The 144179-nt window shown below is 41.3% G+C and overlaps 1 protein-coding gene across 1 annotated transcript; it reads left to right on the top strand.

Moving 5' to 3' along the window:
- Positions 1-40954: 40954 nt before the first annotated feature.
- On the top strand, positions 40955-122692 carry FSHR (follicle stimulating hormone receptor; the record flags this gene model as incomplete). The annotated part of the gene is made up of 10 exons (XM_082303099.1): positions 40955-41106; positions 70275-70346; positions 96339-96413; positions 96805-96879; positions 104269-104340; positions 106517-106594; positions 110270-110338; positions 110448-110522; positions 115422-115607; positions 121465-122692. 10 exons carry the CDS (start codon positions 40955-40957, stop codon positions 122690-122692), a joined length of 2082 nt encoding a protein of 693 aa, XP_082159225.1.
- Positions 122693-144179: the final 21487 nt, after the last annotated feature.

Here is a 144179-nt window from a genome sequence, read left to right as displayed (position 1 = left end):
ACAGCAACACAAGTGTGGGGTCAAGAATTCAGCTTCTTGCAGCTCATCTTATTATCACCCACATGGAACATCTTAAGCCATGTAAAAAAAGCAAGAAGGCCACATGGCCTGTGGCAGAGTGCTTTGCTGCAGATGGACTTCACAGCCTCTGGACTTGTGCTGGCAGAAAAAAAGCAGCATGAAATACCCTTAACCTCTTCTCCTCTGAAACTCAAGGGATGAATGGACTGAAACAGCTCTCACTAGTTTGGTAAGACCAATTCTTATATATAAATAGGCCTCTAAGCCAAATGTTTCACATTTGGGTGTCTGATACATTGAGTGTGATTCTTCACTGAAAGCTGTGTCTGTATCAGAACAAACACCATCAAATCACCAGACAACATTTACAATTAAAATTCAAATGTCTCACATTTAGACTCTCTTTTATGTCAAGATTTTTTTTTAAATCATGTGATCAGCTGCAACTTTAATTATTATTGGCTGAGGATTACTATAAAAATGTTCTTATTCTTTCTTCAGCATCCTTGTTTTGAATCAGCTGCAAGGACACAAAAACTGAAGAACAAAACATGAATAGAAATTTAATGTCCTCAACTAGGGAACATGCAGTACAAAACTGAAACAGAACAAAGAAGAGAATAAACATTGGAAAGCAAATTATTTTCTGCACCTTAATAATGCAAAAAATATACATAAATATATATACATATATAAATATAGAATCTTTTTGGACTAAATGCAAATATACGTCAAGACAAATTTTGCTTATCTACTAAAAAGCATGTGTTTAAGTGAAAGGTATGCTAGATTGTTTCTACACCATTTCTCCTGTGAAGTGTCTTGGGTTTTACTTGGCCAATTTATAGCCTTCCTGACTTCCAGTGCTTTCCAGCAGATGAGGTTCTGACATGTATAATTCTCTATTAATTCCTCGAAGGAATTAGTCTCTTCTTAAAGTAAAATGCAATAAAACTAATCAAGAAAATGTGTGAAAGCAACCAAATTTATTTAGACAAAATGTGTCAGCAGAAGGACACAGTCTCATCTGTCACCAGAAACACAGCTGATGTTTTTTTGTTGTTGTGTGCCTGAAATTAGAAAAATGTTGCAGTGGAAAAGAATGACCTAGTCTGAAATCAAAGCAATTAGGAAAATTGCAGATTTTGTCCTCACACCTGGTAAAGTACTGCATTTAAGTATGTGAAACAGCAGGAAGAGTAAAAAATTAACAGTTTCAGGACTTCAGGATTAATGCTATCATTTTATCATTTCTCTTCAGATAGAACACCATGGTTGTCATCTTAGTGGGCCTCAAAGTTTCTATTTGAACCGAACTGGAATCTGATTCTCTTCTCTCCTGCTAATGGGCTCTGGCTGACAATCTCTTATAAAAATGATTGGTCTAGGTTGAGTTTTGCAAACTTGTCTGGTCTAATTAGCCCTCTCTGAACGCCTAATCAAGAAAAGGCATGTGCCTTTTAGTGTGTTGAACTGGTTGATTTAAATCCTTTTAAGGAGGGCATAGTCGTCTTCAACTCTGCTATATGGTAAATTCATACATTTTCCTTAGTGGAAGCAGAACTTTTCAGTGGGCAGACAAGTTAACAGCTCTCTGTTCAGACGACCTGTGTTGGATGGAGTGTGTTTGTCTTGGGCCATGGGGTGGTGTGACATAGCCAATAAGTCTCATGTGACTCACTGCCAAGTCGTAGAACAAGTTGTTCTCATTTTTAGCAAGGAGACAGTGGGATAAGGAGAGCCACAAGTACTCTGCCCTTGATCACTCTGTCTCCAGGTAAGTTCCACAAGGCACTCCTTTGCCATTAGGATTTCATGGAGGTGGCTAAGATACACTAGTGTTAGCAAGAGCAAGCTGCCCTTTTGCAGTGAAGCCAAAAGCACGGCTGTGTCTCTCTGCTGAGGGAGGATCGCATATAACTAAGACCCTTCAGATCTGGTCTCTCACATCCAAGAGCAGATGGCTGCTCCTGCTCTCCCAATAAAATGGGACTGTCTCCTTGTGATACTTTGACAGGGCAGCACAAACATGCTGTTACACTTCCAAAGGGAAAGAGGAGAAGTACAACACTCACACTGCCGCACCAGTTCTGCTAAATGCGGGGACAAAGTGTCTTTCTATCTTGCTTATTCTGGGCTAGTGACCCCAACACAGTGAGCACCACAAGTCTCTTTGCATGAAGGGACTTGCCAGACCGTGACAAGGAGAGCTGTGAGAGTCTGACCTCCCTTTGCATGTCTGAGCTCCCTCTCCCAGTGTTACCCAGTGTTAGCCCCCCAGTTCACAAGTTCCCCACCTCGGGAGGATTTCTGTGTCTATCTCTGCCTACTGATATCAAGTTAAAACTCAAAGGGACAGACACCCAGGAAAGGTATGTCCGATGGCTTGGTTGCAACTTAACAAACTGCCAAGTTTGCCTGCCCATACGAGCAGGACAGAGTCATTTAAGTGGTTAAAGACCTCAGTCTCAAGGTGTTCTTCCTCTTCAAGAGCATCTGAATTTCTCTGAGAACAGGCTGAATTTCACCAGCAGTAAAGAGTTGACACAGATGTGAGTTGGTTCTTGTTTCTTCTGTTTCTCAGCTTCTTCACTGACCTTCCTTGAAGAGCTACCACAACACTAGTGTTCCTTGTCTTTCAGTTCCCCACCCCAACCTTTCCTGATATTCCCTCAGCTCCTTCCACTGGTGGCATATTTGGAAAGATCTTCCAGTCCTGACTGTGCACTGGCTGATTCAGCTACCACATCTTGCAAGCTTCCTACCTGTAGCTGCTTCCACTTAGTGGAGCCTCCTGTGAGCCAGAGTTGTCCTGGAGATTAGTGAAGTGACAGGTTTTGTCTTCTCTTGGCCAGGAACGTTCTCTCTCTCTGTTTGCTGAATGTCAGTACTGGTGATGCCCAGCATGCATGGGTTTGTACCATGAGTGTACTTACATGTGCTGTGGCTTTTGTGCCCCAGGGAATTTGGGAGACAACTTCTACCAGTGCTGAAATGTTTCATTCGCATGAGGATAGAAGCCAGCCAGATGTTGTCTACAAAAGTTCTTCCCCAAGAGCCAGCTAGCGCTGATCCCAAATGCAAATCTGATGCTTCAAAGCAAAGACTGGGAAAGGATGGAATTTTTTTGCTTGCTTTTGTGACAAAATTGTGTATACCCACCTAGTGAACTGAATTTTGCTCTACCAACACACATTACACTCTTCTCTGGAAAGAGGTACATGCCTTTAACCAGCTCAAGTGTCAGTTCAGGGCTGTGAAAGCCAAGGTACTCTGACTGTAAGGCCAAAGATTTCTGCCCAGTAATACTACACCAAGCCATTGTTTTTCTAGTATTTTGGCTTTTTCTCCTGAGGTCTCTGTTGAGTGGTACAGGAAGGATATGCACTGTTTCTGCTGCTGATGCTAAGTAAAGCACTGAATAAATGTCAAAATATTTGCATCCCAAATAAGCTGCCCATTCTTATTTTTCCTGTAGAGCATAATCATCTTTATTCCAGACAGGTTCTCTCACTCCATCAAGATCAACCTGGCCTACTTTACACGTAAACTTAAGTTGCCCTAGCTAGATGCTAATATATTTTTATTTTAAAACCAAATTGGAAAATCTGTGAACATCCAGGAGGAGGGAATATTGCAGAATCTGATTCTCCTCTTCTCCTTTGCACAGTTCCTCAGTCCTGTACAAAGTAGGCTTGAGTTTTGCCAATCTGGTCTTCTCTGAGAGAATTTACAGCCACACAGGGAAACAATCACAGGAGTTACAGGCAAAACAAGCTGTCGTTTTTATCAAGAAATTGCCAGTGTGCTTTCATCCCCAAAGAATGTTGCCTTCCTCCCTAGATATGATCAATTCGCTCTCTTGTAATTGTTAAATGCAACCATGGCTGTTATTGTGCTCTGAATGATTTCTGTATTTTCATTATTTTCCTGCTATTACTAATGCAGATTCACTTGTTCCTGTGGAATTGCTCTTGGCTTCTATGCAAATACCTGTCATCTTTATGTCTCAATCAATCTCATTAGAAAGAGAAGGTAAAAAAACAATAAAATAAAAAATTTGCTGCTTTTTTTTTTTTTTTTGAGAAGCAGATGCTACATTTCAGCTAATGTTCTTTGGTTACTAAATGTTATAAAAATGATCAAAGAGATGGTGAAATATTAAGTAGTTACTTTCATTGCCTCAAGGACAAACCCAATGAAGCTTTAGTGAGCTTCTGGAGTGAGTTATGCTACTTGATATGCAGTTTAGTGTTTACCAGTTACTATTCAATCAGATATCTTTATGAGAGGTAGCCTGCAACTCCTAAAAATATCACTGGGTCGAAATGAATTCCTGCATGACATCATGTAATAATTTTCATTGGACTCGTTGCCAGATGAGGAGAAAAATGAAATGAGACCAAGTGATGAAATAAACTAAGAGTGGGGATTTAGATTAATGGCAAAAAAAATCAGACGCAGGTGGGATATGATGAATCCTGCAATTTTTCAGCATTAAGACAAGGAATAAGAAGAATCCTTCGAGAGGATGCACATGATGTTTATTTGTGCAAAGTGACCTTGTGAGCCAAAAGCCATTAATTTGATAGCACAGAACACGATCGCCACCCTGTGGTTGCTGGGAGAATTAGGCAGATGGAATTCATTCCCTAATTAAAAAGCAATTAATCCTGCCTGCTGTCTAAACCAAAGGGATTTGCATGCGCTTTTTGGAAGCTTGGAGGGGATGGAACAATTCTTCCCGCTCCCTTGGGAATGGAGGCTGAGAGGTGAGGCTCTAACATGGCTGGGAAGGGAGGATTTATTTCGAAGGTGGAAGAGTCTTACCTCTGTGTGTGAGCTATATATTTTACCAGGTCCTGAGTTGACAGAATTTGGCTTGATTTTCACAAGAAGATGAAAGGCACGTCCCAGACAAAAGCCATATGGGAAAAGTGTATTTTTTCTGTAAGTCTACATCAAAAATTGCCCAAACATTTTTTCTTAAAATTTCCCATGAACATATCAGCATGCTATAAATGCCTAGAAGGACTATTCACAGTGTTAGTCATAATTTAATAAGAAAGTAGCCTTACGCTCCTTTAGTTTTTTGCGAGAAAGCCCTGCCTCCCAAAGGCAATTTTATTGAGGAGGCTCTCTGTATTGTAAGCTGCTTTACCTGAGAAGTCTTTCTCCTTCTGTAGAGAAAGACTGAGGAGATTATGCTCCCACCCTGGAAGTGCTCCTGGCCAGATTGGATGAGTCTCTGAGCAACCTGTCTAGTGGAGGGTGTTCCTGCCCACGGCAGGGTGCTGGGACTGGATGATCTTTAAGGTGCCTTCCAAACCATCCTGTGATACACATCTAAACATTCAATGATAAACATGTTATCTTAAAGCATCAGCTCAGTTTAACAAAATTATAAGGAACATGAAAGAAAAGTCTCCAGTGGGAAGTGTCAGGTGATGTTTTGAATGAACCTGGCTTCCAATACTATCTGTATTTTTGTGAATGCTTGGTGTTCATGTGATATACCCACTACTACAGGCCAATAAAGCCAGGTACAGGGCAGACAGGTGGGGAATTAATTTTCCACAGAGCAGCAGTTTCAGCAGCATGGGGGACAGTTGGGCTCTCTGAAGCTGGGGGCAATCTCCATGTCTTGTGGTCCTAATGTGCAGGAAATTTCTGCAGTGTGGACTGCAGCTTCAAAGAAGGAGAAGGTTTTGTAGAGCATAAAGCAAGACCTGGCTGGTGCTGCTGGATTGGCTTTCTCCATCTTTGTGCTGCATGATAAATGTCTCATCTCTCAGAAGAGCTGGAGCTGGTGTCTTCTCAGAGCACCTCTCTAGGGCCATACTGTTCCTAAGCTATTCAGAGAGGCAACTCAAGGGTGACCAGCACAAACTTTACTCACCTGTAATTTAATTTAATTTAGAACTGAAAGACCTTAAAAGTTAAGTGAATGCATTTAGCCCACAGCACACTTGACCTTCAGCACAAATTAGCCACTGTGGACTCCCCACCTTACGGTGTGAGCTTATGCTAACATTTTTCTTCTACCAAATGCTTTTCCATCACACTGAGATCCTGTAAAGGACAGGAATAAATATAACCACTCACCTCAAAATCAAGATTGGAGGTGAAGAAATATAACAGCAATGCAGTGTTACCATAGTAACAAAAGCTCTAAAGTGATCTAATCTACTGTTAAATTCCAGCTCAGAGATGAACAAAAATCAACATAACAGAATAAATTTTATATTAAAAAGGGAATGAGGATATTTTGAGACCAATATTATATTTGTGTCCCAAAATATAACACGAAAAACATATTTGAAAAGAGAGGAAATTTTTAGCCATTGAAGTTGCACATTTACCGTATTTGTTTCTAATTTGGACTCTAATTAATCTCTGGTGATGTTGGCTGTCAGATGACTTTTTGCCATAGTGCCCAAGTTTACTCACCCAGATGTATTGCTGTTCAGAATATTCCCCTCCTGTCACTCTGGTAACGCAGATGGTGAACGGTGGCCCATACACTTTATGTCCCAGCTTTTTCCAGCCATTAAAGCCTCACACCCAACAATGCTGCAGGATCTAAATGAGTTCAGACACTGAATCTCTTCAAAAATTGGGTTAGACCACCAGGAGTCTCTGAAGGGTCTTGCATTGCAAGGCAGAGCTGTTTTCTCTGTGTGTTTCTCTCTCTGGTGAATGTCAATATGTCAATAAGTATTTTCATTCTGTTTAAAAAAAAATTATTAAAATTTCCCTTGAGGTTGATTCCTGCTCTCCCCCAAATAAAAATCAGTTAAAAAAAATTAGAAGTTTTAAGATATGGAAATTTCCTACACCATTTCACGGCATACCACTCTGAGTATGGACACCATGAACAGGGCAAAAGTAGCAATTTTCTTTCAAGTTTTGTTTTAATGTCATTAAGAACACTGTCGCTTTAACTGTTATGAAGATTCAGTCATTTTGGTCTGGGGAAATGGAAGGTGGGGTTTTCTATGTTAAGCTGTCTCTATTTGTGCTGTATGTTTGAGATTTTAAATACCTGCTCTTTAAGCATTTCCAGAGTAAATGAGATAAGAAATTCATATTAGTAGTCTAGCTGAGTTTGATACAATTTTGACATATGCATAATAATGGAAAAGTAAAAAGAAAATGTCTGGACCAGCACCGGTACATTTGAAATAATTTCTGGAGGAATTTGATAACAGATGTTTTAAAATGTTCAAGGTAAAGAAAATATATTCTAGTGACAGAGTTTGACCAAAAAACCCAGTCCCTCTGAATCTAAGCATCTGGCATATATTTCATAACTAGGTATGTCTTCATGATCAAAGACACCCCAGAATCTCTCTCTGCTTCATACTGAAGAATAAATTAACTTTGTGTATCTTTTAAAAGTAGGTCTTTGAGTGTATTTCATCAGCAAGAAACTGATGAAAATGGAGTTTGCAGAGCATCTCTTTCAGTCTACCTTAATAGCTTACAAACAGCATGTGAACAGCATGCTTTTGAGTTAAGTTTTCCTTTTCTAATGGGAGGAGATGTGCTCCTACAAAATGACAACTCATTTGCATGCAATTTGCACACTGCTTTTTTGCAGGAATACATTTGACTTTTTGCACTTTTCTCTGGTGGTTGCATTTAATTTTCTCGGTGCAGAATAGGAGTGTTAAGACCAGATTTTAACTTAAGAGCATTATTTGCAAAGATGAGAGGCTGCTCTTTCCAGCTCTCTCTTGCAAGCTGTGTAAAATCCAGTAATTTTTTTCCTGGTTTCAAATCATGTATGTGTTTCTTTCTCCTTTATACCATGCACCAGACACTATCAAATCTTCCATAAAGTTCTTGCCTCGTTATTGAGAGATAGGGAAAGTAGAGCTATTTCTGAGGCAATAATCTTTGCTTTTATGGTCTATTCTCCTTCACATTGATTGCTTGAATTTGAAACTCTCATGGCATTTTACAGGCAATAAAAACCAGAGAAAAGAACATGTTTCTTTTTGCCAGTATATTATTATTAAGCCACGCAGAGCTGCTTACAAACTTGGTGCAGTCACTGCCACCAAATTCAGGAAAATGAGGAAAAAGAGCAATTTCCATGGAGGATGGAGCTGGAGATTCTTTCAGCTGATTCACAGGCACCCTTTGCTTTTTTTTCAGCTCAATTTGCCCTCATTCTGTTTGAGTGAACTTGAAAGGATGAAATTCACTGGGAAGTAAAAATACAATCATCCTCCTCTCTCAAGCCAGCCACTAAACCAATATTCTAAAGTTCAGTGCAGTTTCCAAAGGGACTGGGAAGACTAGAGAGTCTCTGCCCCTCTATGTGCATCAGGATATGTTACAGTCTAATGCACATTTTTGAAGTCCTGCTGTATTCTTCACTCTAATGCAGTCAAGTAAAGAGTGCAAGAGGATCTATATTGATCAGAGGAGCAGAGTCAAATTTATGATTCCATTTTCAGGCATATTTCCTCAACAGGGTTAAGATCCTTATTGCATGTGGGAGCCACAAAAGGATGCAAAACCAAAATATCCTGTTTCTTTATATGTGTGTATATATATATATATGAATCTACACTATATATATATATGTGTGTATACACTGATATAGTGTAGATTCAGGTAAATACAGCAACATGGAGAGAATCTTCTGAGTGAGCTCCACTTTGACATCTTCTTTTCATCAAACCTGAATCATTATTTTATTTACATTTAGGGGTTCCATCTAGCATTTCAACCCCTATGCTCCTGTGTTGTGAAATCATATTTTAAATAGACTAGTCAACTTAAAATTTATTGGGAAAGGGAAGATGTCAATGAGAGCAAAGAGATCTGGGCTTCTTACAGAAGAAGCAAGTGGGTTTGTGATGCCATGACAGGCTACAGATCAAGCCTGCTCTTTTAGTCCCATCTTTCAGGCTCTCACAGGTAATTCCTTTCATTAATTTATGTATTGTTGAGGCAGTGGTGAGTAGTTTGGGGTTTTTTTCCTAGACCTGTTTAGATGCTGGTTCCCACATTTTCCTTGGCAATTAATTTTGACATTTGAGTTATACATTGTGGTCAAAAAGATAAATCTGCTTTCTTTTCCTAGTTTTAATCTGCTGCCCGATAATGCTTAAATTAAGAAGCATCAAATCAAACTGGGGCATAATGCATAACTTGTTCTCTAAACTCCTTTGCAGTAACATTCCTTATTTTTACATAAATCCATCCTATCTTTCCAAGTTTAAAAAAACTTAGTCTGTGTGATCCTTCTTTGTATGGATACTGTATTTTTGGGGGGGATCATTTGATTGTCTTTATCAGTTTTCTACTGCTGCTCTATCCTTTTAGAGGTGGGGTGCCTAGAAAGACATGCAGAATTCAAGCTGTGGGAACACCATGGGTTTATAAAGTGGCATTATGATGGTTTCGCTCTTGTTTTTTGTCCTTCATTAATGATTCTTGCCATTCTATTTTCCTTGCTCACTGCCCCTGATCCATGAACTAAAATTTTCAAAGAACTATCAGTAATGACTCCAAGACCTTTCCTGAATGCTGGGGGGTAATTTAGAGTACATTAATATATATATTTAGACTATTTTTCCCTCAAATGCTATGCTTTAAACTTCACCTGACATTGATTGATTGTCCCATCATTCAGCATTGTGAGATCATTCCGCTGCTTCTCGTAATCAGTTTTCATTTTCAGTGCCCTGAATAATTTTGAATCATGAAGAAACTCTTCCACTTCATTATTTATTCCTTTCCTGAGCTTTAAATGCATTGGGGATGATTCACATGGGCTCACAGTTTAACTTCCCTACACTATGAAAATTGCTATTTATTTTTATCCTTTACATTCTGCCTTTTAATAAGTCAGTTATCCTGGAAAAGACCTTCCTTTTATTTCCATATAGTTTAATTTTTTAAAAACCCTTTCTTGGGAAAACCTGTCAAAACCTCATTGGAAATCCAAGTATAGAAGATCAATTGAAATGGCCTCATCCCCATTTATCATCTCTTTCAGAGAGCCTGAATACCCTCGTGGGACGTGGCTTTGTGTCCTGGCTTTCCTATGTTGTATTTATTTGTCTGTGTGCTGCTTCTTTCTTTATTACCATTTTTATTAATCCATTTGGTGTAAAAAGTCAGATTTGCTGGTCTAGCTTTCCACTGATCTGTTAAAGAAATACTCAGGATTCTGTATGTATGGAGCCTGTTTAAGTTAGGAGTACTTCCATGTGTGATTTCTTTCAGGACTCTTACTGAAATACTAATAACTTACTCTTTTCTGATCTAAAACCTTGCTTGTTTACATCTTGGTTTGAGGCAGTTGCTCTGACTTTTCTCCTGCAGAGAAACTATATGTCATCTCTCAATTATTTCCTAACAGCCACTGACTTCATTGATTTCACTCCTCTAATAAAGCACAATCCTTTTGACTAATTGTTACTTCTAGAAACCCTTTGGTGGACACACTGCTATTGATACATCATTTTGGAAGAAAATCTTTGCTTTTTGTTAATTGATCCTTGACATCTCTTTTGCCTGTCCATGCTGTGATTTTCCGATTTGACTCCATAACATGCCCTTTACCATTTTCTTCAGCTCAGTATAGCTTCCAGTTCTTGATTTGTTGAGTTTGCTGGAAGCTTGAAACTAGATTCCAATGTGATTTGTTATCCTCCTTCCCTTCCTTCATAAGAAAAAATGAAATGGTTAACAGTATTGACGTGTGAATTATCTCTGCAAGACACTCAAATCAATCCTGTGCTGAGGGATTTCACATCCCCCACCACTCTCTGAAGACTTGATGAAACATGAGGATAAATGAAGACAGAGAGGCGTGGGTTTCAGTCTGTTGCTAATGCATTGCTGGCTGAAGCCAGTGCTGCTGTATCTTCAGTGCTGGCACTGCTGGAGATGTGTAGATTAAAGCTCAGCAGCTCTGCTGCCTCCTCTTCTGCCTGCAGTGCAGGCATTACTCAAGCATTGCCTACAACAGCGCTTCTTGCCACCCCAGTTGTCACAGACATGTCAGCTTAGAGGGACACTGACTCCAAACCCAGACAGTTCACTTTGTGTGTGTGGTTTCTGCCAAATATCTGAGTATGTTCTGGAGTCGGGGTCATGAAAGCAGCTCCATGAAGGCACTTTTTATTAATGTGTCTCTTTTTTTTTTTTGCTATTAATCTGCCCAGTGCTGCTACTGACATCAGTAAAACATCTTACAAAGAAAATGTCTCTTTAAAAGGGGGCTCTGCATGCTGGCTCAGCATCTCAGAAATACCAAGGGGGAAAACTTTAGGTACACACTCTCTAAATGTGCAGATCTCTTGTTCCTCAGTTTTGAGAAGGGGAGACTTTATGAATATTTGGTCAGACCATGCAAGGGCAATGACAGGTGCTGGAAGTAAGGGAATGTTTCTACAAAAAAGGTTTCCCTGGCAGGAATCAAATTTGGGTTTTTACCTTCAGCCAGTTCATGAAAAAACCAACCCCAAACCAAAGAGAAGCTCAAAAACACTCTTCCCCAAACCAGGCTTCATCAAGAAAATATTTAATATTATTAATATTATTAGCAAATATCAAGCTTCTCTGACTAAGATACTCTCTTTGCATGTATTTAAGGTTTGCTTCATCTCCTGAAAGACCTAGCAACTGCCTTTTAGATAGAATATTCTGCTCAGTGTCATAACATCTTTGTGATGAGGTACCCTGCTGCCTGCCAAGTCAGCAAACCTGGACCTTAGAGCATTTAAGCTTCAGTTTTATATCCTAAATACAGGGACTATATACACATAGCTAAATTTGCCTGAGTTCAGAAGACACAAGAGTTGCTAAGTTCGTGAATAAACATCCAGCATGTTATTCATGCAAACTGAACTTTGTGAAAAAGCCTTTCCATGAAGACATCTAGTTCAAGAATCTTGCAATGTTGAATAAGGTATTTATAAGGCAACAGAATTGCAAAATTTTAAGACTGTAATGTCTCACTGTATTAGGAGTTTCTGCTAAAGAAATTATATATAACTGCCAGGATGCTAATAAATGCAGTATTTTAGTTTTCAGGGTCATGTTCTGTGAAAATACTCAATATTTAGTGACTGTAATTTTGGAGTTTTCCAAAGCTTTTTAGGTGTTTTTTCTTGTACTTTCTGTTTGGCACTAATATCAGTTGCTTTTAAAATGATCAAACAATCCTCACCAAATGAGTACAATTTCTGTAGTCTTGGGCTTGCACCAGCATTGGTACCTTTCCATTTTATAGTAATGACATTTGTTGGCTACATGTCATTCTTTATCAGTTCTTCCTATTCACTTCAGCTTCCCTGCATGTGGAAGACTATTAGGGTTAGAAGAAATCTCTAATAACTCATTTAATCTCCTCTTAACTCTAATAAAAGTAACTTTCCTACTGCAGACCATCTCTAATCCATGGATATCCCAGTCTAGGATATTGCTAGGATATTACTAATTTGCATGATAACTTATTCCTAATGCTATGTGTTGCTGTCTTTATTTCACTTCTATCTCTTCACAGTTTGGATGACAAAGTGGGTATGAGTGCTTATACAGCTGGTCATACATTTTCTCCTGAGCAATCAGACCACAATTTGATATTTTCCATAGTGCTTTAGGCACCTTTTTTTTTTTTTTTTTTTTGGCACATCAGACAGCTCTAGTCTAGTCTACTCTTTGCACTGGAACTCTGATTTCTGTTTGCTGTTGGCCTTGAAGGTAATTTTTATTCCTTATCCTACTTGTACCCTCAAAAGCTGATCGACCTATTCACAAAATGCATTCATTTCTCATAGTTGTAAGATTTGTAAGCCAAACCTTCAGTATGAAGTAAGAAAGAGAGGATTATTCTTACTTTAAATATTCTTTTCAAATCTATTTTCTTTAAACTCCATTTCTGCTGGTCTCTTACATATTTATGCACAATAATCAAATATGTTTTTGAAATGTAAAATATTTTCCCATAACTTTGAAATTATTTCCTTTTCCATTAAGGTATCTGGAACAGCTGCCACTTGTCTTTTACTCAGCCAGGGTCTTTCCCACGTCTGAAAGGCAGAACTTTGATAGTCTACTTTTGCTACATCTAAAGTAGCTCTCTGTCCATGCACCAGTAGATAAGTAGAATATAAATGTTGAGATCTGTGAGGCAAATGTCAGAGAAAAGTTTGAACTAAAAGTAGTAGGGAAGCTACTGGAGCTCTAGAAAGTTTCCAGTAATTTGGATTAACGATCTAACTTTGTAGGTAATTGGGTAATTACCCTGTCAGCTCAATATGAAACATTTTTAGCAATCTACATGTTGACCCTTACCCATAAAAGGCATAATACAAATAATGATCTAAAGGCCTGTCTTAAGATGATAATGTTTCGACTACTGCACCCTTTTCCACAAAGTTAGCAGGAACTTTTATGAATCTGGAGTTCCCCACAAGTAACTCAATCATAATACAAATAACTGCATGATTCAATCCTATTCAGGGACAGAAAACAGACAGGTTATGCTTGCACTTTTTCCTCTGTTGGGAATACAGAGCAGGTTGGTTGCACTTCTCTTTTTCTAAGATAAGCCCAAATTTCTGTGTAATGCAGAATTCAATTCAGAGCATTCACATACAACAGAACAAGCGCTGTGTGTTTCAGAAAGCTGTAAATCCTGGTGCTGGGCTGAAACACAGCCCAGGGGAATGCAGCCTCATCTGGCAGTGCCTCTTCAGGATGACAGTTCCTCTTCTCAGAGGGGAGCAAGCACCTTCCTGTGTTTCTCCTCTGGTTGTAAACTGGGCTTAGTTAGTATGCTGCAGCCGTGCAGATTTTCATTTCTGATAAAACTTAGCCTGAGAGGTATTTGTTGATGATTGTCAACAATCAGATGAATTATAGATGATGTTGGTAAACAAAGTGCTGCCTTGATGAATGATGACTTGGCTATACTATGACACGACTGCTAAGTCATTCAAAGCACTGATTAAACCCATTACAGTAAAATAATCACCATCCATTACCTTTAATGTCGTGAACTGACAACCTAGTTAAGGCAGCTGATGGTGTCAGCAAAATGATTTGTTGGTCCTCATGTCCGATGACAATAAATCACTTCGATAAATCAATGAACAGTAGCAATAAAACAATATATTTTCATTTTTCTTGACATTCAATTACAGAGTGTGTATACAGACTTATTCTTAAACATTCACTGATATGGCAGGATTCAGCATCCACCAGTAACTAACACATACAGTTGCTGAGATCTTGTTTTGTCCAACCATGTTATACCCTTGATTTTGTTTTCTTCTGCATCTGCTGTTGTGATACATTACTTGTCTTACAAAGCCAGATTCATTCTCAGGTATAAAGGCAGAATTTTTATATTCCTTTTCACTTTGTCTGAAGAAGTTTCGTCTTCTAAATAGGTCTCTGTAAGTATTGCATTTTCTGCAGAACTTCAAGGATAATGATCACATTCCTCTTTTTTCACCTTTCTGGTATCACCTCTAGGCTAATAAAGTTTATAATTTGGCTTGCAGATTAAACAAAAAGTGAACTTAATCATTTGATCAGCAAGACCTGAGCTGAGGCTCCCGTACTGCTCATGAGTAAGCAGTGGATGACACTGCTAAAACCCAACTCAGCCGACAGCCATCATCTCCTCTCTGTTCTGCTGTCATTGGGGCTGTGCTAAACACCAGTCCTGGCACACAGACAAACAGGTTTGGGAGCACTGGATTTTATTTTAGAAGTATACATCTGTATCTGCCTATTTCTCTTCCTTGTCATGGATATATTCATGTCAGGATAAGTTGTTAGCAAATTTTGGGCATGCATAGAAGTACTAATCCCTAGAAATCAATCATACGCTCCCTGGAAATTATGAAAGGCAAGACGCCTCCCAGATACTTGAAATTATAATACATTTTTATTAGGTAAGCTCACATGCTTTATATCTCAAGATTGACAACCTCAAAATCTTTTTTTTTTTTTTTTTTTTTTTGGCTAAAGGAAATGAAAAAGAAATGTTTCTCTGGATTCCTTCCTCTTCCCCACCCATGTGCACACACTGCCCCAGACTCTAAAAATACCCTGAGGAATTCACAGGGCATAATTTTTTAACATAATCCAGGTAGCCTATTACCCAGGTGGGTAATAAGAAGGCAGAGATGGAAAACAAGATGGCTCTAGATTCTGTGGGTTGTCTTTTCTGAGCCATCCTACTATTCATGTGCCCTGAGTCTCTGCTTGGTTGGACTTAATTTGTTTGTGTCATGCTTGCATTGTAGGAGGTTTGCTGTTCATCAGCAGCAGGTATTTTCCACATTTGTACAAAGAGAAGATTCAGTTTTGGTTTCTGGTAGTGGCTTAACGTGGGATCCATTTCCTCAAGCAGTTGCCTGCTGCAGACAGAAAGAGCATCGAGATGAAACTTTTCCATGAGGCTACATTGCAAGGCATATGAAAGATTTTCCTCATTTCTTTCTAAAAATGGATCTGTCAGTAGAGAATGATTGGTCCCGGTGGACATATGGGCAGTTAGAACTAGGAAAGCTGAATGTCACTACGGGATGGTAAAAATGAAATGTTTGACTGTAAATTATTTTTTATGTCATATTTAGATTACAATATAAAAAATGCAGGTAGTCAATATGAGTTATGTAGCAGAGATGAGAACATGTCAAGAAATGCTCCATTTTTGATGAAAGTGAACTATAATGGAGACTTGTGGTGACTTTGCGGGAGACATAAGTTGGTCCTTATTCCAAAAGTAATATGTGCAGCAAACACTTGTGAAATGATGATTTCAGAACTTTGTGGGCTCTGTGCTGTGTAAGAGTTATTAAGAGGTCATTTGAGATAACAATGATCAATTTGGCTCTTCAAAACCTCAGCAGTTGCTCAGAAGAGAGGCAGTAAAACAGACTGCTCTCCTATATTGAATCATCTGCCTGTGAGGTCTGTACAAGCAGTTAAAGTTTGTAAAAGGAGAAATGCAGAGATTTTGTGAGAAAATTGAGTATTTTCGAAGCTTGTAGTAAATGCAAGAGATTATCTGTGCTACCATCGGTGAGAACTGCATTCTTTCCTGTAACAGTGATTCAGTCAGCTGATCATGTCCCACCCTCCAACCCTGCACATCTGTCTGTTCAACCTCACGGCCTTTTCCAGGAATTTCTTGACACTGGTGCCTGCCCTGCAAAGCACAGCCTGTGTCTTTAATCACTGGGTGCGCTTTCACCTAGAATTTTGTGCTTTTGGGGCCTCTTTTGCTGATTCATTCTTTCACACTTCATCTTAGTTTATCGAGTCAGCTTCAAAATGGTCAGAACAGGGCTGGAAGCATGGCCTAGAGACTGAGGTTCCTCCCCTGCTGTCAGAGGACCACTTGGGCATTGTGGATCAGTCATTGCTCCCTCTCCATGTCATGATGCTGTCACTCCTGCTGTTGAAAGGAGAGGAAGGGATCAGGCTCTCCACAGAGCCTCTCTTCTCTTGACTGAAGTTTGGATCAAAACCTGCAGGACAGCAGGCTAAGGCGTTCCCTCATCCCAGCTTTACCTGAAACATGATGCCAATGGCTTCTGGCCAGGTAGTTCCTCTTCAAGTCAGGGCTGAAATCAATGATCCCACAAACACTGAGATGAGCATGGTGCTTTAGAGTCCTCACCAGAGACTGACAGCTCTGGAGGAAAGTTAAGATGGAATTTCATTTTAACCTGGGTCAGCCTAGCCATCTCTTTAAGTTTGACTAGGCTGGGTGGTATTTCTGCTGGTGCAGACACAGACTCTTTATTAGACAGTCTGCCCCTGGGGAACGAGAGGACCTAGAGAGCAATTTTCAGGTTGTGCTGTTCTGTACCTCACCAAAACTGGAAAGGACAACAAGAAAATGTGTGATGCACAGTAGATGAACTTTGAAAATAACATTCAGCTGATAATTCTTTATAGGGTCCTAACCTGTCTGAGGAGTTGTGTAATGGTTTTTTTTTAAAGTGAAGTCATCATTTTTTGTACTGCCAGTAGCTAAATTATGAGATTCTTGTACTAGGGTGGTACTTACCGTACCTTTGGAAAGCATTCAGCACTGTGTACTGGCTCTGTCTGAGAACATATACTCCAAAGAGTTGTTTGGATGAGGCAAAGAGGCAAGTTGTTATGAAATTCGCTCTCCTACATTCATTTTAAATTTTCCAGAGATCACACTTCAATATTCCAGTTATCATCGCCCTGAGATTAACTAGACTATAACAAAAAATATTGATTTAAAATGTGTATTTTTTACTTAGGTATTAACATTTGATATAGTTTTAAAGTTTTATAGAAAACTACTGTCATTCAGTATATATATGACAACACTTTGTTACATGGTAGTCTGTGGTCCCCCTTAGCTCAGAATAAGATGAATGCATTAACCTTTTTCAAATGTCACCTATAAAATCCATGCAGTGAAATAGTTAAGCACATAAGCTCCAACACAATCAATATTTCTTGGTGAAACTGGCTCTGCAGCATATCTTTGCCATCTCTATAAACATTTGTATAGCAACTTTAACATTTGTGTCTGTTTCCTTTCAAAGCTGATGTAGAATTTCTGAAGGTGTCCTAGCTTGTTAATAGCATCAAATATTGAAAGCTGACCCTGAAGTTTCCTTCCCAAAGTCCTTCTGGTCTTGCTCATGGCTGCAAGAAATGAAAAATTAAAGACTGAGAACACACAGATCCTGTTATTCAGCTTGAAATCTCTAACAAACCCTGGTGATCCCTGCAGTGTATCATTCCGTATTGCTGCATGTGGCACATGAAAGACTGGGCAGATTTGGCTCATTATGGCAAGTAAAATTAAAAGACATGTCCCAAAATGGGGTGGGGGGGAGAGGGGGAAGGAAGAAAAATAATGCAACCACCACTAGCAGATGGAGAGGGGATTTAAAAAGAAAAAGAGCAGTGGACAGCATCTGAAATGTAGCTGGTATTAGATTTTTGGTCACATTTCATCTCTCCATGGGCCACTGTCACCATCAGAGCAGCAGTGTGTGGCGTGACTTGTGCCACAGCTGGCAGCCAGCAGTGCCTCGGGGCTCAGGCCAGCAGGGACCCTGGCCACTGAGGCATCCTCAGAGAATGAGCATCTCCACAGACTGGGACACCAGGATAAGGGCAGAGAGGGGAGAGGAAGGTGGGAGGGCTGGAGTGCGAGCACAAGCAGCCTTTATAGCTCTCCCAGCACTTTTCCTTTGACACCTGCCCTGGAGTACACCCAGCACACTGCTGAATCACATCTTGTCACCAAAACCAAAGCAATGATTGCACTCTGATGAAGTCAATAAGGCAATTTTATTTCACTCTTGCTTAGTAAGTTACAGCAAGTAACTGCACGGCAAAGATGATCTTCTGGGGAGAGAATGAGAGGTTCTTTAAATTGCCATTGAATCCACCAGAGTGCCATACTACTGTTCTATAATAATACATTAAAAAAAACCAGTAAAACAATAAAAAGCCCCCCACCTTTTTCTTTTCCTCTTTGTCAGCTCAGGATGTTCAAAGGATTTTAGGATGTTCAAAACCAGATTTTTTTTTTTGTTTGTTAATTCTGGTAGGGGCTGGGGTAGAAGGATGTAAACAGCTGCTAAAAGCATGCTTCCCATGACTCGCTGGGAAAAAGAAGTGAAACTTACATTTCATCATTAAGTTTGCTGTCTTGACTGAAATGTTAAAGTTGTTTATTACCTTGTAAAGCTCTCCCACTTGCCAATGATCTCAATTTATTCATTTCTCCCATAAGAAGAACGTATTCAGGACTGGAAAGCTGGTATATAATGAGACTATATTTGTATTTGAATTCTGAATTGGTAAATTGCAAATATTTCCCAAAATATTGGCAAGATTCAGAGCAGTTTAATGACCAACTGGAAACACAGGGTTAAGCAAATATCTGCTTATATACAACCTACCTTGCAGAATGTCTTCCAGAATAGCTTTTCTATTAGATCTGTATTGGAATATCTCTGGTAATGGAGTTTAAAAGCACATTTACCTTTCTCACAGCTGCAGCCAATTGGTGACCCATAGTCCCTGTGAAGTAAATTATGTTCTCGTTATTTGCACTACTTCTGGCAGCAAGATATCATTTACTTTAAAGGCAGGAGGGGGTAGGAGGAGAGGAGAGTTTCAGAGTAAATGGTGAGTGAGCTCTCTGAAAAACATCCTCCAGCAGATCCACCTGCACCTGTAAGATGCTCCTGGCTGATTCTGGGTACATGGGGCACTTGGGCAATGGGACTTGGACATCTCAAACTTGCATTTCTTGACCCTCTTGACCTTTGTTGTTGCTGGGAATTTAAACTCATCAGCAGTTAATAAAGCAGTGTTGCTGTGGCACAGACACATGTCACACTGAGCCAACCTTGGTTCTGGCTGGTCATCTTGGTAGGAGGGGCGCTTGTGAGAAATCTTTTTAGCAGAGTCTGGAGCCTCTCTTCACTCTGGCTCAGTCCTCAGAACATTATTTCTCTGAACAGCTGTTAGCAGTGTGGCTGCACCATGAGGCTCTCCTTATAACCTGTGGGTACAGAAAACTTTTTGCTGGCATTAAAAAAATTGATGAAAGGAACAGACTGACAACAGTTTTGTTGGCTCCAGGAAGGGATCCAGTTCCCCTTGTCTGAAAAAGGTTTTTGATTGGTAGAAGGTTTTATCAATATGAGGAAGTCCGTCACTAAATTCACTATTTTTACATTATCCAGAAAACAAAAATATTTGTTCTTTGTTTGGGTTTTTTCCTGCTATCTGATTTTCCAGTGGTGCCTAAATAATCAGCACGAGTCACAGTATTTGTGTCATCACACCATTCCCTGCACAGCCTTGTCCAGTAGAAAGATTTATAAATGTTATAAAACACAGGGGCTCTCAAGCCAAATGTTAGTTTACACAGGGAACCACATTATCTGTCTCAATTCACACAGGTTGTTTTCCTTTTCCTGGTGCCCATTCTGTCATGCCACTGCCACAGCAGGAAGTAGCCAACAGTCAAAGCAAACAGCTCACAGATCAAGCATGGGTCCTTTAATAATATATTTTCTTCCAGGTTACCTGAAAAATATTTGCAAACACACTCAAGGACAGTCAGGCTTGATTAGGAAAACTATTTGTATCCAGACTCTGACATGCCATGATTGAGGGCTGGCAAATGCAATACAGATGTGGCCCAGGTATCCAGCATGTATTTGATGATCAAAACCTTTAGGTTTTGGTTTCTTTTCTTGTTTTTCTTTAATAATTATGAACTGCATTAGCACAAAGAGAAGTTAATTGTAATCCCTTCACTCTACCCGACCTGTTTCTGTAATAATCGAAATTTCAGATAAGCAATTAAGTGCATTCCTGGCAGAAAAGAAGCATAGTGGTTGAGGAAAGTCAAAGAGTTTGATTTTGTTTGTTTGTTTGTTTTAATGGATAATGTGGACTATTCATTACATGCTTTGCTTTGGTGGTTAATGAGACACATTGAGCTCCAAGGAACAGCATGAGATTAAATGGCTTTGTCAGTGGCATCCTTAGTTCTCATGAGCCAGGAGAAGTCCAAAGGTCTCCATGCAGAACACCTCCACAGCACTAGAATTTAATTTTTTCATATATATTTGTTTCATATTGTTGTGCCATACATATTTTAATTCCTTGTTGTGCTAGTGCTCAGTTACTGAGGGTTGCTGTGTTGAGCAAGGATGGAGAGCTCTTGGGAACTGAATTTTAAAGATGTTTCTGCTGCAACTACCAGGAACAAGTTCCTGCATGGTAATGAGAATGGCAGGTTACACCATGAGGAGGAGTTCAAAGTCAGTGCAAAGTGAAGCAAGTTTCTGCAAGGCTGCCAGCTTCACATTGTCCTCTGATGTCCCTCCTGCCACACAAAAGGGATGGTGTGACACCCAGGCAGCACTGCTGCATTGTGCTGATGCAGTCATTCAAAACAGGAGTCTGAGATTTGGTAAACTGGTTAAAACCAATCTGTAGCATGCAAGCATAAAATGTGATGTAAAGCCAACGTAAAATGGATTTTAATTCAAAAACATACTCTCAAAGCAAGAGCATGAATATTCTGATTGAAGGTACTTATCCCAGCTGTCTTGAAAAACACCTGAGAGTTTATGAACTATTCCAACAGTGACACCAGAATGGGCTGAATCCTACAAATCCTACTTCAGAAATTGCAGACGCTGTAGCAAACTGGTAGCATTATTTGTGCTTGGGCTTTTGATACTATGCTTACACATCCTGTCTTTATCATTGCTTTTAAGTTTTGTAATCTCTTTAATCTATCAGTGAAGTACTTTCACCATCCTCCTTCTATGCCTCCACACTAGGTCCCACATGGATTTGAAACTAATGAATGGTTCCCTTAGTTAATCATTCGGTGAAAGGCCTGTGGTTTGTTTGTTTTTTAAGTATGCAGATCCTGTGGTTCTTAATCAACAAAGAGATAAATCTGAAAAAAAAAATAAGTAAAATGAAAAAGAGAAAAAAATCCTGCAGTTATAAAGTATAAGTGAGGCAGTCAAAAAGCCAATGAACGCTGGAAGAAACTTTATTATGTATTGTCAATAAATATAACAATAAAACTTTTTAAATCTCTGGAATCGTACTATTACACCCTCTTCCATAATAAAAGGGATTTAGTACCAGTGTAAGATGCACTGCAAAATGATGCTGCCTTCATGCAAGATGGATGTGCAGTGTCAGCAGTGAGCACTCCTGCACTATTTAGGTGTCACATGGTCCCTAGGCTTGTAAAACTAAACGGGTTGTTTGTGAAGAAATCTGTTTGTAAAGGTGCCACAACTGTAGTAAGTCAGCCTGGGAATGGCTCTGATGCTTCTCCTGGCACCTCCAGGAAACTTCTGCAGAGAGCAGTTGTACCACCCTCCTCAATGTGGTACATCTTTTTTTCCCCATGGGAATCTTTGTAAATTTGGGGCTAGTCTTTCCCTGCCTTTTCCTAGTTGCTGATGTGAGCACAACTAATTCCTGCACTGTGGACACGGCCTTTCTTGGCACACCTTCACATCCCAGTGTCTCTTAATCCTGTGATGGCAGCAGGCACTCCTGTACAGCAGGTGGGTAGGAACACTGCCTTGTCCTCTGGACTGTTCACATCCTTTCATAGTAATTCCTCTATCCAAGTTCAAGCTCTTCCGTGTTTTCTTGCCACTGATGACATTCACTTAAAATTTTAGCTAAGGAGCACTAGGGTTTTAAAGCCTCCACTGCTGCTCAAAATCCACACCTGCCTCATATAGACCACTCCCACTGTAGTTTTTCTTTTTCCTTTGTTTTGAGCAGCTATTACGACCTGAGCTCTGCCCACAGTGTCCCCAGTCACTGACACCTCTGCAGAAAGATGCTTGCTTTATACAATACTTCTGTAGACAAGTGTTTACCCTAAACATGATCAGATTTCATTTTGTGCAGCTTTTAGCCACTGCCTGCTGCTGCCAGCTGGCCTCAGAAGACTTATTTTCCATCACCTGCAGTTGGTCACGCTTGCCTAGCCTAAGATTGCTGCTTATCACTGTTGTTTTAACAATATTGCATCTGGCACCACAGCCCAGCTGGAATCAAAACATTCATTTAATAGTACAGCTGCAAATATGGCAGCTGAGTGACAGGTGCCTGGCTTTGCACACACTCTGAGTCCTTGCTTTTCCTGGAATTGCACTGCAGACATCATCCTCTGAACTAAAGCCCTTCTGCATCCTTGGGCTGTGCACGCACTGCTCACTGCTTTCTTCCTGAAATAGCTGCAGCACTGGGGATTACAGATGGCTCTATTTCACATTCTCCTTGCACCTCTCCCTTTCTCACTCCTCATGGCTGTCTTTAACTTAAACCTATTTGTTTGTGTGTGTCTGTGTGTGTCTCTATGTGTGTGATTTTTTTGGTGGGGTTTTATTCAGTGTGTTTTTTTTTTTTTTTCTTTGCCCCCAGACTGTGATTTTGCTGTTTTTTCTAATCACTTGAGTGGTCCAAGTGGGGTGGTAATATTTGGAGGTGCCTCTCTGGAGAGAAGGCATTGCTGTCTCAGCAAACTCTCCTGTGGCTGGGATCCTAGGTTGGTAGGGAGTCACCTTGAAAATTATAGGTAAATGAGAAAGTTTTAAAATTCTTGCTACTTATTTTTGGGTAAGTACATGATAGGTCCCTTCTGGCTTGCTTTTTGGGGGGCATCATAATGCTTGTGCAGTGTTTCTATCAGATGTCTGGTGTTTCTGTTATTGTTCTTAGCAATGTTTTTAATCTTAGTTCTCTTTTTTTTTCCCGATGTAATGGCTAATACACATGTCCCTTCTGGCTTTCAGTTCTTTATCTTTTAGCAGCTATCACTAGGTCTGTACACAGACTTCGTTTTCCCTGTATGTTTGTGCCAGATTCTTTGTTAGAAATTCAGCATGGCCAATGATCTGAGTCACTCTATGCTAATCACCTTCCCTGCCTTCCTGTGCATCTCCCTGGACTGCCTTCACCACATTTCACACACCACACGTTGGCTCATAAAACAAGAGGGCTTCATGCTGGCAAATCTAAGTGGCTCTTTATTTAGCAGCTTATTTCAGAGGTGCTGCAAATGCAGCGCGGACTCCTCCTACAATAAATAGGTGGATACCATGGTTCTTCCCTCAGATTCTTCCCCCTTTATTTGTACTTCAGGTCTGAACAGGGAGACTATCTCTAGGGCACAGACAGTAGCTCTGATTTCCATGAGTGTTTAGTACTTTTGCAAGCAGCATGCTTACTCTTTCTAGAAAAGGCAGCTTGCTATGCACCCAGACAGGAGTCTGTGCCAGACAGGCAGTCATATGGAGTTGTGTGTGCATCATTTTCCTGTTCTGGGAAAAAATTCCCCCTTTTTTCCCACCCACCGGAAAAACTCCACCTTTTTAACAGGAATAGGATTTTAAAATCTGTTTGGTTTGTTGGGTTTTTTTCAAGTAAATGGTGAATTTAGTTACACTGCATGCACATTTTTTTAATTGTAATTGTAGAGTTTATGTATATCTTAAAATAAGAAGTTTAAAAGAGGATCAAGAAAAATGGCAGAGTTGTTGACTTTCTGACTATTCTTGTATGTATTCTGTGTTCAGTGAAATTATTTGTGTTTACTTATTTGCATCTTTTCTTTGATTTCCTGGAGAATTCTCATATCTTATTCAACCTTTTCTGCTGGGTTGTTTTTCTTTTTTTTCCTTTTTTTTGACTATTAAAAAAACTTTTGATACTACCATCACAGAAATGGATGTAATATAGCAATCTATAAAATTATAAACTGTTGTACCAAAAAAGCACAAGCTGTCAGACCTGGGAACAGGTCTCACAAAAACCGGGGAGTGGGTTTAGCCATACATAGAGACCTGCCTGGGATTCATCGTTTTTTCAACAATTCAAGTCATTATTCCTCAGTGTGGATAATCAAGGGTGGGGGGGAATTAAGTATGCAGTTTTATTTAACAGAAATGTTTTGAAGATGTATGGAATTCTTTGTGAATAATTCATGTTCTTTAAGATCAGAAGCACTGAAACAAAAAAAAAAGGTGGGCAATTCTGCTGGGATGTGCCAGTTTAGAAACAAAGCAGCACTCTTGCCACATGTAAGTGCAGCTGAAACAGGATGGCTGTAACATCAGGGAAAAAGTTCTTTCCTAAAAAGTCTGTAGCAATATAGATGATCTCTTCTTCAGAAAGTAAATTATTCATTTTGTCCTTGATCAATTGCAGTTAACATGTATTTGTGGCTCACAACTCTTTCTCCATAACATAAAAGTGGCTCACAGGGGAAAAGGAAAGTCATGCTTGGGGAAAAGAGCATCAAGAAAACCCTGCCACAATGAAACCTTCTCCATCTTATGCCCCTACCAGGCATCTCTGATTAATCAACCCTTTCAATGACTTTGGCACAAACAAGTTATTTAAATTTTCCTTGCCTCTCCCAGGACATCGCTCTACTTATTTTTCTACAAGATTAGATACAGAATGCAAATCAAAAAGGAAGAGAAATATTGGAATATGCTTTTGATTTGGGACAGTTGGAGAGCAGCAGGTGTAGTGTGGGCTGTTAGGGTGAAGCCTGTGAGGGACAGGTGACAGCTCTGCCACCTCATGTAAAATTTCTTATGCTCCCTTCTGTGAGCTTTCACCAGCAGAGTAATATAGGTAATTGAATTTTTTTATATCTCCACAGCGAGTCCCTGGCTTTGCAGTCCAAACTGAAGTCAATAGGTATCTGCTGGTGCCTAAAATACATTGCTTCTTGTTTGAAGAACTGTGACTTTGTGGCACAGGCAAATTATTCCCTCGTTGGTCACTGCAGGGTCTGCTGGGCACTGCTGGGGAGCCCCTGTCACAGGACAGCCTTGGAGCTTTCTTCCATTTGTGACATTCCAGCAACACGTTCTGTCCTTCCCTTTACAGGGAACGCATGAAGCAAAACATTCTGCAGGGCTGATATTTCTGTCTGTTTTTTCTGCTGCTTTGATGGCTTCTGGATGATCTGTAGATCCATTTTATCTAACATTTTATACCTCTTGGGATGCTGGATGCAAACTGTTCAGCATTCAAAAGCTGTAAGACTTCCATAAATATTCCTATATAGAAGCAGAATCCTTCTTTCCACGTGTATGCTGGCTATCATCTCCTTCTCAGGGATGAGCACCTTTGGATAGCAGGAGAGGACACCTTTGGCTACATGGGCATGGGTTAGGTAGAAGCCCAATGTGTCCAGTTGCACCCTAATGTCAGGACATTTTCACTGCTTAGGTAACAAAATGATACTTCTCTGGAGAAGCCAGGCAGAACAGAATGCAGCAGTCTTTCAAAATACTTCTTTTCCACCTCTTTGCTACTTTCTCCAAGCATAGATAAATAAAACTAAAGTTTGGTGGTAAGGTTCACCCAAATCAAACTGTCTGAACACTGAGCCATTTTTGGAACTGCCGCAGTGTGCCCTGCACCACTTCTTTTCCATTTTACATGCATGCAGAGAAGGTCAAGCAGTGAATTAGCAGACACCTTTGATGGTGCCAAAGACAACAACCTGCTTCAATACATTATCAAATAATAGACTATAAATTATGTAAGCACTGAAATGCCAAGCAGCAAACAGCATTTTCAGTGCTAAGCAGAATCACCAAATTCACTAGAAACTGCTAACCCCGATGATGCAATTTTTTTGAGGTATCTAAATGTTAACTCTTTGTCACCATCCTTCCTTTTCTTTCTTCCTCTCTATCAAATGTGGTCTTTTTTTGATCACATTCCCTTATTATGTGATTCTGTGACACTGTGTTTCAACTCATGTTCAGACCAACTACATAAGCTGACAGATTTCCAAGGCAGCTCAGGAGGGGCACCCCATAGGAATAAAATGTTGAGTATGCAAAGCTAGGGAGTAAAATGCCTGAAAATGGAGCTGACAACATGGAGTTCTGATCCTTTGTGTGCTGCTCAGCTCCACACTTTCCATAAGCAGGTGATGGAGAGGTGAAAAATCCAGAGGCTGTGCATGCGTCAGTGTGGTACCTCCTGAGATAGTTCCTGCAGCCTCTGGGAGATGGGAATCCCAGCTGGCCAGGGCTTTCAGCATCCATGGTAGTGAGAAATCAGAAAAAAATTGAAGATGTAAAAGACCAATTTTAATAGAAATTAAATTACGATTTGGGGGTTGTTGGTTTTTTGGTGTTTGTTTGGTTGGTTTTTTAATACAGAAACGTCAAAATAAATAGGATAGACAGAAAAGTATTGAGCACCTAGATTTCAGGGAACACAACAACGTTGTTGATAAGAGCTTGATGTGTGCAAGACAAGGGAGTCCTCTAAAAGTTGAAGAATCCTTGGGAAGGGAAGTATTTTATCTGCAGGCTCGTTTTTACAGTTTCCCAGAGGCTGGGGACAGAGAGTGTTCTGCTAATGCAGTTTGTTAGAGACACAAGGGCAAGGAGTGCCACATGTGCAAAATACCATCATCATTTATTGACTAAATGTCTCATAGACTCAAAGGACTATGCAAAAATTAGGCTAAACCAAACCAAATCCAAAACCTAAGGTAAACATTAATGAACAAAAAGTCCATAGTCTAGCATGGTGCTTGGTCCTTATTTAAGCACAGTAAATATCATGATCATTGGGTACATAGCACGAGTGTACCCAGTGCTGAGATCTGTAGAGAAATGTAGCAGTTCACAAACTCTTTCTATACAGGCTGCTATCAACACGTTATTTTGGAAATCCACTTAAATTCATGGAATCGTTATCAAAGGATGAAGAACATTAAGTTAAAATACATCAGAAATACCAAATCAAGGCATTTGCCTCAGAATATTTTACTTGCTAAGGTTTTTTCTTTCAGAGAACTCTGCAATTCCTAAAAACAACTCTTTCCCTTTTGTGATCACATACAGCTTTTAGGACCAAAAAAAAAAGAAAAAGCATCTTTCATTGTATTTTATCTCAATATTTCACTGAACAGTGAAATTTTTTTAAAGCCTCCAAAGCAAAGACAATTTGCAAATTAATTTCTCTACCACTCTGAAAAAAGAAACCATGAAAAGATCATGTCATGTCCTGTGTTTCTGTGAGAGAACCCAGGCTAGGGAACACATATAATTAGGTGTTTCACAGCTGAATTTTGCTCTGATGATTTCTATACCTGTGATAATTTGCTAGTAGTGCTACTTAAGACAGGGCTGCAGTTATTCTACATCTTAGTTCAGGTGGTCTTGCTTCCTTCTTCTGCAAGCAGACTTGAAGCAAATGATTGGAGAAACATTTTTTCCCTTTGTTTACTCCATGCACCAAAAGACAAGAGGTCTGTGTGCTGTAAGTGCTCAGAAGTATTTTAGTTTAACAGAGAAGGAAAAAGGAAATACTTTGATGCATCTCTTCAGAACAGGGCAAGCCGTCCCTTGCCAGTGGAAGTCCCTAACCCAGGAATATTCTCCAAGTTTAAGCATGAGTTGTGATTTTGGTATGCATAAAACAATTCAAATTCATAAAATTAGACATCTACTTGGCAAGCAATGATTTCAGCTCTTAGTAAAGTACCACTGTCCTTACATGCATCTGGAGGCAGTAGGGATATATGACTCAAGAGCTCTCTGCTAGAAAGTGTCTCCCATTTCCAGAATTGTCAGTACCAGTATATTTCACTGTTATAGCTTCTATACAAAACAGTGAGAATGTTGAAGAGAAAACTTTGGAGATTAACATAAATGAAGTATTTCAATTAATATAGTGGCAGGTCTTCAGCTACTGTAGAAAGCTAATTTTGTTTAAGCCAGGACTGGCCATTGTGGGGTCTTAAAGCTGGGGACAACATTCACACCAAGGATTTGCTATTCTGTCTCCAGAAGTGCTCATAAATGGACACGTAAAGCAGGCAAACTTATGTAATACCATCCCTAATATTCTCTCAGCCTCCAACTTCATGACTCTCTGGTGATTTCCTAAGTCTCTTGTGGCTTGTTCATTTAGAACCCTAAATCATCTCTTTTTTCAGGTAATCATAGAATTTTTCCTTGAATCAGTGTCCACTCTTGCACCCACAATAACAAGGAATTACACAGATCTGTTATCTGCTGGGTTCAAAACCAGCTCAGGCTTCATTTGATAACCCATAGCTCTTGGAATGAAGGGGATAGTAAAAAAACTGTTCCAATCCTTTACTTCCATGCCAACCCTTATTTTGCAGACTTGTACCAAATTCTTTCAGATCAGCTCTTCCTTTCAGCCTCTTCATTTTGACCCTAGCTATTTATTTTTATTTCTTTTTTAACCAGGTCAAAACTCCTTCTTTTGTCCTTTAGCTATTTGACTTTGGTGAAGAATTTTGTCAAAAACCTTTTGGAAATACAAATAGATCTCCCTTTTCTGCAAGGATCTGCAAGGCAGGATTTCCCTCAGCAGTTTCTCTCAGCTCTGGCAGTTTTCCACGCTCTGTAGATGCATCCTTTATTACAGTTTCTGCTAATTTGCCCAGTGTTGTCATGATTACAGGCCTGTGATTCCTCAGATCTCCCTGGAACCTTATTTTAAGGATTGATACTGCACCCATTCTTTAGATTGGAGGATATTTTAAGGGGTTGGTACTCTTGCAAATTGCCATTAGTAACTCAGCTACTTGATCTGAGTTCTCTTACACCCCCTGGGTGACTGCCATTGGTTTATGCAAAGGTTATTGGTCATCTGGAGCTGAAGTTAACCCCTGTAATTGTATTATCTGCCCTCACTGGCTCCCTGATTCCTCTCAGAGCAATCACTGTCACCAGCTTCCTAAGGGACATCCTTACCACTACCTAGATGTGGTTCAGTGTGATCATGTGCCCCTCTACCTCTTCTAATGGTTTTTCTGGAGCTAATCCTCCTCTACAAGCCTCTCTCCATCCTCTTCCTGGGAAGATGCACTTAAAAATACATGGAAAAAAAGTTGATTACTGGACCTTTCTCTGCATGCAGCCCGCACCTGCCCCATACTGTGCCATAGTCAGTTCCCTTTGCAGGTGGCATCTGGCTTCAGCATTAGGTTGAGCTGAGAAGTACAGCTGGGACTGTGGGATCTATTGTTTCAAGCTTTTTGCTGAAGGGGGTGGATTCAGAGTTTTGTGTCTGATAATGTTTGATTTTTCTTTAATGAATCTGGAGCTCTAATCTCACCATGGGATCTGATGACTAAGTAGGATCAAATAGTATTTACTCTTCTGCCTTGGCCTGCTGTCAGAAATATGCCACATTACACTCTGACAGACCAGTTGAAGACAAAGAAGAAAAGAGGTGAAGTAGGAGCTATTTACAGATGCTTAACTTTGGTGCTGTCACCTTCATACGTGGCAGAAATGTCACCTTCTCCTACACACATCAGAGAATGCTCCCTACAACAGCTGTGGTCTGTCAGTGACGAAAGCCAGAGTTTGTGGTAGGATGTGAAAGTGTGAATATTGGCCATGATCAGCCTTGGGAACGTTTTCCTGCTGCTGGCAAGCTTTCTGCCCAGAAGCTGGATGACTTTCTGGTGTGCTGTCACTGATGTAGCTTTAGATTGGACAAATATCCTATCTGAAGGGCATATCTGGTCTGGGTTTCTGTTTCCCCAAAAGCTTTATAGACCTTTACAGTGGCTTGTGTACCTTGACTGTTACTCATTCTGTTTTTCTTTATGCATAGGTTAGGTGCATACTGTTAATGCCAGGATGGCAAGGTTGCGTAACAACATGCAGAGGCTAAATATTCTGTTTTCTTAAACCTTTTTTTCTCCAAAGAGAGTCTTTGTAAGTCATTTCATTCCTCATTCAAAAATTCAATCCTCTTCCCACAGTTCAGCGTCACTGCTAGAATTTGGTAAAATCACTCCTATAATGAATTTGAATTGAGATGTATGAGGGTGACCAGTGGCTTAATGGCAGAACTGTAACTACTCCTTGAATCAGCTCCTGGGTAATAAGTGAGGTAAGAATAGCTCCTCATCTTGTGTGCTGTACTACTGGAGGTTCCTGCAGGCAATCATTATTACCTGCTACTTCATACTCTGTTTGGCCAGATAATGTCTTGCAATTAGGGCTTAAGAGCAAGCGATGGAAAGCTCTCCATAAAAGCTGATTATATTTGGGCCCAGCAGCACATCCCTACCACCATTCTCCGAGATTTATGACCTTTGTGATGTCTCTCTGCTGCTGCTCTGGTACAGAGGCAAGCTGTTTATCCAGGCTGCTGCAGTCCAAAGCTTCAGCAGTGGTGCTCTGGCATAGCTGCACTGAAGTCAAGGACAATATGGCCTGGCTCCTTCTCTCTCACATCCCTTCATATTCTGTAATGTTAGCTGTATCCTGCTGGCACTTTTCCATTTCTTTTATTGTCACATTCATTTTCAGCATCTACAAACACCATGTCGACATTTACTCAATGGATCCACCGTTGGAATGAGGCTTGCTGTGGTTTTTTCATGATGATGTTGAAATGGTTTTGGGGGCTGTGGGAGAGATCACAAACATAGAAAACCTTGAAAGTTTGGTGAATGTCAATAGAGTTTGGAAATGAATCTTCACTGACATTTACGTTTACACTGCCACGCGCGGAAGGGATGGACAGCTTAAACTGGCCCTGAGAGTAGCCCCACATCCCGAGGGGATACAAACTCCTTTGCTTCTGCAGAGCAGCAAGCAAGGACAACTGGCTGCCAAGGACAGGCAGCACTGCAAGCCCAGGCTTAACAGATAATTCAGCTGGGAATCTGTAAGGAAATTTTCAGCTTTTCTGCGTTCCAAAGAGGGCATCCACATGTGGCCAAGGTGCCTTCTTTCCCCTTCCCAGAGCTGCTGTGGTTTGGGTGTACAACAAAATTATCTTGCTTTGCATTTGGACAAGCAATGGTGATGTTGCCAAGGCTGGCAACGCAGCCTCCAAGGGCACACCACACGTTACTCTGCAAGCAAAGGCCACATCACTTTACCCACAGGCCAGGCCAGTCAGGAATTGTATCAGGAGAAATACTGGTTAGCACTGAGCAGGAGCTAATGAGCCCTAATGAGATTTCTGTTCAGCTTGGAGCACATGCAGAACAGACTTGTAAAATATAATCATACCGCTTTTGAAGAGACAGTACAAAAACCTCACCTGAGAGCTTTTGGGTCTCCAAGAATTTTGAATTTCATCTGGGCAAGAAAACATTAGTCAGTGTCTGCTCTTAATTACTTAGTTTGGAGGTGTTTAACAGACTGTGTTTCCCCTTTGTGGTCCATCTTAAAAACAGCAAAGGAAGGTGGCCATGAAAGGTAAAACAGTCTTGCAGTTTGGTTTGGGTTGTCATGCCTAACCTGTGGTCAGCTTAGTCCCAAAGGTATTTGTTTTTTTCATCTCAGGTAGATGTAATACAACAGGATGTGTCATTTGTTGATAAATTATATCATGCTAAACCATGTCATGTGAGTGAAAGGGTAAGGAAAATTGTAGTAGAGGTAAGAAAAATGAAATATGTGGTGGAGTGTGACTTTTCTTTCTGCTTTTAGCTTACAGCATTCAACAGATTTAAATGTCTTTTCAATATCTAGAACTTTTTTTCTCTAACCCGTCAGTGAACCGTATCCCAGCATTGTCACAAGGGTGGTAGCAGCCACAGGAACCCTTCTAAGTGAAAGACATGCAATCTGTCAGGGTGGGCAGGCTAACACAAATCTGTTAGCACTTGCTTTTCCCACACAGGTCAGAGTCTTCTGGAACACTGGCCAGATTTCAATTTGGGTAGCTATACGTCTGTTAGGACTTCAACTGTGGCTTGCAAAGTTTGTTTGACTCCTTTGAAGAGCAAGTATGTAAAGAGCTATGTAAATGGTCAGGTTTCAGTATGTAAAGAGCTATGTAAATGGGAAATTTGAGATCTTGGCTGGGATGTGAGGAAGAACACGGTGCATCTCTGTCCTTCCCCAGCTTCCCGTGGTGGATGCCAGTGAATTCCTGCAGGCAGCAGGGATGCTTCTCCATTGCCAGGTCACAGCTGGATGTGCAGAGAAGCCAAAAGTGGCTTCAGGTGGGCCAGGGGAAGTTCAGAAGTCCGGTGTGTGTGAGACAGGGGCAGGGCTCCAAAGCACAGCTTCCTGGCGTGGGCACATCTCTGTGGGGTTATACTTTGTTGTGCACAAGCCTGCACCTCTCTGGGGTCTCTGGCTGGACCCCAGGGGATCTACCCACCACCAGGCAGTAGATGTCATTTCCCACTAGTTTCCTTGATATCATCTGTAAAATTATGCTGGAGGTCTTTCTGTGGTACAGAAGCGGGGACAAAAACGGGCATTAGACTGCGGAGCGCTTTGATAACATGGTAATGAGCACTATAAAGCACCTCAGAGAGATGGACAAGCTCCTTTTTCATCATCTGCAGAATCTCATTAGCCTACCTTCCATTCCATTCTGTGCCTTAAGAGCGATGTCAGGACCTTTTTCCTCTCCTCCTGCACAGAGCTGTGCCTGACCTGCTCCCTCCGCACTGAGCAATTGCAGGCAGATCAAGAATCGGAGGCTCCTCTTTGTCACCTTCCATGCAATAACCTGCTTCCTGACAGAAAAAGTGTCAAAGGACAACTATTCCGAGGATGAATATAACATTGGACAGTCTTACAGCACTAATTTGAGCTTGCTGAAGCAACTTGGAGCTGTTCTTTTTCATTTTTTCCAGGGCTACAGCTGCATAAAGACTTAGACATGCCCAGCTTTCCTTTCAATGCTCATTTGCTTGCTTTTAAGTGCATATGTCATTTTTCATTATTTTGTATGCTAAGGGGCAGATCCTGAATTTTTTAGCCATGTTTGGCAGAACCTTGTTCCATAAATAATCTTATTAACTCCAATGGATTCTTTTGTGGAAAACAGTACTGTTCAGCAGCAGCTGAGGAGTCCCAGCAGGAAGCTCAGGGAAGAGTGGAAGAGGAAAATGGCTGCCAGAGATTGGAACAATATTTAGGTTTTAATGTCTTTCCACAGCAGCCACTGAATGAAGTAAAATCATTTTTTTATTTGCTGTAAAAGCTCCAGCAAAAGTAGGAAAAACCTCAGATGCCCTTCAAGGATGCTTTAAAACAAATGTGCAGTATTCATTCTCACTGTATAGTGCTAAAAAAAGACTCAGTGATTCTTTGGCTCCTAATTGTCACCTCAGGCAGCTTATTTAGCCTACCTGTCATGAAGGTAAAAGTATACAAAACCCTGTAACTCCTGCAAAGTAATTGAGCCACTTTTTTAACCTCCTTCTATCAATATTAATAACCTACTCTAATTGCACAATGCTTCTTTTTTTCTTTTCTCCTTTTTCTTCAATCTGCTATAGGGATTAGTTAGTCATCTGCATCTTCTTTAGAGGCCTTAACAAATGTTAATTTTTCATTCTTGCCTCTTTTTTTTTCTTCTATTAAGTGTCAGAATGAAATTAATTTCCCGGAAGGATATTAAGTGTCTTTCATGTATCAATCACAGCTGAGTTCTTCCTTTTCTCATGCAGAGATGGTTTCTCTTAGGCTGTACGAGGTCAAAAAAATAGAAGATAGGTATATTGTAAAGATATTTCCATTTCAGACCTCTTTAATATATTTTAATGCTGGAAATGCTCACCCAACCTGAGAGAATTTCAGGTAATTTGGTTGCTCTGGCCAAACAACAGGATGTTAGCACTGTCCATGGGCCAATTTTAAGCACCAGAGGGATTAAGCAAGTTTCCTCCTTAGAGGTATCTCTGTACTTAAATCTTTGAAATTTCTCACGTATGCTTTGCCAGGCAGCTCTCGTTCTTTAATATGAGATGATAATTATGGCATGTTGTGGAGGCATCATTAAAGTTTCTTTAATTCATTTTATGTCATAATAAATTGTACTTGAAAAAATTAATAGCCTCTTGAATTTTAATGAGTAAGAACTTCAGGTTTGTCGCTAAACCATCCCTGAATGTTCATGAACTTTGAAACACTGGACAGAAAGCATTGCCAGCCTATTTTGTTCATGCTGACGAACATTTCTCCTTTCTTTAGGGATTAAAGACAAATAGCTGAGTGGTATATTGTAACCATGCTCAAAAGCAAGCAGCAGTGTAGGTTTGAGGAAAAGCATGAACACTCAGCCTCTCTTTCAAACATCCTAGGGAGATTTTTTTCTCCCTGTGCCACAAATAGAATCACAAAAGAATTCAGGTGAAGGAGGGACGTGGGGAGGTCCCACATGTTGCTCAATGTGAGGTCAAACTGGGTTGCTCAGGGACTTACTCAGTCTGGTCTTTTAAGCTTCTATGGAAGGAGAGAGCATGACCTCTCTAGCAGCCTGTGCTGCTGCTTGACTCTCCTCAACGTGAAAAATCTCCTTGTAGCCACTCTGAATGCCACTTATTTCAACCCAAGTCTGTTGCTTTCTGCTCTCCCACCCTCCATCTCTGCAATGAGCCTGGGTCCACTTCTTGATCACCGTCCTGTACACTCTGGGGACTGCTCTTCTGTATCCACAGGTCATCCCTTCATAGGCACTGGGGGCTACTGTTAGGTGCCCACAGACCATTCCTTGTCTCAGCTGAACAAACCCTGGTCTCACAGCTTCAGCTCACAGAGCAAGCACTCCTGCCCTGACCATCTTGGTTCTTCCCTGCACTCCCTCAGTTAAATGATGTCTGTCTTCTACCGGGCACCCCAGAATGGATGCAGTGCTGTCCACGTGGTCCTGAGGAAAGGGGAATAATCAGTTCTCTCAATTTACCAGCAGATCTGCTCCCTGAACAGGCAGTGCCCAGCCTGCATCCCTGCAGAGAGTTTGTCCTCCACAGGTTTGGGGCCTTGCATTTGTCCCTGTTGGATTCCATGGGTTTCCCATGGTGCTGACGCCAGCAGTGCATGGTTATTGATGTCTGTGGGCAGGGCTCCTTGACACCACAGTCAGGCAAGGTTTCTCTTGCCTCACATCTCTGACCTTCACGTACCTTTTGCTGGCTGGGAAAGGCGTCAGAGGAGAATATATGATGCAAAGTGTGATTCTAGGCAGGCTTTGGTGTCTCTTGTGCATTATTTTGGTCTAGTCAAACCCACTCATGGACAGTGCAAAGAAAAAGTACTTCTATAACTGTTCTTCTACAGACATGTGATAGAAGCCTAGCAGATGGGCTGCGTCTTTTATTATCGACTGGGGATGAACAGACCTGAACCCGAGGAGCAGCACTAGATGGAGTGACAAAGATTATTCTCTGACTTCACTCTTGTCTCTTGCATATGTCTCCTGTGGTCTGAAAATACATGAGGTGCTTATATCCTCAGATTGCCTCAGAAAAATCACACAGATAAAGGGCTGAGTGGGAGCTTGTCAGCCATCAAAACCATAGAAGTATTGGGGCAGAGTGAAATAAAGAAAGTCAAAACTCCCCGGTTCCCCCAGTTCATAGCACAAGAACAAGATCACTGCTGAGAAGTGTCAGCAGAAACATTAGAAGTTTCTGAGAGCCTTCCATGCTGGGTAATGTCCTTCCTGAGCTAAACAGATAGGTAGGGCTGTTTACACAAGATCCTAATTCGTCTTCGAGGAGGAGGGAAGCAAGAGCCACGGCACAGCCGCTTATTGCTGCGTTGGACACAGCCCCGTGTGATGTGCAGCTCTGGTTCCTGCAGGGGTGCAGCTTAATAAGCAACTCATCACAGCCAGGTTGTGAAGTCAAGAGTCAGAGGGTCACATGAAGTCCTCATGAGCATAATTCCATGCAGTTTCTAATCCTTTCCCTTACACGTGTGTGTTCTATTCCCGAGTCAATGCACTCCCTCTGGTGGCTGATTTACTGTCTCAGGTTCACTCCTTTTTGGAGCTGAAGTTTCCTGCGAGCAGGTGGCTAAAGGAACTGAGAGAGCAATAATACTGCTTTTATTAGGCTACTTTATCGTTTTATGTTCTCGACTCCGAGGGCACAGATAAAGTCTGTCCATTCAAATGTATTTAAAAATAATCCCCGTTCGTGGAAAAAGGTGAAGCTAAAAATATTCTGTTCAGAAAGACTATTTCTGGAAAGAGCCTAAAACATTATATTTTTATCAGGTCAATGATCTGTTTGCCTCAATGATCTGCTGTTTTAAGACCCATGTTGGTCATTCACAAAAGGTAAATCGGTGATGTGTCAAAGTCCCTTTTAGTAATTTCCTCTGATTTCCTCTTAGGAACTGCTCCCTCTCACATTGCCAGCTTTTATGGAGAGAAAACACCTTTTTCTTCTCATAGCATAGCAGTCAGGACAATAGAGGCTATTGCTGCTTCTAAAGCCACAGGGAGAAACTATGTGCTGGAAATCATCAAAAGAGAAAGGAATATCCACTCTGAAGGATAAACTCCTTTTGGATGTGTTTTTTATGTCATCTGTTCATGCAGGTGATTGATTTGCCTTACACATTTTTAGAGAATGCATGTTGTTAAGCAAAGCCACTGATAAAGAGGCAGTCAGTAATTAAACACTGTTCTGAGGCTGGGAAACAACATTTTCTGTATGTAGAAACAGTATTTACTTAATTAGCTGTCATGCTGTGTTTCAGAGGAGGCAAACACAAGCAGATGCTGCTGTGAACTTGCTTGCCTGTAGGTTGATGCACTCCAGCACCTGGTGACCTTCCTGCCTTAAGGAAAAGAGCTGCTCCCACACCTTCAACAGCTGGATTTAGCTGTTGACCTGACCATATCCACACTGAGGTGAAAGGGCTCAGAGCTGTCTTTGGAGCAAGTTTATTGAGGGCAGGAGAGAGAGTTGAGGTGGCTCATTTTATTTCCAACTGTAACCTCATTGATCCAGGTGACAGCATGACCTGGGACAGGCACTGCTGCTTGGTCAGAGGATGGAGTCTGCAGATCCCCTTGGTTCCTCTGGCTCAGTGCTTGCAAAATTCAACTAGAGCTAATTTTAGAGGCCAGTCCTATCAACCAGGATCCCTTACTACTGTCTTAAAAAAGATCCCTTGATGGCTATATAGCTTTGAATTAACTGTTTGTCCTAGACACCATCTAATTTCATAATCTGTAACATCATCATTGAATATCTTTCATAATTCACTTAATTGCATGTCTGTTGCTACAGTGCTTCAATTTGGGGAAATTTCTGTTTTCCTACTCAGGAAAACAGTTTACACTCTCAAGACCAATTTGCCAGCTGGAGCATAGTTCTTCTGCAAATGGATGCAAAGATAAGGCTCTCATAAATATCTGAAAGCACCATCATCTCTGCATTTGCACATTCAACAGCTTGAATCTCAACGACAGTGCATCCTTGCTCTTAGTACATGATGCTCTGAAGGTGGTCCCCTGCAACAGGTCCTGCGGGTTTTCAGGCATGGTTGTAGCTCCAGTCTGGCACTCAGGAAGGACTTAGGAGTGCAAACTCCACAGAAAGATACCAGGAAGTGGGTTTTTTCCCCTCTTTTACACGGACTTTCTTCCCAAGAGGAGACAACTGTGCTCCTGAGCTGGTAGTGAGAGGATCACCAGCCGATCAGTCCATGCAGGGGACTGTGCTGATTTGGCTATGTGCCATTTGACAGTCATGTGCAGAAATAGGACACAGTCTCCTGGTTCAAAACATTGATAGACACCAGAATTTATTCTTTAAGGCCTTGGACCGCATGTTTAAAACAACTGAGAGACCCTTCTGAATCTTCATGTATCCTCAGGGAGTTTTATTGTGGTCCTGATTTAGTGCTTGTTCCAATATGAATGAGATGTCAGTTCTGTTTAGCACGCTAGCCTGATTTTAGTGAATGCAATGATACTTGCATATTTCCATCAAAGTCTTATCTCCATGGTATTACAAGAGAAGCTTGCAGTCTGGATAAGGGGTTTATATTATTTAATAATTGTCATCTCATTCTTAACTGATGTAAGCGAAAGTGGAGCAATGTGTACTGCACCGATAAAATGGCCTCACCAAACTAAAATGGAAGAGAGAAAACCTCCCTCAATTTTTTCTTCATTATGTTCATGATTTGCTACTGAGCCTGACCTGATGTTTTAAAACATCTCTGTTTTACTAGTTGTATTAAAATAAAACATACTTACTGTATTTTGGAAGTCACTAATAACTGGAAAAATGCCTTATAATCCTAGGGATACATTTTGATCTCCTGACCTTTGCATAGTGAAGAATTATTGCTATCATCTGAAACAACTTTCGTGGTTTGATTTATGAAATCCAAAATTAATCAAATTGCAATGTCTTCATATCAGTGAAAATTGTTTGGACATTCAGAGAATGTTGCCACTTTTTCAACTATGTCACAAATATTACTATCCATTTCATCAGTATAACATGACCATCTATATTCATGTATTTCAGGATAAAGAGATACAGCTTAAATTCCTCTGCATCCACATATTCCTGTGCTCTTTATATTCCTCAAACTTCCATTTCGTATTTTGGAGTTTTTTCAGCCTGCTTTTAGTCTACTACTGCAGGAGCTAGAGTCTGTATTGAAATGACAAAACCCAAAAAGCCTCAAATGATTTGTCATCCTGCCCTTTGTTTAAATCCTGAAGTCTGCCATTATTCCAACTTTCAGTGGGCTATGGAAAAAATTTAAATAAATAGGAATTTGTTTGATCATAGGGTGCAATTCTGCAGTTTTCATCCCATTGAGGATGAAGGTAACTGAAGGTTTTTACTCATTTCAGAAGATTTGGTAGGTCTAAGATCTTTCAAAGGAAAAGGAAGAGAGAAAGATGAGGAAAAAGTCACTAAGGTTTTAGAAATTCTTTTTTTCTGGCAGCCACTGTCATTCTCATGAAACTTAGAAAAATGGACTCTGTTTTACACATACAACTGACAGAATACTCTTACAATTCATTATAAGCCTACCATTGTTAGAAAAAGATTGCCATGATTTTCTCTTACTTTTTTTTTCTATGTGAATATAAATTCTCATCTTGAGTAGGCTGAAATGACTGAGGGAAAAATAACCAATATTTGGTACAATTGGGATAACTCTTAAGAATTATTTTAATGAGTTTAAAAATCTTAATTTGTTCTCCTAAGAAACATCTATATTATGAGGCTTGTTTTAAAGGTGAGAATGATGGAATCTTGGTCAACACAGTCCAGGGGAAAGATGCTGTCTTTTGTCTCATTACATTTGTTAATGCTTTTTGATTATGGAAGAAAAAAAAAAGCAATTAAAAAACCCATGAAAAACAAGCTAACAGCAGCTTTTAACAAGATTAAGAAATCCTTCCAAGCAATGGGAAGGATTAAATGTGAGTCAAGTTTAGCAGAATCACCCATGGCTCTTCCCTTACTTACTTAAAAAGCACATGATTTATAAGCCCTGTGTGTCTAAAACAGCCATTTACAGTTTAAAAGAAAAACAAACAAAAGAACCGCAAAGCAACAACAAAAAAAAACCACAAACACCTTTATCCCAAAATGTTCATTTCAGGTGTCTTGTAGAGAAGCACTGGTTCCACACAATGGCCTGGTGCATCTTGACTCAATGACAGCAAAGAGTTCACAGGGACCCTTCCTCAAGGATTAATATTTGTAGCAAGATATTTTAGCTCAGTCAAAACAAAACAAATAGGGACTCAAAGACAAGATTCAACATTGACAAGATTCAACATCCAAGCCTCCTGGTGATATTCTTGAAGCTATTTTCCTCCTGTTGTGTCACAAATAGTAATTTGGCAATATTTCTGGGATTTCTGTTCCAGATGATGAAATTAATTTACCAGTCCATGGGGACAATTTCGTTTGTAGAGTTTTCTTCTGTTTGGGTTCCAGTAAAGGTGCTGAAGGAAAAAGGAGAGGAATCAGCAACTGCATGAAAAATAATCACAGTTGTGAAAAAACAGGCATGTTATTTATCTCTGGCTTTAGGTGTATAGAGCTTTTACCCTATGAAGTATACTATATGCCATATAAAATAATAACACCTTACTTTTGCCTAGGAGCAATACAAAAGCAGGGGCTCTTGGATCCATGAATGGGAGCATAAATACTGCCATAAATAGGGTGCTTCTCTTTCAGGGACAAAAGTGTCTGAGCTGTAGAAAGCAAAAATGCTTTGTTGTCTCTTGGTCACACCAAGCAAGACATGAAAAATTGCATAGCTGAGAAGGAAGAACCTTTTCCCAGCACATTAAAAGAGCCCTGGTTAGTACAGCTGGGCCCCCTGATTTCAACACCACTTGAAATACAAAATACTTGTGTCATGAAAAATCAGCATTGCTCGTCTCTGTCCCCACTCCAAGGCCATATGGAATCTGGGGTCATGAAGTGAAACTTGCTGAGAAGTCATCCCCTAAGAGCCACATGGTTTGTCCCAGCTTTCGGGGCGGATCTTCCATCCAGGGTGTTGGCCTGGGAGGTCTCTGTGTTCTTCTCTTTGAGCTAAAGGAGACGGGCACAGATGTGGAGGCAGAGATGTCTCCAGCCCTTGCCTGCTTGCTGCTGTTCCTGGCGGGCTGCCTGGGATGCCAGCACCGCGCCTGCCGCTGCCTGGGCGGGGTGTTCATCTGCCAGGAGAGCCAGGTGCTCCAGGTTCCCCGGGACATCCCTGCCAACACCACCGAACTGTAAGTAGGGAAAGGGAGTGGTTGGGAGCAGCAGCCTTGGGCTGGCTCTCCAAACAAGCTGCTGCTTGGCAAGCCACAGGTCAGGTTTGCAGGGAGTCGCTTGGGAGACTTCATGCCAGCTGTTTGCAGAGCACAGCCCTTCCTCCGACGCTCACTTAATTACACTTGAAACTCCTGTTTCTCTGATCGTGGTCAGTGTAAGATCTCTGTTAAGAAAGGAGTTTGCACGTTATAATGCAAAGTGCAGACTAAATTTGAAACAAGCATCCTTGGTGCTGTGACTAATTTGAAGCACAAAGTCTGAGCATTCTTTACAGCTTTGCTTTAGCGTTGTTGGAGGGCGCAGAGCAACTTGCCTGCCCCAAACAACTTCATGATGAGCGTTTGTTTGTACTGCAGGAGCTTTCCAAAGGTTTGCACTTGTTTGCCAAGAAGGAACTTAATGTTTTCCCCTTGAAATCTCAAAGGCATTGCAGAAAGGACTCTGACAAACATTCAGGGAGGGATCCTCCTCCACCAGAGCAGCAGCGTGGCTGCGGTTGGAGACAGTGAGCAACATGAAGATAGTGCACTGAGTTACAAGAGGATGGGTTTTGTCTGTCTTAAAGCTTCTCATTATTTTTCATAAAAGTAATGTGAGCAATAGTGTGTGGCAGCTGTTTTGTGTGTCAGTAGCACAGGCAAGCAAATGAGCTTGTGCAATGGCAAGTATGTAACTGCAAGTTATTGTTTTCATTTTAATAGTTTTAAAGTAAATTAGATCACCCTTTGCCAACACCCCCGCAGACATCTGGCATTGTTACAACCAAGAGCAAAACCAAGAGGAGTAGCCCTGGATAAAGCTTTTGATTAATAAGTGGAGTGGCAAGTTTGAAGGGAGGATGCAATGAAGAATGATGTGTCACTAGTTAGAAAAATATAGCCCTATCCCAATTTTACACACCACAGTATATCCATGGTTATTATGCGAGTGTTTTCCTAGGGCAGAAGTTTTGTTTTGTTCAGAAGGAGGAGTTGTTATGCTCACTGACTAAGCAGATTGCAGTGAAAACTTGAGAGAAATGTCTGAATTAACCACAAAAGGTCATTAAAAGTTTAAATCATTCTCATAACTAGAGGAGAAACTAATCCATCTGTGATTTAGGCTATCTAAATCCTGAGTGAACTGTGCTCCAGGCGTATACGGCTAATTTTGTTTAATTTTGCTTTGATTGTTTCTTTAGGTTACACAGTTAAGGTCTGCCTTCTAGGGATTAAGCAAAAGCATTTTTTAATTATTTCTGCAAAGAAGTAGAGTATCGCTGAAAAGCACCTGTTAGTAAAATGGGATTTGTCCTCTCCTTGTTAACTTCTCAAGAGTTTGTTGAGGATGCTAATTTGTGGGCTCTTAGCATGAGTGTTATTCTCTGAAACAGATAGAATACAACAATAGTGTGACTGAAAACAACAAACAAATCCTTTCTTCTGCCAATGCTGGGCAAATACTGGAGTTAGAATCTCTCAACTTAACTCTCTTCTCACTTTCTCTCAAAATAAACCAGCTTTTGGTTTCTCAGGGAGTAATCCAGGTCCTCTTCCATCAGTATAGCCCTGGGACTGATTTCAGCATGGCTTAAAATTTTGAAAACTACCTAGAGTAGCTTTGAATATACCAAACCTTAGGATTACTAAAGCTAGATAGATACGTTAGGTGAAGAGCTATCAAGTGACAGATAAACTTTAGATTTTTTCTTCAGGATCAAAGGGGAACTCTGGAAAAGTCCTTTCCTCTGTGTCTCTCCACTGAGTGCCCAGTGGGGTGATTCAGGTGGCTAAAATAGGTTTTACTTCTCCAGATGACACTGCAGGTAACAGAAAAAGCTTTCTTTATGTTTCCTCAGAAAGTCTCAGTGAGTGAAAAGGATTTTTAAATCAGCATACCAACTGGAGCACAGAAGGCCATGGTGTCTAAGAACCCTGTACAGGCCACAAGCAGAGACTTCTTGCTAAGCACAGCTCCTGCAAGGTACTTTTTTCTCTTAAGAGCTCATTCTGGGAGTCTGGATGCAGTCTGGTTTTGTTTGATGGAGAGGAGTTTCTTCAGTACACTTCAAGCTCTTCACCTTGCCTTATATGATCTTGATAGTTTTCCTAAATTATCCTAGAGTCCTTCCCTAGTGCCTTTAAAATGTTGAATAACATGCTGGTGAATGCTTTAGAGTGAGAACAGGAGCCTGATAAGCCTCAAGCACTTCCTTTGCTATGCGATTCTATTTCACTACAGCTGTGTCTGAAGCTGGGACACTGGCATGTGGCAGCCAGCTGGGACACTCAGTGGGAAAACTCATGATAAAGGTAAAAATAGGGCCCTCACTCACCATTATCTCTTTGCCATTGCTGACATTTTAAATTCTTATTGTTATTTTTTAGTGTTTGAGGGTTGGTCCTGAGCACGTGCTGCCGTGAGGGATTTCCTTGTGATCGGTTTCCCAACAGGGAGAGCTTAGGCTCCACAGCAAACATGAGCTCTGCAGTGTGGTGCATGAGACAGGGGTTTGGTCCTGGCTGGATTAGCACCTGCTTCAGCAAGGGTGTTGCAAAGGGAAGGCTGGTAGCCTCTTACAGTGAGCAATTTCATTTTGTACTTACCATGTGGAAACAGAGCAGGGATCAGAATCCATGGGCTTTCATCACTCTCCTTTCTGCCACATTTTCAATTACAGGCCAAAATTTCATGAGAGGATGGTTACAGCTTGGTTAGTACATTGCTTTTTGCAGATTTGCAAGCAGTCTGCATCTGGCATGTTCTGAGTGTTCACAAGGGAGGCTGTGGTTATTAGCTGTTTTTCTTTATAATCTTTGCCTGCATAGAAGAATTTTTGGTATTTTCTAATGGATACCAAAATGCCGAAGAGATGGCTCTGACTTACAACTTTGGAGTCAATCCATTAGAAACCAGAGGCCAAAAGTCCAGATGGGAAATGTAGGCTCACCTGTGTCAAAGTATTAACTCTTAATTGCCTCAGGGGAAGAGGGGAGGGAGTGACTCAGTAGCAGCTGGAGGCAGTTTGCTCCTTGAAGATCTATTCCAATCTTAAAAATCCAGTGTCAAGTTTTGTAATCCATCATCAGTATTCAGCAGGATTTCATTTATTCATTAGAGGTCTTGCTTTGAGATAGGAATGCAGACAAAAATGACATTCTCAGAAGGGATCCTTCTTAAGATTTAACAAACTACTTTAAGCAGAAACATTTGAATAGCACCAAGTAAAAGGATAACAGGAAATGGCCTCAAGTTGTGCCAGGGGCAGTTGAGATTCAATATTAGGAAAACTTTCTTCCCTGAAAGGGTCATTAGGCACTGGAATAGGCTGCCCAGGGAAGTGCTGGAATCATGGTCCCTATAAGTGTTGTGGATGTGGCACTTGGGGACGTGGTTTAGTGGCAGACAAGGTGGTGTGGGCTTAACGGCCAGACTCAATTATCTGAGAGCTCTTTTCCAGCCGTAATGACTCCATGCTTCTAGGAGGCAGTTTAGCCACTGTCAGAGCAGTTTAGAGGTATGTTATATAGAGTGTTTTCTCCCAAGCATCTGCAAACTGTAAACAGCAGGGTTTTTCACTTGCTCACTGCATAGGTGTTTTTGTACGATCGCTCAAGGATATTTACTTTAGACTATCAAGTCAAGGCTGAGTAGATGTCTGAGCACTAAAACATCAGCTGCCTAGAAATAGCAAGTCCTGTGTTATGTACTGAGTGAGTCAGATGTGCTTCCCAGCGACAGAAGCTGAAAATGATGTGAATTGTAGCTGCAACTCTGTTATTGACAGCTGCAATTAGGATTTTTTTTATTCTTTCACACTTAGGGCTGAAATTACACTGAAACCTGCAAACAGCTACACTTCTTGTTTGGATGTTTATACTGATGGACTGACCTTAACCTAAGAAAGGCAAGGTGTGAGAGGATAAAGTAAACTAACAAAATGAAGACCCACGAAGCTTTGAACTCCCTGTGTTGTGGTGGTTAATCATACAGTTAATCAATAAACCCACATTTTTTTCAGGATGGGATGAGAATATTTTCACAGCAGAGCATATTGAGAGCAAATTATATGCTGGCTAAAGCCTTTTTAATTATTTTAGTTTTTAATTCAAACCAGTTTTGCATCTGTTAGGGTTACATTCTTCTCTTTCTGAATTTATGATCAGCTCCTACTTTGAAAGAGAAGGCTACAGAGTTGCTGTAAGATTGTTGTTTGTATATCAGTGCAGTGGTCCTATGCTTAAGGCTGGATTCCGTATTTGACATTTTAATTGGGAGGATAAAAAGAAATAGGCAGATCATAAGAGAGGAAGAAAAAGAAACATAAGAAAATTACACAAAAGGATAATAAACTCAGCAGGACAGATCCTCACCTGGTATAAATGACTAAATATATATCTCTACAGAAACATTCAGTTTCTAAAGCTTCAGGAGCTTTTGAACATGAGGAGGTATGCTGCATGCAAGGGGAGCTGCTTTGCAGTGCAGTACTCTGCTGGCTTACTCCTGATGCTGTAAATAAATACATGCACATGGCTTTCACCTTACTTATATGGTCTGCAGTTTGATGTATGTGTGAGAGAGGTATGGCCAAGTCTGAAGATTTATAGTTGTCTGTACATTTATATATATATATATATATATATATATATAAAATATATCTTGGAAATGAAAGTGCATTCACTTAAAATTTGATGACTTACTAAATCACTGAGTTTTTTGCAGGGAAACAGTGAAATCCAAGACTTGATTTTGTTTGCATGCAGCGTTGGGAGGGTACCAAGCTGACTCCTTCCACTGGGGTCAGCTACAGAGATATTCTCTCAATGTATAAATTCAGTTTTTGCAGCAGTCTCTGTCACACACACACACACACACACACAAACACAAACCAGCCTGTGTCACATCCCCACACATCTGAAACCAGGCAAAATGGGCTCCTGGGCTGATGAGCTCCGTGTCCTGAAATAAATCCTCTCTCTTAGACATTTTAGGTATGTTCTGGTTCACTTCCTACAAAGAATCCAAACGTGCCTACTGAATGAGATGATAATAAATATTTTTCTAAAGTGTTTGGAAGATTAAACCAGTCACTTGTAGGTGTTACATTTTCTTGTCTCAAATATGGTGTCTTCATCTTGTGTGTCTCCCCATTCAAGTCATGAATATAGTTAAAAACCCAGGAGAGTTTGACAGTAATGTTATTCATGAGATGCTATCTGGTAAATACCAGAGTTAGTGATGAGGCACAGCAGGAAAGAAAAGCCCTAGTAAGATCCGAAATTAGTAGTTTTAAACTAAAATGTGGTGAAGTGGAGAAGCTGGTAAGCCTAGAGGACGTTGCAAAGTAGGATGGAGGTCTATCTTTTACTTCTCCAACAAGAACATGAATCACTAAGCAGATTTGAGGACTCATGAATTCACTGGTGCCACGCAGCAGTTAATTTCCTTTGCTCTGAATGGTATGCTAGGCTAAACACTTCAACAGTATGGATGATTTCCTAGCTTCATTTACTCCCCTTACAACAGTTTCTCACAGCTCATCAGTTTTCACTCTGCAGAAGTAAAACACTGTAGTTCAGACTTTGTTGCCTTCTTGCATCTGATACTAAAATGTATTAACTCCATCTCTCATCCCGTGCAGGGACACTTTGGCATAGGGAATCCTACTGAGTATCACTCAAAGATGACTAGTGCTAGCTGGGAAAGCAGAGCATAGTCGGAGCTCCAGGGAAATGCTTTCACGAGTTTGAGTGACATTAAAGTGCTTATGTGGTTCTGTCTCAGCTTCAATGAGCTGCCTTCCCGTCCCTTACATAGGGAGCTCAGGGTGTTTATGAAGAGAAAGGGGTATGTGTGTGTGTGCCCCTCATGCTCTGACCCAGCAGGGTACCAGTTGCTGTACTGTAAGAGCTACCAAGCCAAGACAGTTCATCAGTTATCCCTGTATTTCTCCCTGCAATTGTGCTTTCAACTCCTCACTCAGTTTTATAAATGGCATCTTGGGAATTTGAGTTAATCATTTTCTGGATCAGACATTTAGCAGATTCGTATCAGCACTGCAGTCTTGAAGAATAAAGCTTATTATCTCCCTCAATATCCCAGGCCATGCCACTTAAGTGAAAAATAAAATTTAAAAAAGCTTCTCAAATACTTGATGATAATCCCAGCTACATTTCTGAGATGATTTCTGGAGAAGAGATCCCCAGTGGGAGGTATCTTTACAAGCTGCAAATCACATTCCTGTGGAAGAGTATCACACATAAAATGTGTCACCTGATAAGCCAGCAAGAGAAAGTCTACTGTGAGCCTCCAGGGTTTTCTTTGCAGATGCTGAGGGGGTCTCATCAGGCTGACATGTCACTAGAAATACTGCTTGTGCGAGAGTTTAATGAGGGTGACAGAAGAGAGTGGATGTGGAATGCCACAAAAACAGGGAAGGAGTAGCCCAGAGAAGAGATGCTGAGTAAGAATATCCATCCGAAAGGGAGAGCTGCTCCAACTGCCAGCAGTTTGTGTGCAGGAGAGGGTCCTGCAGAGCCAAGCAGTTATCTGCCAAAGAAAAATAAACAAACCTGTGAGACACCCAACCGAGGAGCCAAAGAAACCCATGCACAGTTCAACATGCCTCACTCTCTCCTCTCTTTTTGGCATCTTAGTTAGTTCTGCTTAACTTTACTGAGTCCTTGTGCAGGCAAGTTAAAAGATAATTGGGGTAGGCTCACAGTTAATTTAAATTGTCATAGCTTCATTAACTTCAGTGGAAAGAACTCAGTTCATTTTCACTGTCTGGCAATGGGGACCTCTCTCAGCCATGTGTTGTTCATTTTGGCAGCAGCTGATTGGGAATGAGTGTGTGTGTGTGTGTGTGTGTGTGTTCAGTAAACAAGACAGTTTGGGCACAAAAGACAGGTATTATTTTTCACAGCAGTCTTAGTTTTACACAGCGAGGGGCAAACACTCTGGTAGGAAAAGTCACTTTTCTTTGTTTAAGACCTTGACCTTTTCAGACAAAATCTGTAAATTATTTCACACACTTTGCCTGTAGTTTGATTGGGCTGCTCTTATTAGCAGTGAAATTTAAGTCATTAAAATGAAGCTTATTTCAAATTATAGATCAGACTCAAGCATGGATTTCATGTAAGAGTATAGAAAATTATTTCTTCTAATCATCTTGCATACACCATAATAAGGAGCCCAATTTCTGCCTTTTACTCAGAAGTAATTTCTTTGATCTTGAGGGTCTAGGATCACAAAAGCTTGTGATTTGTTTACTTTTGCTCAGTGTTTTCCTCCAACTATCCTTAAGTCTTTCAGGAGCTCAGCCTGGAAGGTAGGGATGGTTCTTATCTCCCATTACCTTATCAAGCCACTTAGAATCACTTGCTCCTCGGTAGCTAGAGGAGAATTTACAGACTATTTTTCTGGGCAGAGGGAGATATGTGTCTGAGTGAAACGAAAACAGCCTCCAACCCAACTCAGCTGAATGAATCCTTGTTTTTCTTAAGTATATTGAGCTTGCTGAGCCTCCCTCTTTGCCTGGACTAACTAAATAGTGCTGTATCCTTAAATGTAACTTACTCAGAGCTTCCTATAGACAGGTCAGCCCCTATTTTAAGCATATACCCACTGGGTGAGCTCCAGGCTGAAGCTTTCAGCTCTGCTCACTCTCTTTTCTACTCAAGGATGCTATTACTAGTCAGCATTTTAACATATTTGCCTGGAAATTCTGTTTTGTGAATGTCTGTGGAGCATGATTCTGAGAATGGTCCCATTGACATAAAGTTTCCTCACATCCAGATGCATGAGGATGCACCTTCTGATATGAGCCTTTGTCCAAATACATCCAGTTAATTGGAATTAATTTGTAAATATTTGGTAGTCAGGAATCTCTGAATCTTCAGTGATTTTCCAAAAACACTATGTGCATAAACATGCAGTGGGGAAAATTTCCAAGTTTTCAGTGTTTGATTCATCTTTTGTTTGAGAGTGGAGCAAGGAGGGAATATGCTTTCAAATGAAGATCAGAAGTTTGGGGTTTTTTATTTGAAACAGTAGCATGCAATGAAGAACCGGATGGACTGTGTGAACACTGGAAAAGAAAGTGGTTCTTGTTTTCTCAGGAGAGTTTCTCGTGTCCTCTATTTATGTTCTAAACATAAAACTTTGGGGTATAATGGGGTACTTATAAAGACACTTTCCCTCCCCCTTGCCCCAAAACCAGGTCCTACCCCAAGAAGTGTGTGTACACACCTATGCATGTGCCCAGGGTGTCTGTGTTTAACTTCTTCCTCTGCCGGTTTGGTCCTGGGTGGAGAGGATGAGACTGGAAAACAGTGGCATGGATATACAGCCGTAACTCCTAAAATGGCTCAGGCTGAGGTGTGAGAGAGTAACAATGGAAGGAGGTACTGTCTGCCTGCCCCTTTTTCCCTAAACCAGGAGCATGGGATGGGAAGAAGTGATATGTAGTTATGTGAGGTTGGTTTTCTTCACTGAAAAGGATCGTCACATAGGCAGGCTAAGAATTATAATGGTTTTCTTTACACACCTTTGAAAGCCTTTTAATGGTGTCATATTCTGTGCTTAGAAATAATCCCTGGTGTAACACTCCTGCCTACCCTTGGCTTTGAGAGGTTTGGATTTCAGTGCTTACCTTCAGGTTAAGTTTTGATTTCTTTTATCACTTGTACCATCACGTGGTATAAGCACATTAGGCTGTTGCCTTTAGTAGCCCAATAGGCATTTTTGAGGGCCAGACCCTTTGTAAAAGGGTATCCTATTCAGTGGGAAACATCATGCCTGTGAGAGCCACAGACATTCACCGAGGTAAGAAAGCACATCTGTCTCCAGTGGTGGAAGTGCCACCTGTGCTGCTTTCTCTGGCATCTCCAGCCTCTCCACAGCTTTAAAAAAAGGAACACAGATCAGCCAAACCCATTTTTTCCTTCTTGATAACTGGTGGAAAGCAGTCAATTCTGAAGAGTCTTTCCTTGGAGTCCAGTCTCCCAGCAAGAATTTTTATAGACACACATAAATTTCTGAACAAGCAACGTGTAAGTAGAGGGGCTGTAAACCCATGGAAAGACAGCAGGTTGATGCTAAAAACCTTCTCTTGTCCCCAAAGTTTTCTTTGGCCAACAGAGTCGCTATGGAAATTTTTGCTTTTCATTTTTGGCAAGAGAAGAGTCATAAAAGAAGTACAGGCTGTGTTAGAAAATGACAGCAAACCAAGAAGTGCCTTGGCAGTACAGCTCTCTCTAGGTGGAATTGCTGGTTGGGGAAATACTCGCTGCATCCGAATCCCACGAGCTGTAATTTCCTATCTGCAGTATATTGTTGCCATGGCAGATGAAGCCCAGACCTCATTCTCCAGTCCTTTCAAAACAGCATTAGTGGGCCCTGTGAGGAAATACCCTACAAGAAAATCCAGGGTCTGATTCTGCAGGCATTCGTACACATCCTAATTGCTTGCCCAAGCAGCTCCGCTGCTTCCCGGTGGGACGAATCGCAGGTGCAAAAGTACCTGTCTACATGTATTTGCAGATTCAGGACTTTGTGCTATTGCAGTAGACAGGAAACCACTGTGGGGAAAAATAAAATGGGCATTGAAAGCGCAAATCAAATAGGTAAAAAAAGTTTACATTTATTTTAAATTATTAGGGGAGATTTTAATTGTTTTAATGGGTCACATGGAATTGACAAGGTGTCTTAGGGCTCACAAGGTTTTCTATAAATATTAACAGATTTCACAACATTGATGTTAAGTATGTAAGTGTAATTTTATCCATTACAGTAACAGGAAAGCTAGGAGTTGCAAAAGGCAAGCAATTTCCCAAGAATACAGGGTTTAACCCAGTGGCTTAGTCCCACCTTATTCACCAGACTGTTCTCCTATGGCAATGCGTTTCCTTTTTCCAAATAGCAAACAAACAAAAAAATACCACTTGCATATTTCTATTTCTTCCTAATAACTCTTTCTTGGCAGAGAAAGTCATAACTCCACTATTTTTTAATGTCAAGCGAGGCATAAAGTTTCAGGGTTTTTTCCCTCAAATGCATTTTTATTGACTTGGTACATCTGCATCATCACCTTTTCCACTTTCTTCATTTCTGTACTTTTCTTGTATCAGTTTCTGTCACTGTATTAGAAGAGCAGCATTTCACAGTAGTGTTTCAGTCAGTAATTCAAAGACAGCTGAGGTGGAGATTTTTGTGAGTATTTCAATTATGGCTAACTGTTGTCTCTGTTATTGTCAGTAGGGCTGCCTAAGGAGCACTAATTGGAAGGTTTTCACCCGTTTATGAATTTAATTGCTTTCTGTATATTTCTCCTTAGTCAAAGACCTTCACAAATGCATGAACATTGGATCTACAGGAATTTTTTAATATATATTTACAATATTTGTTTGACCTCCATTTCTCTACATGTTATTGCTGTGTTATGGCACTGTGGCTGAGCACACTGCCTAGGCCCACTCCCCAGAAATCACATTGGGTTTTGAACACTTTACCGTAGAAATTGGAGCATGTCCATCCAGAGCTTTACAGAGCACTGTACGGGCTGGATATAGAGACGTGAGTGTCCGTGAAGTTCCCACTGAGGAGTGCTTGCCCTTGGAGGTACTGATGCCCTGGTCTGGTGGGGACAGCTTTGTAGCCTCAGGGCCGTGGACCAGCACCAGCTCAGGCTTCACCGTTTTGTTTGTCTGTCAGAGGTGTGGACACTGTCTGGAAGAGACACTCTGGCGGCACTGGAAATCAGGGAGACTGGGTCTTTGTTCAAGGCTTTGAAAGACTGCGGTTTTTTCACCCTCTGTGTCAGGCTGCCAGGAGCCGGCCTTGGTTCTAGGTGTGGATTCATCTCTTCAGTGTCCTCCAGGCTGAGTGCACACAGGGGTGGTTATCAGCTAAAATAGGCAATGAGGCAAGGGGTGCCTCAGAAGTTCCTGCTTGCGTCTCCTTGAAGATTTCCTGCATTCCAGAGAAAGCTTGTTAACCTCTGCTTTGATGGGGTGGCAGACTGCTATTTTTATTAGCCTGACTAGCTAGCTAGAGTGCATCTTTACAATGTCCACTGTATAAAGGAGTTTATAGATTCCTGTAAAATACCACATGCTGCTATCCTACTTTTATGAATAGCTTTGGGCTTCAGCCTATGTTGCATAGCAACACTCAGGGTTTTGTTAATCTGAACTCAAGTGATTCAGATTGTCTCTCAGTCCTAGAAGCCCAAAAGTCCCAGAACCCTTGAGGTGAAAGATTATTGAAATAAGATGCCAACTGCTTTTCTAAAAATAGCCCAGAGATGGAAAAAGATGCACCCAGACTACGTGGAGGTCTAAATTTCACCTTCAACATCAAGTATAGCATCAGTGTAGGAGTTTCCATGGGTTTGAGTTCCTCCTACTGGAAGGTCTTTTTCCAACATCAGTATCGTATTTCAGCAGTTGCCTAATAGAAGCTACTGCCCATGCTTCCTCTGTCAGCTAGCCTAAGAGCATGTTTCCAAGCTATGCTTAGCTTGTGTGGTCATCTGAATGGTCTTCACCCTTGTTGATCTTATTGAAGAAGTGGTGGTGGAAAATATTTCCCAGAAAGAAAACGGTGTCAAACCAATCACTAATCATTCCCTGCTATCTCAATGCTGAAATAGTAATACTCACTGAGAGGCTACTTCTGCCAGATAAAAGATAATCAGCTATAACATCTGTGTGCCTGGAAGATTACCCTTGAGTGAAGGAGATAGGAAAATCAAAAAGCATACACAAAGGCAGAAAATATTTTGGCTGTGGTTTTCTATCTTTTCAATGCTTCAATAGGATGAAAAAGAGGCTGAAATACTTAATTTCTTTTTTGCCTCTTTGACAATAAGACCAGTTTTCCTCAGGGTAACCAGCCCCCTCAGCTGGTAGACAGTAGTGGAAAGAAAATAGACCCTCTGTAATCCAGGAGAAAGTAATTAGTGACATGCTGAGCCACCTAGAAACTCACAAGTCTATGGCACCAGATGTGATTCACCCAAAGGCACTGAGGGAGCTGCTGGAAGGGCTCACCAAGCCCCTCCCTATCATTTCCCATCAGTCCTAGTTAACCAGGGAAGTTCCAGACAGCTGGAGGTTGGATGATGTGACACCCATCCACAAGAAGGTCTGGAAGGAGGATCCAGGGAACTGCAGGCCTGTCAGCCTGACCTCGGTGCCAGGGAAGGTCATGGAACAGATTATCCTGAGTGTGATCACAAGTGCTCACAGTGTGAGCACATTCAGGGTAACTAAGGGATCAGGCCTAGTCAGCAGAGATTTAGGAAAGGCAGGTCCTGCCTGACTAGCCTGATCCTTTATGACTAGGTGACCCACCTAATGGATGAGGGAAAGCCTGTGCATATAGTCTGCCTGGACTTCAGTACAGTCTTTAATGCTGTTTCCCACAGCATTCTTCTGGAAAAGCCATCAGACCACTCCTTGGACGGGTGCACTCTTGTCTGGGTTAAGAACTGGCTGAATGGCTGGACCCAGAGAGTGGTGGTGAATGGTGCCACATCCAGGATGTGTCCAGTCACTAGTGGTGTCCCCCAGGGCTCAGTATTGGGGCCAGTCCTGTTCAATATCTTTATTGATAACCTGGATGAAGGGGTCAAGGGCACCCTCAGTCACAGGTGGCACCAAGCTGGGTGGGAGTGTTGATCTGCTGGAGGGCAGAGGGATCTAGACAGGCAGGATAGATGGGCCAAGACCAACAGTATGAGGTTCAACAAGACCAAATGCTGAGTCCTGCTCTTAGACCACAACAACCCCCTGCAGTTCCACAAGCTGGGCAGAGTGGCTGGAAAACTGCCCAGCAGAAAGGACCTGGGGCTGCTGATTGGTAGCGCTGAACATGAGCCAGCTGTGCCCAGGTGGCCAAGAAAGCCAGTGGCATCCTGGCCTGGGTCAGCAAGAGTGTGGCCAGCAGGACCAGGGCAGTGATTGTCCCCCTGTACTCAACACTGGTGAGGCCACACCTTGAATGCTGTGTCCAGTTCTGGGCCCCTCACTACAAGAAAGACATGGAGGGGCTGGAGAGACTCCAGAGAAGGGCAGTGGAGCTGGGGAAGGGTCTGGAGAGGGAGTCCAAAAGCAGAAGAGAATATTCTTTTAAACACTGCAGTCTTAGAAACAAAGCCCTAGGAAATAAACATCCTTTACAACTGTCAAACTCAGAGCAAATGTTCATTTTCTCATTGCCAAAAGCATTCCTTAATCTGAGAAAGTGAGAGAGAATGGCTGCTATGATACCTACTCTTCGAACAATCTATTTGCAAGAATAGATATGAATGTCACATTAAAAAAAAAAAAAAGTGGTTGGCTATTGAGGTGAAATAATCAAAAGGGCTGAAATAACAAGCACTGAATCTAACCCAACAGGTTAAGGGGTATAAATTAGTGGCACATTTTCTCGACAAAGTACTCAGCTACAAAATTCATGCATCCCCTCATTTTTTTGCCAGGCCAACTTGTCTTTGAAGCTTAAAACACTTTTTGCCATGTAAAACAGAGCAAAAACATAGGAGATTCCACAAGGAAGCTGCAATTAGAAAAAAATAATGATGCAGACCTTTGAAATAAATCTGAGGGAAGACATAATGATTCTGGAAGGGCAATTGTGAAACTTTGCAGGGATGTTTCAGGTTCAGTGGCTAATGCTGACTGTCATATTTGCTTGCCTTTAAGCTAAACTAAACATGGTTAACCAAGCCTCTGCAGCAAATTCTATCAGCTAGATAAGATGTGCAGCGCTTAATGTACGGTATGTTAGCTGATTGTGGATGTCGCCGCAGAAGAATGTGAGGCCAACTCATTTTTTTGTTACAAACTCTGATTGGGACAATTCCATCTCAGCATGAAGAGATTATCACTGCACCACTGATTGGGTAACCTGTGTTCCCGTTATTCAAGTTTCTGTGTGCAATAAAAGATCTGTCCGATACATATTGAAAAACCAGTGGAAGAATTCCTACTGATTTCCATTAGATGATGTGGTAATATTGGGCCCAGTCTTTTACTGAATTGCTTTAGCACTTGGTCATCAGCACTGAAGTGTCAGCTAGCAGAAGCCAAGGAGTCATGGCAACCATTTTCTCACGTAACTCATGAATGAATTTTTACAATAGAATTAGAGCATTTTATGTTTACAATACAATGAGAGAAAAAGCCAAGTTCTTATACAATTTATACTCCTTTAATTGCCTTCTGTCACAGCAAGTTGTCATTGTTTTTAATTTAGTAGACGTCCTCAGACTGGCAAGATGTGCTGTTTCATCCCTGCTGGAAATGTTGGTATGGTTCTTTTTGAAATTTCAATATGAAACATCAAAGAGGTGGAAGGAGAGCAGGGGTTTCAAGCACCCTGACATCCAGTACTGTATCTTATGTTTCCCTAACTCTCTCTGCAAGGTGAGCAGTCAAGACAAGCCAATTATCTGCAGCCCACCTAATTTGTTTTTCCATCATTTTCTTAAGTTGTCTTATGTGCAATAATCATTACAGTGTAAGTGAGACTGCTGGGAAAATCAATTCTTCCTCACTGAATAGAAAATAAATTACACTACACTTGAATCATAATTGGTATTTTGTTTGTTTTGTTGGACTTGAAGTTAACCACTGGATACTTTGCCCAGGAAAGTTCTGTGTATTCTGGCAAAGGCACTGCTTGATATAAACATTAAGGAAACTACTTCTGATCGAAATGTAGTAAAAAATGCTTATGGATCTACACTGAATTTTCTGTCAGATGTTCAATATTATGTCCTTGAAGACTATAAAGTCTCTGAATATTTATTAGCAAGATGGAAGTCTATTCCAGATAGGCTTTGAACCATGCTCACCACTGGAGCATGTGAATGACTTTCAGTAGTACATCTGTCATATATTCTATTATTACAAGATTACTATTCCTCTTCTGCTGTTTATCTATAATTCAACCACAACAATGAAAAAGACTCTCATGTGCTCTATGTGAGCACAAAGCCCACATAACTGATGCCAGCTTTTCAACCTGAGGATGAATGGGAGTTAGCAGAGGTTATCAGCACCTTGTCTTGTTCTCACACCTCTAGGGTGTTGTCCCATAGTGTGCCAAAAACCTCTTCAGTTTTACTGTATTTGATAAAATAAAGCTGGGACTGGTAGTTTGTACTTGCCTTAAATTTAACAAAAAGTTTTATTGGAGGGAGGGAAAAAACTAGCTGAGGGGGTGTTTAAGTGCTTTAATTTTCTATGTAGCACTTATTCTTCAGAGCTGGTGCTCAGGGTGTTTAGGATATAACCCCTGTGATGAAATGGGAGCTCCTCAGTGACCTGGCCCCCTGTTAGTAAGACACTGCAGCTTCCCTGAAGCAAAGTCCCTTGGGGGAAAAAAGAATCCAACAAAACAAACACAAAGCCTAAAGGGGTAAACAAGGTGCCTGTGTGCACCTATCCCATCCCATTGCCCAAAGCCTGATTGAAGTTAATGACACCTCCCTTGTTCCCCTCCAGTGGATAGTCCTTGGCTGAGCACTGGGGTTAGAGAGAACTTCTGAGTGTTCTCCAACACCCTGTCCTAACCTCCTGTGTGGAAAGACACTTTTCCAGCGATCTGACCAAGAATCTCTCCACCTGAGCATTAAATCCCATATATAATGCAGGATGCTTGGTGCTTGTTTATCTATTTAGTTCTGTCTTTCCTGTAAATTCCTGCATTAACCTTCAGGGAAAAAAAAAAGGATTATTTTGGGGTTCTGTTTATTATTTTGGAGTGGGTTTTTTTCCTTCTAGGGAAAAGAAAAGGGAGTATGTGTTTGTGTTTGGATAACCAGGAGTATTTTTGGTATCCAGTTCTGTGTGCAGCTGTTCTGGGAGAGATACTGAAAAGCTGCAAGTGGATTCTTTTGCCATCTTATCACATTCAGACAAGACAAGACACCCCTTGGCTTATAACGTTAAGCTGCAGCCTTGATCGAATTGATCTGTGCTTTTGTTCTTCTTCATAATTTGAGCTATTGATTCTATTTATTAAAACTAATTTAAAAAACACAAGCCCTGAGTGCTCTGCTGTTCCAGATCAGGCTGCTCCGGGCAGTCTGATCTGAAGCTAATCCATTCACTGCTGATTTATTTTCACTCTGTTTTCAAGCAGAGTTCTGTTCTGTGTTTCATTTTTTTTGTCCTCTGCTTCTCTCTGAGAAAAAAGGCATTTTGTTTCACACCTCCAGTGCAAGCAGGGGGGTTTAGATTCCTTTTTCTGATATATGAAGTGAACTCAGGAAAGTTTACCTGGCTCTTTTTCATGCAGGTTTTGTTCAGAAGGTAGCCCACTGTGTACTGTTCTCTGTTGTCTTAAATCAAAGCACTACCCTTATGCTAGAAAAAAAAGTATTTGCTTAAATGCACTCATCTTGCCATCTTGGAGTTCATGGGACTCACCATGTTCCTAAACTAAGGGCCAGCAGAGGACATCTTTTCCCTGTACTTCCCGGGAAGCACAGGTTTGTCTAAGGTCTGGCTGATAGTTCCTAAAAATAAATACCTTTATTCAGCCTTAGATAAATTGAATGAAGCCCTTATTATTACAAATAGATTAAAAGAAGAGCCTTAAGGAGATAGATACTTTTCAGCACCAAGCTGGCTTTGAGTTTCTGGGGCAAAGATCAGGATTTAGTGATTTTGTGGTATTTTATTTATTGTCGATGCATTTTGTTAGTGATACTGTTGGACCTTCTTTTCCCCAGTTTACCACAATTATTTAAATATTGAACCTCCAAATTCTTCAGCTGGTTCAAAGCTCTCTGAGTGTCCTGCTTGTGCAGGGACTGCATATTTTTCCTACTGCATCTTTCAGTGTTTGCTGCTGTAATGTATTCTTTCCACAGTAAAAAAAAAACTCATAGTCAGTTCCTAATTTATCCTGAGGTCTGCTTGGTCATTCTTACAGTCTAAAGCCTGCAATTTCTTTTGCAGTATGCCAGAACTATCAGCTGGAATCAATCAGGCAAAACATAAGCCTTGATATTGTCATGAAGCAAACAGGAACAAGGTAATATAGAGTAATATCCTCTGAAGCCTTGGTCTGGTTTTGAAAACACGGTGCTTCACTTCAGAATCAATATGGGCACAGACAGGTGAAGTCAGTGTTGCTGAATATTTCTTCGTAGGTTAGAAATGCCCTATGAAGTGCATTAGGAAGGCATCTTTGTTTTGACTTGAGAGCCACAGGTAGATTATTGATGGGATAATTTAAGCAAAACCACAGTTGTTCAGGTACAGCAAGAAAGAAACTCCCCACAGCTTGTTTACCATGTGATCTTGCCCCAAACCTTCACAGAGATATTGTATAGCCCAGAAAGCATCTTCTGCAAGGGGTCAGCAACCCAAATTTGACCCATCAGCTCCAGCTAAGACCATGCTATTCCCAGTTTCCACTTCCTTGCCCCCAGGTCTCCAGGCAGGGTTACCGCCCAGCAAAGGCAGATCATGGTAAGTTTTTCCTCCTGTAGGAAGGGCCCCCTCCTTTGCCTGCTCTGTCCCTGCAATATCAGCTATGGCTGTGACTCAAGTACCCTGTGCACAACAGGGATTCTTAGGAGCTGCTAAGGGTAGCTTAGGAATTGGGTACGTTTTTAAGATACATTATCACAATACTTCTCCTCCAAATTCCAGCCCAGGGGGTTGCCTTGAATTTGCGTTGGAATCAGTCCTTGCCCACCCTCTCCAGGACTTCTGTGGACCTCTAGCATCCCTTTAAGCTTTCCATGCCAAGCAGTCCCAGTCAAATTGGTCATTCCTCTTACAAAAGCCGTATCATGTCTTTGGTCAGCATTAGTGCCCTCCTCTTTACTTTTCCCAGTACTCAAATACCCTTTTTGAGATGGAAGGGGTCAGAACTGCACCCTCTGTTTTTACAGTAGAGAAGGGAGAGGAAGGTTTTGGAAAACGAGTGCAGCAAACAAGTGACACAAAACCCTTAAGCCTTTAGAATATTAAAAGGCTCAATTTGCCTTCTAGCCCGCCTCCCAAAAAGGGCCTGGGAGAAGAGTAAGGGACAACCTGAGACTTTGCAGTGGCAGTTCAACATGCCTGATTTTAGAAAGATTATCAAAATGACCTAGGAAAAAAGTTTGTGGTGAGCTGAAACATTCTTTTAATACTTTCATTATTAAAGAATGCTGAAGTGTTCTTGTCACATTTATTTTTGGTAGTGTCTTGTGGAGCCAATTCCATGCAATGAAACAGGAGTCTGAATGACGTGCTGAAAACACTAAATCGTATCAGTGCCACATCCACATGCCTTTTTTTACCCAGTCTTATGCAAGGAGATGCATATCACAGTCATTTAGAGACAGTCAACTGAAGAAAGATGATGGAAGGGTGTGTAGGAAGGGGGCAGAAGTCTCATCCACTGAGGTTGGATGTTGCAAAGAATATATTTTCCCAGGCATAACTGCTAAGCTCTTTCTTAGAGGTCTTCCAGCTGTGCCATGAGCAGGTCAAGTTTCTCCCATCTGTATTTCACTCTTCTATCACCCTTTTTAGGAGGACCGTGTATGTTTATTATTTTTAAGTGCTCCACAGAGGGTTCAGATTTGAGAAGCACTCTAAAGGTGAGAGCACGAAGCACGTCTTTATTCTGAACACAACCTAGCATTTCAGTTGTCAGTGTGGTCAAGGTGGCCTCTTTCTGAAACAATAATACTCACTTTCAAATGCAGTAAAGATCCATGCTTGACACCAGTGCAGGCTTTATCCTGTGTATTACTGAGAAGAGATCTTTCAGTCTTAAAGGAAATAGTACAGTTAGTATTTTTAAGGATAGTGCTACGCTAGTCAGGAGCATCATTTTAATATGTGAAAATAAATCCATGGCTAATGGAAGGTAGATAGATACATTCAGCTTTTTGCAGTGGCAAGGTAATTCTTCCTAAAACAATAGGAAAATGTAATTATTTATTTGGTTTTGTACAAGGAGAAGTAGGGAGAATTCCTTGCTTTTTCATTCCCTATCAAATTGGTGATGTCTGTGGGGAAGAGACCTCAATAACAGAGAAGGACTGTGAGGGAGAAGAGATACTCTCAGGAGAGTGCAGGACAATATTGGAAGAGTCCAGGCACCTGCAATTGATATCCCTGTGATTGTTTCCCTCAGCAATGTCCAAGAGATGAGCTGAGAAGAGTTCTTGACGTGGGAGCTCTGTGACTAGGAAGAGGACCAGTGATACGGGAATGTGTGGTGAGCAGTGGCAGTGAACAGGAATGTTTGCAGGACTTGAATAAAATGTGTGAAGTGCCTTAAAGTGTGAGGATTCTGAGCTCTTTTACATTTACAGGAACCTGTTGCTCGCGTTAATCTCATGGGTACTCCCATTCTCAATGTGCTTTGTGGTTCACCCCCTTGCACATGAGGCAGCAATTCCAGAAGCCAGTTTTTGTTCACCTGAAAGAGTCAGCAGAGGAAGGCATGACCAGAGATTTCATTTTTTGCATGTTGCTGGAGTGACTGAAGTTGGGGATTTTTCCCCTTTGTCACTCTTAGTGTTACTTCTAAACGTGAGTATTTAAAATTTAAATGTGTACTTCAGTATGTAAAAAGAAGTGAATTCTCCATTTGCCACCGTGGGGGAGAAGCAGGAATGTGTGGCACATTTCTGTATTTCAGGACAGCTGTGTTAGCACAAGTCTAGCTGGTGCCCTGGGACGAGCAGCATAGGTGCTGTTTGCCTCTGGGACCCCTCCTTCCAGAGAGGCTATTTTCCAAGAATTCCAGCTGAATTAGTTGTGTTTGACACTCTCGCTGCTCTTTGGAAAATACAGCACGTATTAGATAGCAGAGAGAATATTTACTTTTGCTAAGCTTATATTCAGATACAGAGGAAAGAGGAGTACAATCAAGTCTCTAAGTGCTGTTTCTTAAATAGTTTCTGACTGCTCTGGCATTGGGAGTATCTGATATCTCATTACAACTTCAAACAAGCCTTTGCATGTATCCAAATTAATCCAAATATTTGTTGGGGACTCTGTTACTTATTAGACTGTGTGCGAATTAGGGAATGTAACAGTGAGTGTATTTCTTTTTATTTTGTTAATATTCTGGGATATTTCAGCTGTGTCTCATTAAGCAGGATAGGTATAGTGCCTATGATGATATGGATGAGAAAGGAGATAAAAAGCACTCTAGCTGTTTCTAATGAATTTGTCAAGATAAAGTGACACAGGTAAGTTATTTGGTGTTTTGCTATCCAGTGATGGTTCAGCAAGAAGTTTTGCAGAAAGGCTTACTTTTTCTCTTACCTTTCCTAAGGCATCCAACACAGAATTTAAGGGATTTTGTCCCTGGAGAATTTGTCTCAGTCAATAAAAATAGCACCATGCCAACATGGAAAGTCCCAAAGTCTTAGAGTTTGAAACACTACACACAAAGGACACTTATCACCTTTCTGGTACGACCTCAGACGATGAACAAACCACTGTTCTCTCCCTGCTGTGAAGTAAGATCTTTTATGACACATTCTTGGGACAGGAAAAGAGTCTAAGTGACTGGCTGTGTGTGAGCAGGATGGCTATTCCTGCACTGAGTCAAAAGCGGGGGAAGAAAGTTTTGAAGACAATACCTAAAAAGCCTCCCATCTGGTTAGACTGTGGACATTTTCCAGAACCCTATTTGCCTTGACAAGTTGCCTGTGGGAAAGAACACAAAGTAAAACATTCTTTTTGCAAGAACAAAATACCCAGTACTTGTACAATGCTCCTTTTGTTAGGAAAATATGCAGAGATATTAATATAAATAGATGTAACACCAAGAGTGTGCTCAGAGTGAATGAATTTTTAATGGCTCCTCCTCACCATAAAGATGGTTCCAGATATCAAGGTCAGATTTTAAGGAAGTTGTACATTCATCACATGCTGTACATTTCTCAAAGGCCCCTGTGAGTAAGCTGTGAGGAACGAGGACATGCTCTTCTAAAAGTAGCATAGTATCTTACAGGATAATCAATACTAATAAAAGTATAGCTATTTGTAAAAATAAAGCAATCACTATTTCCTGGCTCTCTGTAACCAAGATGGGATAACTTCTTTCACTTGTGTTATTTATCTTGCACAGAACACTTTTCACAGCATGCCTTTGACATTAATAGAAGCAATTTCAACTGTGCTTTCAAGCTTACTGCTGGCCTTTTTTGTGGGTAACTCATTCCAAGCAGTTAAACTCTTCCCAGGTGCGAACATGATAACTGTGATTCTGCTCAGAGGCCTAAAGAGGACTTGTTTCTTGCCATTTGTGCTCTGCAGCAAACTCCTTTTCTCTGTGCATGCATACTGTAGAGGAATCCAGAGCTCCAGCTTTGCTTTGCTAGAGCTCTGGGTAAGCTTAAAGAAGGGAGGAGATCCTTCCTGCCAAGAGAGCATTGCTTTGCCTGCTTCACCTAATGTCATTTGTGTTTGTGACGTATCTTGTGCGCTACTGCTACTTGCACATAAATCTGCAACAAAATTGTTTGTCAGGGACTTTACAAAATGCCTTAACACACACAGGCAGCTGGTCTGAATAGTCACTACTCTACTGCCTCTCCAGCTTTGCCTCAGTGTAAACTCAACCCAACCTAAATACACTGAAATAATTTCAATAAGTGTAGACCATTAAATATCTCAGAACAGGTAAAAGTCTTGCTGTTGCACTCTTTTTCCTGACTGGGAGCTTTGCCATCTTCTATTTTTTTTCTGTTCTTCCATATCCAGATTCCTCCCACCCTATTCGAGTAGAGCTATTTAAAAGCATCTTGGAGCTTTATTTTTAACTGGCTGCACGTGTGACCTCAGAAGGAAGCTATCTGCTGCACTGTGGGGAGATGTAGCAGTGCTACTGAGGACAGCATGTGCTTTGTCCAGGAATGAAAAGGGTATCAGTGCTGAGACTAAACATGCCATGGCTTTGGAAAACTAAGTCAGGGAGGAGGGAGAGTAAGTTTTACAAGCCCTTTGCTTGACCACTTTTACAGTCTTTTAGATGCTTGGTTGTTTTTTTATTCTCACAACAGTTTTCTGTCCTTCCTCATCTCTCCTTATCAGCTGCTAGCTGCCTAGGGGCACTGTGTGCGATTAATTAGCTGACCTAAGCAAGGTCCTCAGGGAAAAACAAATCCCACAGCAAATGTGCTGTGTGCCTGTGGGAGCAGCATCACAGCTCTGCTGGGGAAACAGGCATGTTGTTATCCATGCTATGGTGTTGTGGGCACTCTGCAAGTGCAATGCCAACAGGACATTGGGGGTGTGATCTTGAAATGTTTCCCTGCAGCTTTTTGTGGCTGGGGGGCATTATTATATTGGGTAAGTGTTAACTAAATTTAGACTAGGAATGCAATCAGTACTGTTAATTATCCTTTTAATCTAATTCCAAAAAGAAAAGGAAATTGATTTTTATGGGAGGCCACTGATAAAGATTAAGAAGTGATTCTTCATCAGCTGCTGCGCTTACTGCGTTTTAGATTCAGACCTGCAAAGCAGACAGACATCACTAATAACTTTATCATCACAGTGCTAATTGTATTTACTTTGCCTGTACAATACCTTAATAGCTCACAAACCAAAATATTTTCTTTCTCATAGGTTCCCTTTACATCACTCCCAGACCTGAAGAGATTCCCAAGTAGCAAGAAAGGGAGGACACGTTCCCTCCCAGATTAACCCTACATTTTTCAGTCAGATGAAAGAACGGTTTTCCCTTGTGTTGCTGAGCATGATGTTCTTATAGGATATGGAATATCATATAACCCTGGTTATCATATCATAATCCTGGTTAGTTTGGGTCACCTGCCCAATGCCCACACCCCAGATCCCTGGCTCTTCATTGCAGGGGGCAAAGTGAGAAACAGGCGGCCTCGATTCTGTACATGAGTCAGCAAAAGCTGCAAGATCAGTGTGTTACTAGTTTGGGCCAAAGTCTAAACCACAGCACCATATGAGCTGTCATGAAGAAAATTAACTCTCTCCTAGTCACACCCAGTCCAGCCTGAAAGACAGGGGGGATCTCTATTTTCTGTCTTCTTCAATCTGCATTCTTCAAATGCGCATTGCCTAGATTTTCCTTGGAATACTCACCTTTACCAGCTTTTATCATCCTACAACAGGAATAAACCAGCTGCATGGCCTAGATAACTCCTTTCTCAAGCATTTAAAAGGGATGAGCAGCTGACTTAAGCACATTAGGTGGATGCAGCGATCAGACGCTTCAATCCAGATTGTGCATGTTAGCAAGGGATTACGGTCTTTCTCTCATAAATCCATTTACATGTGTGGGAAGTTGGGCCTCTCAGACTCTCAAACCCGTGGATCATGTTTCAGTTGAACAAATGAATTGCAAAGCTCTTCCTCCATTATTCAAGTGTGCCTGTGCTATCAGGGTCCACTCTTTGAAATGAATCTGTAGTTAGATGAATAGTCATTATTGGAAAAAGACTCTGCTTGGCTTTGGTTTTCTCTTAAGATAATGCCATATCTCTCTGAAAAGACGAGCCAGCAGGATGGTGGGAGATGGTTTTTTTGTTGCTGCCTGTGCCATTCCTCATGATCCTGCTTTACTCAGCTTTATGAAGTCCCTGCTTCAGGATCCCATGGAATCAAGGTGACTAATACAAATCTTTCCCCATTCTTAAATTAAAGCCTCATGAGTGTTGAAAATAGCTTAGCAGCATGATATGAGTGCTCTCTAAAGACTTTAAATCCAAAAAGCAAATAAACCCAAGCTTTTTGAATTTAGATTGATGGTTTTTGAAGCCTAATATTTTAGCATCCAATTTGTGAGTCTTGTACTCCTCTCTGCATGCTGTTAGGAAGGGGACAACACAGCTTTGTCTGAAAGCATCTACAACCTACTTAATAGATTCCAGAGATTTTCCACTTAGGCAACTGATTAGGAAAAACACTTTAGTGTTCACAAATATCTACGTATGCCCCTTCCCAGGGAGATGTTCACTAGATCCAGACCCTAGTCACAGTGAAGTCATATGACAGTGTGAACCCATTTCAGTGAGCTGGAGGCTTACAAATGTTCTTCATAAATTTAAATTAAATCGCGTTTAGCTCTAAGGAATCTCGTGATTCATTCTAGTGAGAATTAGGGCAGAAGTTTCAGGCCAAAGTGACACAGATCAATTGATTTACACCATCTGGGATGTGGTCTGCAGTATCTGTCTCCCATTACTGCATTAAAAGAAAAATAGTCTTTCACTGTTGTATTGACTAATCAAGCAAAAACAGGGGGGGAAAAAACCCACCAGGGTGCAGGATCTTGTTGATTTGTGCATTTAATCAAGAGCACATTAAATAGGTCATAGAATCATTTTGTCTTCCCCTCATGTAAAGCAAAAATTCATCTGTTGCTTGTGCTGGAACCTCCAGCACATCTCCAAAGCAAGAAGCAAAAACAAAGGAACAACAAAGAAACAATCAAAAAGAATTACAGAGAGTAAATTAAATTTCACTGTAAATCTTTTTTTGACAAAATGCACATTGCTGCAGAGGATTAGAAGGTGATAGCATCAGTCTATTAGCTCAGAGATTAAAGTAAAAATGTTCTTCAAAATCCTATCACATTTATTTCTTTGGAACCAAAGCTGGTGATTTAGCATTATGGTCACTGAATATTTTTGGCTTTTTATTTTATTTTCCTTTGGTCTTTAAGTTGTAAAGTTTATAGTGTCTGCTTGATATAGTTCATTTTAACGTCAAGAATTTGCAATTTACATGAGGCAGGGAAGATAATTCTACAATGCACACACTTTTCTGATTAACTGTGTGTGACTTAAGTAGATCTGAGAAATGAGTTTTAAAGAGTGTTTTGAAAGACCTAAATTCAGCCAGGCTTTATGATGCAGACCTTTTTTTTTTTTTTTTTTTTAAGCAGTCTGATTTCTGATAATCAGTGCAGTTCTTTGTTGTGCAAGGTTATTAGGTTATTGCCAGTGGCAGGGGGAGGCCTTTGCCAAGGAAGGGGGCTGGGAGGAGGGGACACCAAAGCAATGTGGGAGCAAGTTCTGGCGGAAAATTTATGCCAAAGAGCACCTTAATAATTGTTCAAGAAAAACTTGTGGAACCAGGGTCTGAGAATTCATTTGATGAATATGTAAAACACACCATTCTGCACATAAATGGCTAACTTCCCAAACACAGTGTAGTTACATTGGTTTCACTTCACAGGTTTCCCTTGCACTTTTTTTCAGAGACAATTAGGAGAAATGACCTGTATAGGTCCACTTTTTTCATCTTCTAATTTAACAAGTCTTTTTAATCACCCATACCTTGAGCACCAGATATTTGAATAATGACATCCAGTCCTCCATCCTTTCATGATGAGGTCGATCTCCTTTCTGTCACTGGAATTGTGTGGGGCTGGATGAAAGAACATTAATTTTTCTGGAGATTTTTTTCCTTAGTGTCTTACACTCTGCCTGTCTGAACTACTTCAGCTGAAGAAGACTCTATTTTAAGAAAAGATCAATAAATCTCTTCATAACTGGAAATGTTAGAGGGTTATTCAAGAACATTTTAGCAGTGCCTGCTAATTTCTGTTCTTTGTGTCATGTCCTCTATAGGCTTTGAGATTAATTTGGCACTGTGATATTTCTCTTATACTGGACACAGCCATACAGAAACAAGATGTATTTTTATTGTTTTTCTTCATAGTGATATCAAGTGCAAGTCATCTGTGTCAGTGGCTTCATATCAAATGAGACCTCAATCTTTTAAATAACCAGGTTGAGATGTCTCTGTATAAATAAATAGGTCTATATGAGATAGTTCTGCCCTAGTCCTGACTGGTCTAGCTTCAAGCAGAAACATTTTTTTAGTAGCTTCATAATAGAGGAGTTTACTCACACTCATTCATGAGATAAACAAAAATGATATAATAAAGAGACATATAAAACAATTAAAAATGAAAAATGGAAAAAAGCTGTGGGAATTTTGCATGCTCAGTCCAGAGAAATACAGAGAGTGTGGTTGTAAAACTGGAGCAGACAGCTTCAGTTCCTACCAATAAACTCCTCAGCAATCTCTTTCAACAGATAATTATTTAAGTCAGGATTTAGAAACCTCTCCTGGATATCAGGGCATGTATTGAAGCTATGTATTGACTTGAATCTATCCTTTTACATGGTGAATAACAATAGTTAATATTGCCATTTTTCTATTCCCAGCTATTCACACAATGCAGGATAACCATGTGATTACCTGGGGCTTGTTCCCTTTTCCCATGCTTCCTGCTCTGTCATTTGTTAATTTTTTGGTGGTTCCAACACTGGAGTCCTTTCCAGGACTTTCTCATGCCTTGTGCTGGGCATCTGGCTCTAGGTTTTCAATTCCACACCATTCACTTAATGTTTAGGCCTTTCAGTGCTTTCCTTGCTGTTACCTAAGTGCCAACATAAATTTTTAGGACCAAATACTGCATCTTGCTCTTAAGTACACATTTTTTAAAGGAAGCTTTTGTTTACTTGCTTCTCTTGACATGAAACATGCTTTAGCAAAGGTGGGCTGTATTCATTTATTTGGCCCTAAAATAGTGCCAGAAACAAAACCAAGGAAATGCTTTCCATTTATTTTCTCCATGTACCTCAGAAAGAATGGGTACTGAACAGCCAGTATCTCAAGTTAAGCACACATTGATTCTTGGAGACTAATTGGTGAGATTTATTGACAGTAGAGAATTTGGCTAGTTATAATAGATTCCTATTTATTATACAGTTGATAATTCAAGGAGTAGCTCATTCTAATTTTCACTGTTCATTATGCCTTTAAGTCTGACTTTATATAGCTCACACAGAGATGTATAAAAACAATTAACCTTAATTTTTTTAAGTGGAATATGAGATTTCAGCTATTAAACTTCAATTCTGTTTTAATTGCTCCAGGGCATTAGACACATGGATCCTGAATTCCGGCACCTTATTAACACAGGACCCAAGGTCTGATTTTTAGTTCTATGCAGATGTGGCTTTTCTCGTATCGCTAACCCCATCTATGAATGAAGTTCCCTTCTTTTCATTAGTTTCTGTATCACACTGTAATTTCTTGTTGTGGTGAAGCACGGCGTAGGCCAGCATTTAATTAAAAATTGCAAATGTCCCTGTGACCTGCACCTGCAGAGAGAGGATTCATTTTAGCATACTGCCTTAAAAAAATGATAGGTGGCTTTTCAGACAAAGCCCTTTTTCTAGGGCCCAGAAATTAGGCGTGCATTTCTACAAAGCAGAGTTTGAGAGAGATTTCAAAGCAGATGAAAGTTAAAGGGTTTCCTGATGGTTCAGCTTTGTGGCACTAAGCCTGCTGGGTGTTCTGCAAGGATCCATTGTACCCATCCACTCTGAAAGCACAGCCGCAGCTTTGCATGCATTACACCAGCCCTGTTTTCAGTCGGGTTTTACAAATTGCCTAATCCAGGTTAGGCCTTTTCTGGAAGCTCTTTTATCCTTCTAACATTTGCATAATGATCTCAATACTGTAATTCTTGTGTGACAGAGTGTTGAAGCTCTTTCTGATTTACATTAATGATAGTATAAGAATAATGAAATACCAAATTGACTTCATCGTCTTTCAGGACTGAGAATACCATAAATTTCAATGTTTAAAAAAGTGTGGGACCAAGTTCAGTCCTGGCATAATCACAGTAACATCTCTAGAACTAGGTGAGGTGTGCATTGACTTCGTCCTGCTTAAGTAAATATTAACTCATGAGGGGGTAGATTCTACTAAAGACCTACAATTAAAAAATGGGAACATGTCACATTGGTACTCTGACAGAATAATAGGTTTTCCCCCTAAAACTTTGATTAAAGCATTACAATCTTGCATGAAAATTCTCAGCTAATCATCTGAAATAAAACATAGATGAGGATTGAATGAGCACTTTATGTGAATGCTAAGAAAGTCAGTCTCTAGTTTTGAGGCGTTGTGTTAAAATTTGCAGGACTGCACAGCAGGCTCTGTTCCCATTTCTGTTCTCCTGCAGACCTTACAATGAGACAGCTTTTGAGCTGAAAGGTGATCCCAGCCATGCAAAACCAGTTCTGAGATGATGAAAATTTGGAGTGGTCTGGCAGATATGTTCATTGAAAAAAAGACTTACATGGTAGTTCAGAAAAAAATTCATTCCCATTTCCATGGAAATATAGACTAAGAAACTGAATCACAGGATGTGATCTTTGTGTGTAATGCATTCATGTATGTAACTTGGGTGGGGTTTTTTTCTTTGAAAAAGAACAAAACATTTTTAACAACTGTCTCTCAATCCAACCAATATTATCTGATGTCTTGTGATGAGCATGTCATGTTAATATATGCACTTGTTTGTGCTCACTTCTTATCAATGATTAAATGTGTGAAAGAAAACAATTATGCAGATAACACCTTATTTCTCCAAGGAGTAGTAGAAACCCTATGTATCATTTGCTGAATGCCATCAGAAGTTTTCTACTCCTCTTTGTTTATTGTGATTAAAGGAGATGACTCCAAGTTAACAAAAAGGCTTATGTGGTATTTCAAATGGGCTTTCTTCATAAAGCATTTTCTGTGACCTTTAAAAATGATAAAAATGTTGTCCTCGTGCACGTGTGATCGAGTATTCCAAAGTCCCAATTGTGTGGCACATTATGAACTAATTAGAAGAGAGACTGTGAGAAGCCAAAAGGTTATTAAAGTTGCAATGATGGGAGACAGTAGCTGACTCCTTAAACTATCTGTGTATCCTGCATGAGCATGGATGGACCACTTTACAGCCTTGACTAAGCACCTCATCCCCGTCTGGCTCCACAGGGCTACTTCATCCTGTTCTTGAGCATCACTCAAAAGAGCTGTAGAGATGAGAAAGATGCTGTTCCCTCCCAGCAAACAGAGAAGTTGCAATTCTGGATTTCTTCCTGAAGAAAATAAGGAAATGGCAACCACTAATGGATGCTTTTTCCCCTGAGGAGCCCCAGTGCTGTGCTGTAATTTTGGATGTTACAGCTGCATTTAGATGCCAAAGCCTTCAGCCCACAGACCATCCTTGTGCCTATGAGAAAGGCCTCTCCTGTGCTGGCAAAGTTACTGTGTAGTCCTGTGCTGTGAATAGTAACTAATCACCCCATTTTCTCTATTTTCAGGAGGTTTTTCCTCACCAAGATGAGAGTCATTCCCAAAGGAGCTTTCGCAGGACTTGTTGACCTAGAGAAAATGTACGTATTGTGTCAATATTTACTAGGAAACAACTATTTTACTCCAAGCAGCACTTTCTGATTGCAGCTCCTCTTACAGCCTGTGAGCAAGCCCCTATTGCTGAGGTTCATATAGTTTTCTTTCTGTTTAAAGAAAAAATTGAATGTTTTTTTATTGACACCATGTTCCAGAACAATATTGTCATAAATACATTTTCATATCAGCAATCGGGCAGTCTTCAGTCAAAGGGCTGGTTGAGCATGGAGTGTCATTGCAGTTAATAAATACACTGCCATAGCAGAAGATCATAGGAATGTGGTTATTTTGAGAGTTTTAGAATGAAGCTGTGGAAAGAACTCCTGTTGTTAATAGGTCAGCCAATTCTCTTTTGACTAATGAATAAATAGGATTGTTTTGTGCATGTTCAGAGGCAGCTGGCAGGATGTGTGAGAGAAGTTTCTTACAGGTGATAGATCCAAAAGTCTTAGTACACAAAGAGTGTAAGCAGCTCGTTTCTGTGAATTTTAGTGATCAGCCTGGAGATACTATTATGAGCACCTTTGATGAACAGATGTATCTTACATTCATTAGTATGTTATTGTGGAGGTATTGCAGCTCCACCACTAGAAGGGAAAACCCGTAGTAACACGTCTCCTCTTTAACAACAGAAAATCTATGGCTTAGCTGGTGCTAGCACCAGAAATTATAACACTCACTGTCCAACCTGAACTATTCTGCCTCGTGTATGATTTTTCTGAAATATTTCATATATGGGCAAATCACAGCATTTTGCTTAGAAACAGAACAGCACTTGCACCCTGACAGGAGATGATCACAAACAGGCTGTTCACCCAAGAGGAGTCTGAGTGGGAGTGGGGAAATGTGTTTAAAATGCAGTACCTTTTTCAGTACTGTGTGTGTAATGGCAAAACTCCAAAGGACATTTCTCTGCATTATTTCTACCCTTCTCCCTTGTACTCTTGCATGAATAAGGGATTTAGCAACAAGGTGGCGAGTTCTGCAGGGTTCATTTTAGCCTAGTCCTTAGGGAAAATCATTGAGCACTTTGGACTGTGAAGTGGGTTGCAAAGTGCATTGTGAACTGCTTCTGTTATCTTTAATTACTCAGAAACCATATGTTAGATGTGTATGAAGACATTGCATAGGATGTCTCTAAGTGGTGATTTATTGTTAACCAAAAAACTTATATATGGAGATGGGCTCAATTTGAAAAGACATCCATCTACAAGTAGTACATGGAGGAGAAATGGGGACAGTCAGTTTATAGCAAAACATCCTTGAAAATAAAAGTGTGATCAATATGTAAATGAGACCAATCAACATCAACAAAACTGTGGTATTTGCAGATGATATAGCAAACAGATAAAAATTGAAATAGCTCACAAATCCTAAACCTAACCCATAAAACATTCATCAGAAATATTCATGATAATGTAGGGACAAAAAAAGTGGGTAATCAAATAATAGATTTGCATATAAAAACACAGTCTTGGTATGAAAGCCTTTTTACTCTTGCAAGATCATGCACAGGAAGAAAGATTAAGCAAACTGTAGCCTATTTAAGGAAAACAGCTATTAATAATGTGATACCTCCATATGGTAAAATGTGGATGGCCTGATGTATACAAATGAGATACTCGATGTAGTGTATGTGTGTGCTCCCCTAGAACTGAGTAGACTAAAAATGAAGAGTGACAATATTTCCCAAATGTGTTACTGAAGAAAAACTGTACAGTCCAGCATGGCTGTACTCGTGATTTTTATCACTAGCACATCATTCCTAAGTGTGTTTCTGAGAACAGGGTAGGTGTTAAAGCCCAGAGTTTGGAGAGAAATGATGGAATCATCCAAAGGGGATGACGCAGTTGATGACAAGTTAGAAACGAGATGGTCAGAGGCCATCTTGGGCATAGCAGAATTTGGCCTGTTTAGGACACTGGTTCAGAGAGTCCTTTGGGAAAGGCTCCTTAATAACAAAGAGGTTCAGAAAGGCTGAACATACTTCAAGCAGGAGATCTTAAAGGCACAGAAGTAGTGTCCTTATGTGCTGAAAGATGAGCTGTCGGGGAAGAAGACCAACCTGGCTGAACACAGAGCTTTCACGGGAACCCAGTGAAAAAATAGTTTATGACCTTTGGAAAGGTCAGGCAACTCAGGAAGAATACAAGGATGTCGTTAGGTCATGTAGAGAGAAAATTAGAAAGAGAAAAGCTCCGTTAGAACTCAAGCTGGCCCCCACTGTGAAAGGCAATAAAAAGTGTTTTCATAAATATATTAACTACAAAAGAAGGGCCAAGGAAAATCTCATTCCTTTAGTGTACCCAGGGGGAAACATTGTCACCAAGGATGAGGAAAACACTGAGGTACTTAATGCTTTCTTTCGGCCTTTAGCAGAAAGAGTGGTTATCCTCAGAACATCTCCTGAATGAAGGTTGTAGCCAGGTAGGGGTCGGCCTCTTCTCCCAGGCAAATAGGACAAGAGGAAATGGCCTGAGCTGTACCAGGGGAGGCCAAGGTTGAGCCAGGGAGAATTTCTTCACTGAAAGGGTTTTCAGGCATTGGAACGAGCAGCCCATGGAAGTGATGGAGTGGCCATCCCAGAAAGTGTTCAAGAAAGGACTGGATATGACACTTAGTGCTATGGTTTAGTTGACATGGTGGTGCTTGGTCAAAGGTTGGACTTGATGAATTTGGTGGTGTCAGTGACCCTTGAGGGACCCTTCCAACTCAGAATATTCTGTGAAATACCTGTCTTTTCCAACCTTAATAATTCTATGATTCTAAGTTAAATCAGAGATGAGTCCTCCATAACAATCCTAACTCTACTTCCCTTCAAAGCAAATGAAGGCTTTTGAATACAGTGACCAAAAATTTCAGGTTTTCAAAGAAAAATAATTCCTTGATATTTTCCTGCTTTCTCTATGCATTTTAGTCTCTTCCCAAACACTCAAACTGCTGAGGCCTTTAAATAGATACATTTTGCCAGAAAATGTCAAAAACTTTTCAGTCAGAGTACCCAGGCAAGGTCTCATTTGTTTTCTATTTGGACCATCCAAGGACTTTCTCAAATGGACACCAACGACCATGATTCATAATGGAAAAAATAGTGTGACTTGGAAGTGTTGGCATGGAGCTATTGATCTCACCTCCCTGGTGAAGCTCCAGTTTTAATTACCAAGACAAAATCTTCTGGGTTTCATCTGATTTTTTTTTTAATTTGGCAATATTGTCATTGGAATACTTTTGCCATTTTTTAATTTTTTGGAAGAATGAGAGCCCACTTGAACCATTTTCTAGTTTTTCGTTATCTTCTCACCCATCTAAATTCCTTCAGTTGCTGACAAAATATGAAACAATCGTTCTGCAGACGGTCATATGGTGCAACAACTTTCCTCAATTATGTTCTGGGAGAAGGATTTTTTCTTCTTAAATAAAATGTTTAAAGCTATGAAATAAACTGACAGGCTCTAATTATCAGAGACTTCTCTTACTAAACGTGCAACTTGAATTTGCCTACAAAAAACTTTTTCAGAAACCCCCAGGTGTGAGGAACAGGCTTATCATCTTGTTGCCAGCAGCTCTCTGACCTCAGCAGACTCTGGATTCATGTTAGTTTAGCAAATAAGTGTTCAGGAAAGCAGATTGGTTATTCTTGCTACATGTTTTGTCTACTCCTAGATCTTAGTCAACTGGAACATGGCAGTTCTTCTGGACTACTGCTTAACCAACTTGTTTACACTCCAGGAATTAATTAACCCTCCAGTTACTAAATTAAAAAGCAGTCCCATGCAGGCACATACCTGGCAAAATCAATCTGACATGCTCTGCAGCAGCTATGTCGTCCTCAACCTGCACAGAAAGTGCTTAATGTGGAGTAGAGACAGTCAGAAGCAACACTAAATCTCTCTTTTTCTGTTGCTGAGTTTCCTCCTGTTACTACAAGGTGGCAAAGTAGATTTGTGCATGTTGATCTAACAAGGCCTGACTTGGGCATCATATTTATAGGAGGTTTGGTCTGATTGCGTTACCCTGTGCAAGCCAAAGAGGCTTCATGTCTGTACCCTGAGGCACAATCCCCTTGAAAATTCATCATCAGTTATTTGTTCTTTTTGAAGGGTTTAAGCTAAAACATGCTTTGGTTCATCATTTGCTCTCAAACCCAACCTGTGTGCAGCCTCAGGAAACTCAGCTGTGAGGATGAAGTACTTCTTGAACTAGAAGATGCCACAGAGGAAAAAACCCCAGCATTACTGGCCCTGTTTTTATTTTGGAGTAATTGGAGAGAGGCATTTCTTTAACAGATGCTGGCAAAGACACATTTTAAGAGCATGAACCATGGTATAGATAACAGAGCTTAATGAGCTGAAGCTTTAATGAGCTCTGGAGATCATGGAAAGCTAAAGCTTTTAGGGTTGAGGGAATCCACCAGAGCTGACACTCCTGGAAACGAAAGTTTTATGTCCATGGAAAACAGCAGATATCTACTGCTTCCTCATGAATTTGTAGAGAAAAATAGCCCTGTAAATCATGTATTTATTCAATTACTTAGTGCATTCAAGATTTTCAGGTTTTCTCTCTGTTGAGACTGTGGATCCAGTGAGAGTTCCTAAGGACAAAAGCTGCTGCTCTGTGACCTATATACACAAGCACCAGATTATTTCATAGAAAACAACCAACCTGATGGATGATGCTAAAATCTCTCCTGTTTGCCCCTGTAGGCTAAAAGGCAAGTCACACTTTGTTTTGACTCAATTAGATCATACTGAGTTACCTTTTATGTTTTATCTAAACTCAAAGGAGTTACTTGAGAACAGTGGACACCAGAAGACAAAATTTTGAATCAAGGGGTGTCTCTCTTTCTGTGGCTGAGGAAGGACCAGAGTTCTTGGCTTGACTGTAAAAGTCTTACCTAGAAAATTTGGCAGAATGGGAAGACTTCACTTTCTTTAGCAAGTTTTAACAAGCTGGCAAATCGGTGCCTTCACATCCAGACCTTCTTCAGCAGTAACCACCAAGCTGCCTGGGCTAGCAAGTGGCTACCCCATCCCATGTGCTCCTGAAAGGAGCTTCATTAAGCTCCTGCACATGACTCTGTGACACTTGTCAGCATAGAGCCCAAAGACGTGGGAGGAGGGGAGACAGGAACCACAGGATCACCTAAGGACGAGCAGTCTGTGTCTTCTGCTAGCAAGAAAGCTGTTCAGCATTTCACAGCTTCTCCAGTTCCTCTTGCACGGTGTATTGTGTGCTGCCTCATTTGATATGCAAAAGACTGGGCTTAAAAAAGTTCATTAAAGCTATTTTGATAAAATGGTTATGATTCAGTGTATACAAGACATTTGGAAATTTTATCTAGGCTGGAGTTGCTTTCTACCTTTTGTTGCATTGTTTAGATAAACCTGCTATTTATTTTTTTGCAAGCGGAAAAATATGGATTTTTAGGATCTGCTGTGATATATAAGTTAAATAGTGCATACTTATAAAAGTATTTATTTACATCCCTAAGGTGAAAGTGATACACAGACCATTCTATGTACAAAAATACATACTGACTAAGCTAAAAGTCATCCTTTGGTAGCAAATACTCCAGGGTACATTCACAAGGTGCAACTTGAGATGGATACTGAATTCTAATTTACATTACAGGAACTTCTGCGTAACATTCTGCATCTTAAGGGCAGGCCATGAAAATAAGAATGCTACTTAATGCATTTAAATTAGTCTATGCATTTTCTCTCAAGGAATAGAGGACTACTGTTCAAAAGCATTAAGGCAAGTAACCTACACAGGCAAACAGATTCAAAATCCAGGCTGTTATCCCAAAGAATAAATGTTTGAATGGGGCCATTACTGTGATGTGGGGCTTTCTCTGCAGCCCTGGACAAGTCAGCAGACTGGTGGTCACGCAGGGAGCAATCCCAGGAGGCTTCCTGTCTCCTGCAGCTGGACTTGCAAGTCCCAGATGCCCCCACCCCATCTGACTGTCTGTGTCTGATGGTGACCAGTGGGTTGGAACAGGGCTTTTCCTCAGTGGAGGGATTGGTGGCACTTCAGGCCTCCGATTCAGCAGCAAAATCATGTAAGAAAGCTTGTCCTCTGCCAGACGTGCATTTCACAGCCCGACAGCAGCCAGGGTGTGTCAGTCTTCATTTGCCCCCTCTGCCCTTTGAGATGGGTTCCCAGAAATGGGATGGGAAAGGCAAACAGCCACGGGAGCTCCTCTCAGGGGTCCTGTGTCCCATGGTGGTGGAGGAGCTGTCCTTGTGCCGCTGTGACATCTTGTGCCGCTGTCTCTCTGTACGGCCGTGAGCTGCTGAGGTCCTTCTCCTTCTCCAATGCTTCAGATGACCCTCCTGCAGCCTTTGGAAATATTATCCTCTGGATAGCAACCTTTTGTGTTTGGTGTGAATATATAGGAAGTCTGTTGTTCTCAGTTCAGATTATTTCACGCCAGTAGAAGCTATAACTTTCGTTCTAAACATAATAAGCAATGAACGAAGACTAGGTGGCTTTATTATAATCTATAAACATTTTGCTGCATCATCACTTGGTATTCTGCTTTTCCCTGCCAAAGCTTGTCTGTGGAAGAGATCTTCCACTTGCAGTTACTGTTGTCATCCCTTGCACAATTACAAAAACTGAAGGAGAAATTTATTATCCATGTCAGTTACTCACTGCCAATGTCAAAGAGCAGAGATTTAATTACAGTTTTGCTACATCTCAGGGAAAGATAATCTGATCTCAGTTGTTTGCTAATGCTTGGGTGGAACAAAATTACAAATAAAATAAAAACCCTTAGAAGAAGCTAAGAAATGTAAAATCAATTAATAGTGTCCGTATCAACATTTTCTAAATTTTCTATTCAAAAAGTCCCAGAAAAACATGTTAATATTTACCTACTTTAATTGAAACACATTAGAGCACAAGAAATAAGTATTCCATAATTCTTTCTATGTGGTTTAGGATCTTGATGCTCGCTTTCTTTGATAAAATAAATTTAGAAAGGAAAAAAAAGAAAATACATTTTGTGGTAGTGAACTGTTAGCAGAATCTTTATTTGTTAACTGCATTGGTGTGAAGCCAGCATTAAAGACTGAAGTATTTGATGGGAGAATCATCTTGCACATCATTTCAGGTCCCTGTTTTACAGCTGTCTAGACAGAGAGAGAGAAAGAAAAAGGGAACCAACTCGTCTAAATGTATGCTAAATGCTTTAATGCCTCTCCCCAGTGACATACTGTTCAGATTACCTGAATTCATGAAACATGAAACATGGGCAAATGCTTGTGTGAGCTCCCACTCTTTTTTAGGAGGAAGCTTTGATCCAGTGTTCTTCTGCCTTCCTCCAGTGCAAACAGAACGAATAAAACTAAGTGCATGCTAAATTAAGATGTTTTTGCATATATAAATGTAGGCTCTCAAGTAGCCTCATTCATCCAATATGAGATTTGAGGGTGAAATGCACAGTTCTTAAAGAAGGTCTCAGCCCAGTGGTCAAAAAAAACAAAAAAACAAAAAAACAAAACAAAAAAAAAAAAAAAAAAAAAAAAAAAAAAAAACAAAAAAAAAAAAAAAACCACAACCCTTCTGCAATTGAAAATGTTGTGAATTATCAAGACTTTTTTCTCAATTTGTAAGATTATTTCTCAGTTGACTTGCCCTGCTCTTAGACAGTTTGCTGGGCTTCCCCTGCCACCAGGAGAGTGAGAAGCTGTCCCAGATGGGCTGGAGGCTCAGTATTGCACAGAGATATTTCCTTCCTCTGCATCATTAAGTTTTGCCAGGCAGCCCCACTGCAGGTCCCGGCATTAGAGGCATGGAGCTGATTATTGTGACTGGCAAACCTAGCGAGGAGCCTCAGAATTGATGGTCATCCTGTGGTGCAGAATTAATCCCATAATCTTTCTTCTTTTCTCCTGTGGGTATGTTCACTGCATGCTGAGGAGGCTGCTATGTCTGCTTTCTGGCCAGCTTTTTGACATTCATCTCAGGTGCTTTCGGGTGGGTTTTTTGCTTCAAGAGGGAAGGATGGAAGCTTTCAAGAGCAAAGGATGGAATCAAAAGTTTTTCCCCAAAATCTGTCACTTCTTCAGTTTTTATCTCTTTCCTCCAGAAGATTCACTCTATTTTGAAATAAAGGAAGTTTCAGGTTGTATTTTATGATGAGATTCGTGTGCTTTCAAGGTAGAATAAATGACCATCGAAGTGACTTCATAAATATAAAAATATATATTTACTAATTAGCATTAAATAGTTCTTAAGGCAGGTGAGTGGTACATTTATTAAATTATGTGCATATACAACAAAACTAAGAACTCAGAATTGCTGGTTCAATATACATTTTACATTTTCAAATATAATTCATTGCTCATACATGGCAGAATATGTTTTTTCTCATGTGATGTGTCAGAATACTGTCCTGAATTAAACAATTATCTTTTTCTTGATAAAATCATTATATTCATTCTAATATCCCTAAATAATTTGCCAAAAAAGTTCCCTCTTGGGGGTTAATTATTAATTAACTCCCAAATTTCTTGATAAAATTCAGAATTAAAATATCCTAACTTAAAAACAGAACTGTAAACACAAAACTAAGTTAAAAAAAAATTTTAAAAAGAAAGAAATTTTTAACTATAAAAAAGGTTTTTGTAGGTTTTTTCTATTAATCACGTTGTGTGTATTGTAACTGTACCAGTGAGTGGGTGCAAAAGCTGTGACCTCCTTGAAATTGCACCCAATTTTCTCTAAATGGGATTTTCCTCAATATTTATTGTTGCCACTACTAAGTATTGTTTGTAGAAAGAAGAAGTCTGGCACCAGATCGGAAATGGCAGTTCAATTTCAGGAGGATTTCAGGAACACCTTCCCATATTAATTTTATCCAGCTTTTCCATTTATTTTAGGAATAATGCTAGTGGAATTGGCACGTTGCAATGAAGGAGTGTTTCCCATTGCTATACAAATGCTGATATAACCCTCAGCATTTGTGGAAAACAAATGTTGAGATGAAGTCAAGACATTTATTTTCTAAGCAGGAGATGTTGATTCTCTGACAACATTATATTGCACAGCCTTTATTTTTATTATGCCTGATGATTGATGTGGATTTAATCATTAGTTTGATGGCTGCTTTGCTCAGTGGAGAGGCAACTGAGCATTTTATCATTATTAGTGAGCTGCGTTTTGATTTTTCTATCAAAGGCTCTGCTGGCCCTAATTCATCCCAGGTGTAAAACCAGAGATTCATTTTGCCCATTGTTTGTTTTGTGACCAAGCCAAGAACAATTTGCTCTCAAAACACTGTGAATATTTGTTTTGATTCCTAGAGCAGGAACCTGGTTTTGATGAAGACTTCCATATATGTGTGTGATTCTTTAAAAACAAGTAAGAGTGGTGTACCTTTTGTGACTAAACTACTCACCACATGGCAGAATAGATATAGACTTAAAAACATGCATATGTGTGGGTATATAGAGAGAGAGTAGTCTGGGAAAGATTTAAATTGCTAGAATTTAGAATGGTAGACAGATACTAAGCCAGAAAATATTTTGAATGCTTGGGGAGCCAACACCACAGATGGAAATTACAAATGATTGTGAGAGAAATGCAGAAAGCTGGAGAATTCTTCGTGTCTGTAAGTTTTCCAGTGTAGTCAGCAGAAGACTGGGAGCTGGGGACAGGGACTTTGACTTTCCCAGAACCTCACCTCTGAGAGCTTGCTGAAGGAGGAGGTCCAAGATGACATTTCTGGAACAACTGTGGGATGGTTCATCCACATGGAGAATATACTTTGTCCACCTCATAGGGTGCTTTCTCCTCTGAGGAGAAGAAATGTACATAATAAATAGGGGGCTTCTCAGCACAAACACCAGGAATGGTCTTCCCATGTTTTCTCACTCTTAGAAGTTTCTTCACTAAAAACAGGAATAATGCAGAATTTCATGTGGGGACAGAATTAAATCAGTGTTTGTTATTTGGAAGCATTGTTTACTTCTGTCTTGCTTTTCTGCTCAAGAGCACAAAGATTTACATCTTTATCTGGAAATGTTTATCCTTTCTAGTGTAATTATGAAATGAAGGTGCTCATTAGACATGTCTAATCCCTTTGTCAATCTTATCTTTTATTTGGAATGAGGTTTTTATGGTGATCTGTTTTTCATCTATATTCCCCACATTTTTAAGGCTTCTCGTGCTGGATTTTTAAGATTTATGCTTTTCCCATCTGTGCTGTGAGAAAGGGTGAGCACGATACAGTGAAAAGAACGTGCTTATTTATTATTTCTGTTTCCAGTTAGATGAGGCTCTTTAGGAGAGCTGGCAGCAGCAGAGCTCCCTGGAGAAAGAGGTGTTGGGTTTATCCTTTGCAGGATAAAGGGCCCATTTGGAGGGGAGGAGCTTTGAGGGGCTGCAAATGGCCGGAGCTTTACAGGTCAGAGGTGGATATGTGTCACTCCAGGACTGCCTTGGAGAGCAGGGAGTAGCCTCAGGGGTGATGAAGAGGATTTACAGGAGGCCTGGACAGAGCTTACTGCCATTAGGAATAGACCACTGAAGAACTTGGCCATTCAGTGTTTAGAGATGGACTGTACAAAAGATGAGGACGAATTTTGCAACAGGGCAAGGAGTAGTGGTTTTAAACTAAAAGAGGGTCGATTTAGATTACATACAAGGAAGAAGCTGTTTACTGTTTGCATGCTGAACCACTGGAATGTGTTGCCCAGAGAAGTGGTGGATGACCCAACCCTGGCAACGTTCAAGGTCAGGTTGGACTGGACTCTGAGCAACCTGGTCTAGCAGATGTCCCTCAGGGAAGGTGGACTGGATGACCTTGAAAAGTGCTTTCCAACCCATACCATTCTATGATTCTATGAACTCCAAACCTCCAAAGGCACTGCATGTCAGGGTAGGGAGGATATAAAATCCTCCCAGTTCCCTTCCAATATCCTATAAGGTTTTTCTGCTTTAATTTTCCTAGTTGATATTCTAATAAAAGCTGCCTATTTTGAGCTTAAAATCCTTTCATCCTTCTTTGGGACATCCTGTGCAGAGGAAGGTCAAGACATATTGCCTCAAAACTCATGACTTGAAGTGCCCTCACATGGCACTGTCCAGACTGTTTTGTCACTACATTGTCACCACATGCTATGTCCTGGCTCCTCCATTCCTTGATCCTGACCCTCTGTTTGGGGACCCAGTGCTATAAGCTGGGGCTGGAGGCACATTTGCAGCAGAGCAGTAACCTCCAGGGAGGAACAGAGGACAGAGCCAAGTGGCAATGAATTTATACAGAGGAAAGTAAATGGATTACAGTTCATCTGTGACAGCCATGTGCCCAGCCATAATTGACAACACAAACTGTTTATTTAAAAATAAGCTCGGCTTTGCCTGTATTTCTTGGTAGCAGACTTAAACACGCTAACAAGTAAAGTGGCTTTTCACAAGCCTTCATCTGTCAGTATCAAGGATCCTGTTTTGTATTCCCAGGACCCAGAGTAGCTCTGAATAGCACATTATATTTCCATCCTACTGTGCTGCCAGGCACTGTGCTTTCAGGGTAACAGATAACATGTTAACGACTGAAACAGGCTGTAAAAATGAGGGGGGGATTGTGTCAGCAGTGGGCAATCACTCAGGTCTCCAGAGGGAGGGCTTCCTAATGGGATCTCAGCTAAGCACTGCACAGGCTTAACTCCCAGGGAGCACCTTCCTGTGAACTGGACAGTCTCCAGGTTTCAGGAACCTTTCCCACACAGGGAGATTGATCTCATATTGATAAAAATCTAGGACGTATTTGTTCTTGATTTTGGTGATATGCAGTCAACATCAGTCCTGGCAATGTGGCAGTAAGGTGTCTTTTTATCTGCAGCTATAAGGATGCTTCTGTTCCCCATACTTTGTGGATCTGTTGTCGGGCTGAAAGCTCTCTGCACTCAAGTGGCAAAGCTCTCATTTGCCACAACTCCTTCGGTTCACAGGAGTGTGAGTAATGGCAGAACAATGACCATTCTTTGGGGAAGACCGTCCAGGAGCCCTCTCTTCCTCTTCTTGCTCTTATTCACTGTCAGTAGCCTTTTTTAAAATCTGTAGAGCTTACTCCAGCTCTTACTCCAGTGCTGACCTTGTCTAATCGTATTGATTGTTCATAACTGAAGGCTAATTAGGAAGCGAGTTGCTATGGCAATTCTTGAGTCATACATATAAAGAGAAAATACTGCTAAAACCACTAGTGCATGGTGACTATTAACATAGTTAAACAAATTAAAAAGTATAATTCATTCAGATATATGCTGGAATTCAAATGAAGACCTAATATTCAGCAAGGAAGTTTTTCCCTTGCTACCATGTTTTCCTCTTTCATGGTAGTTTTTTTCTTTTATTTGCCAGTTGAATGAGTTATACATAATTTTAGGACTAAAAGACAAAGTAGGCTTTGGGTTGTTCTCCACCCCTACCCGGCAGCCCACACAAAATATGTCGCAACAAGTTTCAAGTGACAGGAGAATGACTCAGGCAGAGGGTAATAGGACTTGGAGCCCCCCAGATTTCTGGGTCATTTGTTCATATCCAGTCCACATGTGTGTGATGAATGTTTTATTTTCACATGGGTAGGCTGATGGCTGGCATACCATGAGAGGGTGATTTCAGCCTGTGCCCTCAGGAGATGGTGATTCATTGCAAGCTAAGGCTGCTACAGCTGGTTGTCAGCAGCAGCAGCCTCTTTTGGCCAGACTTTGAAATGGCTCTGCAGCAGAGCCAGGCTCTCAGTGGGTATCCACACTCCTTTGTGGGGCACTGTGGGAAGGTTTGATTGCCTTGGCTGCGCTGTGCCTCATCTGTGGATAAATGGAAGACTTTTCCAGCCACATCAATAAAGTCTTTTTACCTTATTTTTAACTAAATGTGACCTAAAAGCAAATCAAGTGCATTCTCCCCTCTTTAATGGGGGCCTTCCTTCTTCTCCTTTGGCACCTTCATAAGTAATCGTGTCCCTGACAAATCTGAGCTCTCCTAACAGGTCTCCATCTGCACATCTTTAAGGAGCAGGATATAAGAGCAAGCATCCTGGTGCTACCCTTCTGGACACTTTGAATGATGAGGCAAAATGCATCTAGGAGAGTCACAGGTCTAGATGGGAGATAGGCATGCCCTGAGTTCAGGTCATAACCTGAACTCCAGGGGAGTTCCTCTGTCCCTCTCAGTCTTCAGTGGATGAATGTCCTTAAATTGACTTCAGCAGCACACAAAGAAAAAAGTGAGCAGAAATAGAGTCTTTTTGTAGCATTAATATCTTTTAACTGGTCTCATAGATAAGTATTCTCTGTATGGCTTCTTGGGACTTGCATGCTCACAAAGGTTCATTAATTTAACTGAAAATAAGTTATAAAATTGATTAGAAGTCTATGTCAGTTGAAAGACAAAAGCAAGAACAAAAAACCAAGCAAACCTTCTCCCCAAGAAAGCACACCAGAAAAAAAATCATCAAAATATAGAAGTATATTTGAATCCATTAGGATCAACTAAATCCAAAACATCTGATCTGGGGCTTTGTGTGGTCCTGAAGCTAAATAGGTGCCACTGTCCTGGACCCTGCTATTTTGAAGTACCAATTACATGATTCTACTAATTCAGCCCCCATGGCAAAGACAAAAATTAAAACCCCACGTACTCAAGCTGCTGCATAATCTGTCCTCACCAAAGGCATTCACATGGGACACAAGGGATTCATTTGGGGAATCTCTTAGCCAGAGCCACGCTGCAGAGTCATCTTGGAACTGATGGAAAGATTATAATGCAACCCTATTACCTTTGTGTAGGAGAATGTGCTGGTGCTGCTGGTTGCTTTCTCTTTGCTGTAACTTTCTGCATGTAAGAAAAATGCACTCCTGTCCAGGGATCTGGTCCAAATTTGAGTAATTTCAAGATAGAGCATCTTTCAGAGGGAATTCTGGTCATGTTCCATAATATCATGTTATATTTGTTTCTTCATTTTCCTGTTAAAACAATTAAAAAATACTTTTTTTTTTTCATCTGATGGGAAAAGAAACAGTATAGCATTTTTCTTTTAATTTTAAGTCAGTATTTAACATGCAAAAAAAAATTCCCCTAAATCTGAGCTAATTTGCTCTCACAGGACTGCTATTAAGTTTGTGTACTGCTGTGTCCTGTGTATTGAACCATGTCCTTTCTAGAGAAAACACTTACTCAAAATTCCAGGAATATATGCACTCATCTAAAATGTAGAATGCTCATGTAAATACAGATCCTCTATTAAAACCAATGGGTTTCCATTCCTTCTGGTGCAGACTCTGAAATCTCCTTCAGTCACAACTAAATAAATGAGAGTAGTCAGAAATGATGGATTTAATTTTCTTTCTTTATTTTTTAAGTGTGTTCCATCAGCATGACTTTTCCAAATTGTAATTTTTGTGGTTTGGGATCTCTTCAGGAATTGTTTTTTCCCCCTTATCAGTTGTATTTTCCCAAAGGGTTCTACTGGAAATGCAAAAAGGTTTTGCCAGGCTTGAGTGCTGTGAAAACACTGTAAGCTCAATTTTATTTACCTCAATACGGGAAGTCAGACAGAAAAGCTATCACAAGTATATGCAGTACAGTTCAGCAAAGGAATAGACACAGCAACTTCTAAGGAAAACATGACTTTTTTTTATTCAAACCACATTTCTTTTCAGCCTCCTTCTTTAGTGCTGAGTCTAGGGAGGAAGATTCCTCTTTTCTCTTGATGAAGAAGGAAGAGCTAATTCCAAAAAAGCTTTTTGCACCATCTCTAGCTCAAACTTCCTTCTATGCCCCCATCTAGAAATGACCCAGGACAGGGGGGAGGAGAAGGGTTCCCAGGTAGATCAAAGTACTCTGACATAGGAGGAACAGGTTGTTCTCACATGGCTGAGAATTGCCTCTGGGTTCTCAAGGGTTCTGCCTCATTCCTGTGGAATGGTTCTTCCTGAGGGCTCCCCATCAAAAGTCTGGGTCCAGCCTGAGGATTTCCTTGAGAAAGCCCCACAAGAGCAGAAAGCCTCTGTTTTTCTGGTGCTTCTCCAGCCGGGGTTCCAGTGCAGAGGTGGCAGCGGCCCTTCACGGCTGAGCAGCCTCCTTGTAAATGGGGTGAGATGTGCAGAAAGGCAGCTGCTGCCTGCTTTCAGTGACTGAGAACCATCCTCTGGCCATGGGTTTATCATTTTTATTGCTTTTATTGGAGTATTGTGTGTATACACACACAAACACAGAAACATATTATTATATTGAATTTTGGCCCAAGTTTTATGACATCTTCCCTTCCCCCGTTAAGACTTTCTTATCTATGTGCAACCTTGCAGTGTTTGCTGATAAAGGAGGGTTATTTCTGTCAGAGAAGCTCAAGTGGAAGCATATGATTTTTCAAGGTTTCATAGTGGACAGCTGTTAGGTTATTTGTAAAATAAGACTCAAGGTATTTTGATTCAGGCTCCTCTTTGCTGCCACTTGGCAAAACGGTTAGGGATTGTGTGTAATTCCCATATTTGCATGTCTTCTCTTCATCCTCCAGTATAGAACCTATAGAACCTGCAGATTTGGGGTTAATGGTAATTTTTCTGCTCGTGATTGTAACATAACTAGATAGAAGAGTCTCATTGCACACTTGTTTTGTAAAGCTTTTGATTTAGTAACTTCTTGATGGTGCTCGTGTTTTGTCTGGCAGTCTGTTGCAAGGCAGAGGTTTGGATTTAACTTTGGAAGCGTAAAAGAATATTATTTTTCCTGGTTAGGTTATATGTAATCATACAAACATTTATGCAGTACCATCTTAGCTGCCAAAGCTTAAGGATAAGAGTGTGCAGGGTCAAGGCTTCAGTTAGACACGAAACAAAACAATAGTAAGTGGCTTTTATGGAAGGGAAGAATGAATGCAAATAGAAAAGAGTAGACAAGGAAATCTCTGTCCTGGAAGAGGATATTTCACAGGGAGACTCTAACACTAAATAAAAGAAACCTAAATCCTTTCAGGAGGACATTTGAAAGATGTAGTGCATGGTGCTGGCAGCTGTTGGATGATGTCTGTGTTCATAATTGGGTTTAACATTAGGCAGTGCTAATATTTTTCTCATGATGGGTCAAGTCATGGAGATTTATTTTCACTGAAGTGGGTGTATGTACTATATTTTTTGCTCTGGTGAATAATACTCAGTGTTCTGGGAAGATTTTTAATGCCAGAATTGAGGAGGAAGAGGGATTTTTTTTTTTTTTTTAGAATTTCCTCCCTTAGCTAAAATGTTTAATTGTGCCAATCTGAGGCACTTGCTTATTCTGGATTTTCCTGTTTCTGCAATGTATCAGAATTAGTAATGAACTGTCCTCCAGAGGCCTCTTGTGAATGTGTGCTTCCTTAAAGCATTTCAAAACTGTCTGCTGAAGTATCTGGGAGCATCTGCTACAGGATGGTCTGTGTGGAAAGGCTGTCACTAGACTTTGGTTCTGGAAGCCACATGTTCTCCCAGTCCAAGACAGTTTGCCTATTGATTTTCCCCAGAAATTTTTTGCCCCACTTCCTCGTTCAGCTGCTCTTCCAAATGATTGTCAAATGTAATTTCTTCATCTGCCCAGGCCATCTTAATAAACTATTCATCATTAGATGGCTACTAAAGCCAAGAGAGGAGTAATAAAAGATAAGGGGCAATAAATGCTGCTTGCCCATTTCCATGGAAGAAGTTACAGGTTAGGAATATCAGCATCTCTGAAAGAGAAGGTCCTTTCCTCAGCTGAACACCCATCTTTGTCTGATAGCATGGTCTCAACGTCCTCTGGAGCCCATCATGCCTGAGGGGAAAAAGTGCCATTGACAAAGTAAGTGTTTTTATTTTACACACATTTTTCTGTCTTCCCTGCAAGCTTTCATGGTCAAAGATAAAATTTAGTGATACCTGAAGCTGGGGGCAGCAGATACGTCTGTCCCAGGGGCTGGAGGGCACTGAGTTCTAAGCCCCATCTCTCTGGGCTGCCTGTGTGGAGCCAGATTTCTGGGGAAAGCTGCCATTTCCTCCGAAGACCCTTTTTCTTGTTTGGCCCTACAGAGTTTCGTGCATTTTCAGCTTCGCTGGCAATAAACTGAAATAGGTGTAATACACTCCCTAGTGCTGGAGTATGAGGAGGTATCTATCCCCCCAAACTGTACTGATTATAAAATCAATTCTTCTAATGATGTAGCTTCGTCTGTTGGATCTGGTTGTTATCAGTCCCAATTCTGCAGAGTAATCATGTGCTTTTTCAGATTAGAGAGACCGATTTAAAACCATTACACGGACAATTAATTTGATGCAACCAAACTCTCCACAGACTTTCATCTGGATTGCTGGCTTTATGGTACTAAAGCACCAATAGAAATAAAATCCCCTTTGCTTCTGTCTGCCTTGAGGAAATTTGCATTTTATTTTTTCCCAAGCCTGCACGGATTTATTTGAGAACATGGTTTCATGCCCTTTGGAGAAGACAGGAAGGCACAGCATTGGCACCTCCTGATAATCTCCCTCAAAGACTGATGTAGATACACTACCTGGCTCTAAGTGTGGAGTCGCTATCAGTGTTCAGTTGGTTAAATGGGTATTCCACTTACTTAGTAAGGCCAGCACAACATGTGTGTGTATCTTCAGCAAAGTAAAGAGATGATGAGAAGAGTCAGTCCTTGATTTCATTTCTGAAACGTCAATATCTGCTAAGAGATATTACCCTGTAACTCCCTAGTGTTCAATAAATCATGGTAGGGAGACAAGTTTTTCATGTTCACAAGGAAAAGTGACAGGAGAAAGTGTCAACTATCTATTTTTAAAAGGTCAAAAGTCTCTAATATTTTTAAGAAAAATGGCTTTTCCTTTGTAACCTGTTTAAATCAATGTAGTAGCATTTTGCTGTCACTTTAGAGGGAAGTTTTCAGAAGTAGATTTCAGACCGTCTTGTTTCTGATCAGGCTGAAGAAATAAGAGCCACTCCATCCATGACAGAGAGACAGAGGAGACGGAGGTAGCCAGGTGTTTAATTTTTCAGTTCAGACACTTCTCAGGCTGGTCCTGTGGGGGCTCACCCAGTGAATGCTGGGCAGGATTGCCTGGGCGACACCACATTGCTGCTGTTTACTTCTGAAGCTTGACATAAATTGTGGCATCCGTCAAACCACTAAGTGAAACTGACCTGGAAAATTGCTCTGAAGGGTATTTATATTTAGAGAAAGGGGGGGAAATAGGCATTGTTGGCCTTTTTTTCCCTTCTCTTTTCCCTTAAATGAACACAATGCTGTTGATTTGTCGCAGTACAGAGAGCACAGTGAGGCCGGCTGCTCTGGGAATCAGTACCTTAAACCTCCAGTATCACTGCTGATTGCAGGTACCTATAGAGTGAAAGAGAAGCATTCATAGCAATCCACAGGATAGCTATGCCACAAAAAAGCTGTACCAAAGGCTAAGGATAATGGGTCAAAAGACCCAATTATAATGTATCACAGGAAATATAAGGTGAACAGATCAAGTGTATAGCTGTTACAGTGGGGATTCTGTAACATGATGTATCAAAAAAGGAGGCTGTGGAAAAGAAATATATATGGACGGATTCTTGATAGCTGTTTCAGAGATGTTTATTTCTCCAGACGCATGGCCGGGGCTCTGCCCAGGAACTGTTCCAGTCACGGACCAAGGGTCCTTCTGCCCGCGCAGGGAACACAAACCAACCCATGGGAACGAGGCTGAGCAGGGGCAGGGAAACCCCGTGCCTGTGCCCTCAGGGCCCCTCTGCCAGGGCTCCATGGCAGGGGGGAGGTACCCCGACATTTCACTCGTTTATTTTTAATAAAAGGAGATGTAAAACTTAACATTGGAAACAGCAAGGACAGTTTCAAAACAAAACAAGCCACCCTCCTGAGTCTTTGAATGTCCATACACATTCTCCAGAATATCTTAAGGCTGACAGGAGGGAGACAGAACTCTCTGAGCATGCTTTGTGGGGAAACTGAGGCAGGAGAGGGTTTAATTTCTTCTCTCCCCCTTTTCATCCCCCACTCAGCATTGGAAAGGGATTTTTGGGGAAACAATTGGCAAAGGCATGGTTTTGTGAGGGAAACCATGGATGAAAAAAATGGATTTGGAATACACTGGGGGTAATAGGATATAGGATAAAAGGGAAAGGTGGGATTAGGAAAGGGAGACTGTAGGGGGGCTTGTAATGGAGATATTGTCTAACATGACTACAATTTTTTGCATATATACTGCCTTTTACAGAAACACCATCAGGCCCAGTGACCTCCGCTGCCTGCAATCCCTTTCTACCTTGTACAATTTTGAATTCCACCACCTCTCCATCTCCCAAGCTTGGGATATATTTTTCAGGGTTATTCTTTTTAACAGCAGTTCTATGAACGAATATGTCTTCTTGGTTGTCACATCTCATTATGAATCCATAATTTTGTTTAAAAGTATACCATTTTACTATTCCTAAAACCTTAGCTACAGTGATCTTTTCCTTTTTCCAAGTGGCTGCTGTTTTCTGTCTCACTGCATCTTTGCTCTCTCTTTCGGTCACTCCCGTGTTGGAATTGTCGGGGCTGCTCGTGCCTGCGCGCTCTTCCCGGGGTCGCGTTTGGGGCTGCGCGGGCCGGGCCGGGCCGCGCCGCTCAGTTCTCCGTGCGTTGCCTCCTCTGGTCGCAGCTTCGCTGCCGCTGCCAGGTGCTGCACCCACGTCTCGGCCGGGCCCCCGAGCGACGACTCCCCCGCGCTCCGCTCCAGCGCGCGTCTCAGCTGGGCACGGCTCTGCTCCGCCGCCATCGCCGCCCGCTGCCGCCCCTTTCGGCCGGGCGTTCCCGGGGCTCGCTCCACCACGCGCTGCGCGGGGCCGTGTGGGCACCGCCGGGTCCCGCCGCTCCCGCCGCGCCTCGCTCCGCCACCGACACTGCGGCTCGCATGGCTCCGCCCGCACGCGGGAACTGCCTCGCTGCTGCTCGCAGAGCGCTCGGCGCACGTGGCCTGGGCCGCACGGTCCCTGCGCCAGGCTTCCCTTCGCCAGGACACAGCTGACATTGCTCAACAGTCTCGGTAATTAAATAATATTCACGAAAATATTCTTCCATTGGCATATATTTTGACTCAAATATCAACTGTGTCCAAACGGTGTTCCAAAAGTCTTTGGTAAGAGTTAAATCTCAAGAAGCATAGAAAAAGTTCTTAAACAACCATGCCGGGAAGTGTTTCAGTTCCTTTTGAGCTTGAATTAAGCTAAAATTTACAAATTGTTGTTCAAGAATCTTTTTAAGATAAATGTCCATATGCGGCTCTGAGGCTCTGAGAGCCAAGGGTCTTCCCACAGTTCCTCCATAGTTTAGAGATGGAACAGCAAAACAAAAACAAGAAGAGGAATCCAGAGTTTCTAGGGTTTACTCACACAAATCAGTCGCTTAGGGATCGGGCATCGTTCTGCCCGCATTCTCCACTATTGTTACAGTGGGGATACTGTAACACGATGTATCAAACAAGGAGGCTGTGGAAAAGAAATATGTATGGACTGATTCTTGATAGATGTTTCAGAGATGTTTATTTCTCCAGCCGCATGGCCGGGGCTCTGCCCAGGAACTGCTCAATCACAGGACCCGAAGGTCCTTCTGCCCGCGCAGGGAACACAAACCAACCCATGGGAACGAGGCTGAGCAGGGGCAGGGAAACCCCGTGTCTGTGCCCTCAGGGCCCCTCTGCCAGGGCTCCATGGCAGGGGGGAGGTACCCTGACATATAGCCTGTGTAGGTACCTGCTCTGGAAGGGAATTTAAGGAAGGCTGCAGGAGTTTACAGGGATTGAGTCGCCACCAGGACCAGAGAGTAGGGCCGTGTGACTGGAGAGGCGGAAATCCCTCCTTCACACCATCTGTGGGCAAGGTGCACACACCAAGCAAGGACCAGAGAAGCCTATACAGACAGGGCAATCCCCTCTGCTAGTCCACCACAGGGAGAAGAAATGCAGAAATCCATAAATCTCACATTTACTGTGGCTGTCACACAGCCAAGCTCACCAGGTGGGCAGCAGTTTCTCTATGTCATTCCTGCTGCTGGAATTACAAGGTCTTTGTGCTCAAAATCACACAACCCTGGGCATTGTGTGAGGGGCTAATGCTGGTCTAAGCTGCTCTTCTGCCTTGTGCATGCTCTGCTCTTCTTTTGACACAAGTTGCCACTTACTGATCTGTGTTAACCTTCTGTGTCTGTATAAAGGCACACATACATAAACACACTTTTTTTTAAAAAAACGGACATATTTCCAAGCAGGGAAAGAAATTACCCTATACCTTATGCCTGTGTGCTCTGCTCTGATCCTGAAAGGAATTGCTATCATAAAAGATATCAATTTCCAGTATATTATTATTTTGAAATATGACACCACTTGGCTTCAAGATCATTAGTTTGTGAGTTTAATAGAGTCTTGTTTTTTCTGTAAGACTTTGGTTAGTCTAAGAGACTTTTCCTTTAGTGGACTACAAAGAAACTGCCAGGAACTCTAAGTCCCTTGCTAACAGAATTGTTTAAAAGGCCATTTCAATGTATCTTGATTTTTACGGGTCACGCTCTGAGTACAGCTGGTTTGAAGAGGAATCCTTCCCAAGCATCACACTGGGCTCTGCCACAGATGTCATGAAGATGCATCCCCGGCTGTGCCTGAGGGCAGATTTGCAGGCAGATTAAACAATTTTCCATCTCTCTCCCTTCTAACACAAGCTCTGACTGTCACATGTGGAAGTGATACACTGCAGTCAGTTGCTGTGGAATGGGTAATAACGATTCCAGTTTGCTGCTTTAGTGGCAAATTAGAGGAATTCCCTTAATCATGTGATGTCACATCTTAGCATCCTACATTCTCTTTGCAGAAAAATAAAAACAGTTGTCCTTTGTAAAATGTGTTTACTGAATGCTTTTTCATCTTTTAGTCTGTATTTGAGTAAACAATTTATGCTTTCAAGGATCACTGTTGATTTCAGTACAACTCTGCATGCAGTGAACACTAAGCTCAGGCAGATGCCTAAGCACTTTGCAACCACTGGGTGGTTTGGATATTTGGGGTTTTTTAAAAAATTGCCCCTGACTGTTCAGCACACCATCTATTTAAAGGCTTGCCTGTTTCAGAAGTGATGATGGGATTGCCGGCTGGGTTTCCTGCCATAGCTACCAGTAGCACTAATAGTGTCATTCATTCCAAACAAACAACGTAATAAGATTCTCATCTTCTCTCTTGATGACATATAATCAGATATGCATTATGAGCAATCATCTGTTTGTGTGTATTTATACTGTAAGACAAATCACTTGCACAAACACTAGCCAGCAATGCCTTTTTCTCTTTGTAGCTTCTGCCTCAGGTATTATTTGCTCTCCTCTACAGAGGATCTGAGTCTGCTGAGTTGATTGTTTGATGTGAGCAGCAGTGGTTTGCACTTTTAATGTAATGGATACCTGTATCCAAGATAGTGTTGTTTGGGATTTCCAGGGGCAGGTGTGCACTTTTTGCCAGGTATGAATAAATAGTTCGCACTAATTAGGCAGCCAAACCCCAGCTTAGTGCTGCCTGTTGTTCACAGTGTGTGACTGATCTCCTAAACAGAATGGTTTTATTTTATTTATCCTTCTTGCCTGAATGACAGCCCTGTCAGGTTTATGTGCAGCCCAAAACTGGGATTCATCTGCAGAGAACAGTGGTGGGTAAGGTGATACCTTGAGAGGCCACCTAAAAACAGAGAGTAGACAAAGTAAGGGAATAAAAGTAGGTGTTTATTTGAAGGGCCTTCAAAGGTACACCCTGGGGAGCCAGAGGCTACTCTCAAAATGGACGCAAGATGGACGACAGGTCATGAGTTCTTCAGACTTTTATAAGTTTGGTTCATTTGCATATCAGGGTTAATTCTCCAGTTAAAGCTTCAGTTAATGATGTAATTTCCCTGAGCTTGCTTCCCCCTTTAGAGGCTTTTGGTTTATACTTTTGGGCCTAGGACGGTCTGAGTGTCCCTGGAGAGCAGGCCTGGAGAGGCTTTGTTATGTCTACCTATCACGAGAGAGCAGAAATTAACAGGCTACAGGAAGCTTCAGAGTTACACACTAGGCAGTACAGGGTTTGAAAAATATGCAAGTTAAAACCTAAGGCATCAAGGTCATCACAGGTTTTCCTGGAGAGAGTATAGCAGAGGATGTAGTTCATTGCAGGGGACAGAGGGTCTTTTCCCTTACCGCTGCAATCCCCTGAACCCAGAGGATGAAGCCCAGCACCAGAAGGGTTACTGCCTTCTGCCACTGAGAAGTTTCCTTTTTGTTGCTTTTACTGATCTTGAGATGTTCATAACCTCAGCAGCTGCAGCAGTGGTTTGCTTCAACTGGAAGACAAAAAGTCATTGTAAATGGACATATTTTTATATGTCCATATTTTCATTACCTGTTTAAAAAAAAGACTGTGGCCTTTGTACCTGTGAATTTCCCATGTCTCTGAAAGGCCACTCACACAAGCGTTAATTCTGTTTAAAACATAATCTCTAAAAAACTTACTATTTTAAAAACCTAATCTTGCAAAAACAGTTTAGAGATTTCTATCTTCCTCTCTTCATTCTTTTCCTTCACCATGCATTCTCCAAGCCTTCCAGAGTGCCATGGCCTCCTTGTGCCCTACCTTAATCAGATCCATATCTTCCATTTCTTGAATCGAAACAAAGCCAATAACCTACCACACTCCTAGGAAGCCAAAACAGTCTTCTGATGCAGAAGCATTCATTTTTAAGCAATCCATTAAAAAAGCTGTGTCATCCAAGTTGTTCCAAAGTTAGATAGCAGATTGGATCATAAAAAATTATTACCCTCAGCAGCACTATCTGCTGGGTGAGGTCACTACTGTATTACGGTTTCTTAATAACCTTTTTTTCCCTGTATAAGGCCAACAAATCTATGGCATTTTTTCCCTGAACTTCTTGGTGGCATGAAGTGTCTTCTGGCTAAATGTATTTGTTGGTATTAAATGTGCCACTTTTTCTGAAGATTTTCTTTCTTCTAGACTACTGATTTTTAGATTGTGGGGAGTGGCAAATATGCATCTGACCACCAAAACAAGAACAAGGAAAACCAAACCAAGCCTTAAGAGTGTGAGATGCCTCCCATGTTGTTGAATCATCGAGACTGTAGTTAGGGAAGTGAATTTTATACTGTCAAATACCTCATAGTAGAGAGTGTTTGCTTCTATTCTATTCTATTCTATTCTGTTCTATTCTTCTGGATATTTCTACTTACAATTATTTTTAAAGAAAATAGGAAGTTAATATAAAGTCTTTGAAGCACCCCTTGCAAGGGCTGTATCTCCCACGGCATGAAGGAATCCCTGCCTCAGTTGAAACATTTTGCTGCCACTGAAAATTAATAAAGAGGAACACACTCACATGTGAGCTGGTGGTTCAGCACTGCTAAACAAACCCAGTTCTCAGTGCACCCTGCCAAGCACCTATTGTCAGTCCTCATGTACTTTTATTTTCTTATTCTCCAGTCAGTTTAGAGCTCCTGGAGCAGAGCGGAGCTGGATTTCTTCCATAAAAAAAACTTGAGGAAACAGGAGGGAAGACTTCTTATTAAACTGAAAAATATTAAACCACTAAGGCATTTTTTTAAAAACTGAAAAGGTCAGCTGAAAAACATATCTTCTTTTGCAAAGTTTTTGTTTGTCTTAAATGGGCAGCTAATCTGTCAGATATGGTTCATCTCTCACGGAAGAGAATGGAATACATTTATATTCCTCAGATTAATTGTTGTGATTATTTTTTGACTGTGCACCTGACATTATAATCTCTTGTTTTACCTCAGGCCTGTTTGAATCTATTTGCAACCATCATCATTTCAAAAGAACGAGATATCCAGGAACAAGTGTCATCCAGTTTGCAATCTGTTTCTCCAAGGTTTCATTCCAAATATGTGCACAGTTACCTGATGACTAAAATGCAGTAGACCATAACACTATCACTGAATTACAGCTGTATTACAAACTTTACTTCCTACAGCTGACCTCAGCCTGGGAAAATAACATTTTGGCACCATTTCCAAAAAAAGTGATAGCAGGGAACCTTTTGGCATGGCTGTCTTTACCTCGACCTTCCTGGTCAGTGCCAGCATCAGGGATGTGATTGGGACAGGTGATACTGCAGTAATGCCCGCTTGATTCACCAGGAGAACTCCTGAGCTCTAAATTACACCAGAGCCTGAGCCCTGTCTTTGCCATCCCACAGATTAAGGAACCAAAGAAATATGTGCTCTGGACATATTTCCATGCATTCTGGTGGTTCTGGTGATTCTGGTGATTCTGGTGAGATGCATTTCTGGTGTGGTGATAGCAGTAAACTGGGCTTTTATATTCTGTAGCTCTCTGGCTGTAAGTGGGCATTAACTGTTTACAGACCATGTCAAAACAGGGTTTGCTCCAAGGTGTGGAAGACTTCTTCATTCCTATGGTCTCCAGCTGCTGTTAACAAGGGTGCATCTTCTGGTGGCTTAATTTTAATCTCTGTACTTCCCATTAGGTCAAGACAGCAGTGTCCTGTTGCTGAAGTTGTGTCATGTTTCTTGGGAACTTTTTAGCTGTCTTTGTTTTCAGTCACCTTCACCCCCTCTTTTCTTCACTGAGTTAAAAGGTTTCATTAAATTTCTATCAGCAATTAGTAATGTCAGAGGTCCAGAAGCCCATAATGGATAGACCCTGACTTCTAATGCACAGGGAATGGTGACAGCAGGATGTGCAGGGCTGCTGCTGCAGATGCAAACTCCAGCCTCAGATGTCTGTTCCTGATTCTTGTTGTTGCTTGCCACAGCAGTACTCATCAGTGTTTCTGTTTTCTTATCTGATATCCAACTTGTTTTTAAAACTCATCAGTAATTGGAGAAGTTCCTTGTGAATTTTTCACTTGTCCATTTCCTGCTTCACCATGACTTGAAATATCTTGACTTCTAAATTATTTTTCAGAGAGATCTCACAGAATGATGCCTTGGAGGTCATAGAAGCAAATGTGTTTTCCAACCTTCCCAAACTACATGAAATGTAAGTAATGAGCAATCTAAATGCAAAGGAGACAATTATAAAGATTCATTATAGGCAAGTATCAAAGGTTTTGCAGTTTGGTTCAGGTAAGCACTGAAGAATTTGTAGCAATATAGGAGCATTTGAAATCTCCCTTTGTCTTTTCCATCTTCTTATCTAGCTGCCCATTTCTTTACTTGCTCAGCCTAAAATTTATTCTCAGATCACTGCCAGGATCAAAAGGTGGTAGGGTCTGCCAGTCTATGGCAGGCTGCTCCCTGAAATCATGCAGACCATCTGCTGCCAAAAAGAAAATCTCAGCATATTGTTCCACAATGTCATGGGACAAACAAAATTTTAAGATCAATATACTGACATATTTTTTTCCTGATGTTTCGTTTCCTCTTTGCAGAAGAATTGAGAAAGCCAACAACCTCGTGTACATTGATAAAGATGCCTTCCAACACCTTCCAAGCCTCAGATATTTGTAAGATCTTTGGTTCTTTACAAGTCCTAGAGTCATTTTGAATTACACGCTTCTGTATCTGTCCAGCTGTTGCTGAGCACTTTTGGTGATAAAACAGGGTAATGGCCTCTCCTCACTACCAGTTGCACATTGTCAATCCACATTTTCATGCCTGCACAGTCCTCAGAAAAGCTGAAGATAAGAACTTCCACGGAGGACTCCCACACACGTTTCTTGAGCCTTTCTAAGCAACAGGTTGAAATGAGTGATGAGGAGCTGGACCTTCCTTATGTGTCTAGAAACAAGTTTAGGCTGAAATTCCTCCTGGGAGCTTAAGGACAAAAAAAATCTCTCCTCTGTCTTTGCTATGGTGCTGCCTTCTGTTATATGTCACATACATGGTGTTGTTAAGCATTCAAATTACTTTTTCTTTAGCAAAGGTAGCATTATAGGCATGGTCTTCACAAATGTTTGATGTGAGATGATTAGATCCCCAAAATACAAACATATTGATGTATGGTACGGCTTTATTTCCTCAGCCAGCCTCATCAAGAATGTCATATGCACCATAATGGTCATAGCTTATACAGCTCAAATGGTGCCCTTTGATGAGCAGGATGCCAATTTATTCACCCAGCAGGATCCCAGCTTAACTTTTGTATGTCTGCCCACCTGAGCACATAACCCCCATCTGATTTTCCTGACTGACACAAGAAACCTTATTCATGCAAGACGTCTTTTCCTTACTCATCCAAGAAGCCTGGTCACGATTTCTACATTTCAGTACATAAAAGTAAGCATTTCATTGTCTAGTTAGATATTTCTTAAATACATGATGAAATCAGGTCAGTGGTCTGATAAGTAGCTCCCAGTAAGCCAAGGAGTGTTTAAAGTCTCTGAAAATCATTAGTATCTGACAGTTTCTGGGCTCAAAAATGCCAAGGGGCATTGCTTTGAATTTTTACTTTAAGATTTGAGATTTAAGACTTGGACTTTAGGAGATACGGTGTATTTAGCGCTGCAGAAGACATTACAGTTAAGCCCTCATTGAACTGGAATATGTGGCTAGATTTGGAGTAGGGTTTTTGCTCTTGCCAGTATTTTGACTGATTCCCACTTTATCAAATTCATCAGGCACCTTGGTAAACTTTAACTTTTGTGTTTGCATAACTAGAACAGGTTTTCTCTTGACAGTAGGGAAATAAAGCTTCAAGTTTGCATTGTCATGAGGAGAAATCACGTGCCTTTTTCAGCCCATTTCAAGCCTGAGTCATTCAGCAGTGGCTGAATGGGCTTTGAGTAGCTCTGGCCACCTAAGAACAAAACCACAGCACTTATTTATCCCATGTAAAATCCCCAGAACAAGCTACCATGGGGACTACAGTTGTCAGATGTACAGATGGGTAGAAAGAATGAGAGCACATTTATCTCACATGAAATTTAAGAAGAAATGTGAACGCACTAAAGAACACACTAATTTCAGTGTGATTGTTTAATGATTGTTTAGATATGGGACACAGAAATCATTGGTAAAGGTAAATTCACACTTTAAATATCTGAAATAGTGAAAGCTTTTCAGTTGGCACTAGTGGATGTTGCCTCTTCTGAACATTTGTCATTCCACACTCCCATACATGTTGACTCAAACATTTGGGGTTTCTACCTGTATAAAAATTCAGCAGCAATACCATGACCTATAGAAGCAACAGATTAAAAATACAGATGATTGCTTGTCTACCTGACCATTCCCTTCTCCTCTTCAGCTAGTTTTTCTTGCTAGCTGATATCAGAGGAAAATGCATTTTGGAGCTTTTTTAAGGTTTTTTCTCTTGTGAGCAAGGAGGGCTAGAAGAGACTCTCCAGCTACTGCATCCTATTTCTTTCTGGATCCACTTCATATATCCCATTAATTAAGTGCTTTATTGACATTCTTGATTCTCTTCACTGTTCCCTGCTTTCTTGTTTTTTCCAGGAGAGGCTTTTCCAGAAACTCAATGCTTTGGTGACTAGAAGATTTCCTCTAGTTTTATTCACGGCCACTTAATCCACATTCATTCCTGTGCCAAAGCTTTCCTCTGAGTTATGTTCATAAAATCCACCTGTGGTGTTTACCACTAATGGATTTATGCTGCATCCCCTCTGTGCCTTCATTTTAGGAGATAAAACCCCCCAGTCTTGCATGACTATAGACCATACAAAAGGTGCAGGTTTCGTGGCTCAGAGCTTATGAACAGATGGATGTGGGGTTTGTGCTGCTGACAAGGGTTGAGGAAGATGTGCTGGGGGTAAAAATCAGCGCAATATTGTTGGCTTCAGTGGAGCTACATCATTTCCCAACACAGGGAGCAGGAGCAGGACACAAAGTTATTGTTGGGGACTTCCTACGTCCAATGAGCCAGGCGTGATGCTGAGTTACATCATGCTCAGATCATCTCTCCACATACAGACACACCTTTGTGTTCTGTTCTGGCACATTCCTGTAGGAAAGATGCCATTTTCTCTATCCCCTGGTTTCACTGAGTGGTGCTTGCCCTTTGGGAAGCTGAAAAGGCAGAAAGCTTTGCTATTTGAAAGGGTAGGGTAGTTAATTTAATGAGAAAGCAGAAACCTTGATGGAAAGCTGTAAAACAGCATCTGGTGAAGGTAACCCAGTTCTCATATTCACCTTCGTCTTGATGCCTGACACAAGGAAGAGGCAATATTGAAAATATAAGGCGAGATGTCGAGGAGGTTAATAAATTGATAGTTTTTCAGTTCAGTTAGGGGGGGTCTTGTGGTGGTTGTTCAGGGTTTTTTATACAATACAGAGGCAAAAAGTTGTAAACATGTGGGACTATAGTTTAAAATAATTCATAAAAGGGCAAAGCATCTGTGTGGAGCAGCTATTGCAGAAATGATAAAAATTTTAAGGCCATGAAAGGAAACTTGTAAAACCTGGAAACCTGTAAACCTGTACATCACTGCCTAATTTTCACATTAATTGCTGTAAGTTAGGAAGGAATAGCACATGATTTCATCAATATCTTGTCACATAACAGGTTAGGTGGTTCTGTCCGACTGTGTGAGGAGGTACAGAGAGACCAAGCTGCAACCAGCATCTCAAAGCATGAGGACTTGGGTACCTGCCCCTTCCTGGAATATTGTGGTTCTTCTGAAGTTCCCAGCTATGGGGACAGTCTGGCAGGGTACAAGACACATGCTCTGATTCCTTGCACAGTTTTGTGGCTGTAGCAAAACTGTAAAAACACAATTCAGAAAATCTTTCAGAAAAACATATATTTGCTGGTGGTTTTCATTTAGAAAACACAGAGAAAAAAAATTAATCAGTCTCAATGTCCAAAATTGAGCCCAGCTACTACAGCCCACTACTTTAATGACTTTTGCAACACATTGTTGGCAAGGCTTTCTCTCTGTTCCTACAAAAACAGCTGTATAGCCACTTGGTCTTGTTTATGGGCAGGCAAGAAGCTCTAGCTAGCCTTGTCAGTCCCCTCATCAGCTTCATGGGTTCATTACAGCCACCAGCTCTTGAATATTAATATGCTTTTTTTATTATCTCTGTCAACTTGGGTACAAACACATTTCTTGCTCAGCCCACTCCCTTCATCTCCCAGCATCATCGTTACCAGTATGGCAAAAAAACAAAGGAGAGGAAAATGCTGAGAAAACACAGTGCTCAATAGCCTAAACCTTCTAGAAACAGGCAACCTTAACTTTCTCACCAGTCTTTTAGAAGCACTGAAGAGAATTGCTAATTGGTCTTCTTGGGTATATGCCAGAGAGACAGCCTGCTTCAAAATGGTGACTTACTGACCTTTTCATGGGTACAAGATTATTTATCTGGCTCTCATTAAGAAGACCTGTGCCATAGTCTGTTTAATATTGTAGTGATGGTTTTTCAAACCCATTTTCTTTCCAAAATTAGTTCTTATATGCAATCTGTGTCCTTTGGTTCATTTTTGGAGGGGTGTTGATGTCCTGCATTAAGCAATCTTCAGTTTACAATACAACGATTTAAATGTAACACTCCTTCCAGGTCAGCTTTTAGGGCATACAGCTGAATTGTTGGATGGGAGGGGAAATATAGGCACCAAAACCATGTGTTTTGCTTGCAAAAGGAACAAAGCCCAACTCCAAAGTCTTGGACCTGCCTGGTCCTTCCTAAACCTAAATCTGTATTTGCTGCAGGTGCAGCAAATTCCACAGAATTACTGACCCTTTGCTTGGAGAAGACTCTTCAATAAAAAGAAGTGATGCTCCACTCTTTCCTTTGGCATGGCAGCCTCATGGTTAAAGACCTTTCCCCAGGAGTAGGGGCTGCAGATTTAAGAAGCCTGAGATACATGAATCAGAGGAATGTCTCGCCGGAATCAGGCTCACACTCACCATAAAGTAACCAGTGTGATTAAGGGACACAAAGATAATGCTTCCTGAGTGGTGTTGTATTTATCTCTGCCTACCTTGAGTTTGCAATTTAGCAAATACCCACAGTAAATTGATGAGGTAAACTGCGTTTCCAGATTTGTCAGAAGAGCTCCTACAATTTGGCACAAAAAAAGAGCAGATGTGTTGCTATATCTGGAGATAAGCAGCCAGAATCTTCCAGGAATTAGTTTTTGAATGATCTTTTTTTTTTTTCCTCTGCTGATTGTAGTGCTCTGTTTTCTTAAGTGTTGACTCCAGTAAGCCTTTTCAGAAAGACAATTAATGTCTTGGAAAGCAGCCATCAGCCATCTGAAAAAAAAACAGGTTCTCACCAAGCTGTTTAAGCATGGCAAGGGGGGATTCAGTTATAACACAGATTAAAGAGGACATTTGTTTAAAGTGAGGGTACTAAGGATGTATACATTGTATGGTAAATATATTGACAAAGCTGTCCTGCAGGAAAGATATTCAGTAAATTGGATTTTCTACATTCTAAAAAGATTATCCACTTAAAGGCCTCTGGAGATTTGCTGGTTGAATAAAAAGAGAGGGAAGATCTAGGCTGCAGTCTAGCTAAATATTTTTTCAGTTCTTTTTCTGCATTTAATTAAAAGAACATCCTCTCCTGCTCCTAATCACCATTCTGTGCCTATGTGCAATCGGTGCCTTGTGCCACCTGTAGATTTACTTCGGTATGTAATGATTTGTCAAAGATGCTTTCCTCTTCATCTCATGCTGCTCAGTTGCCACCAGTGAAAATTGAGCCCTGAACACTTCGGAATTACTGGAAAGATCAGAACTAACCCAAGGCATTGGGGAAGTTTTTTCTCACATGTACAGTGAAAGCCCTGATAACCAATGTGGAATTTTGATATGCTGGGAGTAAGCTGCCCTTGGGAGCAGTGTTTGAATAGCATGCATTAGAGTCCTCTCACCTCTCATTGCTGCACCATGAGGACTGAGATTTTCTCAGGAAAGGACTAGGAAAGGAAAAGCTTCTTATGTTTTCTCTGCTCTGCAGTAGCCACGCACTACTTGGCAGCAGTCTCCTCCTTCATTTTCCTACTAAGGGAAATGTATGCCATAATTTGTGTTTAAAAGGGGCTTTGTAAAAAAGGATTGCGTGAATTTTTAGTGTATGACTCATTTAAAATTAAAGGCAGCCTTCAACTAAAACCCTGTACATCTCCAGTAATTTAGAGAGTGTATTTTAAAATATTATAAGGGGGAGTTACAGGTTCTTCTCTCATTGCTTCTAATTTTTTTTCAGCAAACTCCTTTTACAAAGTGTAAGTGCAGAAATATTTTAAGTAACAAGGGCCTTGTGGTAATCCACCTGCTTCATTAATCATGCCTTCTATTTAACTATCTGTAATAGTTTTTCAAAGGCATATTTGTGGAGCTTTCATGGTGACAGCTGTTATTTTTAAGTTAATGCAAAGTCAGACCACTCTGACTCTTGAGACGAAACAGTCATGACATTTCAGCAACTTTCTTTTCAACAAATTGGCTTCTTGAATATTCACTAATACTACTTTAATTTTTCCCTGCATATGAAGTATTGCTTTCTGTTATAAGATGAGACAGATCAAAGTTGGCCTTTCAGCATCTGAAGATACCCAGATACCATCTCAGGGAGCTCAGAGCAGTACTTATGCAAGTGAATGACTGTTTTATGGACTTATGTGTCACCCAGAGTTCTCAAATGTAGGATTTGGTTGTCACATGGAGGCGTTCAGTTTCAGTTCAAATTATGAAACCTGAAAGACTGCAACTCTCCTGAAATAATCTAGGTTCATAAAAAAACATCATATGAACAATGTTACCTTTTTCCAGTCTCAACCAGTCCTTTGATCACAATTCAACTCTTCAGGAATGATTCAGTAAAAAAAATAAATAAATAAAGTTGCATCTAATAATAAAAGAATATTGTTCTGTCTAAGTGCCATGATAAAAAATAATGTCCATATCCTATGTTCCTTAAGAAACCAACAGTCTCAGTGAAAGGTTACTTTCTCTACCATCTCATATATTAAAAACACAAAGATATAATCAAACTTTCAAGAATCCAAATTTTCTCTTTGTTTGGTGGGGTAAGCATGAGATTTTTCGGTGTCTGGGAAAAACTCCCAAATGGTCAGAGCCCAGTCCAGTCCAGCTCCTCCCTCCAGCACTCAGCCCTCCTTCCAGCCATCAGCAGCCACCAGTCATCTCCTGCTGCATGGCAACATCACATTTGCCCTGTCCTTGCTACCGCTCTGGGTAACAAATTTTGACAAAATTAGACATGGTCCATCTCTGTGGATACCTGTGACCTCACTGGCTGTGAGTACAGGGTTGTCCTTCAGAATCAGCAGGTCCAGCCATGTGTTCCATGGACAGGAACCACAGTGCAGAGGCCAGTGGTGGTCGGTGCAGTGGGAGGGTGGAGGCATCTAAGGACAGAGGCTCAGGTCCATTTCCAGTTGCAAAGACTGCTGAAATGTTCCCGTGGTTTTGGCTCCTCACTATCAAAGGTGCTAGGGAGTAAAATGTCCTCATTCTCTCCTAATTTCATCAATGAATGTTAATTTCCCATGGAATTAATGTATCCTGTATTAGAGCAAAAGGGTAAAATTGTGGTGAGATTATACTTTTGTCTTAAAACAGCTGTTATGAAAATAATTATCCCATGTCAGTGCAGCTGATTTCTTAGAATGTTGTTGGGAAATTAATATGGATAATTTCCTGAGATCATCAGGTAGGACTGTGTAATCATCCAAGGTAGGGTTTCTCTCTTTACCTCTGTGGGGCAGAATTCAGCTTGTACTTTGGACAAAGACCTTTTTAAATTACAAGGTCAAGTTTTTTACTGGCAAGCTCCACTTCTGTGGCTAAACTGCCTTTTGTGACAACCATTTTAAGTCCAATGTTCTTTCTTCTTTGTTAATTACTGCTTTCTTTCCCAGGGCAGAGTAAATAATCTTCATCTTCTCTTCCCCTTAGGTTAATATCAAACACTGGCCTTCGGTTTTTACCCGCTGTCCACAAGATTCACTCTTTCCAGAAAGTTTTGCTGTAAGTTTGAACGTTTGCTTGTCACTTTTTGGAAGTTCCCTTTGAGTGTTCTGCTCCAGCAAAACCTTTCAAGACATGATTCCCCTTGTGTTCATTAATTAGCTCCACAGTGGCATGTTGATTGCAATTTTGCAGTCATTGATGCTAATGTGGCTCAGAAGGTCTCAGTTGTCTCCAGGTTTCCCTTCTACAAAACGTTGAAACTTCACTTTACAGACCACTCTTCCTTTAACTGCACTGTCAGCACGTGTCTGGGTGGGGCAGGGGACAGATAACAGCCTTTGACTCCTCTTTCAGAAGCTGAAATCCAAACCAGGATGGTGGCAGTGGAAATTTGTTGCCACCTGGCGACATTTTTCTGGCCTGCGTGGGAAGAGTCAGTGATCTCAGAGCTGTGTTCCATCTGAAGTGGCCACATCATAGAGGAAAAAAGAAAAAAGACCAAAAAAACGCAAACTCAGGGAATTATCTACCATAACCTCTTTTGTTTTCCCCTGGCAGTAAAACTATCCAGAGAATGAAAATGTTTTCCTATGGAAAATTCCAGTGCCAACAAGGAAAAAAATATTTGTGCAAAATTTTGTGTGAAAATAGGCTGTTAATTTCCTAAAGCACTTCTTCTGTAGAAAAAATGCATATCAGAAAAACTTGATTTCTTTTTCACTGAAAAATATTTTGACATACATTTCTCAATCAGTTCTTAGAATAACTGAAAACGTTCTTTTGGACAAGATTTATTGTTAATAAACGCACAAAATTCTGCATCTTCAGATCTTTGATTGGAAGATTTCAACCTGCAGAAACTTTAGTCGTGCAATTATCTTAGTAATAGACATTAATATGAATAAAAATGCATATAAAGCACAGAGAGGGATGCCTGAATATGGTATACACACATGTAAGAAAAGAACTAAATTTCAGGAATACATTTGACATATGTAATTCTGAGAACTTCACTTTGCTGCTCCTCGAAACCATCATGGAAATGCAACACCTGTGTCGCTACAGAGACTTTGACCTGTACACCTTTGTGTTTATCATCAGTCTTAACTAGACTGGAATTACTGTGTCCTGTACCGGCAGGAGGTTTTAATTTTTTAGGTGCAACTCCTCACTTCCCTGTAAGAATAAATAGACCTTGATACTGACTGAGTCCCAAACTAGACCTCACTTCAAACCTTGGTTCCTCTGAGGTCAATAATAAAATTCCCTTTGGCTTCAGTTGTGCCAATATTTGAGTGCCAAAGACAGGCCTTGATGTTTATAAAGGGCACATCTGTAGCAGAGGGATACAGTTCACGTGCATGGGTGCCATGTTCCGACCCTATTTCTGTCTCTGCTGACCTCAGTTTGCTGAATGAAGCCTCTGTGTAAGTGTCACTCAGTGCAGAGTTGTGGCTGTACGGAGCTGTCAGCAGGAGATAATTTTGGAACCGCGCCTAATTTCAAGCTTTGCAGATAATTAATTTTGTTCCGTGCTTTCCAACAGAAACAGCATGGAGACAGCCATATCCCCAGTCTAAATTATGAGTAACACTATTTAACTTCTTTGAGGCCTATTTTGAGCCAGCAACAGAACATTCCTTTTTTTTTTCATATCAGTCACAACTGAGGAAAGACGGAAATTCCTATTTGTCCATTCAACAAACTGCACAGACAGGGGTTCTGCATTTAAGTTCTTAAGCACATACAGAGCTTATAACATCAGCTGTTGACATCAGCTGGGGAATGATTCATGGGCTGGTAGGTGCCCTGCTGAATCAGGCCAAAAAGGCTAATGGCTTTCCTCCTTCTAGTTGGGAGGCTGGGAGAAAGTGTGGCCTCACAGCCACTCCGATTGCGTTTTCTGGGGAGTTTGTTTGCTGGAGGAGCTGTTTCATCCACCTCAGGGTTATAGACCTGAGCTTTTATGCATTTTAATGTCTTCAGCCTATTTGGGAGAAAAGTATGGGTGGGGGGGCAGGTGGGAAATGTTTTGCTCCAGCTTTTTTTATCAGGAAGGTTTGTGCTCTGCGGAAAAAAAAGTCTTGGAAACGTACGTTATTACCCTCTATAGTCTATAGTATTTCCTCAGATTGTATATAAGGGAAAAATACTGTGTTTGAAGCAGCATATTGTATTGAAAGGCTCACAGAAGTACAAAAAGGTGTAGTTTCTATTGTATTTTATTTTTCAGAGATATTCAAGACAATATCAATATACGTACAATTGAAAGAAATTCATTCATGGGCCTGAGTTCTGAAAGTGTGATTCTGTGAGTAGACATAGGAAATTCATTATTCTCCTTGTTAGCTCATTTCTTTTCCAGAACAGGGTCAAGGATACCAGGAGTTGGGCACTTTTTCATACACTTCCAAAATGAATTTGAGATTTTACATTTCTCCTTGCCCCTGAGATCTCTGTATTCTGTTTTCCTGCCATGAAACAAGTGAATGTTTTTGGGGCTTTTTGTTGTGTTCTAGTCCTGCTCTTTATTTTAGAAGCACATCAGGGAGCAAATTTAGTAATTACCGATGCCAGGGTTAAACACCTACAGCTACACAGTTCCCTATGAGAAAAATTGTGTTCACAGGGATGGCATGACTCATAAATATTTACAGTCAGACACATCACTCAAAGACATTTATTACTTGGGCAGAATGTATGTAGATGTTGTGGAAATGTGGTTTATTTGTACACAGTGTTAATGCATTGGTACGGGCGGGTTCACAGCGCAGTTTGGAGCTGCATGGTTAGACGGCTCCACATTTGATTTGAACAGTCGTGTATTTTAATGAACTAGCTGGCTTCTTTGATCCCTTCTCTCTGCATACCAAAACATACTGTTTGCTTGCTAACAAGCTGCCTTCCTTTCACTTAGCCAGTGGCCAGACTGAAAAAAATTCCCACTGTGTTTGTGTGCTTTAGCTGGCACACTGAGAGAGAAAAGCAAGGTTTGAATTGACTGACTGGGCTCATGTCGATTCTGGGGGGGAGCAAGGTTGGACCATCAGTAATGAAGAGAGGCCAGTAGCAAGTCATTTAGCTTTATCTCTCCCTTTTCCCTATCAGTTATGCACAACCTCTCTCTATTTCAAGTTCTGAAGTTTTAAACACACACACACACATAGACACAGACTTTTCTCAAATATATATTCAAGTTCACTGCTTTATCTTTTCTCCTGTGATGATAATATTTGCTGCTCAGGTAGGACTTTGCATTTTCAAAGCACTGCACAACAAATACTGTGTTTGTTTTCATAATTCCACCAAAGGGTGATATTAATATCCCAGATTTTTACTGTATTTTGACCTCTTTGTGCCATTTGAGCAGCTCTAAGTTGGCTTCCCCCTCCCACCCCAGAATGTTTCATTCCTTATATCAGGAAGAAATTCTTAACTGCGAGGGGAGTGAGGCAGTGGAACAGGTTGCCCAGAGAAGCTGTGGATGCCCCATCCCTGGAAGTGCTCAAGGTCAGGTTGGATGGAGCTTTGGAGAAGCTGGTCTAGTGGAAGGTGTTGCTGTCCACAGCTGGTGGTCTGGAACCAGGTGATCTTTAAGGTCCCTTCCAGCACAAACCTTCCTATGATTATATGATGTGATTATTGCCTGGATATTGAAGGATACCTCTCTGGGGACTTCAGGCTGCTGGTTTGCTAGCAAAATTGTCCTGGTGGGGGGATCATGTCAACTTCCAGCTCCTTTGCCCTGCCTCCTGCAGTTCCCCATTGTCACGGGCTTCCTGCATCCACCAGTGTGTGCAGGAGCTGGTAGAGCTGTGTGAGCAGACCTGGCCTCCACCACCCCAGTCAGACAATGTCCTGGCTTTGCTCGAGTTCTCCCTAGAGCAATTCAGGACAGAGGCCCTGCATGTGCCCTATGAGAGTCCCTGTTTAGGCTTTCTTGCTGTTGTGGTGAACTTAGTTCATTTTAGACACAAATTTGCCGTTTTTCTATACAAAACAGAAGTCACAGCAACTCAACAGAAAGTTATGGTTATGGCAACATCACTTAGTGAAAGCAGACGTATCAAGATGATTAAAATCACCCAGGGCCCACTGAACCCCCACATTCTAGGGAGAAACCGTTTTAATGGGCTTAGCTGTGGCAGGCACCAAGCATATTTACACCAGTAATTTGGATTGCATCTGATTTATGCTGTGCATGGGATCAGCACATGTGGGAACTGAGGAGACACTTGGTAATGAAGTGCTAGAAAATTATGGAAGAAATTCAGCTTGGTTCCAGGTCTGAGTGCGACTTAGGCTCTAAAATAGATCTTTCCAGTCCTGAAATAGGATGTAAATGGTACCTCAGGGGCAGTGACCTCTTTCACTGGGTGAATTTTAAAGTGTGTTTTAAAAATCTGCTCCAGACATGAAATGCTAAAGAAAAGCCCCCATGTCCAAGCTCTGGATCTCCGCCTCCACTGTCGCCTTGCTAATGTAAGAGTTAATGGAGTCAGTAAGGATGCTGGTTGAAGTGAGGGGAGAATTTGCCTCAACAGGAATGTATTGATGTGTACTATAATGAGGTCTTGGGATTTAGGTAATTTTTTTTGCTCTTTTTACCACTCACACGCTATTAGCCAGGTGACAGGAGTGTGCAGTCCACACTGCGTGGCTACAGCGACTCTGTTTTACAACCTTAGTATCTCATTGCATTACCATCATGTTCAGTGAGAGAATGCAGTAAGTGCTAACAGTGTGATTAAAAACATATCTATCAGCCTGGCAGCTACAAATTTATAAGATCATTGTAATATAATAAATGTTTCAAATGCTGTAAGCAGGGACCTGTCTCTCCTCCATGCCCGCTCACTCATGTCTAATAGTGCTGGCAAGTGAAGGGGACGGTGACAGTTCTCCTGATCCAGCCTGACAGACATTACAGACACAGAGCCATGTGCATCTGCCTCAAAAGAGCAATCCTTTCAGCCAGACCCATGACTGATTTCCATGCTGACCTTAGCTCACCACCTCAGACCTCAGATAAGTGGGTCACTTGCATGCTCAGCTTTTCAAAGTGAATTAGAAAAGAGTCCAGGTTTGCTGACAGTTTAATTAAATCGGGCCATTTCTGCCATCAATCAGACCTGTCACTGCCTGTTGGAGAGGGCGTGAGCTGCAAAGTGACGTTTAAGGCGAGATGAAAGATTGCACTGTAAAGATGATAAATATAACTGACCTAAATGTAAATTTTTAGGACCGCGAAGGGACAGAGGGAAGGACGTTAAACGTTAATTAGGTAATACACCACAGTAAAAACTTGGCAGAGAGCCCCAGGAGCTTCAATTGCAAGGTTCAGTACCTGTGTCTCCTCCTGGGGAAAGGAGCCTGGGGAGGTAGGACTGGGCAGCAGAGCAGAGAGGGAGTGTAATTTGTCAAGGCAGCAGCATAGGAGGAGTCACCTGCTTTCTGGGCAGTTTGGCTGCCCCTTCATGCCCTCCTGCTTGGCTCAGTGACCATCAGTCTCCCTCCTCCACCTGCCTGGCTGCGGTTGTGAGCCCGTGGCACACAGCAGGCTTTTTTCTCTGATAACTGGCAGAGATGAAGCCATGGCCCAGCATTTCAAAAGCATCTTGCTGAGAGTAAAACTGAGTGGCACTGACAGCACCAACAGGAAAGACCCTGATCTCCCTGGCTCCTCTGCTGCCTTCCCAGTGGAGCCATGAGCAGTGCCAGCATCTTCACCAGCTCTGCCCTTCAGGAACTTACTCAGCTGCCATCTCTGATGGTAGCACTTACCCACCCTATTCATGTCTGCCCTCTCCAAAGACTTCCTCCAACTGTTGGGATCTTACAGGCTGGGATTTGTAGAAATTTCACTATTTCAATGTTCATTTAACAATTTTATCTGTTTGAGATTCCCTGTTTTGAATTGCATACATTTTAGTCATGAAGCATAAATAAGAACACAGCTCCTTTTTCCTTTTTTTTTCTATTGCAGATGGCTGAATAAAAATGGAATTCAGGACATTGAGAATCATGCATTTAATGGAACATATCTGGATGAGCTGTAACTATTTCTGTTGTTTGTAATTCTGAAAAAATGAAGATAGTAACTTCTGCAAGATTTTTTTGTTTTTTATCTCAGATTGTTTCAGCATAAATGTTATGTTTTTCAGAAATCTAAGTGATAATCACAACCTAGAAAAATTACCGAATGAGGTCTTCCAGGGAGCCAATGGACCCGCTGTTTTGTAAGTAATATTTGGATCACATTTTTCTCCTTCTTGACTCCTTAGAAAAGATCAGAGAAGAACATATGAATGCCAGTCTGGATTTCAACATCTTGCAAACCTTGGAGTTCAAGACCAGAGGTCTAGTTCTGAATAAAAAAAAGGAATCCATAACAGAAATTTCAGTCTAGAACTTTATTTTCACTTTGTCCTCAAGTTTTTGAGAGTGTTGAGAGTGAGAGATTTAGATCCAGGTTCCTCTCCATGGTTTATTAAACTGGGCAAGAGAGGAGTTGTTCTGCTTTGTTTTTTTCCTCTAGAAAAAAATGCTTTTGGTTTTCTGTTTAAGCAAAATCGAGACTGGGTGAGTGGTTCTCACTGCTTAAATCTGAATTACTTGCCACTGAAGATCTGCCCCGGCATCTTTGTAGCTTAATTCTGACAAAAAATTCCTATCCTGCGGGGATGGGGATTGGGATAGGTATGAGATACATTCTACTCAGTTATAGCAGGATGTCCTTGGTGGGTGATGAGCTGGGAATCAAGAACTCACTGGTAAAAAATTCAGCAGTAGTATGCTCATGGGTCTCAGCCACCATTACCTCAAGCCACTGTTTGCCATGGGGTCCGAAAAATGTATGAGTGAGTGTGCACAGCTGCTTGTGTTTCTGAGCACAAGCCACCACACATAAGAGCTGCAAGAGAGACATGGGATTCTTTTTTGTCTCACTGGCTCATCGGAACTTTTTGCTCTTTGCATCTACCCTGGTTGTTCAGAGAGGACTAAAAGTCACCCAGAATGAGTGAGAGGGGTCATTGGAGCTGTTGGAAGATTTTACACAGATGCTGGAGTGGTTACAAACCTGAAAAGGAGGGAGAAAAAATGTCTGATTAACCTTGAGTTCAGTCCAGAGCTCTTCAGAAAGCCTCATTTTCCACATCATGATGGTCGGTGCACATACGACATAAAGACCTATGGTCTGGGTTACTGCATTCTGCTCCACTTCCATTGTTTCTTCAAAGCATCTTCTTTTTTTCTGGAAAAGACTGACACTGGAGCATCTTTTCATCAGTAATGTCATAGGTGTTTCTTTGGGAAATCATTGTTTCCTGTAGCAAAAAGTAAATGCATTTTCTTTGCAAGCTGTACTTGATACAATCATATTCAGGAAGTTTATCAAATCGATTTGCCTGTAGTTGAGATTCATTTGATAGTTCAATTTCTAACAGTGAGTTATTTGTGTAAAAAGTTTTCTGTTCCATTACCAATACATCCACTATTCCGTGGATGGGAAATTACCTTTTTATCCTGGATGGGATCATGAAAGAAGAGCCTTCTTACTCATCCATCACTGTAGTGTACACCGGGGATGCACTTTCACTTGTGGAAATGATTGACCCATAATCATATCTTTGCTGGGACAAATCATATTTTTGCTGTTGCTGCAATCAAATCCATGTTGCAGACTGCAGTGTTTTAATAGAATGAACATCAGGATGGTTTAACTCTTGACCTTCTTGAACCAGTGTTATAGAGTCAATTAATGCCAACTTCTATTTTGTAATTCGTCATATTAAAGTAATGTGAAAGAAGCACAAACACGAATAGACAGCACCAATCATAGGCCTTGTGCAGGCTACAGAGTTTCACAAATCAATTCCTCCCTCAGACTTACAGCTCTTGGCTGAATTAGAGTCTCTCTTTGGGAAAGACATCAAATTTTGAGTTAAAGGATTTCAACACTGACAGTAGGCCAGTAAATCAAATAGCTAATAAATCCCACAACTATACATATTCCTTCTATACAGAAATACACCGTTTCCAGCTTGGAGTTTCATAGCTTCAATTTTCAGCTGCATTGCTTCATTTAATTGTCTGCTGCTGCTCTCAGAGCTATCATGGCTTGCACCAGCTTTTGCTGGTGTCCTTAGTTCTCTGGCTGTGTCCTGATTTGATTCAGGGCAAGGTATGGCTGTGGTTCACCCCACCCTTGCAATTTGTCTTCTTTGGGAATCCCAGACATGGAAGGTACAGGAGAGCTCCAGTAGATCCCCAGCTCTACAGCTGAGTCCCTGAAGTGCAGCCAGAGATCAGTTTAGATACAAGCACGGAGGAAATTGTTCTCCCCAGTCTGCCTACCCTGCTCTGATTTCTGATCCAGGAGCTATTTTTTGCCATTTCTGTAGGTGCCTTTCAGACCTCATCAGCTGGTCAGTACTTTTGCTAGTCCAACAGAGACTCCCAGTGGGAAAGGGAAGTGATTGGAAGAGAAGGCAGATTCATTTTGCTGCTCCTGTACTGGCTGCTGTCAAGGCTGATGACTCACAGCCAAGCAATTATAAGAACATGTATTTCACTTGCTGATGCTTTCTGGTTTGATTTCCTAATGCCACTTTATAATCTTGTTAATCAGGCTTATTTAATTTATCAACCCTCTAACTAGAGAACACCATCTCAAAGAACCTCTGCACTGAGGTGTGCATGTGGTAACTCAGTGGAGTAATTTACTAAACCACCTGCACAGTGTCTGTGTTTGCTATTTGTGGGCTTGGTGGTAGTGTATCCATAGCTATCCCTTACAGACATACCAAAAAAGCCCACAGGGTTTTAGGCAAAGCACTTTCCCTAACTCACTTCTGTTTATGTGGGATAATGAGCATAAAAAGTTTCTTAAATAAGAAGAAAAAGTTTTTGTGGAAAAAATATTTAATATCTATGAAACTATTTAGAGATGACAAGAGATTCAGTAAACTCTTAGATATTTTTAAGTCTAAGTGCTATTCCTATTCAGATTTGCTTATTTGCACACAGTGTAACACCAGTTTGGACTCAGTAATGATTTTTAGCTAACAAGCCAAAGAAAACATTTTCTGTGCTCTTGTTCAGAAATGTGAAGTTACACATTCTCTTAATGATGCCATGAGTGATTCTGTCTGTGGATTTAAGCAGAAACCTGCTGTTTAGTTTTTGACTCATGAGCATATACTCTGGGTGACAGTTTTCATTAGGCAGAGCACTGAGGGCAGTAGTCAGCACATGTGAAAATTGAGGCTGCTCACTGCAACCTAATTACCTCTTCAAGCGTCCAAGGCAGAAATCGATAGCCTAAAATTTCTCATTGGCTGCCGGTTTTAGCTCCTGTAGAAACAGGCCAAGGACCTCGGGACCTCTTCTATGAGGGCTGTGGCTTCTCTCAGCCTGCCCTGCAGAAGTTCATAGCACTTTTTAATACCCCAGTCTGTCTTCCAGTAAAAGTCACAGGGCCCAGGTCGGGGCAGTGGAGTAGAGTTTGTGTCTGCTCCTCTGCTGCCACAGTCCCTTGTCCAGTTGTTGAAGGTGGTGCATTCCTTCAGAGCCTGGATGTAAAATCTCAACTGTGGGCACAGCATGGACACAAAGATCATCTTTACCCACCACCAATTTTACAAAATGCTTCATCAGCTGCCTATGAACTTCTTAGGCTTGGCTGGCATTCAAACAGAGCCCTTTCCTGGTATTAATTTTGCTTCCTAGACCAGACAACAGCGGTGCAAATGTGTGTGTGGTCCACACATACATTTGCACACAGCTGTCCAAACTTTATTACATGCTGCTAAAACCTGGTCTCCCCCTCACATGGCACCACTCTCCTATATTAATATGATAATAAAAACGATTTGTGGATGTTGGGTGATAGAGATCAAATAACATGTCCTGGCATTACACTGTCACAGATGAATTGGAAACTGTACCCTCAGGGGGACATGGAGGAAAGTACAAATATTGTCAGTCCAATTCCTTGATTAGGGAGAAATCTTTTCTTTTCTTGGAGAATAAAGAGCAGAGCAACCTCAACAAACTCGATCATCCTGGATCAGTCTCAGGCTGTGAGAGGAAGGAAGGAGGGCTTAAAGGAGGAAGGGTGCTTTTGTGCAGTTCATTTTTACTTTTGCTCTTCAGAGAAAGGAGTGGATCTCAGGCTGTCATGATCTGAGGGACATGGTTTGTGTTCTAGTGAGGGAAATATGGAGATGTTTTGCCCCAAGTGTTGCAGTCTCGAGCTATGGGGATGGATTCCCAAGTATCTCTTAGCCTGGAGATGGTGCACCCTTGGTCCTTCTTCCCTTTCTTCACTTGCATGGCACGTCAAGATTAAGTGTTTGCAGAACATGTTTCCTCTCAAAAGCCCCTCTAACGCCCTCTTTAGTACATTCATGGCTGCTGATTCCATAGCTGCCTCTGATAGCCTGTCCCACAGTAATTGCCTTCCACATAAGTACATCTCTCCTAACCTCCTGCAGTACTGCCCCTTTCTTTGCTTCTGTCTGTGCTATATTTGTTTTCTAAACCTCTGAGAAGGTTTTGTTGGGATTTTTTTTGTTCCTAACAGCCTGAACAATGCCACCCGTCTCTCTTTAATCTGTTTTTCTTCATAATGAGTACAAAACCTGATATCTCCAACCTGTCCTCACATCCGTACTCACGTGAGCTTCTCTCTTTGTGTTCATTGCCTTTTCTACAGCAGCCTTCTCATGATGTGATGTTCATAAAGCAAACTTCCATTGTGATTTCATCAGCCTTTTTTTTATCCTTTAACAGTATTCTGGGATGAGTGTTGCATTTACTGGGTATTTACTAAACCCAGCATCATATGGCAGTAATAGTTTATATGCCTGCTAATTTTTACCCTGAACATTATTGGATTATTTTCTTTTGTTCTCACAGACTAACATCACTTCATTGTTGTTTGCAATGGATATTAGCTCAGTTTGCCAGAGGAGCACCTAATTTAGCACTGGATCCTCTTTTCAGTGTAGATTTCCAGCTGATCTGTTTCCAGTCACTACTCTGAGAATGAGTAGGACAGTCTTAAACACATACCCATTGTTGAGCAGAAGTAAATTTGCTTTTTACCAAGATTTTCATATGTTTTCTTAAAGGGATATTTCCAGCACGAAAATCAGTTTCCTGCCAAGTCATGGATTAGAACTCATTAAGAAGCTAAGAGCAAGGTCTACATACAATTTAAAAAAGCTTCCTGATTTAAGCAAATTTAGATCTTTGATTGAGGCAAACTTCACCTATCCTAGCCATTGCTGTGCATTTACAAACTGGAAAAGACAAAAGTAAGTGATTTAATTTGTTTTTTTCTTTTTGGTGCTTTTCAGCAGTTGGTAGTGAATTAAATAAAATTCCTCAAAAAGTGGATAGCAAAGGTCTCTCCAGTGCAGGTAAGTAAATGGATGGAAATAAACAAATGCAAAATAGATACAGGTTTATGCATGCTACACAGTGCTACACAGCCCCTCCATTACAGAGAATTATTAAATTTTGGTAGCATCAGCACTTCCCTAGGCACAGATCTGCCCCCACCTGTCATAAGTCCATCTTTCACTGGGACCAGCCTGGAGCCACACTGAAGACATTAAACAGAAAACGTTTGATAACTTTTTCAGAAAGTAACTGGAAGGAAAGCTCTGTGTGTAGAGAAGCTGGTCAACATTTATTCATCAGTCCAGGAGGCCAACAGGACCACTGAGTGATCCCAAACTCTTCTCCCAGAAGGCCTCATTGATGCTGGAGCACTGTCTGGTCAAACATCACAGATAGATTATCTGTTGAGTTCATATTCACAGCATTTTGGGACATGATTTCTGAGCAGATCCATTTCACACAAATCAACAGAGCAGGGTGGGAGGCTAAGGTGTCTTTTTAGACTCCAAAGGTAATTTTCCATGCTTTTTTAAATTTTCCATTAGCAAGTTGCAGTGAGACTTCAGGTATCAGTGGTTCTCACTGAGTATTTTCACCACAGTAATACAGTCTTGAAATGTACACATTCAGTACTTAATGAACCTCCTGAATTTGTGCCACTGGAAAACATAAGGAACTGGTACTTACAGAAACCCTTGTTATTGTTTGAAATTATTCCTTTACTGGGTGTCCTGAAAGACTTGGACTTTGCCATGGGAGAAAAAAAAATATGAGTCATTGTTAGACTTCAAGATGTCATCTTCAGAAGTGGCATAAAACTTCAAAGAAAAGTGAAACCATGCAGAGAAAGAATGAACTGTTAGTAGCTTCTATTTCAGTACCCTTAATAGCCATTTATTTTACTTTTAACATTCTGTTGTCACCAGACAAGGGAAGATAACTGAGTTTGCTGATAGCTGATAAATATCACTTACACGTGTTTGCAAAACTGTGTAAAGAGTGCAAGTGTGATGGCAGAGATGGCAGTGATAACAGAAGTATCTGACAGAATCCCTCCCCGGTCACCCATTCTTGATCCAAAATGCTAACTTTTCACTAAAACAGTTTATCAGCAGATGTTTTCACACACTTGTGCAGTCTTATGCAGACACAGTGCCTGGTAGCTTCTAAGCAGAAATGGGTCCAGCCCGGATTCCAGAACTGGTAGCAAAGTGTTATTTCCCAATGAGCCCAGTGAAAGCATGTTTAGTCCCGGATCTGCAAAGGAACACTGACATCATTGTGATTCATATTTTTGAAGGTACTTGGGTTCTGAGCTGCTTGGGCCTAATCAGGACCCAAATCCCAGAACCCACCCCTTAAATTAGGCAACTGGACTTTTCAAAAACAAAGTAAGAGCTGCTATTGAAGGAAAGCTACAGGAGGAAGTAGTCCTGACCCTGTGGTAAGCTCTCAGCATCCAGTCCCCTCACTTGCTTTGAAAAACCTCCATGCCACACACTTGCTCCAGGGAATTGAAGTCCCCAGCACTTGGCAAGAAGCCAAGGAGAACATAGCACAGCCCTTTCCACAGCCTGGGTAAGTTTGCAAAGAAATGCCAACAAAACTGTGCAGAGCTCACATAGCCCCAGTGCAGATGTTCCGGTCTGTGGTGGTGGGGCTGCTTCTGGAACACCATGCCATGGTGGGGCTGCTTCTGGAGCAAGTCTGGTCACAACTGTACCACCCTGGTCAACAGAACAAAATTGGACATATTTATCCATGCCTTTAGTGTATTTATGTATATAAACCAGATGTATTTTTTACCAAATATTAAGCATAAATGCAAAATTATGAGAACCTATTATTTAGACGAACCCTTCCTGTCAGCTGCTTTTCAACATAATTAAAAATTGTCATTTCTTTCATACAGTCTTGTCTCTTGTACTGAATTGGTGGGAAACGGAGATCCTCCCTCCAGATTAAAGAGAGAAAGTGGATGCATGTGTTTGGTTTGAAGACTGAAAGTATTACCATACACTTCTGCAGAGATTAGTCACACATACAGTAGCTACACCCTCTTTCATATCAAAGCCATTTTTGTGACAGCTGGCACAAGCTGCATGTGCACTGAAGGCTGCTCAGGCTGTTTAGAAGTTATTAATAGTTTGCATAGTACCTGATCACACAACGTGTAATATTCCTTTGGTAAGAGCTGTGCTTGGCTCAGAGCAGCAGGCACTGCTTGTGGTGCTGGGAACCCCGGTGTGACCTGGCTTGTCATGCACCTTCACAGGAGATGGTCATTCTTTGTGGCCATCTGGCTCTCAGAATACTGCCAGGTAGTCCAGGTAGTATAAAAATGATGCCACATCACTCCCAGAAGTGCATTTCTAAGGATCACACCAGCAGCTGGTGTTCACCTGGGAACTCTGTGGGAAGGAATTAAGGCTGGGATGTGTGGCTGCTTTCTGGTTGCCCATTCATGTTTGATTCCCCCTTTTGAGGCACTTGCAGCACTCAAAGCCCTAGATAAAATAAGTTACCATAGTGGATCATGCTCAATCACCTCTCCAAAAACCATCTGCAGCAGCGAACAGGTGGTGTTGTGATAAAGGAAAGCTTAAACCTTTTAGAGCAACAGTGCTTTCTAAATTTTGGAGGATGCCACATCAAGCACAGCTCTGCCAGTCTGAGGCACAAACCAGAAAGTTTTGAATGTTTTTCGCATTCCATTAAGGATTGTATGCTAAATATTGACCTGTAGTTTGATCACACTGGACTATTGTGGTGCTGGCCTAAGAGAAGGTAAGTTGCATTCTTAAGTCTAGTACAGTATGTTGAACTCCCCTCATATTTTTCTGTGACTGGAAAATAATATCCTTGAAGTGTGGAGAGGGCAGAGGCCTGATGTTAAAACCCTCAACTTGACATAGACCATTATGAACTTCAGCAAGATTTTGGCTTTCTTTGACATAAAGATCACCTTCTGCCCAAAAGAATGGCATTGATATGACTCTGTCCTTACACTTGATCGTTATTCTTTGGAGGAGCTGTCACTTGAAATCCTGCTTTTTCAAAAAATGTGGCAGCATCAGGAATAGTGTCTGGGCCTTGTCTCACAAGAACATACTATCAGTTGCTCACAACTCACTTAATGGCACTTTTTGGTGAGGATGATTAATTTGAGATAGGACTTATTACAGAACATAGGTCACGACTGTTTATGCTGAGCATGTTTCTCATCACACAAGAGCCTGCTGTCATCAGATCCAGACGAGGCGCATAAAATAACAACTTGTACAAAGGTAGTAATTTTTGTTTATTTTTGTCAGAGCACTCTACCAAATTCAATTTTGTTCTCTAAGTTGCCCTTTCTCCAGTTTATTTTTCTAGTTTACTTGAGCAAAATAATGTTAAACAGTAAGAAAATTTTACAAACAGAGGGAATAATTTAACTGTATTGTGACACCCACAGGCTCAGCAGGAAGCAAGGACCCACACATCCCTTGGCCAGTAATGTTTTAACTTGCTGCTCTGAGTGCGCTTCAGAGCCCAAAGGGTGAGAAACACGGGGCAAAGATATGGCAAGGAGTCATTATCAGAGGATGGCTCTTCCTTCCCTTGGGAGTTTCATTTTACCTGCTCCCAATACAGGGAACCAGCAGGACACTCCTCATTACCCTTCCTTGGAGCAAACAGCTTACTCCTTGGAACCCTGGTTTTATGTGGGACCACTGGCTGTAAAATAAGGCAAGAATTAATGAATTGTAACAATCAGAAATATTTAATTGTCCTTACATAGCACTCTTGCCTGGGGATATATTTAGGTTCAGGCAGTGCCTCCATAATTTTGGAAAAAGTTTATTTTTATCTCATGCTGAGAAATTATTGGCTACAAACATTTCCCTCAGTTCATTTTCAAAGAACCACCAATTGCAGTAGCTTTCAGTGCCCCCAAGTGCCTGTTGCACTAAAAAATGAGGGACTTTCTCTCCTTTTATTGCTCCTTGGAAGCCTGTATTCCCTTTCAGCCAGAGAATTGTTGATATATTGATCAATACTCTGGACCCTTCACTCATCCTTATGCGAGTAGAACACAGGAGAGCAAAATGTAATGCCTTGTTATTGCTACTGTGACCTTCATAGTGCATATTTGACCTCACAGAAAATCAGTTTTCTGACTCAGTTGACAGGCAAGATAAAAAATATTGATAATAGTAGAGGATGTTCAGAATCTCATAGGAAATGTCCCTCACCTTCTGGTGCTGGACCTTCATTAGTTTTCCTTTCTTGCAGACCCTTTAAACTCAATTTTCAGGAGATGTAGTGAGTGCAGAAAGTCAAAGGGTAAAATTAGGTTACAAAGAAGAATTCTCCCTTTTAGGCTGCTACCAGTTGGTCAAAATTTTAACTTTGCTTGCCTAGAGAGTTCTTCCCTCAACTGTACTCAGGGTGGAAGATAAGCTGGGCTCCTGTCCTAGAAATGACACACCTGAATTGCAGTCTGGGTTGTAGCTGATCGTAGGCAGAGCTGTTTGCAATGCAGTGTCAACTGTTTTATTCCGTAACTCAGATTAGATCTGCATCCAAAACTGTGGATGCAAGTTTATGGGACAGCCAAACTCTAAGGCAGCCTAGGAGCTGTTGTAGAAACTGACCCTTCTTTTCATGTTTATACTTGATATTTCTTGATATTTACAGTCTTGTTGAAGCTGATCATCTTTCTATCATGTCAGCCAAAATATTTCTTTCTTCTGTAGGTCTATGCATGGAGAAGAGCATAGAGCTGATACTCTACAAAATAAAGCCAAACACAAAATTATCAAAAATACTAGTATTTACCTGTGCTACTAAAATTTCTTAAAATCTTTAAAAAATACTTTCTGACAGAAACAAAAGCAACTACTGTTTCCATTAAAATGCTTGGTTTGGTTTGGTTTGGTTTGGTTTGGTTTGGTGTGGTGTGGTGTGGTGTGGTGTGGTGTGGTGTGGTGTGGTGTGGTGTGTGGTGTGTGGTGTGGTGTGTGTGGTTTGGTTTGGTTTGGTCTTCCTTCACTTCACTTGACTTCTAATCCACTTCTTTTGGAAAACAGTTTTTAAGCAAAATGCTCTGTTGTTCCTTGTGTTTCTGTTAGCATCTGTCATTTAAAGATTATCTGGAATCCTGCATGAATTTATTTGTGCTATTTGCTTGTGTTACTGGCTAGTCACTAATGTGATATGAGGTACTAAAAATGAACAGCACAAAATGGATTTATGTGCCCTGACAGAGTTACAAGACAGTGATGGTCAAAACCTTTAGGAAGAAGGGAGTTTGAGAATAACTCTAAGGGATGGTAGCATTATTGTGGTTATACAGACTCCTTATGAGCACAGCTGACTTCAGTCATTCCTCAAAGCTCAACCTTACATTGGTGTTCATCGTCATGCATTTCCCCCATGTGCAAATCAGCTTGTCAGTGACAGGCTAGGTGAGAAATTGGCTTCACATCAGGGAGGCTTCTTACAGAGTGTGTTATCCAGGTGAATAACTGCATCATGAGTGTTAGGCAAACATTAGGTTTTCCTTTCCCTTGCAGTTTATGATGTTTCCAAGCCATTTACATGTCCCTGTAATATTTTATAAATCGGGACCAGCCAGACTATTAATTTCAAGCTCCAGGGTAATCCATATAATCAGCTAACCAGAAAAACTGAGCTGATAATGGAAACTGGATGATTTTGTGTTTGTTGTTTGCCTCATACTGTGTCTGTCAACTTCCAACTCTACTCTTTTTACAATTTCAGGACTGAATTACATCCGATATGTAGCATATCTCAGGTGAAGCAAGACTTTGAGGAGAAGTCTGGCAAGAAACTACAGAGAAGATCTGCAGTTGAAGATTATATTTCCAACTATGGTGCCAGATTTGACCTAGCAGAGAATGAATTTGACTATGGTTTATGCAATGAAGTAGTTAATGTAGCCTGCTCACCTAAGCCTGATGCTTTCAACCCATGTGAAGATATCATGGGATACAACATTCTCAGAGTCCTGATATGGTTCATCAGCATTTTGGCTATTACCGGCAACACTGTTGTCCTCATTATTTTAATAAGCAGTCAATCCAAACTCACTGTTCCTCGCTTTCTAATGTGCAACCTTGCCTTTGCAGACCTCTGCATAGGGATCTATCTGTTGTTTATTGCCTCCGTAGACATCCAGACCAAAAGCCAGTACTACAACTACGCCATAGACTGGCAGACTGGGGCAGGATGCAACGCTGCAGGATTTTTCACAGTGTTTGCAAGTGAGCTCTCAGTCTACACACTGACGGTGATCACCCTGGAGCGCTGGCACACCATCACCTACGCCATGCAGCTGCACCGCAAGGTGCGGTTGCGCCACGCCGTGATTATCATGATTTTTGGCTGGGTGTTTGCTTTCACAGTAGCACTCCTTCCCATATTTGGGATCAGCAGCTACATGAAGGTCAGCATCTGTCTGCCCATGGATATCGAAACACCGTTTGCCCAGGCTTACGTTATATTTCTCTTAGTGCTGAATGTCGTCACGTTTGTCATTATTTGCGTCTGCTACATCTGCATCTACTTCACTGTGCGAAACCACAGCGTCGTCTCTTCCAGCAGCGACACCAACATCGCCAAGCGCATGGCCATACTGATCTTCACAGACTTCCTCTGCATGGCACCAATATCTTTCTTTGCCATATCAGCCTCACTCAAGGTTCCTCTCATCACAGTGTCGAATTCCAAGATCCTTCTGGTTTTGTTTTACCCCATCAACTCCTGCGCTAACCCTTTTCTCTACGCCATTTTCACGAAGACTTTCCGCAGGGATTTCTTCATTCTCTTGAGCAAGTTTGGTTGCTGTGAAATGCAAGCTCAGATTTACAGAACAGAGATCTCCTCATCTGCTCATACTTTCCACACAAGAAATGGCCATTGCCCTCCTGCATCTAAAAACAATGATGACGCTATTTATTCATCAGTGCCCCTGAATCACTTGAACTGAAATGCTTGCATAAATTTGTGTCTGAGGCAGTGGGCTAATCACTTGCAAATATGTGAATTTGAATAATGACTTCAGCATAGCATGCAAAGTTATGTTTTATGAGAAAAAAAAATTATTTCCACTTTTCTATTTTTGTTCAATGAACAACCATCAGAGATGACATATCATCTTCATCAGTTCTTGAAGAACAAAGTGCCAAAGTGTTCTTGTAGAACTGTCTCAAGAAATAAATGAGACTATAAGCTGGTATCTCCCACCATGCAGTCAGACATTCCCTTCATTCTAGGGAGATGTTAGATGTTTATTGAGAATTTAGTGGTTATATACAGCTGAAAAAATATGTAGGATTAATTTCTTTTCCTGTGAATTGTGTTATAACAATACAGATAATTAGCTTTTTTCATTAATCATATCTCCTGGGGTTACAGGAGACAGAAGGCAAATTTAAGCCCTCCTCCAGCACAGACTTGCTGGGAATGAGAATATCTCATGTTGTTTCCATTTCTGGTGAGTACAGCAGGGAGGCAGGAGGCATCTCCACCTGTGCTGGATCTTTGCTGTTCCACACTGTGTGGACCTGCCTTACTCTGCACAAAAGTGTCACTTTGGGTGGTATTTGTGTTGGTTTAAATTGGCAGGCTCAGAGAAACCTGTTTCATCTGAGTTTGTATCGAGGAGCTGGTTTGGTTTGGGTTTTGTTTTCAAGGTAAGAAAGAGCAAGAATGAGGGCAAGAGAAATGCCTCATAGTAAAAAGGGAGCTCTCTAAAGTTGTTTTCACAAAGTTGAATTCACTTGTGTGTCTGGGAGCCTTGGATATGCCAGCATGAGCCAATGGGCTGCTCCACAAGGATATGTGAGGCAGGTTTGCCATACAACAGCATTTGTATATGATACTGTCTGGGCTGCACAAAGGACAATGGATCTAGACATGGCTTTTGAATCCCTGAACAAAAGTTCATGTGAAATCCTAATTTTTTGTATAATCCTTTTAGGATTTCTCCTTTCCTTTAAAAAAAAAACCTTCATGCACACATTATCACGTGCTGGTCCAGATTGGAAGACCTGAAATAAATAATAAGCTGCATATGTTGAAATAACAACAACAACAAGAAGAAGATAAAAAGAAGAAAAAAATTTTAATCAAGATTTCCTGATTTTTACAAGGGGTTTTAATAACGTCCCAATGAATGTGCAGACTTTTTGCATGATTTGAATATCTAATTTTTGCATGGTTCATCATTCCAAGTTGCAACAAAGATTCAGGGTTGGGTAGGGTTTTCTCATGCTGATTATGTGTCTGTGTATGGATATGTGGGCATAAAGAAAACACCAGGAGAGCAGTCTGGGCTTCATTCCCATCTCACAAACAACTCACAGTTCTGCCCAATGAGATTATAAAAGCTTGGAGACTTCATGGTTAAATGTGATGTGCTTGAATATTTCCTACCTACAACTCATAAAATTGAGTGGCAAATCTTGATGCTTCTATCCATAATTTCCCCTGTCACCAGCTTCACATTTCAGCATCTGAATCTTATGTGAATAACAACAGGAGGTGATTATTCATTCAGTCCTAGCCCAGGAAGGAACTATCAGCTCCCTAGTGCATAAAACAGGGGAGATCAAAGACAGTGTGTTTTGGCGGGGGAAATTTCATTACTCAACACAAGTAACACTCCCTCCAAGATCCAAGAAAAGGAAGAATGAAAGAGAAAAGTGGGAAAGACAGTTAATCTCTGGGAAGATCATCTGACTACTCAGAGGAATCTTTTTTTTTTCACAAATGATTTATGTCATATACAGTGTGCTGGCATGCAGCCATTAAAACCCATCCCAATGGAAGTGACTGAATGATGGTGTTCCAAAATGACAGATAATCTAGTTATATTTTTAAAAGGCTCCTGAATCTATTATTTGGCTAAAAATGAGGGATGTTCATTGGTAAATACTACCCCACTTTTGATGATAAATAGGGAAAATTCTTGCAGTGCATCATGTCACGCTTTTTTGCCTGAGCTCTGTCCATTTACCAAGAATGAGACCTGGCAGCTTAGGAAAGCACAGGCATAGTAATCTAGCAGCCAGTCTAGTAAGTCCTCTCACAGGTACATCAGGCACATGAGCACGATACAGACCATGTACTTCATGCAAACCCATTGCCCAGATATTTGCAGAATCAGGACACAGTTAAATATGTTTTTTCCAATTAACATGCCTGAAAGGAGACCTTGCAGGATCATGTCTTGTAGCTAGAGTCAGACCAGGGCCCAAGGGATTGAGGCACCTAGCCCGTGGCTCTTCCTCCAAAGGAGACATGAGTTGATACTTGAGGAGCAAGGATAACCTGCACAGCTGGACACCTTACCTCATCCCTAACAGGAGGACATGTTATCCTGCCCACACATGCTGCTCAGGAGCTCTGATGGCAGCTCTAAAGCTGAGAGACTGTGCAGTTACCAAGTCAAAAAAATCTCCTTCTATTCCTTAGACGTCCTTGGCCTTAGCTATTATTTTGATTTTAATTTCAGTAATCTCACAGACTGTGAGGGACATTATGGGACCTGTGTCTTTCCCTGTGTGAGATATTGGTCTTTTTGTATAATTTTTTTCAGCAGTGTTTTTATTTGAAGAAAACAGTATAACAAAGAAAGCCCTCAAGATACATTTTGTTCATGCTTGTAATGTGCAAAAAGCCTGCTGGTGTTTGGTGTGGATTTCCTCAGCTCTGAAAAACATGTTTATATTGCAATCTTTAAACTATTTTACATTTCCCTTTCTCAAATCTATTTTAATAAAACCAATATCAAAATAGAGTGCCTTGAGAACAAGTGTGCAGCCAGAGATACGTTGGCAAAGTGTGCAATAAATGTTGCTGCTTATCTGGAGAGCTCCATTTGTGCAGTGGAGCCCCCACAGTCGGGTCACTGTGACCTCCAGAAGAGAGACTCCGCAGAGAAAACCCTCCTGTAGCCTTCTGGGGAGTTAACAAAGCACAGAAAGGTGTGCTTGAAACCTCTTCAACAAATAACACAGAAAGACTGACGTACCTTTGTTTTAACAAATCTCTTGTATTAACTCACATTTATCATGAAATAAGATATTAACCATTGACAGAACTCAGACAGGCATATTTTTCCTCTTTAATTCATATGAATGGCTCTTCTTTTGTAATGTATTCTAATTTCTTTTTCCCTCATTTTTATAGCCAGGGCTTATAATTCTCTTTTCCCTTGTGCTCAGACAAATAAGTGTGTGTGTGTGTGAACATATGCCCATGTGAGTAGAAGAGACAGGCCACCAGTAACAAGGAAACTGAATCAAAGCCTAGCTCTGATTCACAGGAAAAATCTTGAAGTTGCTCTGTCTTGGATAGACTTGCCATTCATTGTGGCCATTCATTGCATTTTAGTCTTCACCAAGCCCCCAGAAATGCTGAGTTAAAGAGTTATGACTGTCTTGGCCCTTATGGTGCAATCACCGGAGTGACACAAAGAGACTGTGCTGGCAGTGAGGACACAAAAAACAACTTCTTGATCTTTTTGATAGAAGCATCATTCCTTCAGGCATGTACTTTGTGGAGAATCCAAACCTGACCTCCCCAAGAAGCATTCATCAGGTGTTGTGATGGGAAATGAGGAATGGGGCCACTTCAGCTTGGCAGACTAAAGGCAGCATCATGAAAATTGCCACCATGGGTAAAGGTAGTAGGAGCACCAGAAGCACCTGGTCAAAAGTGCCAATAAAAGCAAAAGCCTGACTCAGTAGAGAAAATGAACCATGGTTCATTTTCTTTACAACTTTGCTCTTGGGGTTGCACAGGTATGCCAAGCAGAGTTTGCTCATTAGGAGGCAGGTCTGTGTCTGAGCTTGTTAAGAATGCAAGATGAGATTTGCATCCCATTTAGCAAGCCTTCAAATCATTTGACCACATTTATTTCCTTTAGATTCCCTCCTAATCATTCCACTGAGGACACAGCAGATAATCTTACATTTAATTTATGCAGTTTTGTTGTTAAGAAGAGTTAATAATGCAAAATGATTTATCCTCAAGGAATAATTTAACCATCCCTCCCCTCCCTGAATGAAAGAACAGAAAAGAAAGGTGGGTCTGGTTCAAATGGTCAAGTAAGCACTTACAAACCTCCTCACAGATTTGCATCTTTAATATGGGCATATGCAATCTCCAATTTTGTTTGCAAATGTGAATTGCACATACACACTCTTCTTCCATGAGAGCTTTTGTCTAACTACGTGGCTACAAGCACACATTTGAAAATCTGGGCCTTGTTGCTTTAAAATATTCAAGCACAGGAGCAGGATTTTATAGCTGTCATCTGGATAATTAAACTCTTCATTAACAGTTGTTCACGAACCAGTAGGTGACCTTTAATTAGGGATGAAAGTACTCAGGAATGGATTTCAAACATTAAGAAACTGCGGAGGAGCCCTTTTCCCTCCACTTCCCCAAGTCCATTAAAAATCTTTTGTAAAGCATTGGTTTTCCAACAGAAATGGTGCTGGGTGAGATAAAAATGTGTTTCCAGGCCCAAGTCATCAGATAATACGCTTTGTTTAACCTTGCTGTAACTAAAATATTTTATTTTCTGTTTTCTGTCTCATGCAGAGTTTGCCATGTGTTACCTGGGTCTTTGTTAACCCCAGCCTGGACACCTGCACCAGGTCAAACCCCCACCAAAAAAAGAACAGGAAAAATCAATAAGTTCACAATGAGAGCAGTGCACAAATGGGAATGTGCCGTATTTGTGAGTGGGTGGAAGATTGCAGGACAGAATTGAGCAATATGGACATTTCTGTTGAGTCATTTGAATATCCAGTGCTAAAATTCTGCATCAAAGGGGTGGTTTTGGCTGAAGTATAGTTCCCAGGAATCAAGTAATAGAAATTTGCATGGAAAAATCCTATGGAGAGATAAAATTTAAAAGAAGTTCAAGTCAGTGGGGTTTAAAAGCAAAAGATTGGTATAAAGACAGATAGGAAAGAGAGATAGCAGCTCCTTTAGGGGCCATCTAGGCACCACACTGCACCATCACCAGTCACCTTTGCATTGCAATTCTGTGTATTCATTGTGAGCTACAAGTTCCTGACTAGCTTGAAATGCTCACTGTTTCTATGTTTCTTGGATATGTTGTGTGGATAGGCACGTACACCTTGGATATTTGTACTCTTGCCTCCTCATTGCCTCAGTTTTACTGCATCTTGTCCCTTTCCACAATGATGGTTTGTGCTGTCTGTGCTTGGAAGTGCTCTGCTCTTACCTGCAGTCATGTAAGGAACAGAATCCACATCCCTTAGAAACATTTCTTCAGAAATCAACAGCTGGAAGGCCAGAACACTGCTCGTAGCTCTCTGTTCTGGGGTGCACAAGTCTTCTTATGCTGCCTTCCAGCTTCTCTCTCTCTCGTTTTTGGTTATTAATTGAGTGACTGTTGTGAGGATAACTGGCCCTTTGCCGAGCTTAAGACATTCTGCTTTGAAATAGTCATTGTTTGAGCCAGATGATTTCCATAAATCAGGGTGATGTGAATAGATCCCCCTCTCTGACTCTACACATTCCCTGGACTTTATTGGGGGAAAAAAACCCTTAATTTTTACATAGCTTATTCACAATTTTCCTCTCCCACATTGCCAGCTGCATATTTGCCTTGTCCCACAGATGTCATGGTGGCATGAGGCAGCCCTAAGTGCCCTGGGGAGGCTGGGGAAGGAGGAGAGAAGAAACACGGACTGGATAAAGTGGGGACATCAGAAGTTAGAAAAGCACTGCCAAATTAGGGCAGTTTTTAAATGACCCCCAAATGCTCCAAGAAGTACCAGAACCGACATCAAAGAAAAGCCCAAAGCCATTCTAATTTTTCATTCCTGCACCAAGGCCTGCAGTCAGACAGGATTCACTCTGCTATGAGGTCTCTGTGTATGCCATGGGATCTGTCTGGCGGGAGGCTGAGACAAATACTAACTTCAATAATGGCACCAGAAACAGTGGTTTTGCTCAGTGCTGTTTCTCAGCAGAGCTAAGAGCCTGGACTGGGCAAAAAATTGAGTTGAACCACAATTTTTTCTAGAGGTGGCATATCCATGGCACATCAATTTAACCAAGGTTTGGGGCTTTTTCCCAGCAAATTCAACTTCTCCTTCTAGCCAACATTACCTTTCTCTTGGACTGCTTGTTCTTCCTTCCTTCAGTAAGCACTGCTACCCACAATCACCACTTTTAGTATCAGTTTTCCTTCCTTCTGTGGACGGTGGCGTCTTTTCGTGTGATTACGTTGGAGTCACAACCAAAACACTCATTAGTCACTGAAAAAGCTTTCAAGGCGTCAGTACTCTATTTTTTCCCATAAAAATATTGTTTTTCTTCATGGCAACACTCAGAATTTTTTCCACACACTTAATACCATAACTAGTGCTCAGCTTCGGCGTCTGCCCTACAGCACACCATTAATGCAGGCACGAGCTTGGTGGTGCCTTTTCAGTTTCACTGTCCCTTCTGCACCGGTGTAAACCAGACAAGGGTCATCATTGTCAGACCCTCAGAAGAGACCTCCCAGTGCAACTGCCCTGACTGTAGGTGCTAGTCCTGTTTTGTTGTTCACCAGTGCCAGCAGAAGAGAACTGCTTTCGTCCCTGAGGGCCAGCTGGGAAGTCATGAGAAATTGAGGAGACCCGTGTTCAGAACAGCCTCACCATTGCTCAAATACCTCAAAGGGCACTTTGAGTCTCAGGACTCTCAGTGCTGGAGCTGCAGTTTAAAAAGCACAGTGGAACCTCTCCTGTAAAACATACATGCATGCATTTGTCACCACGAGTCAATAAAGGTCACTAAGAGTTAACTAGTTAGACAATCAGACAATTAATTATGCAACTAGTTAGGTCTGACCTAATTTCTGGAAAATAACCAACAAGGAATCCTTTGGTTTGTCTCTTCTCTTGGAATAATTAATCAGCAAATTTCCTGATTTCACATTTATTTCCTTTCTGCTGGAGAGTCCCATGTGAGTTGTAGCCCAAGTGGCTTCTGGTTACTTCTATCATAATTAAAGACCCTTTGTCACTTTTTTCAAAAGGTGAGAAACACCACCAGTGCCTTGTCTGGCGTCCCCTTGCCAACCAGGCACAGATGGCAATGCCTGAGGCTTCGAGCAAGGAGCTGAGGCTGTTTGCATAATGCAATCTCCACGCTTCCCTCACTTTTGCAGACCTCCAGTTAACACTTTCGTGTAGACAACAGTGAACAAGGTAGGCAGAGAGCTCCAGAGGGACTCGGGTGTCCAGGATTCATGGACATTCATGGGGAGAACTCCTTTGAAGGCTGGGGGTTTTAGCATCCCTTTAGCTTCGTAAAACTGTTTGAGGGAAGGGCTTATGGTTTTACATGAGACAAGATGATGATGTGCCCTGTTTTAATTAATGCTTGCTGACACAAAGGCTGGTCCCCAGCAGTGCCCTTCTTGCCCTCATGGTTTTCTTCCCCTCCCAAAAGACAAAAATAAAAAGGCTTTTGAAGGGTAAGACTGGAGAAGCACTCACTGCTTACTAGAGTGAGGAGAACTGCGGATAAGGGAGGGAGATGGATGGATGGATGGATGGATGGATGGATGGATGGATGGATGGTATACAGGAAAAAAGGTGCAGTTTGGATAGTATCCAGGAAAAAAAGGTGCACTTAACAGGAGCTTTTGCTTTATTTCAGAAGTAGAATGATTTTCTTAAGGCTGCAACCAAAAACCAGGTGGTATTGAAGCAAAATCTTCCATGTCCTGCACTCTTCAAGCAGCGAAGAGAACATAGCTGTCTGAGGAGAGAGTCTTAGTGGGGCTTTCAAAGGCTTTATACTTCTTTTAATGCTGGCAAACTCTGAGGAAAAAGTGTGGGGAAGGAGGGAAGAGGATGACAAGGAGAATGAAACTTCTCTTGAAATAAAACTACAAGTAATTCATGTGAGGGGAGTGAAAAGATTTGCACTGAGATGGCTCATAAAAAAAAAAGTTTAAGTTTTTAAGCTGGGCTTCCTAGTAGAGTGAGCAAAGCTCTGCACAGAGACCAATAGTCATCCCTGTTCAGAGAACCAGCACAAGGACTATTTCCACAATAAATGACCTTTTAAAGTGGGGCTGACATGACGTGTAAGTTTTGTGCTGGCCCTCTGCACTGCAGCAAATTGCATGTTGAGGAGGGAACGCTTGTCTTTCGCCCATGAAAAATGGCCCACGCCTGCCCTGCCGCCTCCAGCCACTCCTAACACACATTTGTTTATGTGCACTTTGGGCTTCAAGGCTCTGCATCATGGAATGGCACCAGAGCAACAGGCTATTTTAAAGTAAAATGCGTGGTAAAATTCTCCCCCAAAAGACAGGTGACTCCTACCTATTGCCTGGGATCAGAACAGTCTTTTTTGAACTGAAAAATCACAGAAAGGAGGCAGACAGGCTACGGGAGCACCTGAGCTCCTGTCTGTTCTAGCTGTATGAGAAGAAAACCAAACAGAGGGAAGAAAGCCTAGGCAAAGGGAAGGGTCACTGGATTTGGGTGTCTCAGCTGTCAGCCTCTTCAAGCCAACACCCTTTTGTCTGCAAGAGGGTGGTTAAAGGGCTGGAAGATCATGACACCCCACCAAATCCTCTGTCTTGTGGGCTGGTCGTTGCTTCTGACAGGGATTTGATTCTGTTTTTACTTCGAAACAAACCAAATGAACTCCTCTGTTGAATTACAGCCGAATTCACACGCATACACAAAAAATACCCTCATGTTTCATCACCAAGCACCACTTTCACCAGTACTGAATGCAATTCTTTCACTGCCTCATCACCTGTAGGCTTTATCTCTATATTTCCTTACAGTTTTCTTAAAAAAAATATTTTCCTAATCAAGCCCTTCCCAGTGCCAGAAAACCTGTCTGCAGTAAAGCACTCCTGCAATCCTCCCATGTCTGCTCAGTGTACTGATATCTCCACTAGTGGCAGAGTAAACTCTCTTCCTGCCTCATGTCTGCACAGGACAAGCATTCCAGGACCTCATCCCTCCCTGCTTCCTGGGCAATAATGTCAAAAATCAGCAATCACAGCAGGGTCTGCAGACTGACTGAAGCCTCTACTTCACCTCTCAGAGGTTACCAGAGCTGTGCAGCCTGTCAAACCCAAAAATGTATATGCAAGGCATGTTCCCCCCAGACAGCATGGTAGGTGCTGCAAAATGAGAGCAAGACCTTGGTGCTTTTGCAGAATTGCTTTTGTTCACATGCTGCATCAGAGCATCTTGGAGAGAAAAGCGTGTGAAATAAGTGAGCACATATTGTCCCACCTGCTGTGTGGGCATTAAAGCCAAACAGACAGTGGGGGCTGCATGGAGGAGAGCAGGCAGCAGGCTGGAGAGTGCCTGCCCTCCCCTCTGTTTCACACAGGTCCTTTGTTTCAGTGCAGAATTTTTTTATACAGGTGCGTATGATGAAAAAGGGAGCAGGATTAGAGCTTGGGAAATGAGCATGTTGTGCTTTGCTAGTGCACTCTTCTTGCTCCTTGCTCCTTGCTAAGAGCCAGGACACCAAAATAAGGTGGTGCTTCAACACCATTAACTACTCAAGGGCGTGATGTGCAGGGTCCACGAGAGCAAGCTGAGCTTGACAGCTACTCAAGGGCCCTGGCTTTAAGGGGGGGGGGAGTTTGCCCCCAGGTCTACATATTCTCTGTGCATAGCCTTACAAAAGCTGAAGTATCCACTTGTGCAGAGCAGGAGAAAGCACACAGTCAGTCTGGTTACAAGGAGCAGGAGGCACTTGCAGCTCTGCTACAATTACAGCTCCTTCTTGTCTCCTTCATTATTCACCAAGTTGCAGCACATTTCTCTCCTATGATCCCATTCTGTGTTTTCCTCCACCACCTCCCAAGGCATACGTGTCCTCTTTCCCTCTTTTCTGCTCAAGTGCCTTCTGTTTCTGCCCTTTCCCTCTCTGTTATGTTTCTTTGAGCCAGCCTGGGTGTTTCACTTCTGATGGGAATAGTCTGTGCTCCTCAAGCACACAAGCAGCTGAGAGGGGAGACTAGAGAGGGTCAAGGCAGAAAGCCTGAGCTTGATCAAGAGACTGATGGGTGGGACAATTTTTTCTGAGAGCTTTAGAAGGAAAAGAGGAAGGATAAACCTTGGCCTAGCCCAAAGGATCTGTCCTGATTTGGGGTAGACTTTTGAAATCAAAGACTGAACCCCTCAGGAGGATTAGGTTTATGTACATTATGGAGAGGTAGAGATGCTAGCAGTTATGAAAACATTGTCACATTATTTACAGGACATTGGCTGGCATTTTCCAGCTAATAAGAGCAGTATCAAAGAAAGCTGCTGTGCTCTAAAAGCACTGCCAGATTAAAAAAAAAAAAAAAAGCACTGCTAAGCAGCCTCCAGCCACAAAATCAGGCTGACTGGATGTATAAACCCCACACTCCACAGGTGGCCCAGCCAAGCTCCTAGGATTGAGAAGCTGCTCCAGAAAGCAGAAATGCCAATTGCTGGGAAATTGCTGTGAACATGCAATTTTCCCCTCTTCACATCCCTATCTCTCAGCACATTTTCTTTCTGCCTGGTGAGCCCTGTGGGCAGAGAGCAAGGGCACAGCACCCGCAGATGGGGACCTGGTGATGGGCTGTGCCCACCAGCTGGGTGAGGTGGGGCCAGAGGACAGGGCGAGCTTGTGCAAGGCACCTGAGCCCTCCCAGCAGCGGGGCTTTGTGACCACCTGCTATTTTCCTACTTGGGAAGTTTCGTCATGGTTTCTTATCCATTCCCTTAATGGGATTAACTCACAGTTGCATAGAATACCCAGTCTCAATCCATCCATATTAATAATGGAGAAGCTTCCCTTTCCTCTTAAAGTGGAAGGCAGCTGCCCTGGATTTCTACAGGATCCAGTGTTTAGCTTATTAATGGGATGATATTAGCTGCCCTGCTGCTCAAGAGCTGCTTGCCCATCTAGACTCCACCCATACATCTGCCAGGAGTGGACTTCAGGCTTTCCAGCAGCAGTGAGTATTTCCTTCTCCTTTCTCATGCCTCAGCCCCACCAGTTTTTTCTAGACAGCTGATTTAACCTTTTTTTCTTCCCATGACTGAGGGAGAAGAAGCTGCTACACTCTTCCTCCAGACTTCTCTTAGACCAAAATTATTCCTCCCAGAGCTTTTTCTCTTGTATCTAGATGAAGGATGTGATGTTTTAGTGTAGCCTAATGAAAATGTGCACATGGTACTAAAAGAAAAACCAGGCCTGGTTTGTTGCTTTGAGGTTAGAGACCAACAACCTTCACATTGCAACATATACTCTATAAATTTGGTCAAGCTTCCATTGACCTCTGAGCCATTTTGGACAAATGGTATAAATTTTTCTGCAGAGATTTGAGGTCCTGACACAGTCGAAATTGTTGCAAAGTTAAATGGAGTGAATTGTACAGCTGCTCAGGTCAGAGGTCTGTTTTGACCTCTGATTTACTTTTCCATCTTAGGAAGTGAGGTTCCATAGAGTTGCTGAGAGGTTTTTGTTTACTAACCAGTTCAAGTGGTAAAAATATTGTGGATTAGCAAATCCCATGATTTCACACCCCAGGAAAATGTGCTCATTATATCAGAGAACTTCTGACCTTGCGAGGCTTTTAGGTGAGGCATTTAAAAAAACAAACCACCATCCCTTTTTCATAGTAATGCCCATGTGCTGGCTGCCATCAGGACACTGCCAGGCACCTCTCATTCTCCTCTGCTGCAGCTCTCAGAGACTCCAGCATTCCTGGCACACGTGCAGCAGCTGGAAATGCTCACTCACCACTCTGCTTCCTGAACATCTTTGATCAGTTTCAGGCCATCGCCTCCCAGAGGAGTTTATCGTGATGGACTTTCACAGCAGTCACTTTGTGCTAGTGACACAGTAAAAATACTAATAAATTCTGGGCTTGCTTTGTGGCAATACAATAGGCTTTTATGCCCAAGGCTCAGGCTCAGAGAAGGACATGAAAACCAAGGCTGAGCAGCAGGAGCTGACAGAACTTTCTGAGTAACAGAAAACTTTTGAACAGCATAAAAATCAGACATTTTGCCTGTGGGAATACAGAAGAGCTTGCAGCCAGGAAAGTTGGTGTACAAATGATGGGCATGGCCCATGGCAACATCAGGCTCCTGGTGCAATCCAGGCATAAACAGAGGAGGCACATAATCCCAAAGAGGTGGGTGAGCAGCACTCCAAAGGGCATGTCCAACTTGCTTGGAATCATCAGGGTGCTTGGGTAGCTCACCCTTGTGCTGGTCTATGGAAAATGTGCCACTGATGCCAGTGAGAGTGTTTCAAGCTGCTGAACATTGAGGGCAATTTTTCCCATTGCCCAGAGAGACACTGACATTTTCATTCCATGCCTCATGTACCTCAGGCTTGCAAGGTGGTGGAAAGGACCGGCTTTCATTTCTAGGAAATGTCTGAAATCTCCCAGAGAGGGCACAAACTGGAGGTACAGCAGCTCCCTCCTGCTGCAGTTTCTGGCTCAGGAGAGAGCCATGGAACCAGAGGTGAGGTGAATGAGCCATGTGGGACAGGTCCATCACAGGGAGCCAATTCCACAGCTCTCACTCTGCCTCATTCACAGTACTCCTTGTAGGGAAGATTTGCCTGGATCCACCCCTGCTCCCAGATGGCAAACAGCAGGCAAAGCAGCCTCTGGCATGCCACTGTCTCCTGGCTGCTCCCCCCATCCAGGTCAGCCCTGTGCCAGGGAGTTTCCTGCTCGGCGCTGCTGTGCCTGGAAAATGAGTTACTCTGTCATTGTGGTGTGCTCCCACACGCAGCTGCAGTGAGCTATTTAACTGCACAGACATTTTTGAGGCACAGACTGCAATGCCTGTCTTCTTTCTGAAGTGAAAAAAGGAGCATTACATCATGCCTATACTCAGAAACACTCCTCCCTTAAGGACAACAGCACAAAGTTCATCGCAAAATGTGTGATTAAAATGCAAGAGTGCTCGCAGGTAGGGAAGGGAGAGGCTGGCTTCTTCCACCCTTGCTTGGGACCTTGCCCTCATTATTCCTCTGCTTCCCACCTGTGGGAGACAACTGTTTGGAGTTAGGATGGGGTGTGCAAGGGAATTTTTGTGGTCCCAACTATGGAAAAGGAATGAGGCACCCAGCATCTCCTGAGGATCTGAGGAGGGCAAAGGACTCGGAGGATCCCTGAAGTGCACACGCTGCTTTGGCATGGGAGGGTGAGAGAACTTCAGGGGATGCTCACATGGTTGGGCTTGACCCACAGCCAACCCTGTAAAGCTGTCCCTGGAGGGACCTCAGCACAGGCAGGTGATGAGGATTTAACCCCTCTTCAACCACTCTGCAAGTGCTCAGCACTTTGCTGCCTTCCGCAGTCAGCTGAAATGTGCACAGGAAAACAAAAATCTGCAACAGGGCTGAGTCAGATCATTGACACCACGGCTGTAGTTTCTCCTGTGCTGTGTAGAAGAACCCCACATTTTAATTCCACTGCCCCTGCTGTTGAAGCTGACAGGATGCATTTAATACCAGGTGAGGAGCTGGGGACAGTGCTGCACTCGTGAATGAACCCTTCTAGGAGTCTGAGATTTGCTCCCAGCAAAAAGGCAGATTTCATCTTGATGTATCTTTGGTCATGTACTGCTGCAAATATGTCATTTTGTTGCTCTCTCTCCTCCCTCTGAAATAAATATTATGCCTAGAAGGAAATTCAGGAGAACAGATTATTTCCAGCCCTGTAGGAGATGCAGATTCACTTCAGGATTTCTCTCTCTGCACTGGTAAAGACTTACACTGTGCTTTCAAGGACTTTTTTTAATGCATTTCTGGGTTTTTCCACTTATGGGACAAAAGATTAATTGTATCAATAAAAAGACAATGTGCTCTGTGAGTCAGTTCTGCTGTACTGAGGTTACAACTCCTGTATAAAGGTCTGCTCTCTGAGGTCCCCAGTAACTCCTACAAAATGCTCCACATGCTCAGGAGGAAGAAGATCCTCTGAGTTTCCTTGGAAGACTGTGGAAATAAGTATTTTCCATATGTCCTTGGACAAGAGTTGCTGTCCAGGTTACAAATTTTGAATACAGGCAGCTTAAATGTGCTGCAGTGCTGGTTCTCCCCCTTAGTTTGTTTAATGATATCAGATACTCTTTGGTGATTAAACTTAGAAACTGGTCTTAAATCTTCTTTCATCAGAAAACTTATTTTGATTTTTCTGCATTGCTACCTATACCACCATAATCTATTGATAAAATTCCAAGAATATAAGTATCATATATTGGCCTAACATGTTCACACTTTACTTATTAATTAAAACTATGTAAGAGATGCTTTCTTTGAAAAATTTGAGAAGAGTCTGAAAATTAAAACAGCAGCGACAAAACCCCCACAAAATGAAACTTGAAACACCACCATGTTCCTGGAGCTATTCCTGGAAAGGTTGTCATGTTTGTGTGAAATCCTGGGGAGGGAATGTATGCAAGCATTCTGCTCTTCATGAATCCCAAACACCCACAACACTGCTACATTCAGTGTAATAATATGTTCTGAAAGAAGAAACACTGTAAAGCAAACTAAACAACCCTTCAGTGCATTTCGACACCCAGAAGGGAAAGGTGCCCGGGGAATGTCAGTTTTCCACCCAACACACCAGACCCACAACAATGAACCACAAGACTCCAAGAAAAAAGCACAACCAGGTTGCCAACAACAGTAAAACCTCACCACAGAAGGGAGAACTCAGTGTCTGAGGAAGAAGGGGTCCTCTGTGGGATGGTTGCTCCCATTAAAGCTGTAGCTGTGGTCTCCAGGACCGGAGACAGAGAGGCTCTGCCCTGGAAAATATTTATTTCTTCTTAGAAGCAGTGTTAGTGAGCATACACGTCTGCTGAGGAATGAACTTGGGGGTTTGTGAAACAGGATAATCAGAACATGAAATACAATTCCTACAGTTTGCTGCCTTTCTTGCTGCAGACTGGAGACTCATTCCAATGGGAGTGCCTGAACTGTATTAATTAGTAATTAGTAAAGTAATTAGTAAAGGAATATCTGCAACAGAGAGTGTGCTTTGTTCATATGCTCATAACATATGTGGTTTTGTACCCCAGAGGATGGCTGGGCACTGGAACAGGCTCCCCAGGGCAGTGGTCACAGCACCAGCCTGACAGAGTTCAAGAAGGGTTTGGACAATGCTCTCAGGCACATGGTGTGACCCTTGGGGTGTTCTGTGCAGGGCCAAGACCGGGACTCAATGATTCAGATGGGTCCCTTCCAACTCAGCATATTCTGTGTTTCTGGGGTTCCTTAATATTTCCTTCCTTGTCGCTGATCTTGTAAGAGTGCTGAAGTCTTGAAGACAAAGGACATTCTACCCCACATCACATAAATATGATTTACCCCATGAACATACTGAGTGCCACCCTAACAACACAATCAGAGTGTGGGGTTAACCTTAAACACATGAAGGGACAAAACTGGGCAATTCATTACCTAAATCATGGTGTAAACCCAGACTGAACCATCCAGTTCTCCATCAGGTATGCACAGAGGGCTTTTCAGATTGCTGGCAGACTACATTCTTCTTAGGGCTAGCTCAAGGCTCCTCAGCTGTTTTGCTGCCTCAAGGATGAGGACAGGAATAACAAGTGCAGACACAAAACAGAATCACAGTGAGAGCCCTCAAGATGCACTCAGCACTGTTCCCCCTGGCTAAACCAAACCTGACTGATTTTGAAAAAAACCTCTTGCTACTTCATCATCTGCTTGATTGGAGGGTCGTGGGCAAAAATAGGGTTTTTTAGAAATATTGCTACACGTTACATTATTGTTTTTCTTCTAGAATCTGAAGTGACTGGCCTGTCTTTATTGAAACAGATGCCCTATGGCATTGAAATCTTGTATTAATTAATTGTGGCCCTGTAATTAATCAGTGTGTCCATTCCTATAGGCAGGTTGGAGAATTGTGGTTTACAGACCTGGGCAGCCTTCCACATTCAGCTCACCAGGGGTATGAAAAACACAAAGAGATAAATAATCTGGTACATAACAAATATCTAACAGGGACTGGCATGGAGTCTATTCTATCAGCTCCTGCATGTGAGCTCTGAAGAATGAAGGCCCAGAATACTTGCCATGTGGATTTTATTAATGATCATGAAACAAATCAATGGAGGTTCTGACACAAGAAATTTGTGCTGCTCTGGAGGCAGCTAAATTATTCCACTTCCAATTTATGCTGAAGATTTGCAGTCTATAAGAGATCTCAAAGAAAGCCCTGCTGGAGCTAGAACCAGAAACCAGTTGAGTATCACATGACTTTGGGGTATGATGGAAAATCTTTCTTGCTGCTGGGTAGAAGAGAGTTACTGAGTTTAAATATTTCAAGCTGCAACCATAAGAAGGAAGAAATTCAGGCATATTTGTCTTTGCTTCACAACACAGGGAGAGAGAGAGAAGGAAAGAAAAAAAAAAGGAAGAAAACTATTGGAACTATTGTCAAATTGTGCTAAAGGGGTTCGTTACTGTTGTTAGCGGAGTCTGACTCAGTGCAAAGAGAATGCTTTAAATGTGTGAATGTATTCAACACATCTGCATGTGAGCCGCAGTTGTTTACGGTGGCTGCCCCCTGAGGACAGACACTCGCTGGAGCCAGGGCTCCATGAAGCTGTAAACCCTTCTTCCCAGAGGGAACACATCTCCTTGTCTCCAGCAGAGACATTCTGCAGAGCTGCTCTGCCAGCTCAGAGGCAAAGGCAGACACATTAATGATGTATTAGTGCACCAAAGACTGTTCTAGGATTCAAAGCCGCACTCCAGTGATGTAGTTTAACCACAGGAGGCTTGTGCTGAGTGTTGAGGTTACGCAAGGATTTTTCTTTCAGAAGTAATCTCACTCTCAGTTTATTTTGCTTGGTTTCAGTGTTTTGTTGGATAACTTGGGAAATTGGGAATTTGTATTTTTTTTTCTCAATTTTGTGATTGGTCTGAAAACTTATAAGAAATTTGTTTCAGGTCAGATCAGAATATTTACATTTACCTGAAAAATGTCACAGGAAAAACTCTAGAAAACATATATTTTCTGGAAGAAGAAAGAAAAAGTCATATTCGACCTAAAACTCACATGCTTTGGATACAGTTTTCTGTTGGATATAGTTTTCTGTTATATAATCAGGCTTTATATTTTAAACAAAATTTGTATTAAGTTTAAATGGAAAACATATTTTGTGGAAATTTAAAGAAGTAATGTAAGGCATTGAAACAAACCCTTTAGTTTCAAAAATAAAAAATAAATTAAAACAAATTCTTTGAAAACCATGGGGGTTTTTCAGTAACTTAATTGTCAGTGATCTTTTTTTTTTTCCCCTTTGCTCAGTTGGTTGCTAATTAGCAGCAATGAGAAATTTGTGGTGCCACAAAGAGGAAGAGGTCATAAAAATTGCTGTGATCAGTGTTGTAAGCACTCAGCACAAGTTACCAATAATTGTAACAAAAACCACAAGTTAGTCCTGCTTTACAGATGGAAAACACGGGGCACAGATCCTGAAATCACCTTGCTGTGGTCATTCAGGACATCTAAAATTGATCAAATTGCACAGCCCAGGAGAAGTGGAACTGTGGGCAGAAAAATCTGAAGAGGTCTACGATATTTGTGTTGGGTTCACAGCACCCACATGGATAGTCCTTGCTGTGTATTTATTTCTAGTCTGGGCCCATAAAGTTGGACTCACATCCACAGGCAGAGTGCATTGGGTGCATGCTCTGAAAATGCCATGTGGTCCAAAACTACTTCACAGTGGGAACCAAAAGCAGAATGAGGACGGATGGTCAGGAAATTAATTTCAAAGCACACTCCAGTTCCATGTTAATGCAGATATTGCATTGAGTGTCCTAAGAGAGCCCAGGTCTCTGAAATGCTAATTCTGGACTCACTTATATAATTTTCTCACTTCTAACTTGCAAGAGGTCTATTGTGAAATGGTTTGAGTGTTTCAGCCGCACTAGCCAAAAAATGTAAACTTCAGGAGTAGTCACAGTTACAATCAGTCAACAGTTACTGCTCATTGCCAGAAGAAGTGGCCTGTCCCAATTCTGTTTTTCAAACACAGTTTTCCAGGTGACATCACCATCATCAAAATTATTTTTAAATGGGTTTGAAACAACATACCAAGAAAATAATAATTGTTTAAAAACAATACTGATACAAAATCAAATAGCCATGAGTGAATAAAGAATGAGTTCAGACTGGAAATCAAAAAAACTGGTTCTGATTAATAAAAAAAATGAAACTGAAATAGCCTACATAGAAGATAGTGAGAACTGGGACCTCCCACTGTTTTGAAATGAGGATGATATATTAATGGGATTGTACAAAGAAGGGATTAAGGCATAGGATTGCTGCATCAATCCTAAAACTTCCAAATTCTCCATATCTGCAGAGCAGGGACCGGATCAGATCTCACCTGTTAATAGTGCTTGTTCACACTCTATTTATTCTGCACCTATACGTGCCTCAGATGTCTGAGACTACTGACACAGGGGCTGAGGGAGCTTCTTTTGCTTTTTAGTTCCTCTTTATACACACACAGCATGGGTTCAGAAGGGCTGGTCTTTGTCCACCTTCTTCCAAAGCAAAAGAGCTTGTCCACAGGAGAGAGTGCAATGTGTGCTCAGTGATATTAAACCCCTCCAGGTGGCCATCTGTCATTTTCCCCCCATTTGTTCAGGGTTAAACTCATTATCTGGTTTGGACTCAAACCTGTTTTTCTAGAGCTCACTTTTCAACAATCATTGTTTCCTGGCTTACTGCTTTTAGTTCTTTGCTTTTTGTCTTTTTCTATTGCTTGGTATGGACTTTTAAGGGCAATCTGGGAGTTTTCTCCAGCTAAAACCTCACTTTTGTGACTCTTGGGACTCTAGAAATGCCCTCAGGTGTCCTGTGACACACTGCATTTGGAGATTTTTGTCTTTCACAAAGTTTCTTCGGTTTATTTTGTAACAGGCTAAGCAAGCAGTAAATGTAAGAGCCAAAGGGATGCTGGGACAACTACTTAGAGTTTTGACCATGTCTGCAGTGAATGGAGATGAAACCCAAGACCCAAATAGGCCAAATGCAGGGTCTGACAGCAGGTTTGTGACACAGTGCAGGTTGTTTAATTTCTAGTTACACCTATAATTTATTCTTTGAGCACGACTGTGTGACACATTTCTCCTGCAAGATACAATCTGAAGGAGAAGCCAGTGAGGAGTACAGACCATGGCTGATGTTACAGGGTTATGGTACTAGGGAGAAAGAGACCATCTCTTCTTTACCTTTCTCATGGGTTTTACCAGTGATAGGTAATGTTGAAGTATCACTGAGCACTTGGTGCACATGCATTATTCAAGACATGCACTTTTTTGTAGTAACTATCACAAGGAGGAAGCAGGGATGGGTAAAACGTGTTATGTGAACAATATGTGGAGAAATTATCTGTATGTACACAATGATAATATTAGGCAGTGAAGGTGCTACCAAAATTGATTGATATGCCTTAATAATGTCTTTCCACTTTCCTAAGGGAGCCAGAAAAAAGTGGAGCTGAGACTTTTCTGTGTTGGAGATGATATTTTGTAAGCTCATATTTCTTTTCAATCACTTTCTAGGAAAGGATTTTGTACCGAGACTACAATCTTCTCTTAAAGAGCACTCCTAGTGTGCTTCCCTTTATGAACCAACATTAGCTGTTATTAAAATACATATTTATTTACATGGAATTGAAAACACTCTTGTTTCATTTGGCTTCTACAAGTATATGGTAATGGTAAATGTATCAGGTCACCGCGCTTTTTGCATGAGATTATCTCTTTTTAGATTCTGCTCACAAACGTAAGAATAGATTAGAGCAAAATGTACTTTAATACATAGCAAAATGCAGAGTACTTCAAAATAAAATCATTCTTTTGCAACTGTTGGGGTTTTTTTTTTTCATGAGTTTTGCCTAAGGGTTTGATTTCATAAAAGTTAGATGGGTATTCTGCAGTTTTTGCCATCCAGAGAGTTTTATTGCAGGGATGGAGATTGTAAAGGTGGCTTGAGATCTCCAAGCTGAGCACTTGTGTTCTTAAGAAAGAACCAGCTTCTCATAATGGCAAAGTTACATCTGTACAGGATCATTAAAATTCTAGAGGAGAAAAAATACAATGTAATTCTGTTGGTGTAAACAGCAATTCTAATGAATGCTTTGTACAAAGAGCCCAACCCTTCACTGTATTTAACTGCCCTTAAACCCAAACCTGATGGCAGATTCCCAACTTTTTGCCAGCTGAGCTTATTCACCCCTTCAGACTGATGGCCCTGCTGATTTAAACCAGTGAGACACTCCTCATCTCTAAGATTTTAAGGCCAGGAAGGCAGTACTGACAGTGGTACCTGCTTGGCACAGACAACCTCACCCAGCACTACCTGCAGCAAACTCAGCTTGGGCTGAGTCTCCTGGAAAGGTAACTAAGTATGGGGAGAAGTCTAAGTGGCACAATGACCCCAACATAAGATGGGTGACTCTATCACTGTTTGAAGAGAAAAGAAGAAAAGTATGCTTTAATATATTTATGTCCATCCTGAGTTGTATCTCTCCCATCTCTGTTCTTACTCTTTTTTTCTGCTGCACTGCAGAGCTGGCTTTTACCAGCACCTTCTCCTCTAGCTAGGGTAGGATCTATGCAGTGAACAGCTTGCCTCTCTGCCTTGGATAAATGAGGCACACCCTCGTAATAAAAACAACTTTGACCTCTCTTTTTAAAAAAGGGCCCACCGTGGTATCTCCAGACTACTAATGTTTCCATCAAGATGGCAAGTTCCAATTGTTTTTCAGAAATCAAAATGCACTGTGTTAACATCATTAAGATGAGCAAACTGATGTTTCACAAACCTAAAGCAATATTTCTGCTATTATTTTTCATTCATTGCTTATGGATCCTCGTCTATTTTTACATGATGTCTCCTCCAGAGATTTGCTAGATTAATTGGTCTGTAATTTGCTGGGTCATTCGATTTACCCTTTTAAATTGTGACATAATATTAGCTCTGGCATCCCTCAGCCCTCTTGCTCCAAGACTTGCTAGAAATCAGTACAAGCAGTTCATAAATCTCCTCAGGCAACACTTTCAATGCTTCTGGATACAAGAAGTGTAGTCCTGAGATTTCAAAATGTGTAACTTCAGTAGTTGCTGTTTAACATCCTCCCTAATTAAGAACAGAAGCGTTACACACGTGTTCTTAACATGAAACCATCATTCTCCTTCTTTCTGGGCAAAGAAAAAACAATTCTTGAACAGTCTTGAGGCAAAGCTTTTGGGGAGAGGCAATATCTTTGTTAGACTAATGAATAGTTTTGATCATACTGATAGCAGGTATAATAAAAGATTTTATCACTGCCAGAAAAATCTGCTTTACCTAAATCTTTAAGCTACCATTGTTCCAACAGCACCCT

This window comes from Coloeus monedula, assembly GCF_965178545.1.
Source record: "Coloeus monedula genome assembly, chromosome: 2".
NCBI classification, from domain to species: domain Eukaryota; kingdom Metazoa; phylum Chordata; class Aves; order Passeriformes; family Corvidae; genus Coloeus; species Coloeus monedula.
The sequence above is the reverse complement of the archived record's forward strand: the minus strand, read 5'-3'. Positions and strand labels throughout refer to the sequence as shown.